Source organism: Amphiprion ocellaris, chromosome 8 (genome assembly GCF_022539595.1).
Source record: "Amphiprion ocellaris isolate individual 3 ecotype Okinawa chromosome 8, ASM2253959v1, whole genome shotgun sequence".
Classification (NCBI taxonomy): Eukaryota; Metazoa; Chordata; class Actinopteri; family Pomacentridae; genus Amphiprion; species Amphiprion ocellaris.
Genome location: NC_072773.1, coordinates 7,263,985 through 7,380,224, shown reverse-complemented (window position 1 = coordinate 7,380,224; position 116,240 = coordinate 7,263,985). Strand labels below are relative to the sequence as shown.

At 38.2% G+C, this 116,240-nt stretch overlaps 3 protein-coding genes across 6 annotated transcripts; all 3 read right to left on the bottom strand.

The window, feature by feature from the left end:
- Nucleotides 1-11,708: 11,708 nt before the first annotated feature.
- Nucleotides 11,709-31,850, bottom strand: impdh2 (IMP (inosine 5'-monophosphate) dehydrogenase 2). Of its 3 annotated transcripts, XM_055013170.1 has the most exons (15): nt 31,380-31,849; nt 28,180-28,228; nt 27,343-27,444; nt 27,159-27,233; nt 25,161-25,367; nt 24,743-24,830; nt 24,438-24,637; nt 22,799-22,889; nt 22,386-22,481; nt 20,362-20,433; nt 17,296-17,439; nt 14,674-14,818; nt 14,201-14,344; nt 12,345-12,428; nt 11,709-12,118 (listed from the first exon to the last, which is right to left on the bottom strand). In XM_055013170.1, exons 1-15 carry the CDS (start codon nt 31,475-31,477, stop codon nt 12,097-12,099), a joined length of 1,617 nt encoding a protein of 538 aa, XP_054869145.1. In that variant the 5' UTR covers nt 31,478-31,849; the 3' UTR covers nt 11,709-12,096. The 3 variants fall into 3 exon arrangements, with proteins under 3 accessions (XP_054869145.1, XP_054869144.1, XP_054869146.1); XM_055013169.1 differs by having other exon boundaries at nt 24,438-24,830; nt 31,380-31,850; XM_055013171.1 differs by lacking the exon at nt 20,362-20,433 and having other exon boundaries at nt 31,380-31,848.
- A 5,925-nt stretch (nt 31,851-37,775) lies between these two features.
- arih2 (ariadne homolog 2 (Drosophila)) lies at nt 37,776-65,141 on the bottom strand. Its single transcript, XM_023289190.3, has 15 exons — nt 64,991-65,141; nt 59,054-59,595; nt 54,825-54,892; nt 54,342-54,414; nt 49,451-49,592; nt 48,285-48,406; nt 47,332-47,441; nt 45,935-46,052; nt 45,734-45,784; nt 45,388-45,409; nt 44,770-44,921; nt 42,386-42,529; nt 41,814-41,882; nt 41,464-41,589; nt 37,776-39,451 (listed from the first exon to the last, which is right to left on the bottom strand). Exons 2-15 carry the CDS (start codon nt 59,318-59,320, stop codon nt 39,380-39,382), a joined length of 1,536 nt encoding a protein of 511 aa, XP_023144958.1. The 5' UTR covers nt 59,321-59,595; nt 64,991-65,141; the 3' UTR covers nt 37,776-39,379.
- Nucleotides 65,142-69,238: 4,097 nt separating this feature from the next.
- Nucleotides 69,239-87,435, bottom strand: xpc (xeroderma pigmentosum, complementation group C). Of its 2 annotated transcripts, XM_023289191.3 has the most exons (14): nt 87,144-87,435; nt 84,809-85,099; nt 84,568-84,664; nt 83,804-83,888; nt 83,542-83,699; nt 82,383-82,503; nt 82,178-82,267; nt 78,483-79,319; nt 76,342-76,502; nt 75,594-75,675; nt 74,440-74,571; nt 73,157-73,326; nt 71,094-71,187; nt 69,239-70,935 (listed from the first exon to the last, which is right to left on the bottom strand). In XM_023289191.3, exons 1-14 carry the CDS (start codon nt 87,253-87,255, stop codon nt 70,606-70,608), a joined length of 2,760 nt encoding a protein of 919 aa, XP_023144959.2. In that variant the 5' UTR covers nt 87,256-87,435; the 3' UTR covers nt 69,239-70,605. The 2 variants fall into 2 exon arrangements, with proteins under 2 accessions (XP_023144959.2, XP_035812658.2); XM_035956765.2 differs by lacking the exon at nt 87,144-87,435 and having other exon boundaries at nt 84,805-84,943.
- Nucleotides 87,436-116,240: the final 28,805 nt, after the last annotated feature.

Here is a 116,240-nt window from a genome sequence, read left to right as displayed (position 1 = left end):
GTTTTTTTTTTCCTTTTAAATGAGACCTGTAAAATAAAATGATTTTGAAGAAATGTCCCAATTTTAAGCTTATCTTTGGTGAAGTTTTTCAACAGACTGCCAGATGAGTAATTCAAGGACCGTCGGAAAGCTGAAGACCCCGCACTTTGTTTTTACAATGTCTAGCTCTAATAAATGGTCTTCCTTTTCTATCTTTCCTGTCAAATTTAAAAGCAGGTTTTGGGATTCAGAGGGTTATCAAGATGGAAAAACTTGATTTACAGTTCAAGACCTGCTTTGCCTTGAGATTCTTTTAAAAAATAGATTTGTCATGTGAGACTGAAAGTGAAGTTGATGTTTTGACACCTGCAGCATGAACATAAACCTTCAGTTTACAGGAAAGAAGACGTCTGAGCTGTGAATGGATGTTTTCTTTTTACCACAAAACAAATCACACTCTCTTCAAGGGCAACCTGTGGGTGGACATGTAATCAGTCATGGCAGAGAGGAAACCAGTTTTATGCACCACGACAATAAGCTTCTCCTTGGTGGTTTCTGCATGTTAGTCAGTTTGTAGTACAGATAAGTGACACACGGTGAAGAAAAGTACACACAATGACTGACTCTCAAATCTGGGGTTTATTAGAAATAAGGCACAAGTAAACAATAAAAAATGACGAAAACACAGCGATACAGTTACCAGAATCCTAAATAATTTTCAAACCAATCGCTGTTGCAGGTGTCATTCTTGGCTGACACGGAATTCCCGGTTGTGTTTTACAGCTGTCAGCAATCCGGGAGAAAACGTGTCATTTAGGAAAAACACCTTTTTTGCAGCAGACAAAATAAAATTCAACCATTAAACACGTGTACAGTATGAGCGATGCAGCATTTAGGCACATTACTGCCGTTGGTTTCACTTTCTTTACTGATTAAAAGAAACAGCAGAACAGAAACAGAAGCAGCTCCAAGTCACTTTCCAAGTCACGAGTGTAAAAGAGGCTTTGATTTGTCTTTGAGGCCTCAGTCGGCTGGGATGTGTAACTTTTACACTGTATCACTTGCTCTGCTGTTTAAACGTATTGTTTTTTTCCCCTCTTCATGGAACAGTAAAGTTTTCGACTGAGCTGATATGAATTTATTTGTGGACTACAGACTGAATACAGAGTCACCTGCAGCTGAGAAAGAGGGACGTAGTCGATGATTTGTGGTAAATCCTTGATGTCTTGCTCTCGTATGTTGCGGTCGGAGGAGATCAGGATGTTTTGTGCATTGTGGGATGGAAACGGACCCCATAACCAGCTGGGGCTCAGAAATCACAGCTGCATTATGGGTTCCGTTACAATCCCACTCACGAAAACAAGGTTCAGGGTTGGACACAGCTAAAGAAAAAAAAAAGACACAAATAAAGGAAAAAAGGTGAATTTTCATGACTTGTTTTGAACCAAGTAACCAAAATCTTGCAGATTCTGAAAGGAAAAACTTTTTACAAGTCTGGAAAACAAATGAAATAGACAGTAAATAGGAGCGATGGTTGCAATACGGACACTAAACTGAAGGATTGTACAAGTATTAAGAATTTTTTTAGCCGACTTTATTGATTTAAAAGTAGAAAAGTGAGCCTTGTTTCCATTCTTGTGTGAGAAAGTTCAGTTAAATAAGTCAGCCACTGCACAGAAACTTCCCCCGGTTCATTTGTTCTGGTTTTTTTTTTGTTTGTTTGTTTGTTTTTTTTGCTGCCAATGTGACCTCATTTAACACCATCACTGATGGTTCACATTGTATAATGATAGACAACTTGAATGGAAATTCTTTCTCTCAACTTCCAGAGCGTAACTTCGACCAATACTGTCCTTGTTCGGCTTGTTCATTGGACTTGAAATGATTTATTTAGGAACATTTTGGATGAGCAAGAAGAAAAATATTGTTTTGATTCTTTAAAAATTGCTCTTCAGAGTTATTTGTCACTTTTTATTTTTGCAGAAGCAGAACTTTAGCGTTTTGAGGGAATCAGTTCATTGTTTTTTTTAGCAGAACATAAAAGCAACCATTAAAGTCACTCTAAAGTCAAAGTACAGATTTACAGTGTAAAGAGGTTTTGCTCAACAAAAAACAAAGCAGAGCTGAGTTAAAGTAGGTTTAAAAAAAAGAAAAAAATCAAATCTGAGCAAACATTACAGAAAAACTAAAATTAATGAAGCTTGTTCTTATTTCTCTTCATTTTCTTTTAATTTAGGCACATTTGTGGGATTTTTAAAGCATAAATCCTTTAATTTAAATGACTCATTTCTGTTTGACACACCTGAAACATTTCAGATCCTTGAGTAATCTTCATAAAACACCACAGAGTTCTCATAAAAGCTTTTTCTCTGCATTAGCCAGTGACACATCCTTCAGCTTCCTGAGATGCAGGAGTCAAAGAATCAAGTTGTTTCTGGAGCAAAAACTGCCAAAACCTTCCATATTAAAAACCACAATTTCAGGCTCAACGTGTCAGATTTTAAGATGCCTGGATTAAAACCTCAGCACAGTTTGTCCATTTCACACTGGAGACAGAAGCAGTTCTATATCTCTCACTGAATCACACTTTACATTGATGCTCCAGCTGGAAAAACCTGTTGTGTTTTATCTGCTGTGAGACAGTTAAGGGGAAGAAAAACAGAGCCAGAGAGGAGGGGGGCACCAGTCTGACAAGGAAGAGCTGCTAGAGCGATAAAAGCAAGGAGGGAGCTGAAGAAAAGGCTTTAAGGAAGAGATTCACATCGAAGGACTCTTCCTGAGCAGCTAAAATAAACCTTTAATTTGAGCCTTTAATCTGGTCAACAGCTTCAAATATGCCTGAAAAATAACAGATGAATTGAAAAATGTGAGCAACAGAAAGCTCCAGTTTGCTTTCACTTTTTCTCTTCTACTTAAAGCCTTTGATAGAAAACCTGAAGGTTTTTATGAGCTGGAACTCCCTCCATGAAAAGCAGTAAAACAGGAGCTTATATAAAAGAATGTGAGGACAAAGTTGAACTGATTAAAAGACAAGCGAGAGAGAAAGAAATATGAAACAAATCAGACGCTCAGGCACAACAGAGTGAAAGAAAAGTGAAAGCACACAAAGCGTCCAGTAGAATTCAGTGAAGATGGAGTTAAATAAACGTTGTGTTAAAGTTCTCACCGGCGACTCTGAGCTTCGTCCTTCGGAGCCTCCGTCTGCTGACAACAGTTCAGAGCGTCCAAACTTCCTCTTTAAATACTCCCGAGATTCATTTCACTTTCACTTCTCCCTCCCTCTGCATTTCAGTCTCACTCATTTCCATTTAGGTGAACTCAAATGCTAGTTTTTGCAAAGCAGTCTTGAAATTTCACAGCTTCATTCGCCTTTTTTCATTTAAAGAACCTTCATTTTGTGAATTTAGTGAAGTAAATTGGGTTTAAATATAATGAAATATTCAGTTTTGACATATTAAGGGCAAAGAAGTGACGCAAAAAAATGAATAAGACTAAAAAAAAATTTTTTTTGACAGTTTGTACAGCATGTGCGCCTTATTCAGTCATTTATTGTACATCCACAATAATGTCAAGATTTTACTTTTTATACATGTTTAAAGGGGTTAGTTCACCCAAACTACAAAAAGAAAACACTATTTTGTTACTTAAATGCAGCATAAACATGAAAGAAAATTCAAAAGAAGCCTCAAATTAAAGTTTTCACTGCAAATACTTGTAAAAATAGTCTTTAAACTTTTATATCAATTCCTAAGGAAATTCTTGTGCCAGATATTGCTCAGAAAAAACAAAATGACTCAACAAAAGAAATGCAGTGACTAAAAAGCAGATAAACAATAATGGATAAGTACAATACAACAGTGAAATACAATAAATAAACTATAATAAGGCTAGAATAGAGCAATAAAAAGTAATGCTGGGAATGATACTGATGTAATAATAATAATTAATAATAATTATTCTGACCAACAAAGAATTTTTTTTTTTTTTTTTTTTTTTTAAAGAAAGACATGATGGTAACATTTAATTGAACTCATGACTGGAAAAATTATACAGTGTAGGGCTTAATGATTTAAAATATTAAATTTAAGAAGCTGAAATCTGAGAATCTTTTTTAGAATTTTTTATTCATTTGACAGCTAACTGTTTTTAAGGAAACCGCGGCTGTATGTGCACCTTATTCACATCTTTTTACTGTCATTTATTGTACATCCACACTAGGTAATGTCAAGATTTTACTTTTTATACATGTTTTAAAGGGTTAGTTCACTCAGAATACAAAAAGAAAACACTATTTTGTTATTTAAATGCAGTATAAACTTGAAAAAGATTCAAAAGAAGCCTCAAATTAAAGAGTTTTCACTGCAAATACTTATGAAAATGGTTGGATTTTTTTTTTTTTTTTTAGAGAAAACTGTTAGAATATTAATCCTGAAGGAAATTCTTGTGCCAGATATTGCTCAGAAAAAACAAAATGACTCAACAGAAGAAAAAAAATTATGGATAAGTGCAATACAATAGTGAAATGCAATAAATAAACTATAATAAGGCTAGAATGGAACAGTAAAAAGTAATGCTGGTGTAATAATAATAATTATTCTGACGTACAATACAAAGATTTGTTTTCCAGAAAGAAATGAGGGTATTATTTTCATTTAACTCATGACCATAAACTTATACAGTGTAGGGCTGAATAATTTTCTCTATCGGTGATTTTTCGGACAAATATTGCAATTTAATTTGACTTATAATGTTTTAAAGTGAAGATTCAGTTTAATATCTACCGTGTAATAGATTTAAAACACATGATGCAGCTTTTCCACATCAGATATTATCAAAAGCTTCACTGTCACACAGTGAAGACGACATGGAATTGTAAAACTAGTTGCGTTTCTTCAAATGTTTTTATTTAAAATCAATTAAATGTTCAGCCCAAGTGTGTTGTGTAAATAATACAGTTGTAGATGTTAAGGTGAGCAAACTGAAAGCCTGAAAAACATACAACTAACTCTGTTTAAACAGCCAGAAGCAGCACAATGTGTAGAGAGTAATTTTTCCTTTTCTTTTGTAATTTAAGGGATTGAGGGGTAACAGTTTTATTTGCTGTGACTGAAGCTCCTCGTTGTTTTCCTGTGATCCACACACATCCTGGATTTCAAGCTTTGTGAGGATCTCAGCACAAAACCCAGAGACTAAAGGTGAATTTTAGTGGATTTCTACAGTCTTTTTTGTATATTTGCTTATGTGTATTTGTAACTAGCTCATATTTTAAATCAATATTTGGTCTACTGCTCTTTATTTATTTCCCTGTTTTTTATGCATTCTTTTGACTGTCTCATTTTGAAAATACATTTTTCAATGCATTATTTTGAAAATATGAAGCACTTTTCTTGCAAAATCAGCTTTTAGACAAGAACAAAATGTAGACATACACTGTAATAAGTAGCAATAGTTTTTCTGGTACTATTAGCAGGTTTAGTGATATTCATTTTACTAATGCTGACTTAATAGTGGTGTAGTTTAATATTAGGTGTGATATCAGTAAAGGTAAGCAATAAAATGTCCCAAATTTTGAATAAAAAATATATTTTTTTAAAACCTCAAGGTTACATATGTGCATTGTTTCAACTGTTAAAATACATTTCATGCCTTTAAAATATATGTACACTACCGTTCAAAAGTTTGGGGTCACTTAGAAAAGTCAGTATTTTTGTCAATGTGGTAAATAACTATTCTAGCTGGAAACAGCTGATTTTTAATGGAATATCTTTTGATTGGTAGTGTATGTGATGTCTAAAAATCCTAAAGCCTTTACACCAAATTTAGTCATTTTTAATTTAACTGAAATTTGACAACATTAAATCAAGTATACGTTCTAGTTTTTTACTGGTACTGGTCAGTAAACAGAGATATAGTGTTAGTAGCAGTAGCATCTGCAGCGGATGTAGTAAAGATCAGAAAAGAAAAGCCTTTTTTAATGCCTCAGTGGGGAAATTTTAGTGTTACAGCACAAAAAATAGAGCAAATTTAGGAAATGTAGTATAAAATATAAATAAACCAAAATATACATACTAGTACTAGTTATAGGAATAACAGTATTGTACATCAGTGGTAATCAGATTCTTCCATGAATAGAAATACTAAAAATTTTAATATTGCACAGATTGTACATAAGTAGAAAATGTTCTGCTATACACTACAGTTGAAATAAATGAGTTAAAATGAATTAAAGTTGCTCTATATTAGTTCAAGGTGTTCCATATTAATGAAAGTTGCTCTACAACAGTTAAGTTGCTCTTAATGAGTTAAAGTTGCTCCATATTTGCTAAAGTTGCCCTATTTTAGCTGAAGTTGATATTATTAAAGTTGCTCTATATTAAAAATTGCTCTATATTTTAAATTGCTCTATATTAGTTGTTCCATGTTAGCTAAAGTTGCTCTAAATGAATTAAAGTTGCACTATGTTTGTTGAAGTTGTTCTAAATTAGTTCAAGTTGCTCCATGTTAGCTACAGTTGCCCCATTTTAGTGAAGGTTGGGTGCTACTATACTGTTTCTCTGTTTACTGACCAGTACTAGTAAAAAACTAGAATGTATACTTGATTTAATGTTGTCAAAAGATAAGTTAAATTAAAAATGACTAAATTTGGTGTAGAGCTTCTAGGATTTTTAGACATCACATCCACTACCGTACAAAAGTTTGAGGTCATCCAGACAATTTCATGTTTTCCATGAAAACTCACACTTTTATCCATGTGCTAACATAACTGCACAAGGGTTTTCTAATCATCAATGAGCCTTTCAACACCATTAGCTAACACAATGTAGCATTAGAACACAGGAGTGATGGTTGCTGGAAATGTTCCTCTGTACCCCTATGGAGATATTCCATTAAAAATCAGCCTTTTCCAGCTAGAATAGTCATTTACCACATTAACAATGTCTACACTGGATTTATCATTCATTTAATGTTATCTTCATTGAAAAAAAAAAAAGCTTTTCTTTCAAAAATACGGACATTTCTAAGTGACCCCAAACTATTGAATGATAGTGTATGCAGAAACATAGATATTGCACTGTGTTTTTTCTTAAAGTACAGAATATTCATCGCACTGTATTCCATCTTTGTTTTTTTTTTCTTCTCATGTAAAACCTTCATGTTTCCGTTGTGCTAATTGCCGCCTGTAACTCCCTCCTCATGTTAATTAGAACCGTCTGACATGATGGATGAGGAGACAGGTGAGACCAGCCGACCGTGACCAGACGACTCTGTCAGCCTCGTCTGTGTTTCATTCTGGAAAGTCCGGAGGATTCAGAGGACGACCTGATCCTCCCCAGAGACCTGCAGCAGCAATCAGGAAGGTGAGGAAACCTGGTCTTCACTCCCACGCTGCACTTTTCTGAAGTAATTAACAGATTAGTAGCAGTGCAGCAGGTTTAGACTGAAGAATAAGGAGGAAATAATACAGTTACACACTTTAAAATAAGAAATCTGATAGTCTAAACGCATACAACTAACTGTAAGTGGCTAAAAGCTACTATATGCAAGAGAATTTTTTTTAAAGACTAAAGGTGTATTTTAATCTATTCTTGCAATCTATTTCTATATATTTTTTAATATATTTGTTTTTACACTCCCACAGCTGATTATACTTCAGTAATTAATGATTTAGCAGCAGTGAAGCAGATTTAGATTGAAGCCTAGAGAGCAAATATTACAGCTATACACTTTATAATAAGAAATCTGAACAGTCTAAACACATATAACTAACTGTAGTGGCCAAAATCTACAATATGTAAGAGTAATTTTTATTGTTTAATACAGTTTTTCTCAATTGATAAGACACTGTTCCTGAAAAATAGCACACATTTCCCAACACACTGCACACAATTTTTTTTTATTTGAACACAATTCACAAAGCACTGCACAAAGTGCACGTTATTGTCAAAATCTGAACTTTGTTTTCAAAATTAAGATACACAAAGCAAAACTAGGACACTGCACTGCTAAATACAACACACTCCTCTCTCACTGTGTTTTCACACGAAGTATAAAAAAATGGTAAGTCCTCAAAAATGACAACTTCAACACAAATGCATCCTATAAATGAATTAGAGGGGGTCATTGCAGTGTTTTTAAGTCTGAAATGAAAAAACATGGAATCTTCATAAAAGTTGAATTTGTTACATTACATTTCATGTGTACCTAATAAAATGGTTGAACGGTGTAGAAATCACACAAGGAAAAACCTAAATAAGAAACAGAACTACTGGATGTAAAATTACAGTCATTGAAAAGTATGAAAATGTGCTATTTTTAAAAAGAATATTGATAAAGGAGTAATAGAAAAACGGTTTATAGATCTGAAGTGAACATCAACACCTTCTGGTATCTATTTTAATTACAATCCTTGAGTCAACAATAATTAAAAAGTGTTTTTTTTCAGCTCCTTAATCTTAATTTTTGATGTCAGACTATAGAATTTCAGCAAAAATGTGATATTTTTTAAAGACTTTTTTTTCAGTTGCTCTTCACTGGAGGTTTCTCTGTCGTTCTCTTTAAAAATACCTAAAAGTTGTTCTGCTGGATTCAAATCAGGCAACACACTTGGATAGTTTTTTTTTTTTTTTTACTGTTTACTTCGTTATCATGCTGAAATACTCCATTTCTGCCAAGTTTCTGCAGACTGGAAGTTATTTTCCCAGCCAGTATTCTGGTAAAACAGACATTCATGGTTTTTGCACTCATGCATCATCACATTACCATCTACGTTCTTCACTGCCAGGGCTATGCATTCACTGTGGTGACCAGGAGGTCTGGCTCAGGCACTTCATTTCTGCTTTGGGCTCAGTATTTTATAGCCTTTTTATAGTCTTTCTAAATTATTAGTTTATGATTGTTCATAGAACATACTGCTCAACTTAGAAAGAATACAGTATTAACTGTGGCTCATTCCAGAAGTGGAGGACATTTTACATCCCAGCCATCAAATTTCAAATAATCCACGTACAAAATACTAGAACATGCAGTTGTGTAAATTTACTTGCCCTGAGACCAAATTTTTAAAAACTAAGTGAAAAGAATGTTTGAAAATATTTTTAAAAATACCAAATTAGACTGGAGTTCCCCCTAAAATGCCATTTTCTCTTGTTTCACGCCCCTGAAGACCAAATCTGAAATAAAACAGTTAAAATGACATTTAAATCTCCTTTTTTTGTCATTTTTTTTTTAAATGAATGTCTCTTGTAATTGTGGGAACATTTTTTTAAATCAACATATTTTAAATAATAATTATTGTACATGTAATGTGTGTCCCACATTAGCATAACCTTTTTAGCTGGTAGAAGAAGAAACCATTGAATCATATGAAGCGGTGGAATTAACATCATCAAACAGTTTTCCTAAAGAATGTGTAGAGCAAAGCTATGTCCTCGCTTCTATTTTTCATATTTTCATAACACTGTCAGCCTTAATTGAATGTCTCACTCTACCTCATATTATCAGGATCAGATTAATTCTTTTTACTATTTTCCATCAGTAAGTTTGTCCTCTTGGTCATAAGCCAATCAAGCCTTTGATAGTTTATTAAGATAAACTTTATTGATCCCACAGTGGGGAAAGTTCACTGTTATTACCTATTATTGATGAATACGTAGCAGAAAATTGTAAAAGAGAAGGTTTATTTTACAAAAATTTTGAAGCCCAAATGTCGTCCAAGTCTGCAATGACCCACATGCAGTTTTAGTCTGTTTGATATTTAAATGAAACTGCACAGGGGTAAATAAGGTGGCGTTAACTTGCAGTTATCTTTCAACCATCGAAATTTTTCAATTTGGTTCCTAAAAATTAGCAGTAATTCAAAGTTACATCTTCATTTTCTAGGTTTGTGTTAAACTTAAGCTGCTATTTTTACGCGTACGTAGTTTGATCAACTTGGAACAATTTATGTATTTCCATTTAGTAACTCCTCTGGACTTTCCAGTTCATGTTGAAGGATTTTCTCGACAAAAGGTAGCAGGATCTTGCACAGTCGTAAAACTAAACTCCAAATACTTGTTTGAGTTTTTTTAAGTTTAGAGATAAATTTCATTGTTTTTGTGGCTCAAGTCCTCATTAAGAACAGTTTTTTTGACCAGATGTGGTTGAAATTTGTACCGAACATCCACAAAAAAAGAGGATAATTTAAAACGAGTCGGTGCTTAATGTTTTACAGTCATAAAACTCAGAAAAACAAATCATTTTCTACCCAAATAAAGAATTCTCTGTTGATATATTCATTAGTTTTCATGTTTTTGAGACAACTTTTTTTTTCTCTGTCGTATTAATATAATTGTCATATCTCAGTTATTTGGCTTAAAACATCAGCAGCCACAGATATTGTTAAATCTGCTTTGAAGCTGGAAAAAAAACCCACAATTTAAGTTATTTTGACTGTGTATTTTCCACAGAAGTATTATTTTAAATACTTATTGGAAAGTGTTGGTCTTCATTTCAGATGTATCTAAAATTCTGAGTTGTTCTATTACTCCTTTGTCAGTATACTTTTAACTGGCTGTAATTTTACACTCAGTAGTTGTGTTTCTTATTTAGGTTTTAAAGGGTTTTTCCTTGTGTGATTTCTACAGTCTGGCCATTTTAAGAGGTACACTTGTGAAATCTAATGCAACAATTTTGCCACTAACTTAACTTTTATGAAGATTCCATGTGTTTTTGTTAAATTTCATGGTGAAAAATGTAAAAAAAAAAAATGTAAATGCTCATTTACAGAAAATTATCTAATGTCTTTCACGTATTATGTAGGAAACACTGTCTTATATATTGTCTTAAAACATTTCTGCTGAAGTTTTTTATAGTCGGACATCAAAAATTAAGATTAAGGAGCTGAAAAACAACTTTTTAGTTATTTTAACTGAAGGATTACAATTGAAATAGATACCGGAAGGTGTTGACACTCATTTCAGATCTATAAACTGAGTTGTTCCATTACTCCTTTATCAATATTTTTCTTTAAAATAACAAATTTTTATACTTTCCTCTTATTGTAATTTTACATTCAGTAGTTGTTTCTTATTTAGGTTTTTTCTTGTCATAACTCTGTCAGGTCATTTTAGTATGTACACTTATGAAATCTAATGCAACAATTCTGCTACAAATTTTCATGCGTTTTTGTTAAATTTCAGTGTTTAAAAAATTTAACGCTAATTTACTGAAAATTATGTACCTTCTTTCATCTGTTATGACCTCTAGAATAAACAAAGTGAAATAATCCCTTTTTAGAGAACCAAACTTAAAAGCGTTTGTAGAACTTCAGGGCTTTTTTAAGTTTCTATAGTAAATTTCCAGTTTATCTATAGATCTGGGAGGGTTAAGTGCGTCAGTATTAAATGACTTGTGTATTTTATCAGTGCATAATACAATAATTATGCAAAAAGAATAAATGAAGAAGTTCTTTACACAGACATTAGTCACATCTCCTTTGAAACTCCCAACTAAATGCGGTTTAATTTTCTCCTCCTGTTTCCTACATTAGATGAATCACGGTCGGTTGCTTCAGGGCCAGTTTCTCTGTCGACTCTACAAGCTGCAGCACGTCTTCTTGTTCTCCTCCCAGCTAATTTGAGAATCCAGTAATAAGAACAAGCGGCTGACAAACTGTCTACACATACATAAACATTCTTGTTTTTATCCCCCAGCAAAATTGTATAATTAATAAGAAAAGCAGCAACAGCAGCTTGTGGAAAAACAAACTTTATTCTTGGACGACTGATTTTGTTTTTTTGCTTTAAAACGGACACAGCAGTTTAACGGAGACACTGTAACACAACATGAAGACAGCCGGATTTGTCATTTGAGTCATTTATACGTGCACTGATTGACAAATGCTTTAACTCCTCACACACACACACACACACACACACACACACACACACACACATATCTCTATACTAAACACAGACGATGCATAGATGGCAGGAAGACCGATGGATCCGCTGGGAGTGTGTTGATCTTCACACACTAATTGACGAAAAGTAAGTTGGGTAGAATCTGACTGTGAGCAGGTCTGGCAAGTAGTGTGTGTTTGCATAATATGTCTGTCGGAGGGACTCTCCTTCTGAAGACTCAAAAGAGACGTTTCTCGTAACTGCGGGAGAGGGAAGAGAGAGAAAAATAAAAAATAGTCAAGATCACACGACCGTCCATGATGCTCTGAGGTTTCCTGTTGAGACAGACGCAGCAGTGGCCAGAATGCAGGAAGTTTAACTGAAGGTTTGTGCGGTTGTGGCGAGACACGAAACTGAGAAATTTTAACACAATGAAATGTGAAATGAGGCAAAACAAAAAGAGAGGTTGTATGTGTCTGAATGTACCTGTGCAGGCTGTGGACTCCACCCTCCGTCTGAGCTGACGTTGTTCTCTTTTCAAATTTCAGGTCTCCAGAGTACATCATGGCTCTGAAGGAAGGAAACAAACATAAGAGTAGTAAGACTGAAGCCGTGTCCCACATCCACACTATGTACTATTTATATTCAGTATCGTCGCCTATTATTGCTTTTGTCTTTTTTCAGCACTTATTCAATTTTTTTTATAAACTTTTATTCTTTTACACCCTTTTTTTTTTTACTATTATCATCATCATCTATGATCATCAGATTTCTCATGTATTTGATTTTTTTTTTTTTTTTTTTTTTAAAGTTATTTTTTTGGCCTTTTTGTCGGCTTTTTATTAGATAGGCGTAGTGAGAGAGAGACAGGAAACAGGGGAGAAGAGTCGGGGGAAGACATGCAGCAAAGGGCCGCGAGCGGGAATCAAACCCGGGCCAGCTGCGTCGGGGACCAGCCCCTGTACATGGGTCGCCCGCTCAACGCGTTGAGCTATATGGGCGCCCATGTATTTGATTTTTTAAACTTTATTTTAATGTTCACGTTATTCTCTTTAATCCTTTACTACTATTATCATCGATTTCATTTTTTATTTGATTCTTTTTTACCCTTTATTTACTATTATCATTACTATTATCAGTTATCAGCAATTTTTTGTCTATTTGATTTTTTAAACTTTTATTGTTTATTTTATTCTCTTTTACCTTTATTATTATCATCTACTTCATTTTTAAACTTCAATTTATTGTTTATTTTATTCTCTTACCCTTTATATTTTCTACTATTATTATCATCGTCTGTTTTTCGACTATTTGATTTTTAAACTTTTATTTTTCATTTTACTCTCTAACCCTTTGTTTACTATTATCATTTTTTGCCTTGTGTTTATGGTTTTACCCTTGAAGTTCTTGTATTCCATTTAGTCTTTCCCTTATTAAACTAATACAGCATTTTATTATTTTATCTGGTGTTGTTGTATTGATTTATTTTGAAAACCTTTTACCATGTTTAACTATTTCTACACATTTGCCTCTCTGACCATCCTCCTTTTCTTTTTTGTCCTGTCAGAAAGTGCTTTGTAAACTTTTTTTTAAAGGTGATATATATGTATAGTATACAGTTTTTAATTAGCATAAAACTCAACAGACAAATTAAGTTCACCATTTCACATTAATGATGTATTTACATTTTTCAGCTTCTCTCCTGCTCTCTGTGCTCACATTTACTGCATGTTTAATACAGCTGAATTCAAAATAAAGCTGTTCTCATTTACTTATTTTTCAGTTTTTGTTGTCAGACAACTAAAAAAGTCTAACACAGTTAAGACAAAATCACTTCAGAGCCATTTCCAAACTGCAGCTCTGCACCGCTAAACTACTGATTTCATAATCGCGACTTCGTTTCACAAACTAATCAACCACACTAGTTAAAAACAAAAACTGTGCTGTGAATTCAGTTGTATTTCCATGTAAAATAATCGCTCAGAGAGGAAGTTCGAAGCTGTACAGTCCTGCCCCCACACACTCATTCACATCTGTAACAGCTGCCGTGCTGTCAATCACATATGCAGAGAGAGCTTTCTTCCTGAAGGGGTTGTGGACAGCAGACTCTCAGCTGCATTTGAAGCTACAGACACTGAAACAGTCAGTTTATAATATAATATTTAATAAGCTGAAGCTATTATTGTGCTCTCTTGCAGTTCGTCCAACAACTACTCTTAATGTCTTGTTCTGCCCTAGTGTGTGTTTACTGATTTCCACGTCCATTTTTGTCATGTAACTAACTTGTCGGACGCTCGGTAAATTGCAGGGTTGCTCTGACAGATAATTGTGTGTTTGTGCACCTGAGCTGGGTGAGGCTTTTGGCTCCAATGTCCTGGCAGGAGTGTTGAATGCCAGCGAGCAGATAGGGAACGAACTTGTGGATGGACCCTTTGTCCTGCACCGCTCCCGAAACACCCTGAGCAACTTTAATCTTATCACTCTCACTGTGAAGGCAGAGACAGAAAAAACAGTGAGTAGTGTGGTGGCACAGAAACAGTTCTCCTCACTGCCACCCAGTGGATCAACATTCTGCTCTACCGACACGCTACTGAACTGGAAGGGAAAACATCTGCTGTTCTGTGTTTTTTCTAACAGTCATCATTCTTCACCACCACAAAACAGCCACTGGAAATGAAATGAGGAAGAAGTGTTCTTCTGGGGAAAACTAGCAAAATGCGACAAACTAACAGATGTTAATGAGACTGGCTCCAGTATGTAAAAAGGCAACAGCCCTCTTTCTGATCTTTTTGGGCAGTAACAGTGTTTGTTTTACCTGAAGTATCTGGTCTGGGAGCCCAGGTTTTTGTCCATGGCATCCAGGGAGCCCATACCGCGGTATTTCTTCAGTCTGATGCCATCAGAGAAGAAATATTCACCAGGAGCTTCACTGGTGGCAGCCAGCAGAGAGCCCATCATCACTGAACACACAAAGGAAATAAGTTAAATCGGTTTATAGGACAGCCACTGAAAAGTAACCCCTTGAACCCTAAAATATGCTGACAGGATTGAAAGACATGTTATCTTTTAATCAAATAAATACTTAGAAGTTGCAGAAATCCCCCAGAGAACCTAAAAAGAGGCAGAATCAATCATCAGATTTTTTCCTTTTCCTGAACTTGTACTGTACATCACAAAACAAAATATAGGATATCTTGATATTAAATTTTTTTAATCACTTCATTTTACAGGTTTCATTTTCAAAAAGTGCCCAAAAATAACTCATTTGCAGTATTTATATTCTGTAAAAACAAAAAATTCTGCGCTCCTCAAAGCAACTGAGAGACCATTTGTGACTCGGCCGCAACCAACAGTTACATGACAAAAATTCTGGGACTTTTTTTGGGAACTCTGCTAAACTATGAGTTTTCTTTACACAAAGCACTTGAGAGAGAAAGAATATCTATAGTTTGTACAGCTACCATTTTATTCCTAGTATTGCATGTTTGAGGTTTTCCATTTTCTGAAAATAATCACAGAAATTAAACTTTTTTTAGCGTGCTTTCTTTTATGATTTATGGCATCATAGCATTGTTATACTTCGCAAAAGACATTTTGAAGTACTTTCTACTTCTATCTATGTTTGTGCTGGTTCCACAGAGGTGCTGGACTCTATATTGCAGTGAAAAAAAATTAAAGCATGTGACAGAAGCAAAAAAAATAATATCCAGAAACTGTTCATTAAATGTTTTTTGCTATCTTTTTGTGGTGTAATCTGGTTTTACACAAAGGACAAAATATTCCAAATCTACCTTTTAAATTATAATCCTCTCTGTAACGCTGCAGATGTCCATAAAACAACAACAAAAATAATAAATGTAATTGAGCTCTAAACACCAAAAGGTTCATATCTCTGTTCTGGGAAAAAAAACTAAAACTCACAGACCAAATATTACACACTGGATTAAACAAATGATGTCAAAATCTTCCACTAGAAAGAAAAACTTATATACTGAAACACAAATATAAGGAAAGTTTAGGGACTGAAGAATAACTGCTTGCTGTCAATTATGCAGACTTTGTGAAGGATGAATTATCTGTTTTAGTTTATTTCTGTATTTAGTTCTTTATGCTATTTTCTGTATATATGTATGTACGATGAAAATAAATTAAGATATTGTTAAAAAATGCATTGGAGCTTCATTGCTTACTATAGATCTTGTAGTCAAATCTGAAATAAAGTCTGATATGTTGTATTTATACTAGTGGCGGGACGCGATTAAAAAAAATTTAATCTAATTAATTACCGGCTTTGTAATTAATTGAGCGCAATAATTGAAGTTTTCTCAAATAGCAATATTTGACACAATAAGTGAAATTTTTCAATTCAAATAAAATTGTGGTTGACAGTTGAATCAATGAATAGACATATACGTGTTTATAATTTAAAATTTATTTTAAAAAAAGGAAAATGGGCCATATAGAAAAAAGTGATTTTGATGACTTAAAGCCTGAATTTAGTTGTTTTTTCCACTGTATGACACATAAAATCAGCATAAGTAGTTCAAGGAGCTTCAGAAAGTTGAAAATCCAGAGATTCATTCTGTTTTCATCTTTTCTGGGTCTGATAAATGGTGTAATTTTGATGGTTCTTTTTAAAGGAATATCAATCTTTATTTATGTAATTTTGAACAAAAAACATGAACAAAAAGTTTATAATTAAGTTATTAAAAGAGATATTTTTGTTGTTTAGGTTATTCCTCCTCCAAGGAGGCAGAGCCTCGATTTAGTAAAAACTTAAACCACAAAAATGTTTCATTTCTATTTATCTGCATTTTTCATTTTTCATCTGTCTGCTACATTCACAGATTACTGCAAATCTAAGTGCAATTATAGCGATTTTATTCAACATTTTAAGACTTTCTGTAAACTCAAGCACTGTCTAGAAAAGTGGTCTATTATGGGATGGCTACACCGTTAGCCGTTAGCATGACTCGTAGCTAACGTTAGCTCTGGTGCTAACAGCAACATGTTTTACATTGAGGTGATACCGTCGGCTTGAAGTGCTGCAGTGATCAGAAAACTCTTTGTTGTACAATTTGCACACAACCAGGCTTTTATCCAAGCTGCCATCAGGAAGATTTTTAAAAGAAAACTTTCTGCCCAACAAGCTCAATCTCATCTTCCTTCACTGTTCACCAGTGCCTGACTTCACTCAGTGCTTCCTGTGCTTCTTCTTCATGGTTACAAACAGACTTTAGGCTCATTACCGCCACCTACTGGGCTGGAGTGTTCATCAGAGTTACCAGTGGCCAGAAATGAGGGAACTGAGGAGGGTGCAATTAATTGCGTTATTATTTTTAACGCGTTACTTTCGCTGTAATTAGTTAATCGAAATGAACGCGTTAAAGTCCCAGCCCTAATTTATACATATGATTGTAACCACCCTTATTCGTACCTGTGGATGCTCCCAGAGCCAGGGCTTTGGCGATGTGTCCGACAGTCTGGATGCCGCCGTCAGCGATGACCGGGACGCCAAAACGCCTGGCGTACTCCGAAACTTTATAGACAGCTGTGGCCTGGGGTCTGCCACATGCAAGCACTGAAGAGAGAAACAGTGGGATTAATTAAAGGTGTACAGCTGAAGAAGTTGGTCATCTTAATCGCATGTTTCTGGAGATACAGTCTTGTCAGAAAATACCCAAATGAAGCTTGTAAAATGCAGCTTTTCCATCTTTAACAGTCACTTCATATGACATGTTTACAGTCTACAGGCTCCACAGCTGGCTAATGATTTGATAAATGGGCATATAAAACATCCCATTTGTTCTCAGAGCGTGACAGGCATGCGTTGTTCAACGTCCCAGGAGATGATGTTTTTGAGTGAGCAGTGAATGAGCAGACAGGCTGGGAACGGATCTCTTTCTGTTACGTTTGTTAAAAAGCGAGAATGAGGAAGTTAAACTTGTCATGTCAGCAGACAAATACCACACTGATCTAAGACTCCAAACCCAGTTCAAATGATAAATACATGCTGCCTCCGTTTAGCTCAACACGGCTGGTCAACTGATTCCAACTGCATCTTATTTTTAAGGACTTCAAACAATCATCTTTCACATTATCAAGTAGGAGACAGTAAATAAGTGCAAAACAGAAACATCCCAACAAGAGAAACATTCCAAATACCTTTTTTTTTAAAACCGCAAAACTTGACGTTTCCCATGAACTCAGGGCTGCAGACTAGTCATCCTAATTATCTTCCACTTCCAAAATGATTAAAACACATAATCATAGTGATGCAAACACGCCATAACAGTATTTTTTTCCAGGTGAGAATGCAGCTAACTTTGCTATATTTAGAGAACTGTGTTCTATCTGTCTTCATAAACTGTGCAGTCCAATAAACTCAAGCTTCAAATTCATGATTTTTACTGCTCTGTCTTTGGAGAATTGAAATTAAAGGAACAACACATCTTATCTCAGGCCTGATGCTGCTCAGACTCCATCCAGCAGGTGAGCAAAGTTATAGCCATGCCACAAATCAAAAGTATGGCTCCAAACGCAAAAAAAACCAAAACAAAACAGTGGTTAACCCCTTGAACCTGCTTTGAACAGTTCAGGGTTCAGAGGGCACACTTTTTACTCACTGCGGGATCAAGTTTCATTGCAAAAAGTTCTGCACTTTTAAGAAAACAGCACAACCATGGCTGGAATTAGAACTTTAAAAAAGAAAAAGCTATAAATGTCTTTTGTGAGGTATAACAAAGATTTGTCATACTTGCTTAAAACTTAATTTCTTTTAGAAAAATAGAAAAAAACCTAGAATCGACATGTACAACATTTTTTCAGGTGCCTAAAGGTTAACCCAATACTGAGGAAAAAAAACTCTACATACCACAGTTGTTTTACTACTACTACTTAGACTTTTACCGGATTTATCAGACGACATCACATCACACCCATCCTGGCTTCCTTCCACTGGCTCCCTGTCCGTTTTAGAATTGATTTTAAGATTTTGCTGATCACTTTTAAAACTTGCCAAGCTACATTTGTAATTTGTTGACCTCTTATGAGCCTTAGATCCTCAGGTGAATCCCTTCTGGTTGTTCCAAAGTCGAGGCTTAAATCTAAAGGTGACCGACCTTTCTCCATCAGGGCCCCTCGACTTTGGAACAAAACTGCCTGAGGAGATAAGGCTTGTAGAGTCAGTAATTTCTTTTAAATCACTTCTTAAAACCCATTTTTATAGGCTTGCTTTTTATGTGAAGTTTACTTTTAGCTTTAATTAGTTTTAGTGTTCTGTTCTGTATTATATCCTGTTTATTTTATATGCTCTCTCTTGTTTTATTTTAATTTTAGCTGTCTAGTTCTTTGGTGTGATATCATTTTTAATTCTCAGATTTTTAGATTTTTTATTTCTAACTTTTAACCTTCAATCTTATTCTATAATTTTTAAACTGCTTAGTTCCTTTGTTTGATATGCATGCTAATTAAGCTAATTAATCATTTAATTCACTGTCAGTTTTACTGTTTATTTGACTGCTCTGCCTTGTCTCCTTATGTCTTGCTTGATTGTCTCCGTGCTGCATGTTTTGACTGTTAAAGCACCTTGTGAACACTGTTCTTAAAGGTGCCATATAAAGTATTACTATCATTTTTTATGTCACTACTTGTTTCCTATCTGCTCTGTGGATACACAACCTGCAGTTCAGCCAAAAAGTCTCTGAATTTTTGTCCCATGACTGTTGGTCTCAGCTGAGTCGATAATGGCTTCACAGTTGTGCTGAAGAGTGGAGCTTTTTTTTTTTTTAAACTGAATCTGGTTTGTGTAAATAGTTTTTTTTTGGGTGAACATTTAAATGAGGTATATAGAATAAGTGACTTTGATGAAATATCATGATTTTAAAAAACAAAAATTCTTACAGGTTCTAGCTCTGAAAAATGCTGTAATTATGATGACTTTTTGTTAAAGACAACATGCGTTTCAAACCCACTGGCAGGTTTTGGGGTTCAGATGGTAAAATGCTGGTCTTTAGTAAAAATGGCCATTAAAACTGATCAATAATGACTGATGGACTGAAGTTTAACATTTAATGGTAGCCATTTTGTCAACTATATCACCAAGACAGAATATATAATGACAACAAAAAAATGTAATATTTGAATACCGATTTTTACTTCGACTACTACACCAGCGGTCAATAATCTGTACACATTTGGGTCAGCCCAACAGTAAACAAATACCCAAATGTCCAGTGTCTCAGCGTGACGACACCATCGGAACCGGAAACCAAAAGGTCAGTGAAGTGGGTGGAGGAAGAGTAACGTTCACTCGGGGTGATTGACAGGTAAGTGTGGACACGGGAACAAGCAAAACCCCAAAACCCCAAAGGCCAGCTCTCAGAACCGACTACAGCTACAGATGCAAAGCTGTTACTTATTTAATGTAGCAGACTGTGAATGAGGAGGAGGGACGAAAACACTGCGACAGTGAAGCCAATCAGAGGCCAGCACAATGACTTACTGGAGTATCCCGTAACAGTGGTTGGGGTTTTGGGGCTGTGGAGCTTTATAGCTGGTGGAACACTGAGGGGAGCTGGACATGGACGCACAAACACACTCACAACACACAAACACACACCATATGAACACCGAGGTGACAGAAGAGAAAGGAGGAGGCAGGTAGAGACAACCAGATGAAGATGACACGTAAATAAATGAAGAAAATAAGCAAAAGAAAATGAACAAGAACAACTGATGATTTGGGAGGAATCGTGGTCAAGATGAGGAGACAACTACAGTCAGAGACAAAAAAAGCCACCAAATACCTATTGATCGTCAAACTGCAAAGACAACAAAATTCACCCCAGTGACAATTTAGATCCAAAACTCAAAGCTGACAAACAACAATCTGAACTGCCTAATTTAAATAACAATTTAATGTCAAATGCCAGAATCACACAATAATTAGTTTTTACACATGGCCATAACGTCTGAGGGAAATATGAAACTATATGAGACATAACTTACTAGGGTTTGACCAGATAAAGGATCCAATATTCTGCATTGTTTTTTATTTCTTTGTATTTTTTTCTTTCCAGATTGCAGATAAAATTAATTAAAAGTTAAATGTATTAATAAATCATAATATCAAAAAATAAATATTAAAATATATTAAGATAAAAAAAATTATTTAGCAATAATTGCAAATATTGCCCGGCCAGCAGGCAGATGGGTTCCCTCACATTAGAGCCGGGTTCTGCTCCAGGTTTTTTTTCCCTGTTAAAAGGGTGTTTTTCCTGCCACTGTCTCCTTTGGGCTACTCTGGAGGTTCAGGCATATGGATTCTGTAAAGCATCTTGAGACAATTTGACTGTAATTGGGGCTATATAAATAAAATTCAACTGAATTGAAATATAAATGTAATTATTAAATATTGTGGCTTATTGAATATTTCAAATAAGTTTATTTTAATTTATTCTTTTTAAATAATGAATTTTAATTTGTGCTATTTTTTCAAACCATAATTTGTAGACACTTCTCTCTACTTGTAGTCATCACTCTGTGAGCAGTCATCAGTGAATATCAACAGTCAGAAATCAGTTAAACATATTTAAAACATTTTATTTGTGTCGTTACTTTTTCTTTCCAAATTGCACATAAAATGTAATAAATTTTTAAATAAATTCATTAATAAACCACAAAAAAATAATGTATTAATTATTGTAAATATAAATGTAATTATTAAAAATTGTGAGTTATTAAGTATTTTAAATAAATTAATTTTCATTTACTCCTTTTATAAATAATAAATTAATTTATAGACAGTTCTTGCTACTTGTAGTCATCACTACAGAGTGATGACTGCTCACAGGAGTAGTGTCATCACTCAATCATCAGTGAATATCAACAGTCACTAATAAATGGTGAAATTTTTTTCCATTTTAGTTAAACATATTTAAAACATTAGCAAAGACATATCAATTAAATTTGTGTTGGGGTTTGTGTAATTCTAAGATTTATGTTTTTACTGCAGATGTATGTCAGTTCAAAAATATCCGTTATCAATCTCCTTGATTATTCACAATCATATTGAAAATAACCATATTGGTCAACTCCTAGAGTTTAATATTTTTTCACAGCCATAAAGATGATCAGACAGAAGAGGCAGATTTCCAGGATCAGAAATGTCAACAATAATTAACTCCAAAGGCAACGTGGCAACAAACCATGAGAGTTTCAAGAGTCTCAAAAAGCATCCTACATGTAGAATCGATTATCTTCCACCAAGTTATAATACAACAGGATAAAACAACTAAATACTGAGCCATTACATGGCTTGTAATTAAGTCCCAGAATTAGCATCAGTCAAGCCAACCAAACTACCTATCTCCCTAAAATAGTTTCACCAAATGGAAAAACTGCATCTACCTCCACTATGATGTTCATTCCTCCCCTATGAATGGCAGCTACAATAACCACACTGAGAGATGCTTTGTGAATGCAGCTGAGGTGTGTAGTATTTGCTGTGTTGGGTAAATCACTCACCTTCCTGTGTGATGCAGATTGAACCACTGCCCATCCCAACTCTCAGTGCGTCCGCTCCGGCATCGATCAGGTTCTTAGCCTGAGCTGCAGTCACCACTGGGACACAGAAATGGAGGTTAGTGCTCGATAACCGCTGTGTTTTCTGCAAGCAATTTGTTCAGCAACAAGTGAGTTGAAAGCTTCAGGGAAGCACAAGCAATAGTTTAGACATTCAACAGCTTGATGTAGCTGAATGCTTCTTCTTTTCCTCAATGATATGGTTTAAACTAATCAATAACAAATCAGTTTTGCAAGTGCAAATGTACAAACAGCATCTACTTCACTTAGGATGAGAAGCAAGGATTAATAAAAATATCTTTACTGATGATCCATGCATATCTTGGTGTCAAAGCAAAGTGTCAAAGTGTATTTACCATTTCCTCCAATGACCTGCAGGTTGGGATACTTTTCTTTAATGTACTTAATCATGCTGATCTGGAAGATGGAGTTGCCCTGAGAAGAGTCCTGGAAGTACAGAAGCAACACACAACATCATTACCTGTAAAACATGGTTCCTTTCACTAATCCTCACAAAAAAAATAAAAATACAGTGCTGCTGTAATTCCATCAAAGGGGTCCATGTAACATTAGCATTAGCTTTGCTTCCACAGCCAGGAAATCATTCAAAAGTGACCTAAATACAGTGAGTGGGAGAAAATTAACAGTGTGTAAACTCAACTCTGATTGTAATGTTTATTCTATCCTGCACACAAGTCACTGTGCATTGACAAAAGCGCTAATTTCCAGCAGTTCCAGTATTAAATTCAATGTAACAAAACTAAAATCACTTAAAACACTGGTTTTAAGTTTGTGTGAGCTGCCACAAACTGTTGGGATAATCAATGACATTGACAATGAAAACACAAGGGAGGAGTGGTGTGAATTTTCAAATCTTTCCTTAACTGACAGTCGGCTATTTAAATAATCAATAACCTATTGAATCTATTGAATGAATGAAATACAGTGGACACACTTCCACATACTGATGAAGCCATTTTTAACCACTTTCACATAATATTTGCCACAAATCTGGCTCAGATACATTAGGAATTAGAAAAACTGATAATGTAAACACCAAGTTTACTTTGTTGAGCAACTGGCTCGACAAAATACAACAAAGTAAGTGTTAAACACAGCAAACAAGCAGCAATCTTTCACAGTAAAGAACATGTAACTTATCAATCTCAGCGTGGCATTATTTGAGACCTTTCTGAGCGGTCAGCAAATATACGTGTAACTATCTCATTTAAAAGTAAGATGCTCCACCGGATGGTACAACCTGGTACTACAAATCTACAATACATTTTTTAACATGCAGGTCTCTCATCGTTGGCCTTATTGGTAAATATAGCTTTAATTAAATTATTGACAGCACCTAATCAATTAACAATCAATTATCAACATCAAGAGCAGAGATAGATTTTAATATCTTCTGTCTATGAAGCCACTAAATACACTCAGGAAGCTCAAAACTCAACATTATAATGAACTTAAATTACGTAGTCAGATGTTTTGGAGGAAAGTGTTAATTAATAGACGGATTGGTAAAATCGTTAAAAGATTCTTCAACACACCCTAATGTGCTTCCCAAAACCAAAAATTGATCCCAAGTTGTCATCTTGACGCAGAGATTATGTTTTTTAGAAGACAGTGTAAGTATTGAATGTATACAGAAGAGTAAATGCCAAAAATTGTGAACAACCAATGTGAAAGATGTTGATAATTTTCCACATTTTATAATAATATTCTTTATAATGAGTTCATACACACAGCTTTTAAAGTATTTTAAAATACAGCAATATGCTTGAGTAGATCTTCACAGAGGCATTATGGGTTCCCTTTTACTGGCTGTTGTTAAAGGAAGAGTCAAACTTTTAGGGAAGTATTTGCTTATCATCCTGTGATACAGTCCAGTGCAGTTTAAGCCCAGTCTCTTTACACAAGACTTATCTTCTCCAAATCTATACTGTAAACATTTTTGCCCTCTAAAACCTAAACTAAAACCCTCCTTACCAGAACTACCACATCCACTCCACTCTGCACCAGCAGGTCCAGACGGTACTTGTCATCATTGTGGGTTCCGATGGCGGCACCACACAGCAGCTGTTTTCGAGAATCTTTGGAGGCCAGAGGGAAATCTCGGTTCTTCTTTAAGTCTGTGCGGGCGATGATGGACACCAGAGAGCCTTCTTCGTTCACTATGGGCAGTTTACCTGCAGGAGGAACCACAGAGATGAAAACATGATCATGCAGTGGCACGTTTATCTGCTTTATGTCACCGCAAATAAAATTATTCTGACAAGACAAACATTCCTCACCTTTCTTACTCCTCTGCAGGATTTCATTGGCTTCTTTCAGTGTCACTCCAGCGGGGGCAACAACTAGATTCTCTCGCCTTGTCATCACCTTTGGAGATTGCGACAAAGTCTCTAGATATGAGGTCAAGAGAACTATCGTATGCAATTTCAGGCTTTACATTACTATATGAGTAGACTTGCTATAATTCTTTTCTTACTTTAAATTTGAAATTGTTGTATTTTGGCCCTGTAGCTATTATTTAAAAAGTAAGTAATGCAAAACTCTGATGTCTATAAAAGTTTCAAAACTAAACATTTGCAGTTTTCTATTAAAATATGAGAAAAAAAAAAATCTTAATTCTTCTAATCCAAAAACTTGCATCCAAACCACAGCATCGTGTTTACAGTCAAAAAAGCGTTACATCCAAACCCTGCCCACCTCGCTCAGTGGCAGGTCATGGTCCTCCTCCTTCAGGAAATCGATGTCTCTGGAGGAGATTATTCCCACCAGCTTGCTGCCCATCTTGCCATTGTCTGTGATGGGGATGCCACAGAAGCCGTGGCGGGCTTTGGCCTGGAAGACGTCCCGAACTCGCTCGTTGGGGCTCATCACCACTGGGTCTGTGATGAAGCCCTGCTCATACCGCTGGGGGGAGGGAAGGAAGGGAGGAAAGGGATGAGGAAAAACAAGGATGTGGAAGAGTAAAGGGCGGCAGGCGAAGGAGATGTGAAAGGTATAAAAGAGACAGCCTAAACTCTACAGTTAGGGAGCAAAGGATGCAGAGAAAAATGTTTCTACAGGATCTAATACAACTACATTGAGTGCAGAGACAAGGGTATAAAACACGCACAGAATAAAATAACGTGAGATGACAAACAGGAAGATAAACATACAAAAAGAAGAACGGAAAAGACATTAGCCTTCTGGACCCCAAGCAGTTTCTGGGTGTTTTCTACTCCTGCACTATTTTTACTCACTGTCAGCTCAATATTCATTTCCACAATTTCATTTAGCAGATGATTTTATTCAACGTGACGTACATCTGAGAGTCGATACAACACAAGCAAGGATCTAGTCTGGAGAAAACAACCTGGATAAGAACCATAAAACAAGTTCAAGTGTGATAATATGACCTACAGGATCAGGATTTGTTTTTTTGTTTTTTTTTTGCAGTCTGTCAAGTGCAAAGGTGTTCAGTGAAGAGCTAGATGTTCAGTCTTTTCTTAAAGACTGAGAGAGACTCTCAAAATTGGCAAACAGAGGAGAAGAGTCTGGGTATCGACTAGCCCTGTTGTGGTGGTTGTATCAGGCGCCTTTTGTTGGCTGAACGTAGTGAGCATGAAGGAGTGTAGACCTGAAGGAGAGAGTTCAGGTAGGAGAGAGCTCCTACTGTAATGTAAAGTCCTGCACCTCTATGGAAACAGAACAATCATGAATAAAAGTGAAAAAAACTCAAAAATGTCTTCTGTGCAGGATGACGCTGTTATTAACGCTACACATCATATAAAAGACAAAAACAAAAAGATTTTTCTTACTTATTTTACAAAAATGGATACTACTTTACAATTTGCATATTTAACTAGTTTACATAGTTTTCTATTATTTGCTCTGTGGAGGTGTCTTTGAATTGTTGTCACGTGACAGTTGCAGCAGAGTCGCATAGTTGTGCTTAGTGTGCGAGTGCCGCATTTTTTGATTTTTACAGAATCTGGTGAAAACAAACTCTTTATTTTTGGAAAAATTTTAAATAAACCCTGTAAAATAAAGTCATGATTCCAGGCTTAGACCATAACAGCACATTACAGATGAGTAGTGAGACTAGAAATGTCCCAATAAAGTTTTTTTCTTTTTCCCCAATCTGGTCATTTCATATTCAGTGTCTGCCAACAACATTTTCCTAATACAAACTTGAAGTATTTAGCTTAGCCGTTGCTGTCCCACCGGGTGGAGTCTTTTTGTTTAATACTGCAACAACAAGAAGAGGCAGGCAAGCAGAGAGCAATATGGGGCACCATGACACAATCTTCTGTGAGGCTTAATGGTGTCGGATTTGCACACATGTATTATATCAAGACTAAATCTTTGATCTTATAGCCCAGTGGCTTATATATTGAACTGATACTGTGGCAGAAATAGTCATTATATTAAACAACTGACTGATATTGCTGCTCGTATTAGGTAAATAATTTTAATTTACAATATATGTGTGGCAGCAGATGTAAACAAAAAGATAGGGCTTAGGTTTTTGCAGAAATCTACAGTTAAAAATTTCCTTGATCTAATGATCAGGGTCAAGACATCCCTATTTCAATCCCACTGGCAAGTTTTGGGGTTCAGACGGTGAAAAGAAAAGAGTCCATGAAGCAGCTGTTATATTAAAGAAAGAAAAAAAAGGAGGAGAAAGAATTGAGGATAAGATGGAGTCATCATCCCTACCTTGACTTTGCGAACTTCATTGGCCTGGAACTCTGGAGTACAGTTGTGGTGGATGAAGCCGATGCCGCCTGTTAGCTGGGAGGAGAAAATACATCGGTGTGTGTGAGTTAGCATCACAGCATCCAAATGTAACAGCAGAACACCAAACACTCTTCCTATTCAAGGAAATTTGCATCATACTCACTGCCATAGCAATGGCCATGTTGGCTTCTGTGACGGTGTCCATGGGCGAGGAGACGAAGGGGGTTTTCATAGTAATTTGCTTGGTGAGCGCAGACGTCAGGTCCTGAAGAAGAAATAGACATCAGATTATTTAGTTCAGAATTTCAAGCTTCATGTCACAGTGGGAAATACACAAATGTAAATAGATTCAGGGTCCTGGCATTGTGGTATTACTTCAGGGACAAGGAACAGTGTCTTGCTGACTGTCACCAGAGTCAGAAATTCTTGAAACTTTAATATTTAGGACCTTAATCTCTGAGGCTAGCTGTTATTCTGATGCAACATTTACTGCACACCAAGTTTGGTGAACAGCATCACATTGTTATAACAAAATATAAAAGAAAGCACACACACATTCACCTCCTGTAAAAGCAATGAAGCACAACTTTGTTTAAATTCAATATTCACTGCTGCAGTCTTACTTGGTCTGGCATGAGCTGCAGCTTATGGCGTTGAATGCTAGTGAACTTTAAACCAGATATTGCTGCATAACAGATCACCCGACCTCAGTATTTGGACTTTGTGACGTCTCTTCTTGTCCTACGTTACTTTTTAGCCATTATCCCATAAATGTCAGTCACAGCTTTTAACAAAAAAATAAATGTACTGCTTGAGCTTGTGAAAGCATTATGAGCCTAACTGAGGATGTATTTACGATGGGAGGCGCACCGTCGATAATCCTCACCTTATGCGCTCCCTTACAAAACATCATCCCACACTCAGATTAGTTTAATACCACAACATCAGTTTTAATCCGATTTTGCATGTTAGTAAATATTTGTCCGTCTTTTTGACTCACCACTTGGTCAGATGTGAAGTCAATGTAGCCTGGAAGAATCAGGAAATCACTGAAGGAGAGAAAGCAATGAGAAAAATTACAGTTCTTGCATCACCTGTTCACTTTAACAGCTTTGAATCACGTTCAGCTAAGGAAACGCGTATGTGTTGGGTTATTTGACATAAATGTATGCTTTTTCCTGTTACTTCCAGATAACTATCAGATAACTATCTAACAGACAAAAATGTCTGTTATGCTTGAATAAATGAAACCCCAATTGGCCAAACGTGTCACTCTGAATATTTGGATCTCAAAACAAATATTCGGATACCACTGTAGCGGCCGAATATTCGGGTCCAGCGCTGACAAAAACATAAACATGAATTTCTTTCACAGGAATCAAAAACCAATTTCATGTTTCAAATGAGAGAAAAACATCCACGCCACCGATGAAAGACAGTGTGCCACCATGTGACAGTGAGGCCCAGAAACATGCATGTGATCCAAGGCATGTGATCCCAGTGCCAGTTGGCCATTAATACTAAACTTTGATGCATCAACAGCATTCAAACTAGTCAGCACTCAAAAGGTCTTCTGTGTGCATTTGCTTTGAAAATTGTTCTTTTTTACTCATTAAACACCATAACACACACACAAAGTATAAGTAAAGTATTTCTGAAGCTGATTAATCAATTCTTTTGAATAATTTTTGGATGTTTGAAATTCTTCTTGAATGCATTATGGAATTATTTGTTCAATAAAATACCAGAAAATAGCAAAAACATACTTTTTTGCTTCTATATGCAATCACAACTCCTAAACACAAATACATTCTTTTAAAAAGTACATAACAAAACACAAAGCAGTGAATGCTCATTTTTAAAAAGCTGTAGCCAGCTTGACAGATACAAACTCATGTCAATTTTCTATTAATCAGCTATGAATCAATGGGCAAATTATGACTAGACGTGTTTGTTACAGCATAGAAAGCACAGAAGAATTACTCATTTCATATACTTATTTTAATATTGTTTTAGTTGCTCAGTTTTAAGATGGAGAGTAGCTTTTGTACTTAAGGAGGACATCTACACACATGCTCCAAATATAGCCGGGGTCTACACAGTGCAGCATAACAACACAGGCCCGCGTAAGCCGAGACCTAAATTTAGGTCGAGAGAGTACCGAAGGCATGTGTTGCCCCTCCTAATTTCCAAGAAGCTGTGATTTAGAATACACCAGTGTTTTCACTTTCTTAGACAGGTACAAGGGATCCTTTCAGACTGACAGTGTGTAATTAAAAAAAGTGAAAACAACTGCAGCCTGTGGGGAAAGTTCAAATGTGTTTGAAAAGCGCCATCTGTGTTATACAGACACAGAATCACTAGTTGTGCAAACAGTGGTGGTTGATTAACCATTAAACATCTGTGTTCTTGAATTTTGCAACAACATTCAACTTCAAGGGACACTAGTTTTAAAAGTTAAGCTCAGTTAGTGTTACTTAGCCTGTGAAAGCTGCTGTGCAATAACTAAATGTTCATGTAGCAAAATTTCCCCATTATTGTTTGACTAGTTAGAAACTGCTATTGGCTGCATAGTGGGAAATGTAGGATCCTCTGTTTTATTAGCTCTACCTATAATTAGGGCTGTGTTTTTAAAAAAAAATCATTTTCATTCTAAATTAAGCTGTTGATTGTTTTATGCTTTATAAAAGGTCAGAAAATGGTAAAAGTATTTCCCAAGTCAAAGATGACATCTTCAAATGTCTTGTTTTGGCCACAGCACAAAAAAATTAAACTTTAAGAAACAGAGGAGAAAAGAAAATAGAAAATATTGACATTTAAGAAGCTGGAATAAGAGCATGGCTTGATAACTGATCACTCGGTATGAAAATAATTTGCAATCAATGGACACAACATTCTGTAAGAAAATGTTTAAGAAAGTGTTGGAGTTCCAGGACAGTCTATGTATAAAGTTAAGTTAGGTTAAGCTAGGAATAAAGAAACAAGAAGATATTCACATTTAAGAAGCTAGAGTCAGAGAATTGATTAGTTGATACAAATCTCGCTGGCAATAAATTCAATAGTACTTGTTGCAGCGTTGCCTTTAAGTGGGGTGGTAAATGTATCTTTAGATAAATAATAGACACATTAATCTGTAATTAAAGGTCCAAGTTATTTGTTTTTCAGTTCTAATGTTATCTAATATTAGGGTCTCATACTGGAGCACATTCAGTTTACTGTGATGGAGTAAATAAAAAAACTAAATATTTACATTTAAGAAGCTGGAAATAGGAGAATTGATTATCCTGTATCAAAATATTTATCAGTTAGTGTGTTTTTCAGCTTTAACAAGTCTATAATCTAATAATAGAGTCTAATACTGGAGTTTCATGGGTCTATGTATAAAGTTAGCCAGCTTAGTTTAGTAAGGTAGCATGTCATTGAGTTCACTGTGATGGAAGAATAAAAAAATGAAACTATTCACATTTCAGCATGTGTAAATAAGAGAACCGGATGACAATAATTGGCAATTATTTTATAGAGTACTTCGTATTTCGGTTTTAATAAAAGTATAGTGTAATATTAGGGTTTAATGCGAGTTTTATGACAGTTTATGTATAAAGTTAGGTAACTTAGTTTAGTAAGTTAGTATGTCATTCAGTTTACTGTGATGGAGGAGTTAAAAAACGTGAAAACATTCACACTTAAGAAGGTGTAAATAAGATAATTGACTGCTCTGGATAAAAATAATTGTCAGTTAAATAAATGCAGTAGTTTGCTTTTCAGTTTAAATAAATATGTAATCTAATATCAGAGTATAAGTCGAGTTTTATGGCAGTTTATGTATAAAGTAGGCTAGGTTAGTTACTAAGTTAGCATGTCATATTCAGTTTACTATGATGGAGGAGTGAAAAAAATGAAAATATTCACATTTAAGAAGATATAAATACGAGAACTGATTACTCTGGATGAAAATAAATGGCAATTAATTTATTAAAGTAATTAATTAGGTTTTCAGTTCTAACAAATATATAATCCAATACTAGAGCTAACTCGAGTTTCTTGACAGTTTATGTCAAAAGTTAGCTAGCTCAGTAAGACTTAGTTAGCATGTTAGCTCACGCACTAAATTACTAAGTCAGCACACAAACAAAACACACAGAGTGTTTTGGGCCCGGTTAGACCCGGGACAGAGGACCGGGAGTGATCGTGTGTCTTTACTTGTACGTGAGTCCGTCGCCCCCGTTGAACAGCTGTTGCCCCGTCAGCCCGTCCTCGGGGACGTAACCGGTCTGTCCGCTGATCAGGTAGTCCGCCATGTCGTCCCGGCAGCCTGCCAGTCGGTCCGCTTCGGTCTCCAACCGACGTCAACCGGAGCCGCTAAAAAGGCAACGAGTGAGCGCGGGGAGCGAACACACGAAAATGGACACCGAGAACTTTCTGACTTCGACCTCCTCGGTCAGTTAACCGTCCGAGCGTCGACCTGCTCGTCGCGCCTCTGAGCCTCTGAGGAGCCGCGGTGGTCGCAGCTACCGTTCCAGTGTGAGTTACCGGTTAAAACGGGTGCAGAAAACGCAGCGGTGGAGAATACAACGTGTACTTCTAGAGGCCTCTCTCCCCGCTGCGGATCCGTTCATGTTCTCCTGCAGCTCCTGCGGACACGTGCGTCGTTCCCGTCTGACAGGTTTCCGATTGACGTCACATCCGGCCGACCCGCCCCCTCTTTAATATGACTGCAGTAGAAGCAGCTCTGAAAATGCAAGGAAAAGGAGACTTTCACAGCAAGTGTGTGTGAAGGAAAAATGATGTAGAGGAGCCGGATGTGAAGCCAAGAGGACCAGCTGCATCATTCTAGTGAACAGCATGAGTCTGCAGCACAGGAAGCTGCATTTTTAGGACCTCATTTCTAGGACCCTTGTTTTGTATGAGCTCCACTTGTTTATTTCAACAGGGAGCAAGCTTTTCTATTCCACAAATACTGGCAATATAATGAACTAGGTACAGTTTTGGATCGAATAAACCTTTAACTTATAAGGTAGAAAGTACAGTTTGAACAGAATGTGGTGTTTCTGGTGGGATAAACCTTTAAACCCATAACTTGTACGTTAGAAAGTATGAAAAAGATAGCATTATTTCTGGACATGAACTCCTTTAACTTCAATGCACTTGGTCCACCGATGTTCAAGCTTCACTGATTCTCTTCAACAGCATGCAGTACCTCTTCATCAATCTGAAAATGGCAACCACATAAGTTTGAGACGTAGAAGTCAGACTGTGCAGGTCAGATCAGTAAGGCTCATGGTTCAACAGTTCAAACCCACATTTGGCTGCTTCTTCCATCTGATGCTGAGTGGAGGACATATTGTCCTGAAGCAACAGAAGCCAGCTCCAAGCTTTCGTCTCCTTTTTTCTTCGATTGCCTCGAACATTTGAGTTTTTGTGGATGGCGATATAAGGCTTTGTAGTAAACAGTTATGGTCCAAAATGGGAGTTCCTGGGCCCTAATACCACCCTCATTTGAAATGTTTACATTTTTTTCCATTTTCAAGGGCTAATAATGAAAATGTGCCTTATACTGGAGCCATTCAGTCATTTGGATCTGCTGAAAATGGTGTTTTTGTTCTCGGCAAATATCATGGTTGTGGCAGTTACATTTCTCCATCTACTATGAGGAAGAGGAGACAATACAAACAAGACCACCAGAGACACCGAAATCGTTTCTTTTTAAAGAATAAATGAAATATAAATGTCCTCCATTGAGGAATCTATTATATACTCTTATACTCTTACAGAAATGTTCTGGGGCTCCAACACCATCCTTGTGTGAAAATGTGGTACTTTTGCCATTTTCAAGGGCCAATAATAAAAAAAAAAAATCTGGCTTCTGCTGGAGGTATTCAGTCAATAAGTACAAGAAGGTCTCTGAAAACTTCAATTTGTACCTAATATTTTCTAAAACCTTGTTGTATTTGTTATGAAAGATTCTGTTTTTTCATTAATGCTCTAGTTTGCAAGATTTTGGAGATGTATATCATTTGGGAATGTGGGTTTAGAGAGTTTTAAGCATTCACATTATAATATTTTACCCATTTAATGTGTTTTGGAATCCATGCCTTCCTATATAGCATGTGGAGAATGCACAGACACAGCCACTTACTATTTCAGAGGATTTCTCTTTGTCACAAACAATCTACTTGATGAAGGTTTAGCACTAAAACTAGACAAATAAATGCATTTTTCATAACAAATGTGCAATATTGTATTAGAGAAACAGAAAGAACACCAACAAATCCAGCGAGTGTCTTTGAACAAGGCCTTTGGCTAGAGTGGGAAGAAAAGTTTTATCAGGAGGAAACTTCCACCTCAACCAGACTCAGGAAGGGCAGTCTTGACTGGCTGAAGAGAGGAGAGAGAGTATGTTGGGAGTGAGAAATTCACGCCTTCGGAAATAAGAAACTGCACAGACGCCAGTTTCAAAATCAAACCTAAAGTGAAGTTAAAATGTACTCCAAAAGGCACTCATTATTAACCTTTTTGCCAGTGTTCTATACACTATTGTTCAAACGTTTGGGACCTTCAGCGCCTACTGGGGCAGCTTGCATCCAAGTGTGAAGCCTAAGGCCATTATTCTCCGCTGGAAACTAGTGGATTGTTCCCTGTGGGTTGTGGGTAAGCTGCTGCTCAAAGTGAATTAGGTAAAATATATCAAGATCTTTTTCACAAGTGATGGGAAAATAGAAAAGTAATGCAGTACAGAACCATCAAGATCTTGAATCACCCATTGGACTTACTGGACGTTTCAACCCCTCAGCTGTGGTCATGAGGTCGGGACAGTGACTGAAAGAATGAGATGGCAGATACAAGGAACCAAGGAACGTGGTGGAGTTATGTGACAAACGGCGTACGTTTGTCTGTCTGTTAGTCTGTCTGTCTGTTAGCAACATGACTCAAAAACGCAGTAACGGATCTGGATGAAATTTTCAGGTTAGGTCAGAAATGACACAAAGAACAAGTGATTAGATTTTGGCAGTGATGCGGCTTATTGTTTGGATCCACAGATTTGTTAAAGATTTCTGTATCATTGCGAGATAGCGGCACGGCACCACTGTAACTATGACAAGTGAGTGCTACGTCAGCTGCCTAGCAGACGATCACATGATTGCAATCCTTCTACAAATCCACCGCTGCGGACTTATCGGGACTTATCCATTGGAAATGATAGAAGGAACAATCGATTAAATTGTAGGGGTGTTTCCGAGTCCCATCAGTTCCCGCTGCCCGCTACATACACTATATTGCCAAAAGTATTGGCTCACCCATCCAAATAATCAGAATCAGGTGTTCCAATCACTTCCATGGCCACAGTTGTATAAAATCAAGCACCTAGGCATGCAGACTGCTTTTACAAACATTTGTGAAAGAATGGGTCACTCTCAGGAGCTCAGTTATTTCCAGCGTGTAACTGTGATAGGATGCCACCTGTGCAACAAATCCAGTCGTGACATTTCCTCACTCCTAAATATTCCACAGTCAACTGTCAGCTGTATTGTAAGAAAGTGGAAGTGTGTGGGAATGACAGCAACTCAGCCACCAAGTGGTAGGCCACGTAAACTGACAGAGTGGGGTCAGTGGATGCTGAGGAGCATAGTGCGAAGAGGTGGCCAACTTTCTGCAGAGTCAATCGCTACAGACCTTCAAACTTCATGTGGCCTTCAGATTAGCTCAAGAACAGTGCTTCAGCAGAGAGCTTCATGGAATGGGTTTCCATGGCCGAGCAGCTGCATCCAAGCCATACATCACCAAGTGCAATGCAAAGCCTGGGATGCAGTGGTGTAAAGCACGCTGCCACTGAACTCGAGAGCAGTGGAGACGCCTTCTCTGGAGTGACGAATCGCGCTTTTCCATCTGGCAATCTGATGGACCAGTCTGGGTTTGGCGGTTGCTAGGAGAACGATACTTGTCGGACTGCATTGTGCCAAGTGTAAAGTTTGGTGGAGGGGGGATTATGGTGTGGGGTTTTTTTTCAGGAGCTGGGCTTGGCCCCTTAGTTCCAGTGAAAGGAACTCTGAATGCTTCAGCATACCAAGACATTTTGGACAATTCCATGCTCCCAACTTTGTGGGAACAGTTTGGAGCTGGCCTCTTCCTCTTCCAACATGACTGTGCACCAGTGCACAAAGCAAGGTCCATAAAGACATGGATGACAGAGTCTGGTGTGGATGAACTTGACTGGCCTGCACAGAGTCCTGACCTCAACCCCATAGAACACCTTTGGGATGAATTAGAGTGGAGACAGAGAGCCAGACCTTCTGGTCCAACATCAGTGTGTGACCTCACAAATGTGCTTCTGGAAGAATGGTCAAAAATTCCCATAAACACACTCCTAAACCTTGAGGACAGCCTTCCTAAAAGAGTTGAAGCTGTTATAGCTGCAAAGGGTGGACCGACGTCATATTGAACCCTATGGATTAGGAATGGGATGTCACTTACGTTCATATGCGAGTCAAAGCAGGTGAGCGATATACCTGCAATATAGTGTATTTAGGTCACACAATTCGGTATCCGTACATAACGTACACATGCATAACACACGCCTGTGCTCAGCGCAAGGTCATTTTGTTTGTGGGTTCATCTATATTAACCCTCCTGTTGTCCTCATTTACGGGCACCAAAAAATATTATTTCCTTGTCTGAAAAAAATCCCAAAATTCAGTAAAAAATTGCCCAAATTTCCAAAAATTTGCAAAACCGTCAGGAAGAAAATTCCAATAATTCCTTAAAAGTTTCCCTTAAAAGTTTGATTTTGAAAAAAATCACCCAAATTTGGCAAGAAAATTCTTGTAAATATTTTCAAAAAATGAGTAAAAATCTTCCAAAAAAAATCCTAAAAATATCTAAAGTGATTACATACACATCAGTAAAATTCCAGCGAAATGCGCTGGATTTTGGTTGATTTTTATGTGAATGTTCTTAAGAAACATTTTTAACATTTCTTTATTTCCACCAAAAAATGTTCAAAGATTTCCCAAAAATGTTGAAAATGTGGACATCAGAAGTTTCACTGTGAAAATATATATTTTTTCCCACATTTTCAAACTTTAAACCGGGTCAATTTTGACCCGCAGGACGACACAAGGGTTAAGTGGCCACATTCTATAGTGCCATGATTTCTGATCATCAATAATAAACATGTTGCATCTCTAAAAATACACATATCTATATCATATTATAACCTGAACTGGTATATTTGGCAAAACTGATGGGACTAAAATGAGTCCTACTTATTCTTACCTCACCTAGTTCTACAGTGATGTCCAACCAGCCCCATAGAGCTGGCTAATAACTGGAGGTTGCTGTCGGTCGTGCTTCGGAGTGAACACTTGGAGGCGCTGTCCTCCCCTACACCGCCCGTCACTGTGCCAATATGAAACTCAGTCACCCTCGCAGAAGGTCAAGCAGAGCAGTGGAGCAGTTAATACTATCTTGGCACACTATTCCATCTCGCTATATTAGGCTGCGGCAGACTTACTGAGCCGAATGCGCAATAAGGTGCCAATCTGATAATGTCAGAGGTGGCCTGGGGTTCAGCAACATGCGTCAACACTGCGGGGACCGAGAATATACGGACTCTATCAAACTTTTCACACTGTTGCTGAAAACGCTGTGAATAATTCATGGCAGATGCAGGGTGACGGTTCACACATGCATCTTTTCTATCATTCACAGATGTGTTGAACCCAAATACAGATCTGAAGCCGGAATATATCACATGCTTGAACCCTGGAGCATTATATTGACTAAAAACAGTGCTTCATACTGACATTATACTATAGTAATGATTATAAAGTCTTAAGCATCCACACGAGGCTTATCAGGAACAATGCGCCGGCCAGTGTCCACAAAACAAGGCTGCATTTACACATTTCAGCTACATTTATCTGTAAAAGTTGATTTATTCTGCATGTGATGCCATGTTAGGGATCATTATTTCCTCACAAATCCTCCTGTAAATCCTTCCTGAAAAATCGGCCATTTTTAACACAAACATCATACTACAATTTTTTTGGGAATGTGTTGCTTTTACTTTATTCCCATCTATTTTCCAATCATGGGTTGGCATTTGGGTGCATTTCAGATATTTTCTGCCCCTCCAGGCCTCTTAAATCCCCAGAAAAAACTGCTTTCAAGTGCTTCATGATTGTGCTTCTGAAACAGCAGCTCCAAAACTTTGAAACAACCTTCCTCTTTCAAATGTTTCTCCTCGGTTGACTTTTTCAAAGAAAAACCTCAAGACAAACATCTTTTCAGTGGCTTTTTGCTGCTCTTAATTGTCTTAATAGTTCAAAATTATTAGTGTTTTAGAAATTGATGCTAGAAGTTGCTGTTCTTTTTTGCCAATTCTGGTATTTTATACTGTTTTTGTTTTACTATTTGATTTAATAAGCTTTACCTTGCCTTGATGCTTGCAGAAATGTTCTTTGCTGGTCAACACAGGTTCTTTATGCTATAATAAATAAATCAGATTTAATATAAACTGAAATAGAATTCTGTGTAGTGTGTGATCTGTTGTGTATGTGCATATAATGCAAGTGTGTAATTAAAACACAAGAGACAGGGTCCGGTTTTAAAAACTCTCAGTAACTCTATTTCTGTATTAATGTACAACCGTTGAAAATTACAGCATTTTTTTTTTTGGTATTTTTAAAAATTTTTTCCAATTTTTTTTTTTTTTTAAACGATCTATCTATCAACAGCCATTTTCCAGAAGAAAAGTGAACAATGTGAGCAGGAAGAAAAAGACCAAAAAAAATAAAGTGAGGGTAAAGATGAAGGTAAAGAGAAGAGAGCACGAGATGAAGGAGGGGGAGAAATTAAGAGATTATTTTCTGCAGCGGAGTGTTTGAGCGTGAGTGTGTTGGCGTATGCGTGCCATGTAAGTGTCGGTGGGAGGTGTTGTGGTGTGTGTCTGTGTGAATGGCGGAGATTATGCTTGCCGATTCAAAGCAACTTTTATCATCTGATCAGCAGAGGTGCAAGTCTGTGTTTTAGCATGAGACGAACACAATCGGGCAACAGCATCAGAGCGTAAAAAGATGCGACTGATTCAGTAGTTTTACTTGGACCATTGTGACTTTTTGCTGGCTGAAGCGCTTTCAGGTTTGGCACAAAACCAAACAAAGGAGGAAGGTGTACTTTATTGTGAAGCGCTGGCAACAAAATCTGAAGTCGTCGCCCTCTAGACACACACCCATGTTGTTTAGCATCTTGTGTACATGCATCGTATGTATGAAAATATTATGTTTTGCTTTATTTTTTGAGTATTTTAAAGAGTATATGGGAATATGAGGTCACAGCAAACACATCATGTTCGTTTCTATGGCAGAATATACATATATGTGTGTAAAAAAACGACAAAAACTAAATAAATTGCTTTTACAACGAGCAGTCTCCATACTCTGTCATTGAGAATGGTTCATAATGAAGTCGTGACTGATAATAAGGAAATTAAAAAACAGCCAGAGCAGTGGCAGTGATAAATATCCAGAAGTATCACTCTCCAGTAGATGATATCAACAAACAGCTTCTTCCGCACAACCTACCAGAACACCACCTTATCTTTTTTATTAGCTAAGAGGGGAAACTAAACTTCTTTGCATGTTTGTGAACAAATCCGTTGCCTGGAATTGCTTTCAAAGTCAGCATGGTCTACATAAAACCACCAAAACAGACAATCGGCTCCTCTTTTTAAAGAAGAAAAAAAATGTTACTTCTGTGTCATATTTCTCCTCCGATAAATATCACAAACTCCTCCTCTGGTGCTTTTCTCTAGAGATTACTGCATTTTAAGAGGAATAACACAAGCTCAGACTCTTAGGCTCTCTTAGTTGTCTGAGTGCTCAAAATCTGACTCACGTGATCAGATGTGAAAAGTCGAAGCAAGTGCAACCGCTGTGAACATGATGCTCTGAAGCCAAAACGTGATTGAGGATGAGGACAAGGAAGGGGTGATACAATCGTGCCATTCTGTGACCCTGCAGCATTATGGGAGTGCGAGGAGGCAAAGACAAAAAGAAGGAAGCAAATGAGCGAGTGTGGAGAAGCAAAATGGAGAGGGGTCAGTATGACTGCACCAAAGTGATGGTCATGGAAGGAAGCAAAGGTAGGAGGCAAGGAAGGAAGTCAGGAGGGAGATGCTGGTGCTTTGCAGTCGCGCTGGAGCTTCAGGTGTCATGGAAATCCTTCAGCAGCGTGCGTCGCCTCTGCTCAGCAATGTGCATCTGATTCTCCAAATCCTGCAAAAACATACATGCCACAGCTTATTATTATTATTATTATTATTATTATTATTATTATTATTATTAATAATAATAATAATAATAATAATAAACATGATTTTTTTTAATACGCTATGTTTTTCTAATTGTTAACAAATCTCATGAAGCATCCAAAACCAAAAATGGACTGAAACAAACAACCATGAAGACAAATCAGTGAGCCACAATATTAGACAGGTTTACCTGTTCTTTCATTACCACAAACACATGAGTTCATCATGAGTCTGCCACTGAAAATGACTCCTGACTGTATAATGTTTGCTAAAACTACAGTGTGCACGTGATTAAGGGAACATTTTAGCCTTTTTAACCTCATGAACCAAAGCTAACTCCTTTTTACTCACTTTGGGCTTATTTTCCATTGGAATATAGCTGTATAACTGTTTTTTGTACAGCATAATAGAGATCTAATGCCAACGGTCAAATAAAAAAATAAAAAAAACTAAAAGGTTAAACTGACAATATAATGATATTGATTATTCTAAAACTGCCCATAGGTGTGAGTGCGAATGTCATTGTTTGTCCTGTTTTAAGTTACTGTATTGTTTTTAAATTATTCTCTTTTTTCTCACTGTGAAGCACTTTGATAAATTTGATTGATAGATAATTTGTTACAATTTGCTCTGCACAGCCTGCAGCTCATCTGAAAAGTCTCTAAACTACTGTCATGAGTCACTAATGGCTTAACACTTTCACTAATGATTTGTTCTGTGCAGAATCTGGTTGATGCAAACTTTATATTTTATAAAAATGAGAAGTGATTTTGGTGAAGTATCAACATTTTAAGCTTTAGTTTGGTTATGTTTTCCAACAGAACCGCATGACATAGATGAACATTTTAAAGATCATTGGTGAGCTGAATATCTGTCAAAAACATTTCTGTTTTTATCATTTTGTTGCTCTGATAAATGATGCAATTTTGGTTATTTCTTTTAAGACAACATGCCTTCCAAACCTGCTGGTGGGATTTGCAAGGTTAAACAGTAAAACTACATTCAGCCTTAACCCTGAAAGACACTTCAAAAAGACAATGTAACCCAAATGAAAATTGGAATAAGGCTGTCAAATACAGAGACAAATCAAGTGTCAGCTACTAAAGATGCAGATTTTTCTCCCTTTAAGAATATTTACAGAGATGTAGGTGTACACACAGATTTGTACTTCCATCAATGAATAACAGTCAAATGTACTCTACTGTTCAAAAGACACACACACACTAATATATACTCTACTGTTCAAAAGTTTGGGGTCACCCAGACAATTTCATGTTTTCCATGAAAACTCACACTTTTATTCATGTGCTGATATAACTGCACAAGGGTTTTCTAATCATCAGTTAGCTTTCCAACACGAATAGCTAACACAATGTAGCATTAGAACACAGGAGTGATGGTTGCTGGAAATGTTCCTCTGTACCCCTATGGAGATATTCCATTAAAAAGTCAGCCATCTAGAATAATCATGTACCACATTAACAATGTCTAGACTGTATTTCTGATTCATTTAATGTTTTCTTCATTGAAAAAAAATTGCTTTTCTTTCAAAAATAAGGACATTTTCTAAGTGACTCCAAAGTTTTGAACGCTAGTGTAGGCATACAAAGACATGTTCTACACATGTGCATGGAAAACATAGGAGGAAAATGCGCAGACTAATCACTGTCAGATGTGTTGTTTACTCAGATGTGTGGAGTTTATGCCCATGCTCAATGACAGTTATAGGTAAAATGTGTGTAAACAGCACTAGAACACAAAAATACTCTGCTAGGAAAACCTACATGTTTGTGGTCAGTGCGCTCTCATCACTAATAGTATACAGCCCCATATACATTATATATTCCTGTGGTTGTACTCCTTATAATAGGTCAGTCCTTCGTCCTTCTCCACCCAAACTACATAGTATAGTCTTCCCTCCTCTTATTGACCTAAGGTATTTCCCTTCCCCTGGTATTGTTAAGTTTGCTCTCTCACCCCTCTGTCGCTGGCGCTGAGCTCCCCCTCGCCTCCCACCACTCCTCTCTCGTAGCTGTCGGCTCGCTCCACCTTCCACGACAGGTTTTCAATCTCTGCTTCCAGCTGGGCCTGCTGGTACTCAAACTGCACAAGACAAATAAAATACATTTTAAAAAAACAACTGATATATAAGGCCAGAGCAATCACTTCCTACCCCCCACTGAGAAAAGATCATTTAAAGCAAAAGTCTAATTATTGTGTAAGGATTCAAAATAGGTTATAGGTAGGTAAGAGGTCAAAAAGGGTTAGGAAGAAGCTAAGATTACAGTTGATATAGTTAAAGCGAAGGAGGTAAGCTTGTTTCTCACCAGTTTCTTGCGAGGGCCGGACTCCATGTAATAGGCGTAAGGGTAGGTGTACTGCAGTGTGTAGCGACACTGGGCGGGAAAAAAGAAGACAAAACAAATTTATGATGTTGCATTGACTGTGAAGTTTATAAATTTTGACTCAAAATCAGACTAGGACAAAATTAAGAGAGGTACATTTTGGCAATTTAGAGAGACATTCATTTTTAGAATTAGGCATGTTGTATATGAGTCAAATTCCAAGGAAAATCTTCAGTTCAATTGAGCTGCGTCACAAATGGCGTCACAGCTGAAATATTTTGGGCTTGTACAGTTTATTGCTCTGATAAATGGTGTCACTTTGGTGATTTTTAAAAATAACATGTTTTCCAAATCAGCAAGCAGGTTTTACAGTTCAGAGGGTTAAACAATGACGCGATTTACTTATTATGATAGAGTAAAATATATTTAATAACAGTGACGCTATGGTTCTATCATGTGCAAAGCTTGCAAAATAAACTTGTAATAAAATCAATTTCTCTTTCTGTGTTTTGCAGTTCAGTTCTCTGCTACAAAAGTCATTAGCAGGAAAGTACCTTAGCCAGTAGCTTTGCAGCGTTATGCAGGTACTGCCAGTCAATCCAGGTTCCCAGATTGTTCATTACTCTCTCCTGGATCTTCTCCTGGATCCTCTGGTACGTCTGAGCCTCCAACTGCAGAGACTTGTTGTGATTCTCCCACTGGAGGGGAAACAGGATAAAAAAATAAAATACTTTACACAGTGGACAATATCTTTTGTCTCAAGAACCTTTACAATGTTAATGTTCTAGACAACTTTAATTCAAAAGTGCAAGATGTTATCATTTACATACTCAACTTCCTCCAGTCTGAAACATATAAAATAAGAATTTTGTGAACTAATGTGGAAGTATACAGTTTCTAAAGACACTTGGAATTTCACAGAAGCCCAACAGATTTTCCATCATGTGGGGGAAAGGAAATGAAAACATTTGCAAAGTGCTTTTCCCCCATTATTTGAATCCATTTGTTCTCAAACTTTTTCTGCCAGGCCCCCTTTAGAGGACAAAAAACTTCACGCACCCACCCGGTGTGTGTATGTGTGTGTGTGTGTGTGTGTGTGTGTGTGTGTGTGTGTGTTTGCGTGTCTGCACACACACACACAGGCCTGTACCTGCACAGGCTTGTACATGTGCAGACATGTACAAGTACACTCTGTACAAGAACACTGTACTCGGTAGTCTGTATTTTCCAAGTACGCAAGTACGGACTTGCACAACAGCCAGCGCAGTCTGTGTGCCGCGAAAAACAGGCCAACGTTAAAACAATAGTTCAGCTAATTAGTTCCGCGTAGATCAGACCTGGGCATCGTACGGTCCACAGGCCACATCCGGCCCGCCGGATGACCCTGACTGGTCCACATGAGGTCATTGGAAAATATTAAAAGTCAATGCAAATATATATCATCACAATGCATGCAAGCAATACACCTGCACTGCTTTTACTTTGAAAGATCTGCTAAGGTACCGTTTTTTTTCGTACAAACATTTGACTGATGCAGAGCGGGGAGGATGTCTGAAAGTTTGCTGCTAAACTGCTAAAGCAGCAAGGATTTTTTACCAAAGCTCACACATAAAGGGATATCAGTAAGCCATTCTCTGATGGAGAGTTTATAAAAGAATGTCTGGTGGACTCTGCAGCGTTTATCTGCCCGGAGAAGAAAGGAGCATTCGTTAATGTGCCCCTTTCCAGGCGAACCGTAACGAAGCGGGTGGAGAGCATCGCCAAAATCTGGAGCTTCAGCTGCACAACAAAGTGGACGATTTTGACGTTTTCTCCTTGGCTCTGGACGAGAGCTGTGATGTCCGTGACACAGCCCAGTTACTCATCTTTGTACGTGGACTAACAAAAAAACCTTTGAGATGACGGAGGAGCTGGCAGCTCTGCAGCCAATGAAGGGACCACGATGAGTGATTTGTTCAGAGGTAAATACATGCATGAACAAGCTGGGACTAAAATGGGAGAATTTGGTTGGTGTTACTACTGATGGCTGTACAAATTTGACAGGGAATAATGTTGGACTTTTGAAACGGATGCAAGATAAAGTGACTGAAATAAACCCAGAACAGAAACTGATATTTTTGCATTGTATTATACATCAGGAGGTGCTGTGTAAGTCAGTGCCAAAAATCAACCACATGACTGATGTTGTAACTAAAGTAGTTAACTTCATCAGGGCAAGAGCATTAAACCACAGACGGTTTGTTGTCTTTTGGAGGAGATGATAGTGAACATGGTGACCTTGGTTACCAGACAGCTGTCAGATGGCTCAGCCTGGACAAGATGCTTAAACGAGTTTGGGATCTGAGAGCAGAGATTCAAGAGTTTTGTGAGAAGAAAGGCAGGACATCACCGAGCTCTCAGATGCAGACTGGATATCAGACCTTGCTTTTGCTGTGACTGCATTAATGAATGAACTAAATACCAAGCTGCAAGGCAAGGGCCTCTTTGCTCATGAAATGTACAGCCTGGTGACTGCTTTTATGAGAAAGCTGAAGTTTCTCTCAAGCCAGTTGGAGGGCAACATTCTCACCTACATGCCCACACTGAAGGAAGTCACACCATCAAAAATATCTACAACTCAATAGGCAGCAATCATAGTTTAAATGAAAAAACAAAGTCTTTCATTAAATAGTTGTGTTCTGTGTTCCACATTTTCATTGTAATGTCTCATTTACTGTTTTTATTGAGATATATATTGAGCAGAGCTGTAAGCGTATTGGTCCGGCCCTTAACAACCGTCAACGTTTCTCATGTGGCCCCATATGAAAATTAATTGCCCACCCCTGGCGTAGATGGACCTTTTTCTCCCAGTCGCTCGCGCCCCCCTTGTCATGGCTCTGTGCCCCCACTATTTGAGAAGCACTGCTTTAATCAAAGAGTTTCACTTAGTTGTACTCACCCTCTCAAAGTAGAAGAGGTATTTCTTAAGGGCCTCTCTGGCCTGAGCCTGCTGGCTCTGGTTGACTATATCTGGGTTTTCTTTGTAGCGGCTGCACTCGTAGTATTCACTGCCATGAGTCTTCCAGTCTCCAAGACACATCCAGCAGAAGTCTTTCAGGAGACACAAAACACATATTTATGGACTCTCCAGTACATACATGATTTATACAGTGTGTGCAGTAAGTGACATGTGTTTACAAATTAAGTCTAGAGCAGCTTCGGCTTGATAAAACAGATTTATTTCTCCAGGTTGCTAACAACAGCTTGATTTAAACACATTTTTAACTGACATCTAATTAGTCAAGCAGAAGTTGTTGACACGTGGGACCAACTGTAGCCCCAGAAGTTAGACAATCAGATAATCTGTTTACCTACATGCTTCTATAATGTTGGCACTTTAGCCAAAAGATCCAAATAGAAAGATAAAGACTGACCATAAACATGCATCAAATTGTAAAAGTTCATTTATTCTAATCTAGTAATGACACATTTTTTGTATGTTGCGTAAAGCCACTAGGCGGATGCAAAGTTCCTCACAGAAAGCTGCACTGGACCATACAGGCTATGTGAAACTTACCATGTTTGCATTTGGAGCATTGCTGAAACAAAGACATAGAAGAAAGTCAAATTAGTGAGTCCGAAACTTGCTAAACCATGTAACCATTCACTTTAAATGAATCAGAGCAGTTCAAGAGCTAAATGTGTTCATCCAAAACCATTTAGTGGTCGATTTGACACAACTAGAGTGTCTCACATTGAGCCACTTAAATGTAAAATTACAAGGAAGAATGCAAACAACAAGTAACATATATTTGCTCTGGAGTGTTGAGCTACTAAAGTTGAGGACCTCAGCTCTCAGAATCTGAATATATTTTTAGCATTTCCTGTGTTCTGGGAAAGTGTGATTTTCAGCTCTGACTCACCATGTGATTGCACCCTCCGTTCTTCTCAATGCAGATATTGCACTTAGGACACTAGAAGAAAAAACACAACTCTTAACTTTCACATTTCAGCACAGTATTACTGTAAATACCATCATTTTGTGTTTTACAATTGATCTTATGTGTACATGGTGCATCAGTGCGTATTTATAGCATGTGTGTTGGTGTGCAGATCCATCATACATCTTTAGTGTGTGCGCTGATGTAATTCGCAGTCTCTGAGTCGTCTGCACATTTGGTCAGCCATTTTCGTATTGTTGCACAGTCTGTGGGAGCGTGGTACATCTGGCGGCATTTAAAACTGAGGGAGAGAGAACAAATACAGACATTAACATTTATACGGTTCACAGAAATGCAACAAAATGACGCATCATAAACTAAAAATCTTTAAAAAAAATCTGTATGTAGGAAAAATGTGTTTAAGAACATGCAAATATGCAAGTAACATTTACATACTCCAATGAGATCTGCAAGAGAACTCTTTCTAAACTCCTTGTGACAAACTCTGTTAAACAACACAGGTCAAAAACGGGGCCAAGCTCAATTAAGTTAGTTTTTTCTTGAAAGAGCTTTGTGTTCAGAAAGCATTTGATTTACCTGAAAATTCTGCCAGCTGTGTGTCTCTGAGAGAATCTTTTGTATAGTTTTGTTTTATATAAAGGGAAAAAATGTTCACAAAAAATGTAAATCTGAAGTGAAATCAATAAAAAAATAATGTATGTCTTATAGTGGTGAGATGTGGTTAAAAAAATGCATCTAATCAGTTATAACTTTGTAACTAATTAATGATTAATCGCTTTTTTCAATTCAAATAAATTTTAGTTGACGACTCAATCAATGAATAGACATATACATGAACTTAAACAACAAAAATGTTTGTTTCATTTATGTTTATCTGCTTTTTTCATCCATCAACTACAGTCACAGATTACTGCAAACTCAAAGTGCAATTATAGTGATTATATTCAACTTTTTGGAAACTGCTGTCAATGTCTTGAAAAGTGGTCTATTATGGGATGACTAAACCATTTGCCTGTACCAGGACCGTCATAGCTAATGTTAGCTCTGGTGCTAATGGCAACATGTTTTGCGCTGAGGTGATACCGTCAGCTTGAAGTGCTGCGGTGACAAGAAAACTCTTTGTCGCACAATCTGCACACAACAATGCTTTTATCCAAGCTGACATCGGGAAGATTTTTAAAAGAAAACTTTTCGCCCAACAAGCTCAAAGCTGCGATTAAATGTGTCATTTTTTATTTTTTATTTTTTTAAATGTGTTATTTTTTCAGTAATTAATTAATCGAAATTAACGCGTTAAAGTCCCAGTCCTAATGTCTTAATTTTCTTCTTGCTGTAACTTGCTCTTTATGGTCAGTGATACTAATTGCAAACCTGTTTCACAGCCAGTATGAAGGCAAAAAACACTAAATCTGACCGTTATCAAAGTAGCTTAACTCATTAATACGGCAGCTTTGTTATTTGTGAAACTCGTATAATTTTACAAGATGAAACCTCTTTATGTAACTCATACATGTCTGTACAAGCACAGATGTCACTTGCTGTCTTTGTGTGTTTCCTACCAGAAGACTTCACTGCAGCGGCTACACTGCACCCTGCGGGCCCGAGGCTCCTGCACCTTGATGACGATGGGACAGTCGGCACCTGGACACAACTGCAACTGGAAGTGACTCTGCAGAAGACAGACAGCGGTTAAGGAACATATATGACAGGAAAAAAAATAAAGTGCATGATTCACCTTCTATTGGAAAATCTTTTGAACTTTTTTTTGGTGTTCTGTGGACTATCCAGACTTAGAGTGCAACTATTTCTGGGAGGGAGTGTTGAATTTATTAAATGTTCATTTTCCACTGTTGTGAGTACCACAATCATTTAAATTCACCTCCACTGTAAACAGTAATCTAAGATACAACTCAAAAGCTGGGTGATCACAAGTAAAAATGTATTTCTTTGTCACTTGAGTGAATGATTTTTTAGGAAAACATAAATAAGATATGAAAATGTGCATAAATATGTTTGGATGGATGTCTAGCTGGCAAGACAGAGATAGTGGAGACAGCGATAAGATATTGAGGCATGATATAGACTTTTACTGAACAATTCATCAACTTCTAATCAAAATCATGATTCAATCAGCAAATGGCCAAAGCTGTGATGCAGGATTTATGTAAGGCAGTGCATCTGAGTCAGCATCTAAACTGTTGTATCAGTGGTTTCAGAAATTCATGTCGTTATTCTTGTGTGACAGTCATACTTGTGTTTGTCATCTTGTAGTAGAGTTCCATCATGATTTAAATAAACTGCAGACTACAAAATGGAACAAAAGCTTGACAAAGAATTTATAAATTTAATAACATTTTTAATAGATAAACCAATGATTCACAAGATTACAAGAGAGCTAGCTCTCTTTCTCACTGCCTCGCCACTTGCTCCTGATGTCTTCTTTGCTATACATACAGATCTTGACACAGCATCTGAGCAAACAGCTTCAGCACAAACAGAGTCCATCACACACCTCGACATAGTCTCTGAAGAGGTAGCGTCTGTATTTGTCCTTCAGCTCCTCTCCTGGCAGCAGCGGCAGGACAAAGTCTTCTGGCATCTGCAGGGAACAGTCCTGAGCCATACACGAGATACCTGAACAAACACAGACAAACAAATTTATTATAAAGACTTGTGAATCACTGAGAGTGAACGAAGCCACATTCAAAAACAGTGCATTTACTTATGCGCAAATAAACTGCACCCATCATCTAAAATAAACTTCATACGTGACTTTGAAAGTTTAACTGCAGTTGTGTTTGGTTTGAGTGGGCTGGTTTCTAGCATTAGACTGGCCCAGAAACTGGATTGGGGTCATATGTCATCAGAAACCTGCAATTGGTGCAGCTGACAGAGAGACGCTTATCAGACTCAGAAGAACTCAGTTATGTGTACTGACTTTATCAGAGACGCAGTTTAAAAAGTTGCACAGGGACACGCAACTGCAAGTGCATACAAACATGCTCACACATCCCACGACAAAAAGCACTTGTGCTCCCACACACTCACAACTAAAAGGACAGCGAGTCTGGTAAACTGTAAGCACTTTACCACACACATACAGTACGCTGCACTTCAACTTCAAACTGATCCATATACACACCCACACACACATCTGCTATCCTGCTGACACAAGCACACTGTTTCCCGAACGCACACTGATAATCATGACGCTGCCTCAGAAGCATGCCCACCTGGTAAACTTTACTCCAGATGGGAGTCATCAAAACCTCATATTACACCTCCTTCATCTTCAAAGTCCCAGGACATTCTTAGATTTTTCACACATGCTAAAAAAACAGCTAAACAAATACGAGACTTGTGCACCAACAACTGCACTACTGTCTGTCTGTAAAAATGGTATCTTTATGTGCTGATGTAGCGCAAATTAAATACCCCTCTGCTGCTGTGGCAGGAAAGCGGAGGCAAAAATGAAATTTCAAAAAGGATACGAGGCTGAAAGTCTGATCGAAACCTAAAGAGGTCAAACATACTAATCCACAGACATCACCAGCACATAAATACACAAAGTGCAGACATACAGATATAAGAACAGATCTTTGGGTGCTCTGATCAAACGAAATGTGACTCACACTGCAATAACAGCTAGAGAGGGGCAGAAAAACGCACTGTACTCACCCACTCCCATGCCGTCTTTGACCAGTACGGTGCAGTGCTGCTCCCAGCATGCTTTGCAGAAGGAGTGCTGACAGGGCAGCGCCAGCAGGGAGTCTCTCCGTACAACTTGTAGACATACACCACATTGGAGAGACTGAGGGGCCTGAAAAACACAAACACAAATCATGAACACACTAACAACTAACACTTATTGCGCAGGAGAGCTGGTAACCACAATATGCCTGTTGCATGTAGATGTTATAATACAATTAGTTCGAAGTTAAATGATATTTGTAGCACTGGTATTTAGGAAGCTGAAGTAATGTCACAAAAAATCTGAAGAAAAATTAAAGTCAGTCAGCTTAAACCACTGATTAACAAAAGAGGTCAACTTGTCTGAAATATTTTACATAAGTAATTCAATAAAGTCAAAGTCAGCTTTATTGTCAATTCTTCAATGTGTACATGAAATACCAAGAATCGAAATTACGTTACTCTCTCTTCGTGCAACAGTAGACATTAAATAAACACTTGGAAAATAAGATGTAAAAGGGCAAAAAAGAACAAAGGAAGCAAAACTAGAGCCGAGCAACAACTAAGAACTACGAAAAGCAGAACTGAGTGAAATGTAAACACGACCGTGAGCTAAAGTGACGGATTTAGTGCAGAATACTCAGAACAGTGCAAATGAGTAACAACAGTCCAAGAAGTGCAAATATGCTTGACAGTTGAATTTGGTCGTCCTAGATGCCAACTTCGTCCTGGCGGAGCTGCTCATAGATCATGTGCTATTTCAGTGCAGATCGGAGGTTACTGACCAGAGTTTGTGTATGCGGGGGAAGGGGGTGGTAGAGAGGGCAGAGAGGGGAGAGAGTTCAGCTTCCTGACAGCTTGGTGGATGAAGCTGTTGCTCAGTCAGCTGGTCCTGGTCCTCAGACTCTTCAGTCTCCTCCCTGATGGCAGCAGGCTGAAGAGGTTGTGGGACGGGTGTGTGGGGTCTCCTGCAATGCTTAGTGCTTTGGAGTGAGGCGGGTGCTGTAGATGTCCTGGAGGGAGGGGGGAGAGACACCCACAATCCTTTCTGCTGCTTTCACGACGTGCTGGAGGGTCCTGCAGCAGGAGGAGGTGCAGGAACCGTACCACGCTGTGATGCTGCTGGACAGGATGCTCTCCATGGTGCCTCTATAGAAGGTGGACATGATGGGGGCCGGGGCACTGGCTCTTCTCAGCTTACACAGGAAGTAGAGACGTTGTGCCTTCCTGACCAGTGATGTTGTGTTTCTGGTGCAGGAGAGATTTTCTGAGACGTACACACCCAGGAACTTGGTGCTGTGCTGCTCACCCTCTCCACAGCCGCACCGTTGATGTTGAGAGGAGCATGCTGGGTGTGTCCTCTCCTGAAGTCAACAACCATCTCCTTTGTCTTCTCGACATTCAGAGAGCGGCTGTTGGTGCTGCACCACCTGGCCAGGTTGCTCACCTCACTCCTGTATTGTGTCTCATCGCTGTTACTGATGAGACCCACCAGTTGTGTCATCCTCAAACTTTATAAAAAGATTGGAGCTGTGAGCTGGAGTGCAGTCATGGGTCAGCAGGGTGAAGAGTAGGGGGCTCAGCACACATCCTTGGGGGGCCCCCGTGTTCAGGATGATGGTGCTCGATGTCTTGCTGCCGACCTGTACTGCCTGTGTTGTCCCTGTCAGGAAGTCCAGTAGCCAGTTGCACAGTGAGGTGTTGAGCCCAAGCTGGTCTAGTTTGTGGATGAGCTGCTGGGGGATGATGGTGTTAAATGCTGACCTAAAATCTATGAACAGCATTCTAACATAAGAGTCCTTGTTTTCCAGGTGTGTGAGGGCTGAGTGGAGTGCAGTGGAGATTGCATCATCGGTTGAGCGGTTGGTCCGATATGCAAACTGGTAGGGGGTCCAGGGTGGGTGGGAGGAGGGATTTGATGTGGTACATGACTAGCCATTCCATGGGGGGGGGGGTGACTTCTTCAGTACCGGGATGATGGTGGCTGTTTTGAGGCACATGGGGACAACAGCCTGCCTCAGGGAGATGTTGAAAATGTCTGTGAAGACATCCGTGAGCTCCCCAGCACAGTCTCTACACGACCAGGAATGTTGTCAGGACCCGGAGCTTTGCAGTTGATCCTGCTGAGGGCTCTCCGGGGACAGTGACAGCACCTGGTCACTGGGAGGAGGTGTGGTCTTCTGTGCAGGGGTGCTGTTGTTTGCTTCAAAACGGCCAAAGAAGTCATTCATCTCATTCAGCAAAGAGATGGTGCAGTCAGGGGTCTGCTGTGGAGGCTTGTAGTCCGTTATGGACTGTATCCTCCACCACAGGCTCTGAGTGTCTTTGCTGTCACTAAAGTGATGAGCTACTCTCCTGGAGTACTGCCTCTTGGCCTCTCTGATGCCGCGAGACAGGTTGGCCCTAGCTATCCTCAGGCCCACCTCGTCTCTAGCTCTGAAGGCTTTGTTTCGTACCTTCAAGAGCCTGTAGACCTCCCCTGACAGCCACAGCTTCTGATTAACCCGAACAGTGACGGTCTTGGTGGCTGTCACATCATCAATACACTTGGTGATGTAGGCAGTGACAGTCTCTGTGTACTCCTGGAGGTCTGCAGTGTTATTGTAGGTGGCAGCTTGTTTAAATACATCCCAGTCTGTGATGTTGAAACAGTCCTGAAATGCCTCTGAAGACCCTTGTGGCCACACACGTACCTGTTTCCGAACTGGTTTCATGGTTTTAACCAGTGGTCTGTATGCTGGAATTAGCATAACAGTAATGTGGTCTGAGGCACCAAGATGTGGCAGGGGAAAGACCTTGTAGGCTCTTCTCTGGGTAGTATAAACAAGATCCAGTATGTTGTCTCCCCGGGTAGGAAAGTCTATGTGCTGGTGCATATAAAACATTATCGTATCACTAAACTAGAAATTAGTGCTGCAAGTGACTGTCTTGCAATATATAATAAAATTCTCATGTGATGCCTTAAAATGAATATTAATTTTTTTAGCTACACCTAAAATAGAAAACTATAAAGCTCAGAACGGCAGCAAATAATCTTACTTGAGAAGCTCTAACCAAGACTCTTCTCAGTGTGATGCTGAAAATGTAGCCCATGCTAGTGTTCTCACGATACCAAAATAATGACTTCAATACGATACTATGGCAAAAATCTAAAACATCAGGAAAATTAAAGAAAATATATGACAGAATATTGAACTTATAATGTGTTTTTTGTTATTATTGCTGTTAAAAATGAATATTTTCAGAATATCAATGCAAGGCAATGGAGGATTTGAAAAGAAGCTGTAAAACAGCACAAGAGATTTACTGCACTACAGTGTGTTCATACATTTTTATAGAGGAATTGCTTAGAAAAGGATACATCCACACAGAGATAACCATGAGCAGTACTTAGGGGTGCATTTTAATTATCAACTTTTACAGTGCCTGCAGGAATTCCGCTGATGATTTATAACTGGTGTTGATCTACATACTTGTGAACATCTGAATTTTAACAGCTTACAGTAAGGTGAGTTAATGATACCATTGTGAACACTGCATTTGCATGTAGAGATTGATGTCTCACTGTTAAGTTAGCTAAAAAGATAAAGCCAAATTTAACATTTATCATTGCCTTGTCAAACTACAGCACGAGTATCAACAGGAACTAGAAAAAGGGATTATATTTCTCTGTGCTTGCATCTAAACTCTGGCTCCCTGTAAAATCCAGAATAAAAATTTAAACGTCTATCCTTACATAGAAACACCTTAAAGTCAAAGTCACTGATTAAACCCCTAAAAACTAATCTTTGTGAATCAATGTCACATATTTAGAGGTAAAAAATATATATATTCCTTTCGGCCTTAAAATGGCTTAAACTCTACATTGTTGCTTCTTCTAGAACATTATAGATGTATGTAGTCTCTGCCACTCTCCATTCAATCGCTGCCCACTGAAGTCCAGCTCAAAGTTACCTATGACTCTGCTCCAACACTGCACAACTACTCAAAAACAACTAGTTTTATTGGAGTAATTCCATCATACATTTTTGAACCAGAAACAGATTCTGAAGGAGAATAATGATACAGAAAGTCCCACCTTGCAAATTGGATTGATTAGTTTCTCAGATTTGTGTAAGAAAGCCCAGAAATCTGAATCTGTATTTCTGAGACACATTTGTAGAATTCTCAGCCTTGGCACTGAGTGCTTATTTCCATTATGATGTGTCTTCTTGTTAGAAGACACTATATGGACATGTTAACAAGGTAAAGAAAAACTTGACTTTCACCAGAGTGACCAGCATTGTCCCTTAAAGATCTCGAGTGCCGTATTATCCGAGCAGAGCATTTTCAAAGTCAGAGTGTAGGCTTGCTTTTTCTCCGTGGAGTTTCCAAAAGAGGAATGGGAGGCAGAGCCTTCAGCTATCAGGCTCCTCTCCAGTGGAATCAGTTCTCAGTTTGGGTCAAGGAGGCAGACACCATCTCTACTTTTAAGATTAAGCTTAGAGCTGTCTTTTTTGATAAGGCTTATAGTTAGGGCTGGCTCAGGTGACCCTGAACCATCCCTCAGTCACATATCCTCCCTCTCTACTCTCTTCTAACCCCAACCGGCTGAGTCAGATGGCTGCACACACTGAATCTGATTCTGTTGGAGGTTTCCTCCTGTTAAAAGCAAGTATTTTTTTTTCTTGCTACTGTCACCAAGTAATGCTCAACGGGAGAATTGTTCAGTTTGTCTTCATAATACTGTAATCACCTTACTACGTTAAGTGCCTTAACATGACGAATGCTATGAATAATGATCAATGCAATTTATTTAAATAAATCAACTAATTACTAGCTGTGTCCAGTGTAGAGCAGGAACAAGCGGCTACAAGCTACAAGTTATACCCAAACTTACAGTGACTGATCTGCAGGTGCTGCTGGGCTGGACCAGAGCATCCGACAAAAGCAGAGACGAGTTGGACTTATATCTGTGGGAAACACGGACAGAACCAGGAGTCAAATGAGGAACTGAAGAAGATAAAAGTACAAATTAGAGCCTGAATGACAAAACACTGAAGAACAGAAATGCCACAAATAGGTTGTTCATCAGACAGTAGTGATGGTGATGTATGGGTATGGAATTCTAATCACTAGTGTAAACTGCAGTGCAAAAAACAAGAAGAAGAAGATGAGAGAAAGAACCAGAGAATATCAGAAGGAACTAAAAAGACTAAATATTTCAGAAAGGTATCAGATACGGGGAGATAATAAGGCAAAAATGGCAAGGAGGGAGAAGTAGCAGAGAATAATGAGAATAAATAATGGATTATAGAGGAAGACAGCTTATGAAAAAGAAGGACTGCAAGCATGACATAGGGAAGAAGCAGATGAAACAAACCTGTCCAGTATTTGTGAGACCTGCCAGTGAAAATGCACCAGGATCAGTTTTGCTACTGCTGGTAAAACCTGTGAGAGAAAGAAATATCACAGAGAGAGGAAAATATATTTATTTAAAAGCAACAAAATGCTGCCTGAAATGTAATTTGACTGTCTTGAATTGAGCTACTCCACTATGGCACACAGTTCGCAGTTTGACTAAGCTGCCACTGCTGCTGATGAGTAGGAAATTACCATACAAAAGGTTTTCTTCTTACCAATATATTCACTGCAGAAGAAGCAAGTTGTCAACCAAGTAAAACAAAAGATATAGGACCCTGAGGACCTATCAGTAAAACTGAATTAATTTTCACTTTTCCAAACAAATAAAAACATGTAAGAAATGCTACAGAAAAACTCCCAAATGTAACGTCCTCCTTGCTCTTTTGGTTTATACTGTTTAAGTACATTTCTTTATCACATTTATTAACCCTCTGAACCCCAAAACCCACCAGCAGGTTAGAAAAACACCAAAAATGACACCAATTTATCAGAGCCAGAATCCAGAATCACTACATACATCTGTGCAAAATTGTTATATTTCATAAAAACCACAATTCTATAAAAGTAAATTGCCAAATTAACCATTTCCTGTAATCACACACTGCAAAAGTGTAAAAAAAAAAAAATAAATAAAAATAAAAATATTCTTTTGTGCAACTGGGAAACCGTTAGTGATTCAGCTGTGGCATGATAAGAATTCTGTAGCTTTTCATTCGAAGTGGGATGAACTGCAGGCAGTGTTTACACAGAGCGGATATAACAAAGCAAGTATGGCAACAAAATTACTAACATCTGTGTGAAAAATAATGTACATGTTGATTCCAGGTTTTTCCTGTTTTTGTCAAACAAATAATCAAATAAATTTAACTGTTATTGCTTTTATGATTTATGAAATTCTAACTTTGTTCTACGACACAAAAGACATTTTTGGGTTCTGTCTACTTCTAACCATGGCTGTGCCATTTCTATAAAGGTGCAGAACTTCACATTGTAGTGGAAAATGACTCCGCACTGAGTAAAAATGTGACAGAAGACACCCACAGACACTCTGAAAAGGAGTTCAGTGGGTTCACAGAAAACAAAAAATGGCATATCTGAAGACATCATTATGGATTGTAGTAAAATTAACTAGACTAAAAGAGTCCGTAATCGCGAAAACCAAGAAATAATTTTTTTTTAAAATCATCCTTCATACTTCAGTTTCAAACCAAAAGCCTGTATTAACAAATTTGAATAGTTATAAGTCAAGGAAAGCTAAAGCTGGATAGACGGATGTCTCTGCTGCTGCTGCAGAGAATATGAGGGAAGGCAAAAGGATAACTCAAGTGCATCCAGAATTATGGTAGCGTCATAGGCCAGACTTCCAGGATTTTATGCTAGTCCTAGAAGTTAGAAGATTCTCAAGTCACCATTCTAATCCAGTAAAATCACTGAGATGGTTTTCCTTCTTTTACCTATCTCCACCCAGAAACACACAGCACCTCGCTAACAAAGGACTGCAGTTGAACTGTGCAGCTTCCACGTGTGATTATGTTGGTTTTTTTTTTTTGGTGACTGAGTGTGAAGTAATGTGTTGATGCAAAACAACATGCCTGCTCAGCAAAGTGACCTCAAATAAGTATATAAAAGAAGTGCTCACTGTGAAGAATGAAAGGCCATATTCAACATGACATAAGCTCTTGATCAATGTTTGCCTCCTCCAGCTGCACAGTAAGAACGCTTTAATATTAATGTGTGCACTCAGAACAATGTAGGCCATCAGCCCAAGATTACAATTAGCTGCCTGTAACAGCGTTCTCAATGCAGCTACTTAAGCTGGTCATTTTAATACACCCAAGCTCAACCTACACCCAAACTGGTACATGCATGAATGTACAGGGTGTCCCTAAAGTCTGGACACATAGGAAATCTCATTAACTTTATTTTTTTTTTTTGCCTCTGCAGATTAAATATGGCTTTGACGAAAGAAGAAAGAGTTGAACTGGTACTTCTCAGTGGACGTGTCGAAAGATAGCAGATGAATTTATTGCACGTCATCCAAGATGGATTCCACTTGGCTTTTCCATGGTGGCGAAGGTGGTTAAAAAGTTTAAAGAAACGGGCAGTGTCATGGACAAACCCCATTTTGGATGACCAAATGTGTCAGCCGAAACTAAAGAATTGGTCATGGCTAACATTCATGCTAGCCTCAAAGAAAATCACTTCCCTAACCCTATCCTTTGATATGTCCATCCTTCACGTCCCCTTAGAAGTAGAAGTTCAACTCTTTCTTCTTTTGACAAAGCCACATTTAATCTGTGGAGGCAAAAAAATTATAGTTAATGAGATTTCCTATGTGTCCAGACTTTAGGGAAATTCCCTAGAGGACTTTTTTTCTGAGTTAAGAATGTAGCACTAAATCCTTGAGCAATCTTTTCTTCATCGCTGTATCCTAATTTTTTCACAAAAACACTAGAAGTTTGGGTACTATTAGGACTCTCAGCACATCTATAGATGACCTTCTGTTGCTGTGTATGAAAAGTGGCATTGTGATTGAGACGCATTTCTATAAGTTAATCAAATTAAGCCCCTTTGAGAAAAGGGACACTTAATATTGTTAGGTTCAGAGTAATCGTATGTAAGCTATATTTGTCACACAGGCAACATTGGGCAGGTACATTAAGTGATGCATAATTCATAATAATACACAAATAAACAAATGACTAAATCTAAAGTAAGAGGAAGCTTATAAAACTCATGAAGCTCATATGAATCATGGTGCTTTCTGATGCTTCAGGTATTTAATAAACTCTGAGAAACACTCCTACAAATAGCTGAAAATATCAAAGTAAACGCCAGCTACTGTTAATGTTTTACAATTATTATTTAGTATTTGTGTGGTTTCTTAATTCTGGATTAAATTTTTATGGATATCTTAGTTTATAATAGATGTGAAATTGTAGTTGAAGTGAACGTCTAAGATGTTTTGTGATTGGAGCTGTGTCTTTTCCCCCTCAATGTGATATTTGTGGCCCAATATTGGTGCTGAAATGTAAAAATAGCCTCCCCTAAATCACTTCACATATCTCAAAGCATATTGCTCATGCATGCTTATCTGTAAATGGGACGGTATGCAGCTCAGCCATGTTGAAAGTGAAGAGGCAAACGTGACTGAGTCCTAGTAAGATTGACACCACAACTGTCACGGAAAAGTGATCATGGTGCTCATAGAAATGAAGTCGACACGCTCAGATGTCATCAGATTAATGGACAGGACTCCAGGTCTATAAGGGCCCTTAGCACAACCTCACATTGCCCACTAAAAGACACTTGGCAAGATGTTTAGGTAACACCAGACACTCTTACCTTAAAAAATTACCTATATGTTTCAGGCTGTATCCAAACTATGTGGCTAAATTCTAAGAAAACACATTTACCCTTATTTTTCAGTGTTTTGTTTTAGCCCTGACAACCAAACTAAGCTGAAATTGTTCACAAACACACTCAAAAATCAGTATTTTCTGAAAACACACTGGAATCAATAACCCGAAAGTTATTATTCTTCTGCACAATTTCTAAAAAGAATGTCATACACACTCAAAAGCACATTTAAGTACAACATTGTAGAAATGTAATCTAAGTCAGATTTTGTTCATTTATGATTTTTCCAGTTATCACTTATTCAAATAACTTTGAACGCATGAAAGAGGGATTTAATTAACACTTTTGATGCAGGAATTACTATTAGAATGTAATCAAATCCCTGTAATCTATTTACTCATGTAAGCCTCTGATGACAGAGACAAAAAAATTGTTAGAGAAAATAACTAAGATAAGTGTTCAGCTTGACACAGCATCAGTAATCATTGAAAGTAACAACAACAACAAACACAACAATTAATGTGTTTTCATTGCTTAGGACAAGTGGATAAACCAGACTACTCCTGTGCTACTTTTTGTGCCATTTTCATCAGCACATAATGTGTTTCTTCTTAGTGATTTGCGCATTACACACCCTATTGTCTGTCTGATATTATTCTGCTTTATTCGTGATCAAATAAAATGTGCAGTGGTCTGAACGACGACTTTAAAAATACACTTCAAGTCTTGCTGAGTGACAAATATGAATCCTGGTTTTGCAAATGCTAAAACAGAAACTTCTATTTAAGTTGACAACAGCGCAGCATTGAAAACCACTGTAACACTCACCTTCAGCGCAGCAGCCACAGTGTTAACCTCCTCCGTTAACACCCGCTGACTCTCTTTGTAGGTCAGACAGGTGAACTGGTACTCCTCTGGATCAAAGGAGTCGGCGCCCTGTTGCTCCACGTCACTGGCCACTCCTTCGTAGTAGGCCGCGATGTCACCCTGATCCTCCTCTTCTCCTCCATCGTCGTCATCTTCCTCTTCTTCAGAGTTCACCCCGAAGTCTTCCTCGTTGCTGTCCGACGCCTGGCTGTTCATGTCCACAGACATCCAGTCAGTTAAATCAATCACCCGGACAGGTAGACGACCTGCCTACCTGTCGGATCCCAGCGGTCCAATTGGCTGAAATGGCTCGATCGAAGCTCCACCTCTCCGTTATTCTCCCCGCCTCCTCGTGTCACTGCTCAGAGACACCCAGGCTTCCTGTCTGTCTGAAGCGCGTAGTGAGCGCGCTCAGCAACAGCGGAAGAAGCAGAAGAAGTCACACTCGCCGTCACTCATTTGGAAAGCTGGTTACAGGACAGTCTGAGAATGGACAAAAACAACTGGAGAGGAGGAAAGACAAGGGATGACAAATGAGGAGGACGGAAAGGGACAGCAGAGAGTCAAAAAAGAAAAACATGCATCAGTGAACTACTCATGCTGATTGTTTTTATAAATTACATGAAATTCTTAATATAAATAAATCTATTATCTGTGGTTCACCAGCAAGACTAAATTATATATAAAACTGGAGTTGATAAAAACCCACATTTGGTCCACAACTTCTACAAATGACATTTTATTTTTTATCCAAACTTTATTAACTATATGTCTCCGATTCAATATTTGCCACAGTGCAGTAGTATAGCGCATTAAATGTTGTAACAAAAAGATGACACAGCAACAATTAATTTTATTATCAACTGATCTATTTAAATTATATATCAATTTTTCAATTTGCCCCCGCAACCCTAATGAGTATTATGCGGTGTATAAATAATGGATGGATAGATTTTTTCAATTTGTTTCTTCTGATTAATTTATTAGTCAGTTCGGTTCTACGTTCAGTCTTGCATAGTACCACAAAGTAACATTGGTAAAAAATGTCTTGTCACACAATAGCCAAGCTTGTGAAAAAAGTCACCAAAAAAATATGCTGTCTGTTAACAACTTATAAAAAAATAAAAGAATTTATCTGACTATATTTAAATTGTAGCCCATTGCTGTCGAGATGAAGCTGTTATTCACAAAAGGTGAACTGATAACAGAACCGCACTTAGCTGTATATAAAATAAATCAATAAAAAAAAAATCTGAAAATAGAGCACCCAGGCTTTTTAAAGCAAATCTGACATAACAAATTTGGTATTTCAGTCAGTCGTCCTCAATTTGACTTAAAGCAAATGTTAACTAATCTATCAAAACCTTTCTATTGGTGGAGGACAATTAACTACAGTCTGAAAATGTTTCTAAGAGGGAAAAGAACTATTCACAAGCTGCCATATACAGCATTTGTTGCATCAAAGTTCTTTACTGCACATACTGCATGAGCACACAACAAGTAAAAATTCTTGAATCTTGATGGTAAATTATATTTTAAGTCTGGGTCCGGCCACATATCTTAACTAAACAAAACATTTAAAAAAAAATATATATATATATAAAAACATACTTTCTAAAAAAAATTCTTTGCAGTGAACTGAGCAAACAGAGTCTCATTATTCCTTCATTGGGATACACAATCACACTACATTCCCAATATCTAACATAATTAGACTGTTAAAATAATATTTTGTGCTAATTAATATGTAAAATGTCTTACACTTTGACTGGAGGATAGTTTGGTAGCTGGTAAACTGTAAAGCTTGTTTTATGCTTGCCGCGTCCGCGAGGTTCCGTGCGGCCAAATTACGTCATTTTAGCAGCCACGCCCCCTCTCACACGAAAAATTTCTGCATCGTGTACCTCAATTTGATTTCGTAGAGTGGGTTATCTTTGAAATAGTCATGACTCTTATTTGTGGTCAAACCGACTTGCTTCCTCTGAAGTTCAAGCAACCCCCTTAAAGTCAACCATGCTGCAGAATAGAAGCAAGGCAGCTATAAAATACAAAGTGTATTAATATGTGGCTTGTTTAAACAAGCACAACACCCTTGGGCGCCCGTATAGCTCAACACGTTAAGCAGGACGACCCATGTACAGGGGCTGGTCCCCGACGCAGGGTTCGATTCCCGCTCGCGGCCCTTTGCTGCATGTCTTCCCCCAACTCTTCTACCCTGTTTCCTGTCTCTCTCTCACTGCGCCTAAATAAAGCCGAAAAAAGGCCAAAAAAATAACTAAAAAAAAAAAAAAACAAGTACAACACCCAACAAAGCAAAAAGTCACAGGAGCCTTGGTTTACTTCAATTTTACACAAATAAAATATTGTAAAGGTTAAGACACTGTTTTTCAGAATCTGTGTGGAAGATTACAACACTTGCTTCTTGTTCTGTGCTCTGATTACTACTTTTTTAGGAAAGAAAGACCATGCAATAGACTACATTTTGCAACAGCGAGGTCTTACACATATTTGCACAGTACTGTAGGCCAAAACTGCAGCAGAGAAGCACAAGCCATCGGCCAGTCATTGCTAAACCTTCATCTACATTCACTACTTAACAGCTGACCTTTCATTACAGACCACAGCTCGGACCATAAACCGGTGAATACCAGCCCTTGGATTTGGTGTATTTACAAGAGAGTGCAGCCTAATGACAGATTGGCCTGAAGACAAGCTAGCCATGATCTAAAGGCCATGAGCTTTGACTGGATTAGGTCCAAGGTTCCTACCTCCCTCTCTGTATGCGCAGTTCAACTACACCTATCCTACTCACCATCTGACTTTACTGCTTTTCTATGCTATAAACAGATGAAATTCTTCTCCTCGTCTCCTCCCTATGGAAGCACTTATCTCATTTAGGGTTGGTCCCTTCGTCTTCCCCTCGGCAGACGATGTCGCGCGATCGGTATTCGACTCATCCCTTCACACGTCCCACCTCGGACGTTACGATCCGATCCGACGAATATTCGGACATTCGTCATTAATCGGGGCCGAACATCCGGAGCCCAGAAATTGCTGTTCGGGTCAGCCCTAATCTTATTTGTTGCATCTTTTTTTCTCAATCCCAACCTCTACACTTCTGCTTCTGCTCTACAATTGTAGATCGGTTGAACACAAGACATGAATTTAGAGGAACGTTACAGTTCAGTAGATTAACTGAAGGTGCTTTTAGCTCTAGCAGGAGGGAAAACAAGCAAACTATGGTTAACTTGGCGGCAAATTGGGAAGTTACAAACCGACACAAAACAGGAACAGGCCAGTAGGGGTTGGAATTAAACAAAGACAACTCCAAGTGCATAACAGCAAGACAGCGACGTATGACTGGATGCATTAAAATTGACCATATAAGGTCGACCAACATATGTGTATACTTATCTGCAAATGCAGTCTTTTTTCCTTTTGATATTGTGAGGCTTGATATACCTCAAATTACACTAATTTCTCCTGGGAGGATTTCCCAAACACTTGTAAGTGTTGGTTAAAAATGAATACAGTACTGGACAGGTAATTTTCCACATATACTGTCATGTTGTTTCCCAGTATCACCCAGATCAATAAAATATTTTTCCAAGCACAAATGCACTGTAAAAAATAAGACCCTAAGATTGTTGTCTAGCACTAAAATGTCATGCAAAAGGGCAAATTCTTGTTGGAGTGGGGTTCCCCTTGTTGATTTTCACAAAAGTTGAGAGGGTTGAAACCGAATACAGTACTGGAGTTAAACTTCATCACTGGACAGGGAATTTTTATATATATTTTATAAATGCAATGTCAAATTAGTTCCTGTTATCACCCAGTCATGTAGGAGAGTAATATAACATTTTTTTCAAGCAGAAAGGCATTAAAGAAAAAGGTTCCAAAGATTGATATGTTGCACTCATGTCATGTAAATGTGGAAGTCCTTGTTGATTTTCAAAATATCTGAGAGGGCTAAAATCGATTACAGTACTGGAATTAAACTTCAAAACTGGACAGGGAATTTTTCCACATGTACTGCCATACTGGTTCCTGTTATAACCCAGTCATTTAGCAGAGCAACAAAATCTATTTCCAAGCATAAACGCCTTGCAGAAATAAGTCCCTTAGGTTGTTTATTAAATAGCTGTGAGGCTTCAAACTAAATACAGTAGTGGAATTAAATTTCATAACTTGACAGGATTTTTCAATGTGTACTGCCATATTGGTTCCCAGTATCACCCAGTCTTGTAGAAAAACAATAAAATCTATTTCCAAGTAGAAATGCATTGAAGGAATAAGTTCCTAAGACTGTTGTGTTGCACTAATGTCATGCAAAAGTGCAAACCCTTGTTGGAGTGGGGTTCCCCTTGTTGATTTTCAAAACATTTGAGAGGGGGAAAGATTTAATACAGTACTTGAGTTAAACTTCCTAAATGAACAGGGGATTTTTCCATATGTACTGCCATATTTGTTATTGGTATCACTCATTTAGCAGAACAAGAAAGTCTATTTCCAAGTAGAAATGCATTGTAGAAATAAGTCCCTTAGGTTGTTTATTAAATAGTTGAGTGTTAAAACTGAATACAGTACTAGAGTTAAACTTCATAAGTGGACAGGGGATTTTTTCCATATGTACTGCAATATTGGTAAATGGTACAACCCAGTAATTTAGCAGAACAATAAATTATATTTCAAGCAGAAATGCATTGTAGAAAAAAGTGCCTTAAATTGTTGATTAAATAGCCAAGAGAGTTAAAACTGAATACAGTACTGGAGTTAAACTTCATAACTGGACCGGGGAATTTTCTATATATATTGCCAGACTGGTTCCTAGAATCAACCAGTCGTGGCAGAGCAATAAAATGTTTTCAAGAAGGAATAAGTTCCTGAGATTGTTTTGTACCAGCAATATCATGTAAATGTTGAAGTTCTTGTTGGAGTGGGGTTCCCCTTGCAGTCACACAGTTTAATCATTATCCATATTGTGTTTTTGTTAAGTGGAAGGGTAACTTGTGTTTCCCCTTTTCCAAAACGTGCGTCCCCGCCGTGTAATATAGGTTAAAGACTCCTCTAACTTTGAACGAGATGTACACTGTGGAGATGACATGATCCGTGACACCACAGAGGCCCCGGGTGGGCTTATTTCGCAACGTGATTTGCATTTACCGTCGTAAACAAACACCGGATCAAAGACGTTTTCTGGCACCGAGGGGTCCAAATGTGACTTCGCAAGTATTCACCTGAATAGAAAACGAGGTTAGCCGGGAAAGCCTGCCAGCCGACCGGCCTCCGGTGCCAGCCCGGCGACAGACGAATACTCACATTCCGCCCGATCCAGGATAAAAATAGGCAGCAAACTGGGTGACACACATCTCGCTAGGCTAATGCATTACAGCGACTCAGCACAGGCTTGATAATAGGTCTTGGGGGAAGAGAAGTATTGTATTTGGGACAAGTAAAATCAGACACAAAAGCTTGGTTGTAGCCAGAACATCGGCATTTGGGTCCGACTTCGACAACAGAAGTTGAAAACGGCAGTAAATCCACAGCTAACTCATCGTTAGCCGGATTAGCTTCCTGGCTAGCGTGCTGGTAGTTATGTTCATTAGTGAAGTAACGGCATGCCAAAGCCACCCCTCCGGAGAGTTAAAGTTTCGGAATACACTCGTAAAAGTTTACAAAAAAAAGTTAATTTTACCCCCTGACATGAATTTACACCCTAAGAGCCGACCAGGTAGCCACCGCTCCTTGTCGCTCCTTAGCCGCTGAGCCGCCGCCTCCTCAATCACTCGAGTCCGGGGATTGAGATGTAAACAAGGCCCCCCCGGAGCCCAGCGAGTCAACACACATTTAAGCAGCCGTTGCGTTCATTTTTCACGGTTTAAAGTCCGCGGTGTTTACCTCTCGGAGCGGACTCTTCTCAGCCCGCGGTGACATCCAGGAGCGGGGTTTGTTTAAGGAAATCCAAGGGGCGATTTAGACTCCTTTGCTGGGCTGGTAGGCGGAAGGTGGACGGTTACAGACGTACTTATCGGCGACGTCACGTCCGCGCCTCTCCTGCCTGCCTCCTGTTCCGGAGATGCTGCAGCTTCACCACATGCAGAACTGCTGTCCAGATAGACTTCAGCAAAAGGAGGACACTCAGTTTACTTTTTGCAAACACATATCTGCTTTGCAGGTTTATTTAAAATGAAAAATCAATTTTGCTCAGTCTGATTCCACTGGATGTGTGACCTGCAGGATGAATATTCTGTATTTTTAAAAACCCAGTGCAATATCTATTTTTCTACATATGCTGCTACATAGGTATTTTTGTACTTATGTACAGTCTGTGCAATATAGATCATAATCTGTACAATATTTTCTCAGTATTTATATTCATCAAAGTATCTGTGCAATACCACTGACGTGTGCAATACTATTGTAGTCATAGAAATAACAGTATTTGACACGTCAGCGGTATTGCATAGATTATTTCATGAATATAAATACTGAGAGAAGTATTAATATTGCACAGATTATGATCTATATTGATCATACATGATCTATATACAATAATATATATGAACCAAAATATACACAAATACTAGTCATAGAAATATTTTGGCTTATTTTTGGCTTATCTTTTGCTGCTGTAACACTGCAAATTTGCCCACAGTGGGATTAATAAAGGCTTATCTTATTTTCACTGTGCAGTCACTAATAATGACTGTATAAATTCCTCTGCAGAAAGTATATTCATCCAACATGTTTAATAAGGGAGAATTTGTAAATATATGTATAATGTACAACAAAATGTAGTTTTCACATATCCTAGCTTCTAAGGAAGGTGGGGTCACAGAACATGTTCAAGGGGGAAAGCATAAATCCAGGTGTTTTTGGTTTGTTAAAGCATTTTTTTCGTCAGTGATGTAAATAATCAAAAAATAGGTGGTAAAACTGCAAAGAAAACTGGGATGATGGGTGTTGCGAAATCAGTTACAAAACTAGCTATGACAAAAAAACAAAAGAAATCAACTCAGCTTACTAAAAAAACTCTAACAACATCGCTCTAACAACATCAAAACTGGTGCAAGTGAAAAGTTAAACAAACGAGTGCCTCAGAACGAGCAAACATTTTTTCGAGGCTACACCAAAACACAAAATGAGTAACTCTTCACACAGTCACAAAGCTGTTAGGAGTTACATATTTCACATAAAACACAAGACAATAAGAGGCACATAGGCAAACTGACCATATTAAATTACCCGACTTAGAGTTTCCAGGTACAAATGGAGCAGACTGGGTTAAAGGCCTTTCTCAAAGGCCCAACAGTGACGGTTTAGTGGTGCTGGAGCTTCAAACCCCTGACCTACTTATCAGTGGCCCAAAGCATTAACCACTGATCCACTACCACTCTTCATCACACCAACAAAATTATAATTCATAGCACAAGAGTATTTTTACATGTAGTGACCAAAAACTGAAACACAGCATGCTTCTTTTCTCATGGGGACAAAAGGTTAAAAATCAGATTTCTATAGTTTTGTTTAAACAGAGGTTAAACTCCCCCGACTGTGCACGAAAAGATAAGTTTTTAAGCTTTTCTCAACCACTGATTTAATCCACAACCTCGTCAGATAATGTGATTGCCACACAGACACTCGTTTGATCAGCGACAATAAAAGGCCACTTTAAAATGCAATTTTATTCAAATGGCACAATGCCACAGATGATAAGAGAAAGACAAGATCAGTCTGTTGGCCTGCTAGATTCTGGTATGGCAGATAGGGTGGTACATACTTCATTGTTAGTTAAGTATATCTTTAAACACAGCTTGAGGGGATCTTTCATATTGATTTTGTGTTGCAACAAGGATTTACCATAAGCTAATTGCAGGATTTCTGCTTTTAATGATGAACACAATTCTTATTTCTCAGAATATTTTGTGTTCACACATACAATTACAAAGAACAGAAAGAAAAATATTAAGAAATTCTGGCCTTATGCAATGTTCTTTCTCACAATACATGCAAGTTATCTGTCAGCACTGAGTGACACAATATTATTTAAACATTCATATACTGACACACCTAAAGCCCTTTAACACATAAATGATAAGAGCTGTAAGTCTGGGGTTTTGGTTTTAAAGCTCGATTTCTTTGTAAATGTAACTTAATTTTAACAAACTGATCAGCTATTGGGTGATTCATGGATCTGTTAAACCATAATGTGTGCTCACGATCTTTGTTAAAAATTGATATATCAGTAATGTGAAATAGCTACTTAAAGTTCTTATTTCAATTTTAATACACAAATCTTCATCTGCCTTAATCAACAACATTGTTATGTTTGATATTTAGATTATTTTCAAATATTACCATTCCATATTTTGATAACAAATCATTATAAGTGCATGTTTTGTAACTTATAGCACCAATAAACTCAGGAATTCTTTCATTGTACACTGAAAAATTAATGTAAAAAATAAGTGCAAGTGTATTTTTTTTTAGCAACTTGAATTATATTTATATTTTTGGGGGTTTACAGTTTACTTGCAGATGTGGGCATTTTAAAGTTGCCACCAACAGGCAGGAGGAGCAGAAGCTGTTTCAATTTTAAGGCAGTGATGTGCTACTGCTGTAGTGGCTGCCGTTTATATTTTACACTGGTAGCAGCCTTGTAAATAATAAATGGTAACTAAAATAAGAAAGAAAATTGAAGCATCATTGTAACACCCAGCTGATATTAGCTGCTCTTACAGTGCTCACAGGAGATACCGTTTCATGCAATGAAAACATTCCTTGCCTTGAAATGATCCTCATTTTTTACTTTCCACATTATTATACCATAAATATGCAGTTCTAAATTGCTCCTGCTGTGGTTTCCCTTGCTCATACGTGGCACAGGTTGTAATGTAACTGCAGGTATTGCAGCTCTACAGCTGGACGGAAACCCTGCACTCGAGGTACTTTTGCTATAAAGGCAAAGGAGTGATGGCTTAATAAACAATGCATTACCCTCAGCAGAGCTCCTCAGCGAACCAGAGGGCTGAACCCCAGTAGTAAAGGCACCGATAATTGCTCTGGAACTGCTGAGGAAAACGATAAATCAGCATCTAATGCAGCTGATGCTCAGTCAGCTGCAAACTGACACACTTTACTTTCAATTATTCTTTAAGTTACTCTGATTTTTGAAGGAATGCCCCGCAGTTTGCTTGAAAGTATTTAAACTGATTCAGAATTCACACAGCAGTATTATTTGAGTAAAAAATAAAACAAAAATAAACCTGTGATGTTGGCCTGTTTTGTATTGTGACTTGTTTAATCAAACAAAAATGCTAAAGAACATTCACAATTTACAAATTTTCTGTATGTGTGGCATGTAAGAGGAGGATGCCATTATATTGCATGTGGTTTGTGGACTCAAAAGCCATATTTTACAGTCTTACACTTAACTGGCAGTGTTAAAAGTTCAAATCATCCATCCATCCATTATCTATACACCACTTAATCGTCATTAAGGTCATGGAGGGGCTGGAGCCTACCCCAGCTCACTGAGGGGACACCCTGGACAGGTCGCTAGTCTATCATAGGCCTACATATAGAGACAAACAATCACACTCACACCTACAGGCAATTTAGAATCACCAGTTAACCTGAGCATGATTTTGGACTGCTGGAGAAAGCCAGACTACCTGGAGAAAACCCATGCATACACAGGGAGAACATGCAAATTCCATGCAGAAAGATCCCAGGACGGGATGCGAACCGTAGATCTTTTAGCTAACCTTCTAGCAAAACAGTGCTGATTACTGAGCCACTGTGCGGTCAGGTACAAATCAAATTGAGAAAAATTACATTGTCCCTTTTGTGCATCTTGAATCCTGCAAACACTGACCTTCTGGTTATCTCTGCACTGGTGCCCCTGAGATCAGCACAAGTCGAACCCTTACATGGTCAAAAGATGAAGGAAGAGTCCAAACGAAAATAGAATAATTGCCCTGATGAGAGGTTTTGCTGTGAGGCTGCGAAATTTTGAAAAAAAGATTTCTCATGGTCATTCATATAACCTCACATTTGCTCTTTGTTTTCTGTATTCTAGTCTTGATCATTTTGAGACAGGAAAAAAATGTCTAATGAAGAAAAAAATTTATTCATTCAGGCTGGTCTGTGTTTGACTCACTTTTACATTTATTGCAGAAATACGTTCCATAAAAAAAAGCTGTTATCATTTGAAATACAGTGTTCAAACACATATAAGACACTGAATGTGACACACAATACAGAAAACAGCAGGAAGAAGTGAACCTCCAGCAGTGTAAAAGCCAAACAACAAAAAAGAGGAAGACTTAATATGTTTTCTAATAAAAATGAAAACAAAAATACACATTTCTGCTTTTGGGCAGTCAGGTCACATGGAGAGCAGTCTAGTCAGCAGCAGTGTCTATGCTCCATTTGGTTGTGCTTGTGTGCAGCTTTTGATGCACTTGCAAGGTTGAGGAAACTGTTGAATGTAATGCACTGAAAAAAACAGCGGTGCACTGTGAAGAGGCTGTGGTAGCAGCTTTGAAATGTTGAAAAGCTTTTGTTTTCAGTCGCTACAAGCCATACGAGAGTTGACCAAAAAGTTGTGACAGTTTGCCAAGAAAAATCTAAAACTGCACCTGATTTAAATTTGGCTGCATTTCTAGTTGAAGTAGTCTCTTTGGTGCAGCAATACGGTGCTTCAGCAAGGCTTCAATCAGTCTCTGGAAGTCCCACTATGCAGACAAATCAAGAACGATCTACAATGAACCTCTTAAACTGCGTCAAAATGAACCATCAACTCCAGTTACACTTTTAGGACAACACAGAAGGCACATGGGAGCCATAATTTTTTTGTTGTGGACAAAAAAAAATGAAAAATCGCCAGTTGCACAGAGCATTGCAGCATGTGCCACAGTCATAATCACTTGCACTGAATGTTCTCCCTAATGACATTACATTTAAAATCTGCCTTAACAGTCCGACCCTGGAGGAATAATTCCCCGATGTACAATCACATGAACGTTGAAGAAACCAACGAGCATGCTCCTAGTGCTCCACACCTGATACACCATGTCTGGTTTTGGAAACTGTGAGCTTCTCCACTCTTAAAACTGCTGTTTCTTCTCTTGGGGTAGCTGCAGACCCGGCTCTCGTCGCCAGGGACGATTCTTGACATAAAAGTTTGATCATCTCCACTGCAGACCGACACAAAATGGGACATTTGTTCTCTGCTCCAGTCTCTAGCTCATGGAGAAATTGCAAATACACACCTACTAGTAGCTTCAACAACATGCGTAACATGTCCAGATGTTGAAAGCACAGCGTCATGTAACATCCTGACGCATGGCAGTTACTGGTCGCACATGTTGCACTCGCGTTCTGATCAACTCTCATACTAGCCCGTATTGTTTGTGGTGTTGTTGGTAGAGTCAGTCAAGCACTTCGTGTTATCAACATGAGTTTTATCAAAACCTGCACGAAAAACAGTGTACTTTTAATCCCTAACCTCACACTTTCTCAAAAGGGAATAAATGCTGCTGCTGCCCCCTCTTCTCTCGTTTCGTTGTCTTCTTTTTCAGTCCGCTGCCGCTCCCGCCGTCTTCTTCTGCTTGTCTGTTTTGAGGCCAGGACATTGCAAGAGTCTCAGACGCCGTTTTAGATCCGTTGCTTCCATCCTCAACCAGATCTTCATCAGACGAAAACCCGCCAGCATCGTCTCCATGAGCGAGGGTTCCCAATCCGTGGGTCTTCTTGCCATAACGCTGTTTAAGCCTTTCTCTGATCAGGAGTCCCTTCACCAGCAGAGTCCAGTTGGAGATCGCCCTCTTTTCTTTTTTCTGGAACATGAAAGAAAAGAAAAGCAGATGTGGGGTTTGCTTTAACTTGAACTGTCACAGCAAAATCAGTCATGCATGGCCATAGAAAGCAATGGAATTCTAATCAATAATTCCCTAATAGGCTGAAAATAATAATTATTTTTAAAAATCCCACAGACTTCTTTCTCCTTCTGTTTCTGAAGCTCTTGTTCTTCCACCCAGGCTGCTCTGAGAACCTCCTCATGCTCCTCACACACAATGTAGCCATCAGTCCTGAAACACACACAGAAAACAACATTTTCCACAACAACTGTATTTATTCTCTTTGTTCCTTCAGTAGTGGAGGAAATTACTAATGTCCTGTGAGAAGATTTCACAATGTGCAGGTTTAAATATGTTTGACAGAGGATTTTAAATATTCAAAACTCACCATGTGAATATTTCTAAAGCAGCAGTTTTACCCCAAATCAAGTAATGAAATGAAAACTGGCTCACTGAAACAAACACAGCTAAATTTGGAAAGCAATTTATGAGCAATAAAAGCCAACAAAACTATATATATATCTATATATATCTATATATATATCTATCTATATATATCTATCTATATATATCTATCTATATATCTATATATATATCTATCTATATATCTATATCTATCTATATATCTATATATCTATCTATATATATATATATATATATATATATATATATATATACACACACACATATATATACATATATATATACATATATATATATCAGACTTTGGAGGCAGGCACTGATTAAAGTACATGAGGGTAAGTCACCATTGGAAACAGTGATTTACATAAAATGATTTGACCTTACAGTGGTTAAAAACCCCAGTTATGAATGAAAATGAATGAAAGGAAACAAATACAATGAATACTGGTGTCTAAGGTCTTGCTGCACCAAACAGACACATTTTAGAGCAAAGCCTCTTCTGTACGAACTTAAGTTGCACTTACACAAGGGTTGATCAAAAAGTTCTGGGACTGTGAATGAAGCGACGGTAACGACATTAGTCAAAATGTCGCGTGACTCCACACTATTGATTGCAAGACCAGGTTTTATACACTCCTGCTCAAAAGTTTGGGGTCACCCAAACAATTTCATGTTTTCCATGAAAACTCACACTTTTTTTCACACGCTAACATAATTGCACAAGGGTTTTCTACATCATCAATTAGCCTTTCAACACCATTAGCTAACACAATGTAGCATTAGAACACAGGAGTGATAGTTAATGGAAATGGGTCTCTCTACCCCTATGTAGATATTCCATTAAAAATGAGCCGTTTCCAGCTAGAATAGTCATATGCCACATTACCAATGTCTACACTGTATTTCTCATTAATTTAATGTTATCTTCATTGAAAAAAAATGTTTTTCTTTCAGAAATAAGGGCATTTCTAAGTGACCCCAAACTTTTGAACGGTAGTATATGTCAAACACCATATGTGATGAGTGTGGAATCTTTTAAATCATTTCAAAATTGGTGACTTAACTAGAATTCCACATTTTAAAAGAAGAGGAAGTTATGTGGAACCAGAACTGTTGAGTAGGGTGGTGGGAAGAAGTGATCGGGTGTTGTAGACTAAAAAAAAAACAAAAACTATGTAGTTGCCACATTGTGTTGGGGTGCACTAAGCATTGAAGTACCTACAAGCCACCACAGTTGAGATTACTTGTGCTGAATCGTCTCCCTCAGACACTTTAGGACATTACAGCAGAACTCTGCCTTGGTAGTCTGACTCTGAGGGATTCATTCCTGGTGCACAACCACATGAATGTTGAAGAAAATAACAATCATACTCCTGAAACTAGAGCTTAAAACTTAAACTGTGAAAACTGCTGTTTCTTTCGTTGGTGGTACCTGCAGACCCAAACTCTTGTCACCAGAGATGGTCATCCACATGAAGCGTTAGATCCAAATGACCAAATGTAATGTTTTCTTCTTTGCTCCTTTAAGGTCCATAGAGAAACTGCAAATGTGCATCTACCACATGGTCACAAAAACATGTGCATAGTCACCTGACATCCTGATTTATGACAGTTACTGCTAGCACGTCATTAACAGTCTCACAACTTTGGGTCCTATCTTGTCCACTTTGAAAGCCACAGAATATTTCTAAATATGAAATGCAGCTGTTAAACCTGAGCCAGGGATGGGACATAATCATCTTCTTGACTTTGTTTAAATTTTTCAATGTTGTCTTACACGGCGTGTGAATATCCTCCATGGAAGTCAAATCCTGTGACTGCAGGTGCGGCGTCGAGGTTCAACTTTCTGGCCACACGGTGCAGGTTGGGCAGCTGGAGGTGAACACAGCCGACTGGCAACATGCAGGGTTTGAAGAGGTAGACGTTACCATAGTCATTACGAGGAACCTGAGGGGAACACACAAAGACAACACGTAAACAATAACGGAATATGATGATAAGTTACATCAGCTGACTGATGGAGAACAGATCAGTTGCAGTTCCGATAATGGGTGTTGGCCTTTAACATCACTGCACATTGAACACACTTGGGTTTAGCTAGTTAGATTCTGCAAATTATGTATAAAGTTTATAAAGAAACTTTACCAGTCAACGTCTAGAAATGATTTGCAAAAAGAGAAAGTAAATATTACCTAAAAGCAACAGAAATCGTCATAAAACCAAGATTTAATACAAAATTAATGGACTGTTGCATTTAATTTAGTTTAGTTTTTATTCTTTATTTCATTCATTTGTAAAATATAAAAATTTAATGTAAATACAAACGTCTCCAAACTAGAATGAAAGGGAGCAGAAAGAAGACAAGTCTCATTTCTGTAAAAGGGGTGAATTCATGGAACAATCTAGACCAGGAATCAAAAGAATCGAAATCACACACAAGATTTTAAAATGTAATTAAAACCAGCATATTATTTAAATACCAAGAAATTAATTGAGAGTTTCATAGTGTTTGTCATGAGAGAAAACTCTGATATGAGTGGCTGTGCAGGCCTCTCAGACATTATGGTCACTGTGCTTTTTAATGTTCATTGTAAACTCAGTGTTTATTATTAATGTGCAAATTAAATACATTTATTCTTCTCTCTGCTCCCTGTCATTCAAAAGTTGGAAATTTTTGATTAAGTATTGTATTGAATTGCTTATTTCTTTGTCAATGAATGAAATAAAACTAACTAACTAATTAACTAACTAGATTGAATAACAAGCAACATCAAGACTTTGGGCTTTTAACAGCTTTAAATGTGCTCTTGGTCTGGATTGCGTCTGGTTTGATATACAAGTACAACGTTACCAATGCTGGATTTTTGGGGTAAATGCTAATGCTAACTTTTAAAGAGTAGGAAAATTTAAATACTGATATATATCAGCCAAAATTCTTACTTGTATATGTTAGATATGTGAGAGTAATAGTAAGGAGGGACTGTTTTGTAGCAAATTAATGCTGCAATTTGTCATCTGCATCTTTATATCTTCTCTTATATTGACCGTTTTTCCTCGTACCTTCCCATCCACAGCTATCGGCGGCTGGTACTCTTCAGTTTGCCATTCTCCGAACAGAGGCAGGTCATTCTCCTCCTTCAGCTCAGCCATCATCCTGGCCTTACGGGAGCGATTAGAGAAGCCCTTCACCATCTTACCAGGAGAAACAGAATGATATGACAACAAATATTTTACACATAAACATTCATAAAACACATTTGGGGGTCACATCTTTTCTTTTCTTCGTGCTTGTGCACGCCACATTAGCTCGGTAGCTGAAAAAATGAAATGCAGGGTCATTGGAATATAGTATTTGCTGCCAGTCGCTTTGTCAATATCCTCAGTTCATTGATCCAATTAAGACTAAACTATTTTAATTTAATAACCTCACTGCTCCTTGAAGTATTCGATACATCTGCACGCAACAAACTGCCACAAATTTCTCTGGAAATTATGTTACAGCTGGCATCAGCACACAAACACATTTGTCATTTTTAAGACACTGACAACAACATACCCCTCAACAGAGTATTTTAAATATAATAAATGAGCAAAATCAGGTTTTCAATCTCAATAATTTGTCCAAAAATACAGATGCTGGTTTGGAAGTTCTCCACCATATCTAGTGACAGAATACAGCAAAACAGCACACCTTGAGGTGAAATTTTAAATAACCCATGACATTTCTGTAACTACATGCAGGTTTCTTTCTTAAATGGAATAATTTCAACATCTTAAGCTATTCTGCTGTTGTGAACTCTCATTCTAGTTGTTTTCCTTCAAATCAAAATGATTTCACAATGTCATTTTCAAAACTAAAACCATCTTTGTTAGTGTTTGGAGGGAACCTGACATTGAAGAGTTGTGGTTCATTTTGTCATAACCTTACTGTTTATATCAACATCCATGGGTTGACTGACTACATTTCAACAGGAAGACTGTGACCACTTTTTCAAAATTTATTTTGAGGTTAACCCTTCCTACACATGCTCCTCTTTCTCGGAAACACCAGTCATGCAAATAAAGACTAATCAACTGATCTGGCCAGAGGCTTTAGTGGGACTAAATCAAACAGGAAAATAAACAATAGCAACACATACAAACACAGAAAGGAACTACAAGAAGAGAAAAGATGAACAAAAAAATAAATAAATCTGAAAAATATATCGTCTCACCTTGTATGGCTCTTCGCCCAGTCGGACGGTTCGTGCTTCTTTCAGCCAAGTGTCTCTGGAGTGGAGGGTGTGCACACAATCCCTACATATAAAAAAAATATGTAAACACGATGGCAATAATGATAAATAACGCACCTTTCATACTAAAATTTACATTTGACTCACTTACATATTGAGTCCAATGTATAATCTAAGATTTTTGCTGGTATTTAAATAAGCATCTTCGGTGTGGACTGCAGTTCTCAAGATCCAAACTATTACCGGTAATTAAAAACACAAGCTTCAACCACAGAACAGCACCTCCTAGTGGACACTGATGCTCCCAAAAACTTAGTGTAGTTGTGTGTTAATGTGGCTTTAAAACACAAACAAGGGTATTCCTGTTTTTATGAGGGTACAGAGGTTTTTTTTTTTTTTTAAAACTTCTATTTCATACAATAGCGTAAACAATTTCTCCTTGCCACACATTTGTGAATACCTCATAAAGTGCTGTCATTCGAAATGTTCCAAATAGAGAAGTAACCTAAACACTTCTATAGAACTGGCTGATGTTTAAAGGATTATTAGATTCTGAAGGTTGTCAAGACATTCAAATTTCCAAATCAAGCCCTTAAACTGGGTCAAGACTTGACCAGAAATGCAAGACTTGCAACTTTCTCATTCACAGTGGAAACAAACTAGCTTAAGAAATTAGACTGTAAGAAAGTATGACATGTAAGAGCATAAATGAAAATGCATCTCCACTGACCGTGAGTACACTGGCTCTCCTCTGCAGTATCCCAGTGTGGTGGCAGTGGGAGGATAGATGGCTTCGTACTTGAGCAGGTGTCTCTTTAAGGCGTACAGCGGGTGGTTCTTATACTCCCCTATAGAGATCGGCAGGGGTTTGTTCAAGAGCTTATTCTGGAGCTGGGTGGGCGAAATGGGAAAAACACAGTGTGTTCAAGTAAAAGAAGTCGGAAAGAAAATCATTTCTTTTCATGCTTTGACTTTGGAGGGACACTTCAAGAGGCATTTTTGCCCACGGTTACTGATGTAAGACAAAATTTATACAGCGATTACTTAGCTATGACAGGATGAAATGATCAAAAAAAGTAGAATCTCCTGTACAGGGATGGTAGATCTGTTCATAATGCCCTGCTTATACTTGATTTTGGGAAATAAGCAGACTCAGAAAAAGGAAAAAGAATCAGTTGAAGCTAGTGTAACCGATACTAGAGACATATTTCAATACTGTACAATTAAAATTGATACTACAGCGACCACTAACTTGCAACAGCGGGACAGTATGTATGTGCAGCTTCCAATTTCTGCAGACATAGGGCATGAAGATATTGCATTTTACTTCTTTCAGCCTGTATGTTAAAGATCTAAGCGCTTAGTAGCAAACAGTGTCTACCTTGGCAGAGCATTTCAGCTACAGAATTGTTCAAAGGATTGAAAGAGCGATGACAAACATGACATATAGTTACATCTTGCCCTTAAGTATAAATCAAACCAGTACAATGCATGTTGCCACAATCCACTATTTTCACCATCAAAGTTTGACAAGCCAGTTATAGGTGAAGATAACTGTTTAATTTGACTTTATTTTTTTAGCTAACTTACCAATGTGGCAAATATACGACACACAGTGCTTAACACTAACTTTCCAGCTACTAAAAATTCAGCATTTATGCAGATTAACAACACAGCTTCTAAATGATCAATTTAAATGTTGCAGAATGAGTGAAAAAGGATGATCAAAATGTGCATGAAAGCGCTGCTCCTACTTCTCTCTGCAAGGGTTTAACCTTGGGACATTTTCCAATATTGTTCCTGACATTTTTAGTTTTTGCAGTTGTATCCTTTCAGAATTTATATAGGTCCAAAAGCATAATTTCAGTATCATGACAACACTTGTTAGAGGTAAAATGTATACTACCATTCAAAAGCTTGGGGTCATTAAGAAATGTCCTGATTTTTTAAAGAAAAGCAGTTTTTCCAATGTAGATAACATTAAATGAATCAGAAATCCAGTCTACACATTGTTAATATGGTAACTGACTATTCTAGCTGGAAACGGCTGATTTTTATGAAATATCTACACGGGTGCAGAGGTCCATTTCCACCAACCATCCATCCTGTGTTCTAATGCTACATTAGCTAATGGTGTTGAAAGGTTACTTGACGATTAGAAAACCCTTGTGCAAGTATGTTAGCACATGAATAAAAGTATGAGTTTTCATGGAAAACATATAATCGCCTGGGTGACCCCAAACTTTGGTACTTCAACTCAATTAGAGCAACTTTAAATACTATAGAGCAATTTTAATTCATTTTAGAGAAACTTTAAATAATATACAGCAATTTTAACTCATTTTAGAGCAACTTTAATATGGAGCAACTTTAATTAATACTATCAATTTTAGCTAAAATAGGGCAACTTTAACTAATGTAGAGCAACTTTAACTAATGTAGAGCAACTTTAATTCGTTTAGAGCAACTTTAACTGATATGGAGCAACTTTAGCTAATATGGAGTAAATTTAACTAATTTTAGAGCAACTTAAAACAATATAGAGCAACTTTAACTAATGTGGAGTAACTTTAATATAGAACTTTCACTCATGATATCAACTTTAGCTAAAATATCTGAACTTTAGCTAATGCAGAGCAACTTTAATATAGAGCAACTTTAACTAATCATATTAACTTTAGCTAAAATAGGGCAACCTTAGCTAATATAGAGCAACTTTAATTCATTTAGAGCAACCTTTACTAATATAGAGCAACTGTAACTCCTCTAGAGCAACTTTAACTTAAGTTTTCATTGAAAACATGAAATTGTCTGGGTGAACCCACACTTTTGAATAGTACTGCATATCTATAAAGTAAATCCTGGACTCACTTCCTTCTCCTCTTTAATGTCCCTCTCATCTTCGGGTCCTAAGAAAGGCTCCAGTGTTTCCTTCCACCACTCGTCATCAATCCGCCTCTTCCTGGATGATGTCATCCAGGTGGGGTCGTACTTCCTCCCCAAGTCCTTCAGGAAGCCATCCCCGTCCACCGACACCACATATGTCACTGGAGCTGTTGCATTCTGAGAGCAGAGGTGAGGCATCCCAACACCTTTCTCCACATGTACGCAAACCCAGGACGACGTTTTCTCCAGATACACCTCCAACCACTCGTCCACTCCAGGCCCTTCCTTCTTTTCCCCACTTTTCTTTGTTCCGTTGTTCACTATTCCTTCTTCTTCATCATCTTCTTCCTCCTCCTCGTCTTTTATCTGTTTTTTCCCTCCTCCACTCTTTCTCTTTGGAGCTACACTACCTTTGCTGTTTTTCCCTTTAGCCTCGCTCTTCCTTTTCGTCTTCTTCCCCTTTGTAGATTTAACCCCCCTCTCTGAATCCTCACTGTCTTCCTCGCTGGTTGCTTGAAATTCTTCCTCGCTGAGCCTCTCCTCCTCCTCATCACCATCCCCATCACTGTTGCTCTCCTCCTTGTAGCTGACCTTAGAGGCGACACTGCGGCGTTTTGAGTTCTTTGGCTTCTGCCCTCCTGATGACACAGACTTCTCTTCTTCTTCCTCCTCCTCCTCCTTCTTTTCTTTCCTCTTGGCTTTCTTTCCTCCTTTGATGTTCCTCCCTTCAGCTGGTCTCTTGGTGCCAGGAGAGACCTTCGGGGAGCTACTCTTTGACATTTCCTGGCTCTTTTTTGGGGGAGACGTTCCAGCCGCTTTGCCCTAAAGAAATGGCAGATATAGTCAATATTTTTTTATCTGTAAAAATGTAAGACTTTAACTTGAACCCTAAAACCTGCCGATGGGCTTGAAAAGCATGTTGTCTTTTTAAAAAAAAATGCTAAAATTACACCATTTATCAGAGCCAGAAACTGTAAAAACAGAGAGAAAATTGGACTTTTCAACAGTCTTTGATCTGCAACGTGCAATTCAGTCAAGAAAAATAACCAAATGTAAGCTTAAAATCATGATATTTCATCTAAATTCCTTTATTCTACGTCTCATTTAAAAATGTGCTAAAATTATAGCATTTGCTCGAATCATATTCTGTAAAAAAAAGTCAAAATTCTGTGCTCAACAGTGCAACTGAGACAGCATTTGTGACTTTGCTGCAATCAACAGTCACAGGACAAAAATTCGAAGCTTTTCGGTTGAACTGCGTTACAAATGTGAAGTATCTCGTGCACGTAGAGTCACCATTCTTCCCCTGTATTAGCAAACAACTGTGGGCACTTTGAAAAATGTTATACATGTTGATTCCAAGTTCTTCAAAGTTTTATTTAACAAATTCAAATTTAGTTATTTCTTTATTTTAAATTATGGTACCATAACCTTAATGTGCACAAAAATAATAATTAAATAATGCATAGTTGCATTATTTTACTGAGCAGAAATACTGCATGTAGAAGCAACAATATGTAAAAAGTTTGTAGAACGTTAGAAATTTCGCTACAAAAGTTTTTGCTGTTTGACACAAGAGCTCAGAGGGTAAATCTGCAGTTTTCATAGGATAGATAGATGGAAAAATGGTGAAACAGATCTATTAACCTTTTAAAAAATACAAATAAATACATTAGACAGATAGACAGGAGACAGAAGATAAAACTTTATTAATCCCGAAGGAAATTGCAGATGTCAGATCAATAGATAGATAGATAGACAGACAGACAGACAGACAGACAGACAGACAGACAGACAGACAGATAGACAGATAGATAGACAGATAGACAGATAGACAGATAGACAGATAGACAGATAGATAGATAGATAGATAGACAGATAGATGTAATTTCCTGAATAGTTGAACAGTATGGTTTTGAAATCAGTTTCATATGTGTATCTCCAATTTCTATCATATAACTTCCACAGCGGCATGTTTCCTTAAAATGAATAATCAGACACATAAAACTACAAAGTATCTTGATTTTGTCTAATAACTGCACAAACATTTAAACAATCACTTTGAATATAAAGCACTTCAGGAATTTCCTCTATGCTCTCACCTTCATTGGTCATTTCAGGTTAAGCAGATTAACGAGGTTTAGCCTCCAGTCACACTGATGAACACACCTGTGCTGACAGCTGCAGCTTGTGTTTGTTAACACTGCTGGCTTAGCTGCTGCTGCCAGTATCATCTTTCTACACTGAGCTTTCCTTTGATAATAGCTATCATAACACAGTGTTTGAATTCAATTAATTGTAAATATGATTTATAAGTAGTTTAGTTCATCCTCGTTCAGAGGAAGAGATAGAGAATGGGACAGAAGCAGAAAAAAACAGCACTTCACCTCATATTCTGTGAACTTACTCACATAATTACAGCCCACATTGGGTTTCTGATGTGACTATATAGACGCACGCAGCCTCCTACCAAAACGGTTAACAAATACAACACCATTAGCTAACACAATGTAGCATTAGAACACAGGAGTGATGGTTGCTGGAAATGTTCCTCTGTACCTCTATGGAGATATTCCATTAAAAACCAGCCGTTTCCAGCTAGAATAGTCATTTACCACATTAACAATGTCTAGACTGGATTTCTGATACATTTAATGCCATCTTCATTGAAAAAATGCTTTTCTTTAAAAAATAAGGACATTTCTAAATGACCCCAAACTTTTGAATGGTTGTGTATATTTATAGTTTTTCCATGTCTGTGACAATATTCAGAAAAATCAGACATTGGAACTAATGTGAAAAATGTCTGTTATGTAATGTTATTGGTAGGGTGTCAACAGGTCTTTGTTGAGATTTGTGCACCACAAGCATGAAAAATAGTATCAGAGCCAGAAACTGTAAAAATATAAATTATCATTAGATTTTCAACCTTCCTTGAACTAATAATGTGTGACATCCGGTTCTGTTGGAAAAATCAACTGAATATAAGCTTGAAATTGTGACATTTCAGCTAAATCCCTTCATTTAATGTCTTATTTGTAGTAAGTAAAAAAATGAACAGATTGCTTTAATCAGATTCTGTAAAAAACAAAAAATTCTGCATACCTTGGTGTAATTGGCACAGTCATGACTGATTCGGCTGAGATGAAAAGTATGTGACAAAAATCTCACACTTTTGGCTAAACTGCACACCGTGTTTACACAGAGCAGTAAGAAAAAATGCAAGTAGTTAAACATCTACACCATGCAGAGCCACAATTCTTTTTCAGCATTCGAGTCAAATGTGGTCACTTAGAATAATATAGAACATACTGATTCGCTTTTTTCAATTTTGTAAAATAAACAGTCAAAGAAAACCACTTTAATTTTTCCATTTTTATGGTTTATGGCAGCAGAACTTTTGGATTTTTTGAGTTCTCTATCCTTCTAGCCATGGTTGTGCTATGTCCATAGAGGTACAGGACTTTATTTTGCAGTAAAAGTACAGAGATCTGACAGTAAATTAGGTAATCAGAGTGTTTCCTTACAGCTTTTAGTTGTCTACCGCCTTACTTGACGTTGATTTTTCATTTGTGACTCCTCTGTAGTTCTCTTTATATTAAAATACAGCTATTTTCCTAGTATAGCTCCTGTCATTACATCAGTAGTCTCTACAGGGATGAATAACAAACTGTCTGTACCTTGGCTGATGGAGGTTTGAGAGGAATCGGCTGCAAAGACAAAACCAAACGGCAGAAGAGCTGCAGAGATCTCAGGATCAACAGGAAAAGCTGAAGGAAACACAAAACACATAGTTCCATAATTATTTATGTTTCTTCTGGACATGCAAATGAAGCCTGCTTTCCCTTTTAGTAAAATAAACCAGTCTTGGGCCAAAATACCAACATGAGTCAACTCCTGGTGGTTTCTGGCCGAGAGGCTGGCTAGCCGCCTTTCCAGGAGGGCCTGGGGGTCCGGACACTCCTCATAGGGAAGACTGGGGTTCAGGGTGAAAGTCTGTCTGAACCTGGTAGGCAAAAAGAAATTAACAAGGAAATAAACGATACAGTGCTGATAAGGCCAAGGCAAAATGTTTGATTAGATGATTAAATCACCAAACAATATCACATCACCCCAAACCTGGGTTCTCTTTACTGTGTCCCTGCCCATTTTAGAAGAGGTATTTAAGATTTTATTGCATACATTCATTGATTTTATTATTTTTAAAGCTGCCAGGGTCCAGCCACAAGCTATAAATCAGAAATGTTACATATGAGCCAGTTCACAGCCTTAAATGTGGTGTTGTCTATTATATTTATCTATTTTATTCTCTAATAAACCTTTTTTTTTTACTTTTTAAAAACTTTATCAATTTTTTAAAATATTATTATCAGTTGTATTTTTCACAAAATGTTGTATTGTATTCATTTTTTATTAGTTTTTTTTATATAGACTTTAATTTTTAAAAAAAGATTTTAAATATTTTTAAAAGATTTTTATTTTTAATTTTATTTAGTATTCATTACAGAATTTCCGTTTGGGGATCAATAAAGTATTTCTATTCTCTTCTGTTTCTAATCTTGTTTTTATGCTTTTAATTTGTATTTTCTTTTATTCTACTTGTGCTTTTTCTTTAATTTAATACTACATATTTGGGGCTTTTATTATTTTATTTGTCTTTCCATTGGTGTTTGTTGTATCAATATATATATTTGAAATCTTTTACTGTGTTTAACCGTCCTCCAGTTTTGCTTTTCTGGTCTTTATCTTTCTGTTTGGCCTGACCATTGTCTTCCTGAGTATATTTCTTTTATTGGCCTGCACTTTGTAAACTTTGTAAAAAGGTGTATAAATAAATATTATTAACATTATTATTAAACTCTGGATTGAAGCCACTAGCCTCTGTGTGGCTGTTAGGAACTTGTTATTGATTAGATGTGAAGTTTCAGTTGCTCCAGGTCAAATTTAAGGGCACTTTTACGGTCTCTCATGAAAAAATGTCACTAACTTATTTATTCTGATGTAAGTAGCATCAGGCACCACTACACAGTTTACATTCACACACCATTTGAGCAGCAGAGAGAGGTAGCTCAGGTTGATGCATCCCTTTTCAACATTGCTATATCTGGTCGGCAGCAGGGACAAAGTGATGGCCAGCAGGTCCGGTTCACTGCACAGTCTGTTGCGAAACATCCCACTGGCTAGCAGGCACATGAGGTGGACCTGAGAGAGCAATTAGAGGTTAGAAAAGAGCCAAAATCCCACAGCGTTGACAAATCAGACATAAGATTGAAAAGTATCACACGGGAAAAGATGTGTGTTTTCACCTTGTGTGTGTCTATCCACACGTCCTTCTTGTATCGGTTCATCATCCGCCTCAGGTAGGTCTCAAACTCTGCCTGCCTCTTCTGCCTGGAAAATCAGAAATAAGCATTATTAAGGTTAAACAGAGAGACAATATTTTAGAAAATTAACATTATAGAATAGACTCATAACACATCTGCTGTGGCTGCTGCATAACAATCAGAGCGTGAATGTAGTTTTTGCATCAGTTTTGATATGAATCACTTGATGTGAAATTCACTTTTAACACTGTAGTTGCAGGACAGAGCATGAAAACCGGTATATTAAATTACTTCATTTTTCTGTACTACACAGATAGATGAGATGGAAAGGGGTTTTGCAGAAACAGAAATAACCTAAAATCACAAAATTTGTTCTTGAAATCTCTAAAACTGAAATAAAATCATCCATTTCTCGATAAAAAAAAATATTTTGAGGATCCCGACAGAAAAAGATGCTTATTTCATGTATGGATTTACAGTAATTTAATTCCTTAATCAATCATATCATTTACAAAAAACATCCTCCATTACATATTATGTGGATTTTACTGTATAACTATTTGTCCTGTCTTCATACTTTAATATTGTTTTTATACTTTTTTAATCATGAAATTGATTTTCCTTACAATAATCATTTTGTAAATAGAAATATGACAATTTGTAGACATAAATACTACTGGAAAATAATCTTTCACATATATATATATATATTTAACTAGTATAAATTCTAACACATATTTACTGACCTCTTCCTGACTTCTGGGGTCTCGATCTCTATTTCTACCGGCTGAGAGGGAAGGACAGGTTCAGAGGGTTCAACTGGTCCCAGCGGTTCAGCCAGTTCTGATCGACACAAACATACAAAGTTTTCATTTTGGTTTACCATCGTTGTCTCAACAAGCTACAACCTTTCTGAAAATCACGTTTCACCAACTTTCTCACTGTAGTATACAAAAATTAAAAGCATTTTACAAATCTCTCACATGCCTTCCACTTCCTCCCAGTCATCCTCATCTTCCTCACTGTCCTCCTCCTCTTCTTCTTTTATCTCAGGTTTCTTTTTAAACATCGGTGGTGGCGGTGAGGTCTCCATGTCAAAGTCCTCCTCACTATTGATCTCCTCCTTCACTGGTGACTGGAAGTATTTACTGGTTTTGACAGCAGAGCTAGTGCTGGATTTGGAAGATGAGGTTTGCTCTGGTGCTCGCTTTGAAGACAACCGTGGTTTAGGTTTGACCTTCCTCTCGAGCTTTTCCTCTTTCTCTACGATGAAATTATCTAGAAAGTCACACAGAATGACATTTACTTTTTAAGTTGCTCTAAGTTTGATTTATAATTAAGACAGAGTTTTACTTTTTCTGACAGTTAGTTAAAATCCTTGTAATTTACAGCTGCTATCTATGAACTTCAACCACGTTAATGCAAAAGAGAAGCATAATCACGATAAACAAACAAAATAAGAACTAGCTTTGCCTTTCTTTGTGAGGTTGACAGCACTGCATTGTGAGCTTGTTTTTTGAGAGGAAAATTGTTCAAAACAGACAAAAGAGTTTCCGGAGAGGAAAAGGACACTTATGTGAATTATATCCAGTTGAGGCATCACTTGTGGCAAAACATGAAAGGCAGAAAAAGACAAAAAGCACCGCTCATATAATAGGTACACTACGAAGAGAATATTTGAGTTGTTTCTGTACAATATCGTGCAAATGTGCATTTAAAACCGAGACATGAGCACAGAAAAATACTTAAGACAAAACAGCAAAGTGAGGGAGTCTGATAAACAAACAGAGCTGCAGGATTAGTATACACAAATATGACGTTACTGATGGCTGAGAATGATGCAACCTGTGTTTAAAAAAACAAACAGCAGCTAGTCACAAAGTAGGTTTGTGTTTTTAAGAAGTGGAGCACAGATGTGTATCATAGCCTGCAGATCCACACCAGTAACCATGCACATCATCCATCCTTGCACCTGCACACTGGAGGTTCATGCAGTGTCTTTTTGGTGCAAAACAGCTACCGGTCAAAAAATATTGACATGTTTTGCATTTTTAATCACTAAGGACAGACAAAAACAAACACCATATATCAAGGTTGTAAAAAGAGTGGTGCATTCTCTGCAAATAAACTGAATTATTGTTGGAATCCAATTGCGGCATGAAATTTTTTCATGTTACCATTTCACTAAAAGAACTTACTTACACGTAGGGAGTTATCCAACATAATCAAGCAGAAGTTTTTCCAATTACAATAGCTGATGTTACAGTCATCTGGTATTGTGGAGCCTTCACTGTCAATATAACGTTTGTCTGCTCTGGCAATCAGTTATAATTTTATGAACATAATATTTTAGCATGGTGTTGTTAGCAATTGTTAAACGGTAAATGTGGCCTGGGAAAAAAATTAAGTAAAAAAAAAAAAAAAAAAAAAAAAAAAAGATACACATTTTCAAAATAAAACGGTACATTTAAAAAAAAAAGGTTGAAAACAAAGTTCATTTTTTTTTGTTATTTATGGTACTATAACCTTAATGTGCACAAAAAACAAATCAAATAATACATAGCTGCACAATTTTAATGAGCAGAAATACTGTATTTAGAAGCAACAAGAGCTGAAAATTTAGTACAACATTAGAAATTGTGCTTCTGCCCTTCCACTGGAAAGTTTTTCGAGTTTGACATAAGAGCTCAAGAGGTAAATTTGCAGTTTCCATATGGCACATACAAGGAAAAACTGAACTAAATCTATTAACCTTGAAAAAAGATAGATAGATAGATAGATAGATAGATAGATAGATAGATAGATAGATAGATAGATAGATAGATAGATAGATAGATAGATAGATAGATAGAGTACTTTCTTGATCCCTGCAAGGAACTTGCAGTGCGGCAGCAGTTAATGTATTACTAAAACACAAAATTCAGAATAAGATAAGATAAAGACACTAACAGTGCAAATTAAAGAACAATGGGAAATAAAAAATTCAGTGTGCAAAGTCCACAGAAGAAAAATCTGCCCTCCTGGCACTGTGCAGCATTACTGCAGCGGAGCAACTACTTAAATCGTTTTTGTAGGGTTTTAACCCCTTGAAATAAAATTAATTAGGTAAATTCACACCATAAATAACACGTAACCTTAATATGTAAAACTATGTTCATTCATAATGCTAATCGTATCTATTAGAAAGCATTTTGACTCAACTACTGTTGTTTTGATGTAGTGCAGATTTAAGGGTGATTTGACTCTGTGTTCGTTTAGACAGAGGAGATTTTAGATTCATAATAAACAAATCTCCAGTCAGATTTGTTGTGATATTTCCTACCTGCATCTTTCTCCTTCGCTCTCGGTTTTGCTGCGCTGCTCTTCGCCTTCAGCACCTGCTTCGGTTTCTTTGTATCGGCCGCTGTTTCTTGGCTCTCTCTGCGCTTCGCCATGCTTTCTGGTAAACTTTTTAAAATCAAAAACAGTTTGTAAGGATGTCTAGAGGAGGCTCAGTCACTTATCTGTCCATGTGGTGTTGTGTAAGGGCCTGGACCAACCGCTTACACAACATTTCTCTCAGGAGTTTTCATAATAGAAGCAGCAGCTCTCTGTTTGGAGGCCGGGCTCTGACGACACTTCCGCTTTCTACTTCTTCTTCGCCCCTTAAATTTCAGCAGCACCGAAAGACCAAACAGTTTATTATTATTATTATTATTATTATTATTATTATTATTATTATTATTATTATTATTATTATTATTATTATTATTATTATTATTATTATTATTATTATTATTATTATTATTATTATTATTACCGTATTATTATTATTGTTGTTGTTGCTAAGAATAAGAATAATTAATGCTTATATTATATTATATTATATTATATTATATTATATTATATTATATTATATTATATTATATTATATTATATTATATTATATTATATTATATTAAAGTAAATCTGTCACAACATGCAATTCCAAATTAAGCATTGTGGTGCAACAGAAATGCTACAAATCATATTCTCGAGTCTATAAAAAGCATTTATCTCCCTTTAAAGTTTCCCCTTTTATTGTTTTTTATTTTTTAAACCGTGGTCAATATAATTTTGGTTTCTCTGACAATAATTCACCCCCCAAAAAGACTCTTTCATGTCAAAGTGAAGAAAAAAAATCGACACTGTACAGTAAATTCATCAAAAATATCAAATAAATTTAGATTTCAATTCAGGTCCAGGGCAGCTGTGGCTACAAATGTAGTTTACCACCACCAGAGTGACAATGTGTGAGTGAAAGAATAATGGATCCATTGTACACGCTTTGAGTATGCCTTAATAGAAAAGTGCTATATAAATCTAATCCATTATTATTATTATTATTATTATTATTATTATTATTATTATTATTATTATTATTATTATTATTATTATTATTATTATTATTATTATTATTATTATTAACTCCTTGAAGCATATTTGAGGTCGGGTTGTATGGATGGTCATGAGTAAAAAGCCACAAATTCTCATATGGATTGAGGTTTGAGACCATAAAACCATTTTTGTGTAGCTTTCATGGTACTCTTAAATCATTGTCATCCTGAATAAAACAAATCTTCTCCCAAGTGGCATCTCTCTTGCAAATTGCATCAGGTTGTCCTCCACGTTTATTTTTTTTATTATTATTATTTTGTGCTGCATTCATGTCACCCTCTACCTTTACAAGCCCTCTAAGGACCTCCTGCTATGAAGCATCCCTGTATCATGATGCTGCCACCACTATCCTTCACTGTAGGGAGGGTATGCTTGTGATGGTTTGCAGTGTTTGGTATCTGACAAAGTGCCTTGTTTGATGGCCAAAAACCTCAGTGTTCAGTGTTGAAAAGCATTAGAAGGGGAAAAATTTCATAGAAGGTGATTTTTAGAGGCACTCTAAGGGAACACGTTTGGTTTTCAGTAGAAAGAAATGCAAAAAAATCTTCTTTTCCTCTAAAAAACATCAGTATCACTCCCTGTTGGATGGCACCAGTCACATTCTGCACACCTCTTTGTGCTGGTGGTATTCTGAAGTGGAAAAAAATTGCATTTTTCAAGTCAAATACCTTCAGTGTGAATTAACCTTCATCCTATTTAACCTTTCTACTGAAGTCACAAAATACTGTCTGGCTGCCTATTATGCTCTCCACTTCTCAAAGGGAATGCATGCAACTCCTCCAGACCACTCAAATCTGCAGACACACAACATTCACACCTGGACAAAGCCACAAACATCCACTAATGTACCCCCCAAAATTTGTGAAACCGGTTTCTGCAAAATGGAGCAAGCAAAAAGCCCAGATTCATCCATTAAATATGTTTTTTTTTTTAACTGATGCAGACATAGTTTCACAGGAAAACTTTCATTTACTGCAACCAGAAATCATTTATTATATATTCAATTTTGGTAAAAAGTCAAAATTTTAACAGAAAAAGCACATTTTCATATTTTTATGTGTACTTTTGCTCTATGTGGATGTGTGCAAAGTCTAGTGTCTCCATGTAAAATGCTATTTTGACAACCAAGATAAGATAAGATAAGATAAGATAAGATAAGATAAGATAAGATAAGATAAGATAAGATAAGATAAGATAAGATAAGATAAGATAAGCCTTGTTATTGTTACAACAAAATGATATGAATATCAGAAATATCAATAGAAAACTAGCAAATTAACCAAAATATACATAAGCACCGATATTAAATCTACTAACACTAGTATTAATGTACAGTAACTACATCTACATATTCTAGGTGTAGTAATAATCGATAAAAAAAGTTATTAAAGGTATTTCACTTACTTGAATCATAACACATCCAGTTGACTAAAGCATAGACATGAGCTTGAAGCAAACTTTGCAAGTTGTGATATTTGCATGCTTAATTCTGTTCTTACGTGTTATTTATACTTTTTTTATCCTACTGGCAACATTCATTGCTTTTTGTTGCATATTATCTTGTTTTTTCTTATATTTAATAAGTGTGAGCTATTAGATTCTTTGAATTTCCCATGTGGATGAATGAACTGCATATAGTTCCATCTCTATCTTCCACTCAAAAGCATTGTAAGGCTACATTGTCTCTGTGAATATGGTCGTAGAAAATAAAATACAGATTTAGGGTTTAGAAAAGTTAAATATGACGTACATAATTATACAGTTGTGGGCCTTATAGGGCTAAACACCTCAAAATCTCTACAGAACTGACCAAATTTTATTTATATCCCTGCTGCTTTGCTTTACACACATGTAGTATCATATTTGGACAGTAGGGGGCGATGCTGTGCCACGTTTAGAGTTTTAGACCTCAGTAAATCACAGGTGAAAGGCTCAGGTGAGGCTACTGAAGAGGCCTTTGTCTCCATTTCAGGGCCTCGTATTAAAGTGTCATCCCAACAGTTTTCCTTCATAGTGATATATTAAGATCTACGTTCATGGGGCTCCATAAAACAGAAAGTCGTGTTTCGTCGCTAGACAGCCATCTGGCACCAGCGTGGTCTGTTTATTTTTATATTCCAAGCATTTAGCCACAAGCATACATAACGAGTTCAACTGTAGAGAAACTCCAGTCTCTCGAGCCGCGGTATTAAAAGACAGCTGGCGTTAAAGGGCCGCCAGACTTTGTAAATGTTTCATCTGATTTAGTGGTGGGCCTAATCGAATATATCTGCCATTCCTGCCAGCCTGGTCAGGATGGTGCCAGTTCTGCAGCCTCCTACCAGCAGCTTAATAGGCGGCTTTCACTACGTCGAAAATCAGTTTCATCTGCATAATTATAGCATAGCTTTGACGTAGCTTAAATTAAATGTGATGGACGAATTAAGCACATTTCAGGTTAATAGTTGCCCCATGTTGCCATGAATTGGTGTGAGCTATACTGGATAACCTCCATATGAATGGAAACCAGTGGCTGCTTTGAAAAATTGTCATATATGATGTAATTCCAACATTAAACAACCGGTTCAGCTCTTTTTTCTCAACAAAAGTGCCAAAATCTAATATAAGACACCTTTTGAAGTCAGTTTTTCTTCTTATATGACTTTTGTTGGACTACTGAATCAGTATTTGTGGAATAATGTGTTGAGATGAAGTAATAATCAGACCAAAAAAAGGGAGAATATGTAATATGATTTATGATGCTGACAACAGGCACAAGAGGCCATGACTCTGTTGAAATCACCTGGTGATTGAAGAGAAATCATTGAAGTGAAAATAAGCAGCAAAAAAGCTCATTTCAGGTCATATGAAGCATATTGAAATCTTTATCTATGTTGCTATCTTATGTTACTTGAGGACTGAATGTGCAGTGGGTAATTTCTAGTTCATATAATAGATAGAACTGCAATTTTTTTAGGGTTTTTTTAGGTACCTTTAGGGTGTTTAACAGCTGATGTTTTGCTCTTGTCCAAATATTCTAAATTCACATGGTTCTGTGCAATTATGAAGGTAATGAGAATATATTGTTTCTTTTTATGGAACCTGTGTATCAAAATGCAACTGAAGTTAGTTGAACTTCACTAACATAAAGCGTGTTTGGTTTGATTCCCTTCTCGTCCTCATAAATGCGGCCTGGCTGCAGACGTGACTGTGCTTCTGGTCATCTGTACATCCTGCTGGGAGTCTGTCTTCATCCCGCTGGGACCCTGAATAAGACTTAAGTGGGTAAAAGACCATGACCGAGTGAATTCTTCATCAGTTTTTGATTTTTTTTGTGGCAGGGTCTCAGGCGACTCTTCTGCCTCCGACGTTCTGAATCAATTTCGGGTCATTTCAGTTCAATTTAATTTTCATTTGGCTCTGTTGTGATCGGTATCGATCAGGTGGTTTACAGGTGTGTGTATGTGTGTGTGTGTGTGTGTGTGTGTGTGTGTGTGTTTCACTTCAGAGAGCCGTCTGTCAGCTGATACAGTCAGACAGCTTGAGACCGACTTGCTGCAGTTGGGGAGGCCTGATTGGGATCGGGGTGGTGGTGGTGGTGGTGGTGGTGGTGGTGGTGGTGGTGGTGGGTGGGTCGGGGGGGTTGTATATATGCACACCTGCTGCATGCATACGCATAAATGAATGCATGCTGAAGTGTGGAGCGCATGTGCATCCATATTTCTGGAGGAGTGTGTGACAGCTTCTCGCTTCACGCTCTCCTGGACGTGTGCATGCATTTGTTGGCTTCTGGGAGTATGTCGGCTTCTGAGGGTGTGCTTATACATACAGTTGTGTGTAATATGTGTGTATAGGTGTGTGTGCGGCGACAGGGCTTCAGTCCATGGTCCAGTGCGCAGTGCTCCCAGCGCACTGCATGGCTTCCATCCCTATATGAACCATCAGTACAGTCAGATAGGAATAAAAAGCCATACAGTGCACTGGGCAGTGGGAAGACTGGATTTTAAGAGCAACGACACACACACATAGACACACATAGACACACACAAACAAACACAGAGTTAGATGACAGATGCCAGAACTGGAAGACAGGATAACAGCAGGTGAAGGACATGGACACCCAGAGAGGAAGACCATCTGGTGGGAGATGAACACCACAGCATCACACTGGGAGAAAGAATGATCAGAAGATAAACAGAGTGTAAGCTGGACTGGGGAGCACATGGAGCCTCATCAAAGATGTGCAGAGGTGTGGCAACAGGTTCCATAAAACACACACACAGCATTTTCTCTCCACAGCATTGTCTCCAAGGCAGCTGGATTTCCAGCTGTGCAGCTCTTGGTTCAGACCCTCAGTGTTCTGGAGATATTTTCTCATAAAATGAAGAATCCTGACCTGGTTGCCCTCAAACACTGACATATTTTAGATGGTGCACTTCGAGAAAGACACTTTTTTGCATATTGGGTTACTTTCCCTTCCCTATATGCATCCATATGATCTATCAATAACATATGACCGACCATAAGTGCATCACTTTGGCAGAAAATCACATTTTGTAAAGACAACATCACAAATGTAACCTGTAATCCACATACCCGTTCCTGCTGGGAAAAAGAAAGAAAGAAAAAGAGAAAGAACAAAATTAAGACTCATCTATGTGCCTAAGTGAGCAGATAACACATGTACAGACAAAATGTTACAAAGTGCTTTCATGCGTAATCATTTTTGATAATGTTTGCTTCTTGGAAACATGCATCGGCAAGTTCAGGGGTCCACGTCTTAAAAAAATTGAAACTCTTCACACAAACTCACACATTTTCTGATCTGCAGTGCATGTGTGATGTGCTTTTTAAAAAACAAGCTACAAGATGGGACCAGATCACATCACAAAACCCATAAAAATTCAAACAAGACATTGCCTATCAGTGTAAATCCAGCTTTTAGGATAAGATTTAAATCCTTGAAGTCATTTGCTGTGATCAGGACACACCAAAGAGCGCTGCTGGCACCTGCTGTCCTCCTGAGCTGCAAACATCCAGATGAACAAGTGTTTCAGTCATTTTTTTACACCAGTTTAGAAGCTGCTACCGTGAGCAGTGTAGAGGGCTTCTTCTTTTCCTTGCACATTCCTAAAACAAATATGGCAGTTAAAAGAGATTAAAGCTGATCACAGACTCAATAACAGACACATTTGTTGCAGTGAAGGTTTGGTTTGACTTGAGATTTTCTGTCTGCTGGGCCTCTGAAGCTCTAAAGCCAGCAATGAGAATTTGGCAAGAAACTGCATTCAAATTAGAGTCAACCCCCCCGGAAAACACACACACGCACACACACACGCACACACACACACACACACACACACACACACACACACACACACACACACACACACACACACACACAAATCCCAAATCCCTACAAGTCTAGAGTAGGTATGTTGATATTGTTCTCTAATGAAAGAAAGCCTGAGAAACCGTTCCTGTCGCGCTTTAAGAGGCTTCACAACTTCAAGGAGCGGATATGAAATAAATCCAATTACCGAGCTGTCAATCAGGCCGCTAATTAGTGCGACTCCGGCAGACTAAGTGGCATCAAAGCTGGGAAAAAAAAAAAACAACTCGAAAATATAAGCGCCGAGATGGACAGAAAATAAAAATTCTGAGCTCATAACACAACTACCGTAAATAAATCTGCTCTCAGGCGCTTCCTCACGCAACCTCCAGACGAGCTGCTGCTATTTCTGGATCGCCACTGACGAGCAGCAGCAGCTCGAGGGGGTGGAAAGGATAAAAATAATACATATATATATGAGGAGAAAAGAAGAAGAAGCGAGCATCCATGCATCCAAGCCGGGACACCTCCTCTGACTCCCCACGTTTCCCTTCCCTGCGTCCGGGCTGCTGCTGCGCCCTTCGAACGAAGAAAAACAAAAAACAAAAAACAAAAAACAGGTCCAGGGCTTCAAACAGGTGGGCTGCTCGAGGCCTGAAGATTTCATCCAAAAATTCTCATAAAAAATAGAACAGTAGTAGCTCGTTTTACCATGCTCTCCTCCAAAAAGACACCGCAGGTTTAGTGATGCTGGCGTTGCCACCAGCGAGTATGTTGGAGTTTGACCGCCCCTTTACGCATCTGTGCGTATTTCCCATTCAGCGGCGGAGGCGAAAAACAGACAGGAGAGTGAGGGGCGAGGAAAAAAGTGAGAGGAGAGCAGGGAGGGAGGGAGGGAGATGTGGTGGAAAAGGACAGGAGAGGGGGGAGGAATGGGTGAGGTAACAAAAGCACCACGAGTGAGGAGGAGCCACCAAAAAATAATAAAAAAAAGAAGAGGTAGAGAAAAAAAAGCGAGGAGGGGGCATCATCATCATCATCATACCTGAACAGGAGACCTCCCTCTGGTTATAGAGGGGAGAGAGGGGTGAGGACAGACAGGGAGGAGGGTGAGGAAGGAGGGGAGGCTTATGTCGCCTCAGTGACGCGCAGTGTTAATAAAAGAGCCGGGCATGAGGGGCTGAATAGGGTTTTTTTCTGTCTCATTCAAATACCGCCAGAAAGCACTTTCATTCTGCTGATAAAGTAGAGACAGTGTGTGAATGTGTGAATGTTTCCATCTGCATCTCCATGTGTTTGCCCTCGTCTCTCTGTCTCTCTCTCTCTCTTTTCTCTAGCACTGGCATTTACACTGCCAGACAAAATGCAGTCCTGATAAAACAGTAACTTTAGTGTGAGTGGAGGTATTTGAAAAAAAAAAGAAAAAGAAAATAAAAGAATCAAGCAGCGTGAGGTGAGATGCAGGTGAGGAATTGGAGATAGAAGGACAAGATGAAGGTGAAAACAGAAAAAAAGAGCAAGAGAAAGGGAACTGGAGGAGGTGGGAGGAATAAGGGTGAAACAGTGTACAAGGATAAAGTGGAAATACTTGCGCTCAACCTCCCCTTCCTCCACCTTCTTCCTCCTCCTCCTCCTGTTCTCAGGGGCTCGGCTGGAGTTGCATTCCAACGCGTCGCTCTCAATCCCTGTTACTCCCAGCAACACAGTTCCTTGATCTGGTCCCACGTCATGCCGGGCAGAAGAGGAGGAGGAGGAGGAGGAGGAGGAGGAGGAAGGAGGAGGTGAAGGTGGGAGTGAGTTCAAGACACAATGGATGAAAAAATGGGTAAAGAAAGGAGAAGGAGGCCTTGTTCATATATCTGTCTGTAGTGCAAAATATACTGTAATTCCAGTACAGATACCACAGTGACTGATACAGATTTAGCATGTTCGAATTTGTCAAATGAGATATGTCAAAAATTAAAAAACTGGTTGCATTTTGCAGTATGGAAGCCGACATGCTTTCCTGGACTCTTCTGACCCACAATCCTCTGCACAGTGGAAGATACCTCACATATGGTGTTGCAAATTACGACACAGATAAAGTTGTATGTCCCAATAGCATGCGACAGAATGGATGAGAAAATGGGTAAAGAAAGGAGAAGGAAATCTTGTTTTTATAGCTGTTTAGGTCTGTAGTGCAAAATAAGATACCACCACCACTGATACAGATTTTACGTGTTCGAATACTCTGCATGGCCCTCACTATACTTAATATGCTCATCTACACACTGTTTGAATTTTACTACCAGCTATATATGTGGTATATTTATTGCTAGAGCCCTACAGCATAACAGTAAACTTATGAATCAGTTTCAGCATTAGTTTGTACTTTGTATGTATCATCTGTCTTATCATGCATGTATCCAACTGTGTGTTATATGTTCCTTGTTCCCCACCCTCCTCTTCTCCCATCCCTCCCCCTCTCCCCCTCTCTACCCCTCTACCCTTCTACCTCTCCACCTCTCTACCCCTCTGCTTCTCTACCTCTTCTGTCCCTCTCAACCCATCCGGCCAGCAGGCAGATGGGTCCCCCCACATAAAGAGCCGGGTTCTGCTCAAGGTTTCTTCCCTGTTAAAAGGGAGTTTTTTCTTGCCAGTGTTTCCTTAGGGCTTGCTCTGGGGGTCAGGCATATGGGTTCTGTAAAGCGTCTTGACACAATTTGACCTGTAATTGGCGCTATATAAATAAAATTGAATTGAATCGTTTGTCAAATGAGAGATGTCCAAAACAGCAGGGTGTCCTATCACAGCTGGTTGCATTTCGCAGTATGGAAGATGACATGCTTTTCTGGTCACTTCTGACCCACAGTCCTCTGCACACTGGAAGATACCTCACTTAGTATGTCCCAATAACATGCAACAGAATGGATAAGAAAATGGGTAGAGAAAGAGAGAGGAGGTTGGAGATAAGGAAAGATGAAAGGAAGAAGAAGTGAAAAAGATGACAAAAAATGAAGGGGAAGAGCAAGAAAATGCCAGGGGAGAGATGCAAGGAGGTGACAGAGGACAAGAAAGATAAGGCAAAGACATGAAAGAAATGATACAGAGGTGAGAAAATACCAAAAGAGTACACGTATAGGAAAAAAACAGACAGAAAACACTGGATAAAGTGTCTCCTACTTTCTTTTTCCTGATTATAAAATTAGAAAGGAAACCACTATTAAGGCTCATTTGTTTCTTTTGAGGCCATTAAAGTCAGATGGGTTTGTTCTGAGCTGCCTGCTTTAATATAGTTCAATAAACCAGGAATGAAAAGCGCAGAGAGGAAAGGATAGATGGCGTAATAAAGAAGATGGAGAGATGGCTGAAGCAATACGTGGAAAGTTAGTTTAAAATGCTTTGCAGTGGCACACAGGTGGGATTCTGGATGGTAAAAAAAATGCATAAAGTTGAGCAGGTTGAATAGTTTTTGACATCTCACTTGGTGTTTTTGGATTGACTGCGAAGATGAAAAGATGTCCTAATCGCTTTTCTATGACAAATGAATATTAAATAATAATTTCTGGAGTCCAGGTAAGTTCCCCAGCCGATGAAATATGATCATAGGCCTAGATTTTGTTCTTGGAAATAAGCTGTTAACACAATATTGACGCTCATTCGTTTTTTTTCAAGTTGACAGTAAATAGTTTCCTGTTTACACGTCCAGCAGATGAAGAGCAAAATTATCATTCACTTGGAGTGTAACTGGCCCCCTGGAAAATTTAAATATTTCATCCACCCCATATTTTATCCATTTTTATCAGTGAGGCGAGGCTAAATAATAGAAATGTCACTCTGTATAATGCAGTACAGTTCAACAGCACCTCGACCTACATCCTCCAAAATGACCACAGAGCGGCAACGTCTTTCTGAAACTGTTTCAACAAAATAAAAATATAAATCTGAATGAATGTTGAGCAGCTTCTTGCAAAATTTTGTTTGGTGTCAGTGCTTACTTTTTATGTGCCCTACAAATGACACACTTTCATGCAGGTCGGACACAAGTAGGACGTGATCCTTCGTCGACACGCAGCATAAGTTTGGACCGTCTTGCTCATGAGTCCGTTGCATTTCGTAGTTTGAAATAAGCTGTAATCCGTGGCTGCATTACAATATAGATTCTACCATGACTGATTAATAGTTTGTCAAATGAGGTATGTCAAAAATACCAAGATGCCCTAATATTTTGCAGAAGAAACGGCAGCATGCTTTTCTGGCTCATTCTTACCCACAGTTCCCTGCACAGTTGAAGATATGTTGTTCAAATTTGAACACAGACTGCAACAGATATAGTAATAGTCGTAGTATGTCCCACTTCATGCAACAGAACGTACTTTATGAGCAGTTCCAGTACATATTGAATCTAAATAGTGTGTTGCTGTGTTGATACCTAGTTCTCAGGTGTATAGGCAGGAAACCAATAGTTGTTGAGGTGTTTGACCTCAGAATGATGAACAAGTTACACTTAAAACTGTGTTTGTCCAACTTATTCAATTCAATTCAATTCAATTTTATTTATATAGCGCCAATTACAGTCAAATTGTCTCGAGACGCTTTACAGAACCCATATGCCTGACCCCCAGAGCAAGCCAAAAGGTGACAGTGGCAAGGAAAACACCCTTTTAACAGGGAAAAAAACCTCGAGCAGAACCCAGCTCTAATGTGGGGGGACCCATCTGCCTGCTGGCCGGGCGGGTTGAGAGGGACAGAAGAAGTAGAAAGGTAGAGATAGAGGGGTAGAGGTAGAGATAGAGGGATACAGATAGAGGGGTAGAGATAGAGAGGTGGGGGGGTGGGACACAAGGACCATAAAACACAACCACACATCTGAAGCATCCAGCATCCAGCTCTGGGACCAGGGACACTCGGAGAAAGGACACAGAAAGAAACAGAGTGAATGTAATGCAATAATGGTATATATAGTAAATACATAGGTAGTTAGAGAAGGGCTCAGTGCATCCAGAGAGGTTCCCCAGCAGCCTAGGCCTATAGCAGCATAACTAGGGGCAAACTAAAGGGACGTCAAGAGGGGAAGTCAGTTGTGCAAATGAAAACACCAGCTCACCCCGTCAGGGTCACCCAGTCAGCCCTAACTATAAGCTTTGTCGAAAAGGAAGGTTTTAAGCCTGGTCTTAAAAATAGAGAGGGTGTCCGCCTCCCGAACCCAAACTGGGAGCTGGTTCCACAGGAGAGGTGCCTGATAACTGAAGGCTCTGCCTCCCATTCTACTTTTAGAGATTCTAGGAACAACAAGTAAGCCTGCAGTCTGAGAGCGAAGAGTTCTGCTAGGATAATATGGTACTATAAGGTCTTTAAGATATGATGGAGATTGGTTGTTAAGAGCTTTATATGTCAAAAGAAGGATTTTGAATTCTATTCTAGATTTAACAGGGAGCCAATGAAGAGAAACCAATATAGGAGAAATATGATCTCTCTTGCTAACTCCCGTCAGTACTCTGGCTGCAGCGTTTTGGATCAGCTGTAGATGTTTCAGAGAGCTATTGGGACAACCTGATAATAAGGAATTACAGTAGTCAAGCCTAGAAGTAACAAATGCATGGACTAGTTTTTCTGCATCACTCTGAGACAGGATGTTCCTGATTTTCACAATATTTCTCAGGTGGAAAAAGGAAGTCCTACAGATTTGTTTTATGTGCGAGTTAAAGGACATGTCCTGGTCAAAGATAACACCGAGGTTCCTCACAGTAGTATTGGAGGCCAATGTAATGCCATCCAGAGTAACTATATGCTTTGAAAGCAATTCTCTAAGATGTTTGGGGCCAAATACAATGACTTCAGTCTTGTCTGAATTTAGTAGTAAGAAATTATAGGTCATCCAGGTCTTTATGTCCTTAAGACAATCTTGCAGTCTAGCTAGCTGATTAGTTTCATTTGGCTTCATAGATAAATACAATTGAGTGTCGTCAGCATAACAATGGAAATTAATACAGTGCTTCCTAATAATGTTGCCTAAGGGAAGCATGTATAATGTGAACAGTATTGGTCCTAAGACAGAACCCTGAGGAACTCCATGATTAACCCTAGTATGCTCAGAAGAGTCATTGTTGACATGCACAAACTGGAACCTGTCTGATAAGTAGGATTTAAACCAGTCCAGTGCTGTCCCTTTAATGCCAATAGAATGTTCTAGTCGCTGTAATAAAAGTTTGTGGTCGATTGTATCGAATGCTGCACTAAGGTCCAACAGAATAAGTATAGAGACCAGTCCATTATCTGACGCTATGAGAAGGTCATTAGTAACTTTCACCAGAGCTGTTTCTGTGTTATGATGCACTCTGAAGCCTGACTGAAACTCTTCAAACAGGCTATTCCTTTGTAAATGTTCATATAATTGATTTGCAACTGTTCTTTCCAGAATTTTGGAGAGAAATGGGAGGTTGGAAATTGGTCTATAGTTGGCTAAAACATCTGGATCTAGAGTGGGCTTTTTAAGTAAAGGTTTGATTACAGCAACCTTAAAAGCCTGTGGTACATAGCCTGTTACTAGAGAGAGATTAATCAGATCTAACATTGAGGAATTAATTAAAGGTAAAGCCTCCTTGAACAGTCTAGTTGGAATAGGATCTAAAAGACATGTTGATGGTTTGGATGTAGAAACTATTGAAATGAGTTCAGAGAGATGTATGGGGGTGAAAAATTCTAAATATCCATCTGGTCTTACAGCCAATTCTAAAGCATCTGTACTCGATGATACATCTGTGACATTTGCAGGAAGGGCCAGATTAATTTTTTCTCTAATCGTAATAATTTTATTTGTTAAGAAGCTCATGAAGTTGTTACTGCTCAAAGCTAAAGGAATACAAGTTTCAACAGAGCTCTGACTCTTTGTCAGCCTGGCTACAGTGCTGAAGAGAAACCTGGGGTTGTTCTTGTTTTCCTCTATTAAAGATGAATAATATGTTGTCCTGGCATTACGAAGAGCTTTTTTATAAATTACTAGACTTTTTTTCCAAGCTACATAAACTTCCTCTAAATTAGTGGGATACCACTTCCTTTCCAGCTTTCGGGACGCCTGCTTTAAAGTCCGCAGCTGGGAATTATACCAAGGAGCAGGTCCTCTCTGAGATAGAACTTTCTTTTTTACAGGTGCAACACTATCAAGTGTTGTACGCAGTGAGGCTGCAGCGTTATTAACAATATAATCCACTTCTGTGGGAGTAAAATTATAATATTTCCCTTCCATTATATCAGTAAGTGGTGCTGGACTAAATAGAGAGGGTATTATTTCCTTAAATTTAGTCACCGAATTGTGAGACAGACATCTACTGTAATGATATTTATTCTTAACTCCTATACAATCTATTGTTGTAAATTGAAATGTTATCATAAAATGGTCAGAAAGAAGAGGGTTCCGGGGAAATACTGTTAACTGTTTGATTTCTATGCCATAAGTCAGAACGAGGTCAAGGGTATGATTAAAACTATGAGTTGGTTTATTTACATGTTGAGAAAACCCAATTGAGTCTAATATTGAATTAAAAGCAGTCGTAAGGCTGTCACTGTCCACGTCAACATGAATGTTGAAGTCACCCATTTATCTGAGCTGAGCACTAAATCAGATAAAAAGTCTGAGAATTGAGATAAAAACTCAGAGTAAGGAGCAGGAGGACGATATACAACAACAAATAAAACTGGTTTCTGAGCTTTTAAATCTGGATGAGAGAGACTGAGAGTAAGATTTTCAAATGAACTGTAACTAGGTTTAGATCTCTGGTTCATTTTTAAGCTAGAGAGGTAAATTGCTGCCACTCCTCCTCCTCGGCCCGTGATTCGAGGAACATGACAGTTCGTATGACTAGTAGGAGTTGATTCATTTAGACTAACATATTCTTCCTGCTGCAACCAGGTTTCAGTCAAACAGAACAAATCAATCTGGTTATCAGTTATCAAATCATTTACTAACAGAGATTTAGACGAGAGAGATCTAATATTTAACAGACCACATTTAATTGTCCTGTTTCTTCGCTCAGTTGAAATAGTGGTATTAATTTTAATTAGATTTTTATGGTTACTATGTCTTTTGTTTAGTTTTGATTTGCTTAATTTATTGAATTTTGGTGGTCGGGGGACAGACACAGTCTCAATAAAGCTAAGTGATTTACTGGAGGGTGACAGCTGAGAGGAAACTGCAGAGAGGTGTGGAAGACTACAACTCTGCATCCTGGTCTGAACTCTGGGTTGTCATGCTTTAGGAGTTCTAATAAAATCAGCCATATTTCTAGAAATGAGAGCTGCACCAGCCAAAGTGGGATGGATGCCGTCTCTCCTAATCAGACCAGGTTTTCCCCAGAAAGAGCTCCAATTGTCTATAAAGCCAACGTCGTTTGCAGTACACCACGTAGACGACCAGCGGCGAAACGATGCTTATTGAACTAGAAAAGACCTTGTTCATATTTTTGCACATGTGGACCAATTAAAGGATTGTAATTCTGCAACTGAAGAGCAGCCTGCAGACTCTTAATGGAACACAACACACAATGAGGGGACAGACTGAAGCTTAGTGTGTCAACCAGGTCATTTCTATGGGTTGAACATCTCAGTAGCTCCGAGTCACAAACCGAGCTCCTACACAGACTGAAAGTTAAAAGAAAGAGTGTGTAATTTTAGAGGATTGTTGATCAGAATGGATAGAAAAGCTCAGGTACAACCAGTTGTAGTAGAACATACTGGGATTTTTCAGCATACCACATTTCACCTACCAGAGCGCCCTCCATGGAGCACCTTAAGGGCCTTGCTCAAGGGCACAACAATGACAGGGGTTTGAACCCTCTGATCTGTAGAACTCGAGCCTCAAACTTCACATAACGATATTGATTGTAGCAGCATTAACAACAGGTTTGATACAAAAAGTAAGTTTTCCTCCCAGGTGCAAGGATAATGTACAAATCTGAACATGGGATTGCTCATAGAGTACACAGTCTACAAGATGATTTATGAAACACCAGAAAATCGGGAGTTTGTAGAGTTTTAAGTCAAACAAGGACCCCAACACTCCTTCAAGTAGAAGGGCAGAACTAAGCAATAAAATAACCTGAAGAGGTGAAAGAGAGTCTAAAGATTGCAGATTATATGGAACATGTTCCATAAAATAAGTAAACAGAGATTAAGCTTTTAGAAACCTTAATACATTCAAGTATTGATGACATAGTTACAGCTTTACTCAAACCAAACAACCCACCCCTGTCAGGAAACTGACACGTTTTGGTCTTAAATATGTAACGTAAAATGTAAAAAAGAGAATGTAACAGAAGAAACAGTTCCCCGTTTCTATAGTAAATAGGCTTGATGATAAAATCACTATTGATCATGTTATTGTACTATATACAAAAATAGAGACACTAATTTTTGCTACATAATAGCCACAATGAGGAGACTGGATTCAGCATTCCTGGATGTTTGCGTGCTTCAGGCGGGATTCTTAATATAGTACAACCATCTATCTCATTCGCCAAGGAGGGTTAGAGCAAACAGGATTATTGCAAATGGTATTATTGATCCACGTGTGTGAAGAGTGGGGGAGATGGGAATGGATTATATGAGGGAGGAACTAAGGTTAAAGGTTGAATCTTCTGGGTTTTGAAGGCTGATATTCCCACTCATTGAGCTTTAACTGTGATTGTGCCACAGAAAAAAATTATATGTATTCAGGATTTTGTAGGAATTTATCTCTTTTCATTGCTGGAAAGTTTTTAAAACAGCAGAGAAAGCGAAGGAAAGTAAATCCTTACATAAAGTGGAGTTTTAAAATGAGGGCAGCAGATGTGAAGAGAGAATTAGATGAGTTTCCTCGTGTTGACCGCAGCCACTCAGCTCTAAATGTCAAGTGATGTCAGCACCCGGTTCCTATTTTTACCTTCTACACTAAATATACAGTGATTTCTGCCATAAATTGGTGTACAAAGCTTAACAGATTTTATGTTAAACTTGGAGATGCTCTGCAGGTTCTCAGCAGGTGTTAGAAACAGAAATATTGATGAATTCAGCATCGAGAGTGTAATTCTGTATCACTGAAAGGCTGCAGACAGATTCCATTTCTTTCACATCTTAAATGTCTCTTCAGAACAGTAATGGACACGTTGGAGTGCATTTTGCTTGGATTCATTGCAACAAATAGCTAGGTCACCTTTTATAGATCAAGTGTAAATAGGAGAAACGTGGCAGAAATAAAACTTCAGTCACTACAACAGTCCATCATGATTATTCCTAATATGAAACAGGTAGTTTGTAGTAACAACAGCTGCCCTTTGGCTAGCAGCTGATCATTATTTTAAGCATTTGAAATCCTGGTGTCAAGTGTCTGTGTTTGTGGGGTGCAGCTTTTCTGATACTGAAGAGGAACTGGGAAGTTAGCAAAAGAAAGGAAAGAAGAAATTCAATAGTGAGCTCATAAAATGTGGCAACAACTGCATAAAACCGACGGAAAGACATTAAAACAAAGGAAAGACTTCACAGTCCTGCAAGTGGAGGCTTTACATAGGGAAAGTTAGGAGTCAAGGTAAATGCAATGTAACATGACAATGTGCAAGCTTGCTGGTTTGATGTTTACCTTCCTCACAATCCTCATTGTGAGGAATCCTGGCAAAAAGTACAGCTGAGGTTGACAGGAATGTTCGTAGTTTTGGGGGTATTTGGTTACAAACCGAAGCACTGGATGAAAAATAATCATTGTTGCCTGATTAGGTTAATAAATCCAATCATGAAAGTGTTAAAGTAATTTCATGTCTCCACAAAAGTTGAAATGTATGTAGATTTCAGTGACAGGGACCTTCAGTACACAATGGATTGGTAGCCGGGATAAGAGTCAAAATGTCAGAGTTTGAAGCCATGGTTCTCTGCCAGAAGCCGGTGGACTGCTTCCTCTGGGCTCAAGGTGAGTTCCAGGTCCAAGCCCAGGAGTTAAAGCATTTTGGGATTTTTTCATGATTGATGGGACAATGGAGAATGAGCTGGACAGGTGGATTGGTGAGGCATGGGCAGTAATGTCGGCACTGAAGTGGACCGTCATAGTGAAGAGTTTGCTGAACCGGAAGACAAAGATCTCGATTCACCAGCAGATCTACGTTCCAACTCTTACGTTTGGTCATGAGCTGATCGACAGAAAAAGACTTTCGTATCCCTATGGTGGCTGGGCTCAGTCTTAGAGATAGGATGGGGAGCGCAAACATCTGGAGGGAGCTTGGAGTAGAGTCGCTGATTCTTCATGTTGAAAGGAGCCAGCTAAGGTTGTTGGGGCATCTGATCAAGATGCCTCCTGGGTAAGTGCCTTTGGTGGTTTACTGGCGTGTCCAACCAGAAGGAGACCCCAGGGTGGACCCAGAACTTGGTAGAGCTATTATATATCTCATCTGGCCTGGGAACTCTTTGGGTTGAGGATTGTGGAATGTCCTGTTCAGCCTGCTGCCCCCATGACCTGACCTCAGAAAAATGGAAGAGAATAGATGGAAGTTGGAGTAGGCAAAGTAGTAGTGACATAAAACTCAACAATAAAACCTCACAGTGGCACTAAAAGAAAATTTCTCCAACTAGACCAGAGTTTTGAGCCGATCAGCCAGGAGACCCAACATAGTTGCCATTACAGTAAGATGTTGTAGGTTTACAAGTTAAGCCAAGCAACCTGAGGCATCAAATATTTACACTTTAAAGCATGTTTAGTTACACATAATTATTTGGATTACCCTTTAAAAACAACTAGATTATTGTCAGGGATGACTTGATTACATTAAATTAAATCTTTAATATATGATAATTTTCAAAATTTTTTCATGATGACCAATACTATTAACTCCATTTTGTTTTGGGTAAAAAGTAATTGTGTTGAGTCAAGACTGATGGTTCTGTCCATCAAAACAAGCCCTCCATTCCTGGCAATATCACCATGACTTCGATTTCAAAAATTTGCAATACAAACACCTCAGTGCCCAGTGCAACTTGTGCGACCAACCAAAAACAAAGTCGCTGTTATCAGCAAAGACCTTCATGCAATTTAGAACTGTAGACTAAACGTTTCGAATAATTTCTCCTAATAATAATAGTAATTTCTTCTTTTTGCAATACAAATGCAAATTCCGCCATGTGGCATTAAAATGTATTTAAAAACTACAGCAGCAGCTTTAGCCAGCACTGTTTTTTTGAATGTAATTTGATTTGACCAACTAAACATGGTGAAAATGTACATTTTGTGTGCATTGGAAAGGAATATTTGCAGATAACATTTATTTAGTGCATTTGATTACATTTTTCGGTTATTTTCTAATTTTCAAACATTTTTAGTTCGAGTCTATAAACATCCAGTATATGAGCTTTAACACAACTTATTAGGTGGAACACAAGCTCTGGCAACTGTAGAAAAAATGGCCACACGGCGGCCATAATGTTCAAAGACCTGCGCTGTATTGATACTGTAGATGTGAAGATGATGCATCCAGCAGCAATGAAGCATAACTGTGATTTCACAGCTGTAATCAAACACACAGCAGCTGATTTGAGAGAGATGAGAATTTTAATTTCTCAGCATCTGCAAAGAAAAATACCCATAACAAAGTACTTGTGTTTTTTCTCAAGAAGTAACCCTGCAAACTGCCCCTATAAGAGAGTCAGTTCGTCTCATTAGAAGACGTACTATAAAGAAATATGACTAGCCCAGTTTATTGTTTCCTCTCAATGCCTCACTCAAACACAAGTGGAGTCATGAACTGAAGAAAAAAAAAGAAAGGAGGTGGCGTGTATGCTCGCTTATATTACTTTCACACCTACTGTTGCAAATGATCATTAGTGGAAGACCAGAATAACACACAGAGAAGGAGAAAGAGAGAAAGGATGTGTCTTTTGATCATTGCTTTAGGTGTTTGATCCTTTGAAAAAGAACAGGGAGAATTAGAGGAGGTGAGTGCAGAGAGGAGGAGAAGTGAGAAAAGATTGAAATAGGCGAGTGAAAGAGAAAGAGGGGGAAAAAAACACAGCAGAAAATGAATAGTGCCAGGCAGAATTGAACACAACAGAAGAGAATAGGCTGCAATAGAAAAACATGAAATATGAATAGGCCCTTGATGATATTTTCACTCTATCTGCCTGTCAGTGGGACTTCATTTATATTCAGGGGAGCGCTCCCCTTCTAGCAGCACATATCAAAAGGCAGTGTTATGATCAATAAACATGCCATGGGAATCAAGGCTTTTTTCTTTGATAGCATTGGTCATTTGCCCAGAAACTGTTTGGAAGTGGGAGCTAGCTTTGAAGACAGTCTGATATGAGTCACTGGTTACATTTACAAGAGAGCAGAAAATCAGATTTTTAACCTTTTGTGGGTCAGCTGAGCCGCTGATCCTCTTGTCGCCGTGGAGGATGAGCTGCCAGCGCACCTCGTTCCTGCTTAGACAGCCTTGAAGAGAACAGCTGTAAAAAATAAACTTGAGATTGACAGTAAAAAAATGTCTATAAACAGCTTACCCTTTGACATTCTGATTGATAATACTATGGCAGTAACAAATTGTGTGACATTTCTGAGGTAACCTGTGGGTTGAGGACTGACTGAATGTTTGCAACTGCGTGAAAACGCTGTATTTCTACATAGGATCTCAGAGGAAACACTGAGCAGTGCAACTATTCTTGGATGTGTTCTGTCATGTCTATATCAAGAAAAATGCTGGATTTAAATGCTCTGTATGGCAGGAAAATGTACTTGCAGATATTTCAGATGTCCTCAGACGTCACTCTGAACATGACGTCCATCCATATCCAGTGTGTCTGTCAGTCTGCAATGTCTGCGGGTTGGATGTCCTGGATGATCTGTGCAACTGCAATGCCGCATAAAACAGCAAACTGAGAGCACATACTAACAGACTATTGGAGTTCACTGAAATTAAAGGTGGAATATGTGATTCTAATCCATCTGGGGGATGGATCAAAGTGTCTCTGACTGATCCACACAACACTACTTCAGTTGTTTTCCTCTAATCCTGCGCAACCAAAGAGGCTTATTTTGGCAGCACGGCATCATCATTTCAAGCCAAACTTTAACCCTCTGAAGCACAGTTTGTGGACTTTTGTTGTTGTTGTTGTTCCTGTCACATTTTCACTCATTTTAGGCAAATTTTTCACTGAAATATAAAGTCCTGCACCTCTACGGAAACAACACAACCATGACAAGAAGTAGTGAGAACTCAGGAATGTCTTCTATTCAGTTCAGTTCTATTCAATTTTATTTATATAGTGCCAATTACAATTCAGATTGTCTCAAGACGCTTTACAGAATCCAGAGCAAGCCCTAACGCGACAGTGGCAAGAAAAACTCCCTTTTAATGGGAGGAAACCTTGAGCAGAATCTGGCATCTGTAGAGCAAAACACAGTTGTTGTGTTATGAATCATAAAAAAAAGAAAAAAAAACTGAAGTTGAATTTCTGTTTACTTATTTCACCAAAAAATGAAAAACCTGAAATCAACATGTATAACATTTTTCCAAGTGTCTACAGATGTCACCAGTACTGAAAAAAAAGAACCATGGTGACTCTACATACATTTTTAAAAATTGTTTCTATACTTTTCTTCCATCTGCTCTGTGTAAACACTGCCTGCAGTTAAACCTAAAACTTTCAGAACTTTTCTGTTTGTCACAGTGGAGTCTATCATGGCTGCTCAGTTGCGTCAAGAAATGTATTGTTTGTTGTTGTTTTTTACACAATCTCATGAGAGCAAACAGTTTATGTTTTGCGAATTTCTAAATGAGGTGTGTAGAATGAAGTTATTTTGTTGAAATATCCTTATTTTAAGCTCAATTAAGTTTTCTGATGTTACACATGAGAAGCTAGAGGACATCAGAGAGTAGAAAATCTAACAATTCTGTCTGTTTTTACAGTTTTGAGCTCTGACAAATGGTGTTATTTTGTCATTTTCTAAAGATAACATGCCTTTCAAACCTGCTGCTGGGTTTTGGAGTTCAGCCGGTTAATTGGCTGTTGAGCAGCATTGTTATAATAATATGGATTCTAACTCAGTGTCGTTATTTATACAGGAATAAAGGCTCTTTTGCATTCATCAAAGCTGTTCTGCCTTTATACTGGATCCATGTCTTTGTCTTCTTGGAAACCCTTTGTGCTCCTGCACCTCTTTCCTCACAGATGAACTTTCAAGTAAGAAAAATAAAACATGAAAACCACAAATGTTTTTTTTTCTTCTTTTTTTCACACCGCTGAGTCTTATTAAAGGGCTTCTGATGTCCATTTCTGAAGAGGTGATCAGTCCCAGTGGCTGCCTGGCTGCTCATCACATTTCTATTAGCACTGGAGCCAAATGCTGCTGCAATTACTATCACTGTCATGGCAAACACAAGTGGCACAATCCTGGTGATTAGAGTCTGGTCCTGACACGCTCTCATGGAAATTCAGACTCACACACACAGTTGGTAGTTGTATTTTGGCTAAGCGGACGCTCCATCGCTGAGCTTCACTCGGCCACCTGCTGCCGTCTTCATACCTTTCAGGCAGCCCGAGACACGAGACATTAGTCATTAATGGAGCTTAATCGTCTCATTGTTTAATTGTCTGAGACCAAGCTAATGATTATGCCAAACTCAAGAGCACTAAACACCTGGCTGCAATAAACCCAAAGCCAGGAGTTTCTTAATCTAAGGGTGGGGACGAGAAATGGGTCACGGGCTCTCCTCTGCCGGGTCCATGTGTGACAAGAGCAGATAACTTTTAATGAGCCCCGGGACAACTTGAAGCCACAGTTTAAAACTTTAGAAACACACATTTGGAGCTAATGGAAACTTCGGCAAGTGTGTACATCACTATCCTTGACAGAGACACTCAGGTTATTTCATTTGAGCATAATTTAGGGTTAGGATTCATTGTTAACATGAGAATCGGGATGCCTGCGCTGTAATTGTCCTCATACCCAAACTGAAGATGTGTGTCTGCTCGCCTGCAGCAAAACTCCAATTACCACAACTATGACATTCTTGTTTGGCAGGATGGTGACAGTTGGGGCTAAAATCTGCAGGATTTGTTAGGTGCACACATAACGTTAGCACATGCATTCACCGGCTCCCAATTCAGCAGACGAATCGAACTGAAGGCCGTGTGGACGGAGTATGTGGAGACGAGAGAAGGGATGCATGCGGCCGGGTGGTGGGGGTTTTGGAGGGTTACTGGGTGGACGACTGCCCACCCTTTGTGCTCCAAATCCGGGGGAATCTGCTCGCCATTGTGGCTCGCTGCTTGTTCACCAGCCAGAGAGCTGAGAGGGGGGATTTCAGCTCCACAGAGCCGATGACTAGCAGGCTTTTTTTTTTTTTTTTTTTTTTTTTTTTTAAAATCATCCTCTCTGGGTTTCTGTCTTGCTCTTTTATCCTCTCTGTCTGTCTGCTTTGTTCTGGATGCAGTGCACAGTCAGCCCCAGCCAGCTATAGTGTAATCTGTGCACTGACTGAGGTTAGTGATCCAGGTCTGGGTTTTTTTTTAAGGGGTGTCACCTGTGAAGCATCTGGCAGATTTGTGTCCTCAGTTTCCATTTTGTCCCGATTAACAAACAAGAGAAATAAGTTGTATGCATTTAGAAGAGGGTATTTTTGTTGAGTCAAAATCCAGGCTTATCCTGTTATTACCTACACAGCACTGTCTCTCCCTCCAACAATTCGCCCGCGTGGAGAAGCCTCCGAAAACAGCGTTTAGACCGTCAGACATCAGGCAACAAGTCTCAGCCGAAACCAATACTAATGAGGTTCTTTCAGGTGCGTTGCAGAGTCTCAAGGCAGAATGACAAACCAAATTCCAACAGCTCAGAAAACCAACGGTGCAAAACCGAATCAATTAGATTAAATCTGCACTCAAGTTAAATAAAGTGGAATTTTCAGTGATATTTGTCGTATAAACACCAAAACCATAAAACCAAATATTAGGGGAGTCACATTTTTATACTTGAGGATGTTGCCAGCAGCTATTCTGAAGCTCCTGTAGTTGCCATATAGCTGTTGCATGGTTCTTATTTTTTGTTGTAGCAACAAATCCAGAATAATTCATATATACTAAGCAAATATGCTCGTTTTGGAGATGACAACGAGCAGATTGAGAGTCAGTAACTTATAAACAATTATATCTGCAATGCATAGAGTTTATGTTGCTGTCAATGCTGCTTACTAACAGTTGTTCCTCTCTTCCTGAAGTACTACATGAAGTTGATGGACATTTTATGGGACAGGACTGTATTGTCAGAGATCCAGAGCATCAAGTGGCAGACTGTCATACTAGGCTGTTTGAAATTATTTTGAAATTATTTCTGGGATGGCAAATGGTGGAGTTGATGACAATCAAGTGCTTGGTTAAGGCCCTAACTGACATGCCTCATCCAGCAGGCAACAGACTGTTTTCATTTTTGTCTCACCATCTGTGGCATCATGTCATTTCAATAAACCTGCATTTTAAATGTAGTTCTATAGCAGCTGGTTAAAGGAGGGTCTGTGTTCTGGTCACACTATGTCTGATCATTGTCCTTTAAAGCCACACCAGATGAGTGCAGATTAACTCAGAGGATGAGAATTTGTCACCAGTCTCCACACTGCAGAATTATTCCTATTTTTGTTTTTCTCACCTATTTTTAAAAAACTCTTCTTTTACATGTCAGGTTTTAAAGGTATATTCAAATGTAGGTACATTAAAATCACACTGACAATTACTTGTAAATGGTTACATATGGACACCCACTTAAAATAATGGCCTAAGTCATTTTTTCCGATTTTTCAGAAAACACCACCAACTGAACCACATCACCGGGCCATTATGCTACAGGGAATCACATGATCTGTTCAACTGAGGATGGGGATATTTTACCAGAGGTGGCCAGCATCAGGAGGAGATTATTTGGACAAAAAAAAAAGCATTTTTGTCAAAAAAGGACTTAGGCTATTATTTTTAGGAGGGTGATGATATAGGAGGTGCAATCAAGAAGTTCCAATTCTTTGCCTGTTAGCTGCAAAAATCGAGAATTTTGCAACTCAAAAACTTTTTGTACACTACCATTCAAAAGTTTGGGGTCACCCAGACAATTTCATGTTTTCCATGAAAACTCCCACTTTTTTACATGTGCTAACATAATCACACAAGGGTTTTCTAATCATCAGTTAGCCTTTCAACACCATTAGCTAACACAATGTAGCATTAGAACACAGGAGTGATGGTTGCTGGAAATGTTCCTCTGTACCTCTATGGAGATATTCCATTAAAAATCAGCTGTTTCCAGCTAGAATAGTCTTTACCACATTAATAATGTCAAGATTGTATTTCTGATTAATTCAGTGTTATCTTCATTGAAAAAGACTGATTCTCTTTCAAAAATATTTACGTTTCTATGTGCCTACAAACTTTTGAATGGTAGTGTACATTGTCTGCCTTTTCTAATTAGAGCAAAACAATTTAGATTTTAAAACTTTTTCTCCAAGTCAGAAAGGAAGACCTTTGCATATACTTTTGTTTAGTGTATTCCCATCATACCACTGTGGTTTACATTAAATATAAAGCTCAGGAAAATGGTGGCTGTACAATAGATTTTAGGCAAAAAAAAACTGTGGTTGTTTACCCACAATACAACTTCGAGATGATGTGTAATGCCATTTTAAGTCTTGTCTGTAGATAAGCTTCTTAACACTATTTCAGCATTAATATCTGTGCACACTAACACACCTGAAAGCCTGAAATGTACAAGAGGCATTTTGGTACTGGTGTAAACATGAAGTAGTTGGTTGGTTGCATAGTTACACTACAAAACATATAAGACCATTGATTCTCTTAACTACGCAACATCTGTTAGCATAAACAGCAAGGTAAGCAACATTGCCCGTGTTAAATTAACCGCCGGTAGTCAATCCTGATGTCTTTAAAACCCATTCAGAAAAAAATACGGGTGTCTTCATTGTCGGTTTCTAAAGTCTCCATGTCTGCCCATTGAGACTAAAATGCAACCCAGGAGTTTTCAAACAAAACAGGGTCAGAAGCATTTCCAAAAGTTTCCATTTTAGGGGCCCTAAAACGCCCGAGTAGTGTGGACACTGGGTGTAAACACGGCAGAAATTGTGCATTTATAAACAAGAAAATCTCTCAGAGAGTGCAGTACTCCGCTAAGGCTGCTCAGTCGTATCATTTGCGATGCCTGAAATCTTGAAAAAAATTGTGGCAGAAATCACAGCACTATAGAATGTGGCCATTTAGTATAGATGTACCAGCAAACAAAATTACCTTTTGCTGAGCACAGGCGTGTGTTATGCATGTGTATGTTATGTACGGATACTGAATCACATGACCTAAATATGTAGCGCGTGGCGGGAATTGATGGGACTCAGAAAGTCCCCCACAATTTAATCAATTGTTCCTTGTATGATTTTGGATGGATAAGTCCGGATAAGTCCGCAGCGGTCAATTTGCAGTAGGATTGCAATCATGTGATCATCGGCAAGCAGCTGATGTAGTGTTCACTTATTGTTATAGTTACAGTGACGCCATATCGCTATCTGGCAATGATATAGAAATCTTTAGAAATCTCTGGATCCAGACTCTAAGCTGCATCACTGCCAAAATCCAATCAGTTGGTCCTTGTGTTATTTCTGATCTTCCCTGAAAATTTCATCCAAATTCATTAGTCCATTTTGAATAATGTTGCTAACAGACTAACAGACAGACAGACAAACCAACGTCAGTCATGACAGAACTCCGAGGCTCTGCCTCCTTGGTGGAGTAATTAAAACATTATTGGAGATGTAGCCTACAGCAGAGGTAAGGAGTGGCCTGCAATGTTCTGGTCGGGGTTATTTATTTCTATCTACACACTGAGATTTTTTACATCTTCTAACTTGCAGTCTTCAAACTAAACTAATATACATGCAAGTCATAAATTTTAATGCTCACTGTTATGCTGCACATCAAAATTTGGGTGCCTGTAATAGATTACCGACCGCCTACTGGTGTTTGATTAATACACTGGGGAACCAATGAAATTTAATGCTCAGCATTGAAGCATATTTCAGTTTGAGATGCTTTGTTTAGGCTCACTCCAAGCCAAGTGAGTAATTCTAAATTTAACTCCAATGAGCTTGTAGAATTTCGAAAGCGATGCTGGAAAATAGAAGAGATTAATGATGTGCAGTGGTTCCGCAGCGATCAGGGGGGTGTAAAGTTAAAGGTCAAAGTACTTCCTGGCGTGGGATTAAAAGCGTTTTTGGCTTATTTGAGGCTATATCCCAGCATGTCAGGCTTGTGGGGAATAATCAGTTGTGAGTAATACAGAGAAGCATCTCTGGGGGCGACAAGTTAGAAAACAAATGGGGCTTCCTGGTGGTTTTGTTATATCAATGCAGATGTGTGTGCGCCAGAGTGTGGGTTTGGTTCTGGTCTCATGCTGGGCTGTCGCGTCTCTCTGCTCCATTTCCTGTCTCTCAGCTCTGTGGTCTGTCACCAGGCCCAGAGGAGGAGGGATGAGGAGAAGAATGCTTGATCTCCCTTAAAAGTGAAAGAAACATAACATGGATCAGTGGTTCACAGTGAGGAGAAGGTGGGATTGAATCAACGGCAGTAATCACAGGGACAACAGTTTAGTTGTTGGTTGAGTTTTTAACTTCTTGACGGAATAAAATAGAGCCTATATCATAGTATGTGCAATGGTACTATTATGATGGTGAAAGTGAGGTCAGATGATCCTCTGAAGAAGCTGCTGAGACTGAGCCAAGACACCAAAAGCTAAAAAACACAGAAAAGGCAAACCACATAAAATCTATCACTGAGGAAAAGGGCAGCTAAAAGTAACAAGGGTGGAAGGATTAAAGAAAAAATGAGGAAAATATAGATATTAGATTAGATTATATAGATATTTTTTTAATTCTGTGGGAAATTATAGGCGTGCAGTTGCAACCACACATTTGTCAGACAAAGCATCAAAGTAATGCAGTGCACATACTGATAGCATAACACTAAAACACAACACAAGTCAAAACAAAGAGCTAAAATTACTAAAAATGGTTTAGAGCTATCCTAAAAAGATACATGAATAATAATGATAATAAATACTCAGAATAAGATTAAGATGAAGAAACAAATGAGAAGTAAAAAACGAAGAAATGCAACTCTGTCTTAAAAAAATGACTGCAAACTTTTATGTAAATATATTATTGTTTGACCAATATCACAGGGAATATGTTGAATTGTCTAACCTGAACTTCTGGCTTCTATAGCTTTAATTAGTAGATATGTGCCACATATAAAACCACATAGGTGTTACATAATACAATATACAATGTATGATCAAGAAATTCCAAGACTGTGCCCATGAAACAGTTAAAATTCTACCTTTTGGTCGCTATCTTCTTCGAGGAAGTCTTCTTGTGCAGCGATACACAGCTCCTAGTGCTCCTGCCATGTTTGGAATGCTCTTCGGGAAATCTCCTTCTGACCACATTCAGATGCAAATTTGAAATTTCACCGTGAACCTCAAACTTGTGCAGAAATATCAAGTTCTGTTTTCAAACTGACCCATCCCCCATGTTGACAGTTATCACTGGTAATAATCTATTACTCCAACCCAAAGACCAAACAGCAGACTTCAGTGGAAGGACCCGTCATGTTCAGGGTCAGCAGCATGTGATGCATACTTGTGGTTTTGTTTGACATTCATTGGAGACAGTTGAGTTCTACTGCAACATCCTGAGGAGTCCGAAGGAGAGCATTCGGCACAAATGACCTGAATTGGGTCACATGCCATCTTACCAACATGCATTAAAAATGCACAAGCACCAACACATTTATTGCTCCTTACTGGTTTACTTGTCAAATCTGACTTCCTCCTCTTCCCTAAAATTAAGTTTGAGTTAAAGGGCTGTTGTTTAGACACAGTGGTGGAGGACCAGTGTTCTTGACGCACTAACAGAACGGGATTTACAGAGACTGTTCCAGATGTTGCAGGAGCACTAGAGGCAGTGTATGGCTGCACTAGAAGACTATTTTTTAAGGAGATAACCATCAAAATTAAATCAGGTGTTGCTTTTTATGGAGGCAATTTTGGGACTTCTTGATTGTAAGTCCTATATGCAAAGAATTCAAAGTAACTGTCCAGATCTGACTCCGGTCGTTGTCTTCCTCGAAATGAAATTCAAGTTGAAGGGTTTTGACACAATGGAGGAGGTCCAGTGTGCTTGATGCACAGAGACCATTCCAGATGTTGCAGGAGCATTGGGAGCGCTGTATCGCTGCACAAGAAGATTGCTTTAAAGGAGATAGCAACCAAATGTAGATCAGATATGGTATTTGCTTCTTATAGATGCAAACTTGGGACTTGAATTGAAAGAAATTGTCCTACTTGCCAGATTTGACTCCAGTCTTTTCAAGTTGATTCAAGTTGAAGGGTTTTGACACAGTGGAGGAAGTCCAGTGTTCTTGATGCACTTTCTGAACCATCCAGATGTTGCAAGAGGACTGGAAGTGGTGTATCACCAGACAGGAAGACTAATTTTAAGGAGGAGTGCCAAATTTATTAAGCACAGCCTCAGAACTTCTTGATTGCACTTTCTATAACTAATTAATTGTAAGTAAATGTCATAGTTGCCAAATTGAACTCCCTGCAACTCCTTCTTGATGCGCACTTACAGAACAAGATTCCCAAAGAATGTTCTAGTTAAA

Bases quoted from the DNA above. Each gene is read 5' to 3' on its own strand.
- impdh2 (XM_055013169.1), bottom strand. From the start codon at position 31,477: ATGGCGGACTACCTGATCAGCGGACAGACCGGTTACGTCCCCGAGGAC. The intron at 12,429-14,200 runs GTGCACAAACAC...TCCTTCCTTCAG, and splicing joins AAAAGCCTCACCCAGCTCAG to AGCCATGATGTACTCTGGAG. The intron at 12,119-12,344 runs GTACATTCAGAC...CCTCTCCCGCAG, and splicing joins GGAGTCCACAGCCTGCACAG to TTACGAGAAACGTCTCTTTT.
- xpc (XM_023289191.3), bottom strand. From the start codon at position 87,255: ATGGCGAAGCGCAGAGAGAGCCAAGAAACAGCGGCCGATACAAAGAAA. The intron at 85,100-87,143 runs GTAGGAAATATC...GTGACTTTCTAG, and splicing joins AGCGAAGGAGAAAGATGCAG to ATAATTTCATCGTAGAGAAA. The intron at 83,700-83,803 runs GTGAAAACACAC...TTGCTCTCTCAG, and splicing joins TGTGGATAGACACACACAAG to GTCCACCTCATGTGCCTGCT.
- arih2 (XM_023289190.3), bottom strand. From the start codon at position 59,320: ATGTCTGTGGACATGAACAGCCAGGCGTCGGACAGCAACGAGGAAGAC. The intron at 44,922-45,387 runs GTAAGTTTCACA...GTCTCCTGAAAG, and splicing joins ATGCTCCAAATGCAAACATG to ACTTCTGCTGGATGTGTCTT. The intron at 41,883-42,385 runs GTACTTTCCTGC...TTTCCCGCCCAG, and splicing joins CTGCAAAGCTACTGGCTAAG to TGTCGCTACACACTGCAGTA.